Source organism: Balaenoptera acutorostrata, chromosome 6, assembly GCF_949987535.1.
Source record: "Balaenoptera acutorostrata chromosome 6, mBalAcu1.1, whole genome shotgun sequence".
Classification (NCBI taxonomy): domain Eukaryota; kingdom Metazoa; phylum Chordata; class Mammalia; order Artiodactyla; family Balaenopteridae; genus Balaenoptera; species Balaenoptera acutorostrata.
Window position 1 is genome coordinate 122,828,672 of NC_080069.1, and position 140,175 is coordinate 122,968,846.

The window sequence follows — 140,175 nt, forward strand, 5'->3', positions numbered from 1 at the left end:
ATCCAGGTAGAAGGTTTCTGCGGCTGGGCGGGGGCGGGGGGATGAAATGGCCAGTGCACTCTGACACTGAGTCCTCGAGGTCACCGGCAGTCGGGACGCCTCCCCTAGGGACAGGACAGATGGGAAGTCCACAGGCAGCTGGCTGGCCGTCCCCCTCGTGGACCCAGCCACACTGGCACGTACTAAGGCAGCAGCCTCTCCTTGTCCTGGCTGGGGAGGACTCGCCACTGCAGGGGAGCCCCCGCGTTTGGGGGCAGGTGGGACTGTGTGGGTAGCAGGGGCTGAGGACTGAAATCGTGACAAGGCCCCTCTCCCTAACCCTCCACATTCCGGTCACTTCCTGCCTGAGGTCTCAACTCCCCTGACCACCTCTGCAGGGTTCTCGTCACTCTGGGTACGGCAGCCCTCGGGCCCAGCAAGGACACCTACTCTTCTTCTGTCCTCTGCATCCCCTGCTGGCCATCAGGGCCTCACTGGGGGGCTCACCCCATCTTCCCAGGATGTCCCCCCATTTCCCACACATGCCCTTTCTCCAATCACACTGCCTGCTTGCTGATGGCAGGGCCAGCCCTTTCCTGTCACTGGGCTCCGGCACCCAGCCCAGAACCTGTTATCCAGGGGTGCTCAGCACGGTTCCGTCCCAAAACCCCCCACCCAAATCTCACCTCTCAGGTTACAACCCCCAAGCCCTGCTGACTCATCCTGTCACCACCTGATCCTGCTGGTGATAAACTTATCAAGCCCAGCATCTCTGGTCCAGGGGGACCACCCAGGACAGGAGTCACCATGGCAACTGGAGGCAGCAGAGAGGCCAGAAGCCAGGTTGCCAAGCAATGCCCGTAGGCAGCCTGGGTCTCCGCTTGATTGGAGGCTCGCCAGGGGCACAGCTCACCACAAGAAGTCGGGTGTCGGAGCCCTGCCCACCCGGACTCACCCACCTCTCGGCCCCCTCTGCCTACTGGCTCCTTTGCTGCTTCTCCTCAAGGGTAACGTCACCCCAGGTGTGCTCCCTGGAGCCTCTGTCCTGGACAACGTTTGGGGGATGCTGGGCTTGGATAGGTCATCTCGGTCACTGCCCTGCTCAGCCTGGGAAACTGCGAGGAACCCTCCTCTCCCTGGTCTTCCCGAGATCCCAGTGGCCCCTCCTCGCCCTACAGCCATCGGAGCCATCCCTCCTCAGGGCCCGCTTACACCTGTGCCCTCGCACCCTGCCCAAGACACCCCTGCAGGATCCATCCGTGGAGGCTGGGCCCAGAGCTGGGCCAGGGTAGCCAGCGGGCCTGGGCATGTGGAAGGCAGGGCAAGGGGCCCTCAGTGGGTGGCAACCCTCCAATTCTCCAGGCCCCCCAGGGCTGACCCACTTTTCAGACCAAGAGGAAGCCCCCACGGCTGGTATTATTTGAGCTTTTATGACAGGAAACCAGAGTGGGCCGGTCCCAGCAAGGCTCGGAGGCCATGGGAGGCTGTCTCCCTGTGCCCGCCCCTTCCAGGAGGTCCAGGCTGAGCTCTGGTGGGCAAGGCCACGCCCATGAAGCAGCAGCAGACCTGGCAGTGGGTCTCGGCGGCAAGGCCTCAGTGCCCTGTGCTTCCAGAGTCCCGCTGGCTCGGCCTGCAGCCCTGGTAGGGACAGGAGCCGCTGAGTTTCTGTGAGGTGGTGTGTGTGCACGTGTGTACGAGTGTTTGTACGTGTGTGAATGCACGTGTCCCCGTGTATACTGTATGTGCACGAGCACATCTAGGGGGGTTACCAGGGGAGCCCCTGCCTCTGGGGCCACAGGCCTCGTGGTGAGATTCACGCCCTCCTGCCTGGAGCCACCTTTGCCCTCGGTACCACGTGTCCGGCACCACCGGGCGGGACTCTGGCCCTCAAGGCTCCCAGCTCCAGGACGCCCCGGGGCTCCCTGGAGGGTGCCTGCCGGCTGGAGGTACACAAGAGGGTTCGGGGACCATCGCCAAACTGCAGCCGGGCCCAGCCCAGCCCCCAGACAGCATGGGGACGAGTGGGAGGACAAGGGGTGTCGCTACCTGCTCACGAATGGGGCAGTTCGATGACATCACTCATTCTGTGGCTGTGTGTGAACCTCCCGCCCGTTCAAGCCAGTGTGGACGCCGGGGCTGTGCTCAGCCCACACCTGGCCCCTCGGACGCTGAGGGCAGCCCTCTCGGGAAGCCTCTGGACGGGGCCCAGACACAGAGGCAGGCTCCCGGGAGCTCTGTGATCCGGAGGGGGGCCCAGGGCGCAATCTCACCACCCTGGACAGGCCACCACCGCCGTCCGGGGTGCAGTTGGGACGCCTGGTGTGGACCCGGCCCAGGTCAGGGCGAGGCCAGCAGGCCCTCCCGCTCCAGGGCGGCCGGAAGCCCCCGGCGTGGGTGACTTCCAGACCGACAGGAAAACCCCACCAGCACAAAGGCAAACTGAATGGGGATGTATTTTTAAACACTCATGTTTTGTTTGTTTCTCCTCTCACGTTTGGCTTTGAGTTTCTCTTTTCCACAATTCTAACACCATTGTTCGTGAATCCCCGGCACCTGCGGCCGCGAAGTTTTCGAGAACAATCACGTGGGGAAGTAATTTCACAGTCAGAGTCTCGGGAAGGCCAGCTGGCAACAGGGACAGAACAGAGCAAGGCTTAAAAATTACTCGAAAGGGGAAGAAAACCCTTGAAAGTTTCAGGCCCACCTTCCTGCCCCAGAAAGAAAACATCTACGTGCCGCGGTTTCGTCTGAAGCCCGTGCCCCGTCCCGAGAGCTCCCTCCTCCGCTCCGCCTTGCGTCCCAACGTTGACTCAGAAAGCTTTCACCTCAATCTCTAGAAGCAGAAACAAAACAAGTCCCCCCTCCCCGCCACATCCTCCAAGTATACATGAGGGATAAAATTACATTTGTACAAAAATAGATTTTTTTCTACCTTTCCCGATGCTTTAGACATCTCTTTTCTCTGTGTGTATGTGTCATCCTCTCTAAGTGTGAGCTACGCATCCCGGCTAAGGCATTCTAAGGACTGGGAACGGCTAAACCTGTTTGCACCAAAGCATCTTAAAATAGATGCATCTCCTTGCCACGAGATAATTCATTCGAACCCGGATTTCACCAAAGGAGGGGTCCTTACGTACTTGCTTACATGAAGCAAATCTGTAGGAAAACGGGGGGTTGGGGGGGGAGGAAAGTCTTGATTAAAAATAAACAGAAAACGCTGGGAACTGGTACACGTGTGTGGATGGCGAGCAGGTCTGTGCACACAGGGTCTCTGTACAGCATGTACATTGTATACCACACACCTGCGTGGGCAGGGACCGAATTCCGCGATGGGGACAACATCAGCTGATTACCCACTAGCTGCACGTTCCGGCCGGGCCCCCCCCAGGGGCCCCCACGGAGGAGGAAGCTCGGCATGGCCTCCAGCACTGGCCACCGGCCTGCCAGCCCGAATCCTTCCGGAACACCGAGAGTGTGGCGACATCTTCCCCCCCAGGGGACAAGAGGGCCAGGGGCTGACCCGGGAGCCATCTGGGCGGACCTTCCCGGGCAGGCCAGCTTCCGAGGAGACGCCTGACGGGGAACGAGTCGGAGTCTGGCTCTGCCAACACCTTCCAAACCCGGGGAGCGGTCATCTTCACTCCTCGGCCTCGGGAGCCCCATCTGATGTCCAAGCAGGGAGGGGACATGCCGGAAGCGCCCAGCAGGCGGGGACGGGCACTGGAATGGCTACTGAGCTGATGTTAGTGCTATCTTTAGAAAATTAAAGATTGTCCCACCAAAATAATAATAATAATAATAATAATTACAAAAAATCACCTTAGTTGAACCAGATTGGTAATACTACTGAAGGTCTGGTTAAATAAAAATCCTACCTCTCTACTGAGTAATGTGCCGTTTCCCCACCATCATCTTTCAAACAAACAGCACTGCATGACAACATCGATGACAGCGGACCGAGGAGAAGACGAAATGGCAGCCCCAAGAGCCCAAGATGCTGCCGTGCCGGCGGGGCCACGGAAGGCTGAGTGGCGAGGGGCCAGGGGATCTCTGGCTTTGGGAGGGGGTGGCCTGGGGACCTCAGTGCCTTACGGGCAGCCCGCCCACGAGGCCGACCCCCCAGCAAAGCGCCCATCCTGGCTTCTCCCCACTGGAGCCTCCACGTTCCCGAGGGGTCCAGGGGAGCGGGAGGGGGCTGGGTGCGGACAGGGTGCATCTGGCTGCGGAAGGCACCAGGGTGGTGGGCCGGGGGGCGGTCTACGTTCCCAGGGGGAGGGGGTCCCAGAGGGAGACCCCTGAGGGTGCCGGCGTCCCTCTGCCTGACACAAGCACGCCCCCAAAGGCTGCCAAGGCTTGCAGGGAGAGTCTGGGAAGAGGGACAACTAGGTAGGTGTGGGCTCGCCCCGTCTCTGCCTCAGATGGTGGACGGGGCTGGGGGTGCCTGTGTGGCAGGGGACGCCTCGCCTGGGCCACCAAGTTAAGGGCGGGGTGGGGTGCCAGAGAAAGGACGTGTTTGTGGAAGCTTCCACACCCTCTGCCCAGGTGCCTCACGCTGAGCTCGGGCCAGACTCTGGAGGGCAAAGAATGGACTCCCTCCTCCCTAGAGGCCTGGAGGCCGGCCTCTCCCCTTCCAGCCCCAGGGGCACCCTTGCAGCACCTGGGGGAACAGACTTGGGGGGAGGGCATCCACAGCCCCCACGCCCACCCCCGCTCTGGGGCCTCTCTGGTGGGGAGCGGCGGGAAGAAGACAGGCATCCCCCTGATGGGCTGAGAAGACAGGACTCCTCCCTAACCCCTACCCCCGGCCCCCCGGCCCGGCTCAGGCCCCCACGACTGACAAATGCTGGGTTCAGGGAGTACGAGGCGTGAAAATGGAAAGTACTCGGACCAAAGGGAGGGCATTACAGTGCAAAAGAGGCCAGTTCAACCTGAGAGACCCCACCCCCGCCCCTGCCCCAGGGGCAGAGGGCCTGCCTGCCTGGGCTGGGTGAAAGGTTCAGGGGCCGGTGCAGGGTTGGGTGGGGTGGGCTGGGTGGGGTGCCCTCAACCAGAGCAGGTGTTGATGGAGCTCCCACAAAGTGCTCCATCAGCCGGCCAAGACAACAGCCGGGCTGGCTGTCCCTGAGGGGCACCCAGCCCCGGCCCAAGGGTGCTGGCACTCAACGGTTCCTGACCCCAAGAGTCCTCTGGACAGAACAGCCAGCGAAGGGGCCTCTCTACCCAGAGCGCTCCAGAACGGACCATCTGCCCCCTCTCCCGAGCCATGTGCCCACAAGTCCCTCCTTCAACGTGCACAGCTGCCCGAGGACCCTCTGGGGAAAGTGACTCTCCTCTCCTCCCGTCCCTGTGGACCTCCTTGGTGGTGACCTCTGCCCTTGAGAGGTCAGCAGAGCCCAGGTCGGCATGGCCCCCCCAGTGCTTCCAGGAGGGCCAGAGACCAGGCTAGCCCTCCAGGACTGGGGAGTGGGGTCAGCCTTGGCCCTCTGCACAGACTGGAAGATTTGGGGGGGGGGGGGTGTTGGTTACCCAGGGCTGGACAGGACCATGTGGGAGAAGAAGCTGAAACCAGGACGATGCAAAGAGAGAAATGAGGAGGGGTGGGGTGGGGTGGGCAGCTGACTCCAGCCCCTGCAGCCTTGAGGTGGCCCCCAAACCCTGCACAGAGGTCAGCTTCTGTTCTGATTGGCTCGGGGACAAAGTTGAAAGTCATCTTTGGAAACGGGTTGCTCACCCTTCATTCTGAGGGGAGACAAGGCTGCTTGCCCCAGAGCCCCTCCCGTCCTCCCAGGGGGCACGTGGGGTCTTTTGCAATGAAATGCCAACCCCCCCCCCCCCCGCACCTGTCCCCTCCTCCCGATTGTGGGTGAGGCCGGGCTGGCAGGTTGCCAGCACACACAGGAAGCAGAGGGCTCCCTGCGAACAGAGGACCTCGCGCGGGATACTTCCAAACCCAGCGACAACAAAACAGTGACGCAACAAAGCCACCCTCTGACCACTGTAGCTCCGGGGACGGGGGCCTGAGACCCCGTGAGCCGCCCGGGCTCCCCCGGCGCTCACACCAGTTCCTGCCACTCCGGCTGCCACCCCAGCATGGCCACTGCCCGGTCCAGTCGAGTAGTACTGAAAATAACGAGGGTGGTAGCACATCTCAGGCTTAGCAGTGACAGGCCACGCCCCCAAGTCCAAACAGCCAGGCAGAGGAGGGGCGGGACAGGCTCGGCTGAGAAGAGCAGCTGGCAGCCGGGCGGGGCGGCCGGACCAGCGGGTGCGAAGGACGGGCCACGGGCCTAAGTCATTTGGTGCGGGGCTTCCAGCATCTCCATGAGGAAGGTGTCGATGGGCGTGTCCCCGATGAGTTTGAAGAAGAAGAGGTGTTCCAGGCACTTGAGGCCGATGGAGCGCAGGGCCGGCAGACGAAGCAGCAGCTTGGCAAACCTGCGGGACAGGAGCCGCGTGAGGGGCGGGCGGGCCCTCCCACCCTCCGTCCTGGCGCCCGGCGGCCCCCTGGGGAAGGGACCAGGCTCACCGCCCCATCCCCCTGAGGCCGCCATGGCAGGAGACCTGCCTGAGCTGGGCCTTGGACGGGGAGGGGGGTCTCTCAGGCCGAGCACACAGAGCAGGTCGGGGCCCGGAGGCAGAAGACCCCGAACGGAGACCCCTAGGGTGGAGATCCGGGATGAAGGTCCAGTGGCGAGACAGTGGCCGGGCTGGGGCAGGCTGAACAGGGCTTCGTGGGGAAGTTACAACACGTGGGCTTTCTCCAGTGCAAGAGGGAGCTACAGCAGGATTTTAAGCAGGAAGAAGGGCTACGAGAAGAGATCTGAGTACCAGCAATGCCTCTGGCTGCAGGGGCGCCAAAGGTAAAGCTGCTCCTGAGCTGGGAGCAGGTCTGAGCGCCAACAAGCCCTTCTCAGCAAGGACCAGCCTCCAGGGGGCCCCACGCCAGCGCCCACCTTCCCCAGGAAGAGCTCGGCCAGAGTCACCTGATGCCCAGACAGGGCGGGTGGGAGGGAAGGAGGCTCCTCGGGCCGTGCCCACCCCCTGGGGGGTTTCTGGGGAGGACGCTGGGTGGGGGAGGAACAGGGGAAGACTTTGGGAGCCTCTTGGAAAAGGGACGCCAGGCTTAGTGGCCCCGCTGCCAAGGACAGTTGCCGTGGGGGGGCGGGGGGGGGGGACGGGGCCACATGCCTCTCCAGGGACATCCACGTCTGCCCCCCACGCTGTCCCCATCCCACTGCTGCCTGGTCTCTCCACATGCCCCTCCAGGGGCCCCAGGGCCTCATTAATTATTAACAGTGTCTGTATTTCAGGGGGAAAAGCCCCGTGCTTGGCTGCAACACTACCCTCGTTTTAAAGGCAGAAACGCAGCTTAGAGGCTGGAACGGGGCCAGAGAACGAGCTGTTTTCTGCTGAGCTGGCGAGATGGGCTAGGGCGGGAAGCCAGGAAAAACAGGCGGGCCTGCCACCCCTCCTCTCATCCTCCTCCTCCTCCGGGAAGTTTCCCTCTAAACCAAACCAGATGAGGCTGAGCAAGACAGTTAACCCTGTGCGGCCCGTGTGTGCCAGCTGGCGGGGCGGCCAGCGGGAGAGGGAGGGGGCAGCATCAGGACAACAGATTTGGAATGCCGTGAAGCCACTGATGCTTCCCCCCCTTCTCCTGGACACCCACGGCGCGCCCGGCACTGTGGACCCAGAAAGGAGACAATTCCAGCCCTTCCGGGGCCCACAGTCGGCCAGGAGAGACGGGCAGGTCTGCAGACCACGGCCATCTACTCTGCGTATGCTTATAAACCACCTACTATGTGCTGGCGTCCTTCCCTGCTAGGGGTGAGCACGCCAGGCCCCTGCCTCTAGCGGTTCCCTTTGGCAGGCGGAGGAAAGCACTGACTTCGTTTACGTGCTTTACAGCGACAAGCACCTACTGTGTGCCGGCGCTGGGCCCATCTTTTTGGCGGGGCTACAAGAAAGCGTGAGAGCGTGCCCGCTGAGGCCGGGAGAGCACCTCAATCCCCCACTGCCCTGGATGAAGGCAGGGTGTCGCCTTCTAATTCACAAGAGTGTCTGAAGGGCTGGTGAGGGGGTCCTGCCCCGGGCAGGGGGTCTGCAAAGAGACCCCGAGGTCCGTCCAGGCAGAGGCTGGGCCGAGGCTCACCTTCCTGGCTGCTCGGGGTACTTGTGTTTGCAGTACGCCTCCAGGGACGCGTAGACCTTCTCGCGAAGCGCTTCCACCTCGGCCGGGTTTGAGAGCCCCTTGGAGTCTGTGAGGGAGCAGGGGCCGCAGGTAAGAGCCCTGCCCAGGGAAGCTGCCCCAGGGACCCAGAGCCCCCACTCAGACGAGGCTGCCCTGCGCTCGAGCCCTGGCCCTGCTGCTTGCTGGCCACTTGACCTTGGGCCAGTCCCCTGACCTCCTGCCATTCAGCGGCCCCATCTGTAAAGTGGGATGGGCCTGCCCCCGGGCGGCTCCTGGTTACCATGGCAACCGGGTTGACTCCAGAGGCCTCTGCTGCGTTGGGTCTCAGCCCCTTCAAGCCAGATGAAGGCTCCAAACCCTCTTCTACCTGAAACAGCCAGACCCACGCTATGGGGGGGCCCTGAAGCCATCCTGAGCCCTGGGACCCTGGCAGCAGGAGCCCAGTCTGGAAGGCTCTGCCTGTGGACGGAGATACCCGGGACCAGGGTCGCCAAAACCCCCAGGGCCCAGGGGTATGGTTGAGGAGCACAGGCCGCCCCGGCTCATCTTGGTGAGCTGTCACAGGCCTCTCTGAGGCACTGAGAGCCCCCCGGCCGGGCAAAGCTCTGCTAATAAGCCCCCTGTGCTTCTTCATCTCCTGAGGTTACCCAGCAAGCTGACACTGGACGAGCCTCCCTCTCTCTCCCCCCACTGCCCCCGGACAGCAGCCATCACTGGGCATCTGGACTTGGGCTCACACAGCCCTGAGGCCGGCCCCAGCCAGGCATGGTCCGTCCTAGTGGCTCAGGGGACAGAGGCTAGAGCCTCCCTGCTGCTGGTCTGAAGCTGACGCAGCCCCTGCGGGCTCAGCCGTGGCACAGGACTGCTGTCTGTCGGCCTCTGAGTCCCAGACCAGGGGGTCCCACACATCTAGGCCCTGCCCTAGATGTCTGATGTCCCAGTAGGAGCACTGTGGCCCAGCGTGAATGCCATGGTGGCCTGGGGTCCTGGGCACCTTGGGAACATGCCAGGCTCCTCTGCAACTGGGCTCCCCCAGGCCCTGGGGCTCTGCCAGCTCTAGACATCTCCCTTCTGTCCCCAGCAACCCCAAGCCTGGGCCCCAACAGGTGAACCAGCGCCAGGAGCCAAGCCATGCACGACTTCAACGGGGATCCCGCCAGGCAGGGCCGAGACACGTGGCTCAGCCTCCCATGCTGGCAGGGTCACGGGCTCGAGCACAAACCTGGGCAACACACGTCCCTGGCAACGGGCTGTCCCCATGAGCGGACTCCATCTCCACCCCAGCCTGGCCCTCAGCACTGGAGCTGATGGAGGGCCAGGAGTCAGGGCCCGTGACCCCTAGGGCCGTCCCATCCTCCCACCGCCTGGTCAGCTCCCTGCACCTCCCCCTAGAAGCCCTCAGCAGCCCCAAACCTGCCCCCGGTGTCCCCGTCCACCCCCAAAACATCCGGGCTCCAGAACTTCGGCAGCAGAAGCGCGCAAAGAGGCCGTCTCCTCTGGAGCCCAGGATGCCGGTGCGAGTGGGGCCTCCCTTTGGACACAGCGCCCAAAGGCCCGGCCAGAGGCCTCACCAAACCACAGAGGATGAGCTCGGCTGCACAGGCCTCGTCCGACCTTCACAAGGGCCTTGGGAAGAAGGTGGCATGGCTGTGCCCGCAGCGTAAGAGAGACACCGAGGCTCGGGGAAGGGGCAGGTCGCCGACGCCGCAGCGCCAGTGAGCGGTGGGGCGGGGGTGAGAGCCCGGGGCCTTTAGTCCCCCCGGTGGGCTGACGCCCGGGCCTGACAGCAGGAGAAGCGGTGGGAAGGCAGTACCGGGGTTGAAGAGGACGATGGCGCGCAGGCAGCCCAGCTCCGTCTTGTCCATCTGCATGTCCCGCATCTTGGACACCAGCTCCGTCAGCACCCTGCGGGGGAAGCAGGCAAATGCCGACGTCCAAGTCAGACCCTGCCCCTCACAGGGCCTGCCAGAAAAACCCAAAGGACTCGGGAAGCCCGGTGTGGGCCTGGAGGGCAGCTGAGAAGAGCCAGGAGACCGGAGGAGGGAGCTGTCCAGACAGGGCGGGACAGTCCCCACACCCAGCCTGTCCCATCCCGCCCCGGGGGCTCCACGCCTCTTGCTCAAGAAGGTCTGCGAATGGGATTTTATCCTGGGGGGCCAGAGACTAAAGAGGAACCTCGTGACAGCCGGGGCGAGCCAGGGCCCCGCACGTCCGGGGCAAAGCCCACTGCCACACGCCCCCACGGGGCTGCAGACCAGACACGGCCGCCTGAGGCCGAGGCCTGAGTGACGCATTCCTGCCGCGCTCTCGAGTCCGCCCGCGGGAAGGCATTTCCCCAGCTCCTGGCTTCCTGGCTCCTTCCTCGCAGCCGGAGCAGGCTCCGTTCCACTTCCCGTCACCAGCCACTTGTTACCTTCCCATCACCGTCACCCCTCTAGCAGCTGGGACCACAGAACTGTCAGCTGGGTGCGTGAGTGGGGCTGCACTTCTAAACGTCCCCCCAGAGGGACGTGCTCTCCAAAGAAGCCGTCTGCGGGCAATAAACCCCGCACTCCGCAGCCCCTTTTGGTGGCACTTCTGTACGTGAGCTTTTTGTTAAAGGCCCTGAAACGTCCTGTGGCAAAGACACATCCCTACAGTGTCTAAACCAGTGCTTGCCCACGGTACGTGGTGCCCCTCTTTTCTACCTGAGCTGTCCCACGGGGCAGCACGACTCCCACATTTATCCCTGGGGGCTACAGTAGGGGCTTCTGCCGCTCCCCTCTGACTTCAAGGCTCCTGCTCTCGGGGGCTCACCTGGGACCCCTCCCCCCACCATCCCCACCCCCAACCCCTGCCTCCGGCTCCTTCCCACTCACCCCACTCCTGTGCCGCGCCCCCCACCCGAGGGTCTGTGGGATGCCCCTCCCCAGCCCTTCCCACTCCGGCTGGCTGAGCTGACACCCAGGTCCCCAGGTCCTCTGGGCTCTTAGGCAAGGCCCAGAGACAGGACTGAGCAGCTCCCGTCCGCCCCGCCTGGTGCAGCACAGGTGGGCCATGATTCTGGAGGCACTTGAATGGAGCCCCCTGCCCACCGCCCAGCACTGGCCCCCCTGGCTGCGTGCCGAGAAGGGGCAGAGGGGCAGAGAGCGGTGTCTCCACCGGGGACACACCAGGAGCAGCGCTGAGATGCAGCCGGGCACCCAGGGACAGGGTGCGCGCGGGCTCACAGGGGCTGCGATGCTTTGGTCTCGGCTCGGAAGAGTCTCGGCCGCGTCCGACAGGACAGCACCACGGAACGGTATCTACGGCACAGTCTACCTTTGCATTAAAAATAGGGCAGCTTTCCTTCCCACGGGCAGGACTTTAAAACATATTTGGAGAAAAGCAAACCAAAAACGTCAGCTGCGGCTGTCGGGTATCCCCGGGGGGATTTTAATCTCAGTCCTTGCACTTCTCTGCATCTCCGCAAGTATAACCTTCGTGAACAGGACAAAGGCCAAGCAGGTCACGGCCGTGGGCTGGGCCCCCACCTGTCAAAGATGGCGCCCACCCCCGCGCTGTGGGCGCTATTGCGGTGGACGTGCAGCCCGGTGGCCAGGAGGATGCCGTCCTTCACGGCTATGGAGCGGTGGGAGAAGGAGGCGATGAGCAGCTCGTTCCAGCCTGCGGCGGGGAGAGCACACGGTCACTGCTGGCTCCAGACCCCCGGGCCGCCCTGCCCCCGACCCCCGCTGGGCCCCCCAGAGGCAGCGCTCACCCTCCCAAGCCACGGTTCCCAAAGTGGGCTCCATGAAACCCCGAGCCCATGACCATTCCACAGAAAGGAAGTTCCCAAGCACTGACGTTTGGGAAATGCCTCTACAGTGCGTGCAGTAAAGGCCCTGAGAAGTCCCGCACAGAGCACATCCTGTGGCGTAGTTTAACCCGGGCTCCCAAACTAGGGTGCCAGGGAAGTCTCTCTCTGCAAGTGCCAGACACTTGTGCCACGGAGCACAAGGGAGCTCCCAGGACCCTCTCCAGGCGGCCCCGGAGCAGCTGCCGCCAGTCTGGCCCCCACGGCCAACTCCCAGAGCCTGACATTTTGTGGATGCCGCAAAACAGTAAATTACTGAGCTGAAACAAGGTGTGTTTAGAGCCAAAGGCCGACTCGCCGCTCTCTCTACGTGAGGCCCTGGCGCACACAGAGTAGGTGCAAGGGCTACAAAAAGGGATGGAAACGATTCTGTGAGCAAGTGTTTCAATGACCCTATAAACTGAACAGCGTGAATCAGCCCACAAGACCATCACTAGTGACCGTCACAGCCTCCACTCCCGAGCGCCCTGAAGGTTCTGGGCTGGTAGCTGACAGCATCACAAGGATCATCTCATTTAATCCTGACTCAACCCTACAAAGCAAGTATTGGCCCCACTTTATACAGAGGAAAACTGAGGCCCAGGGAGAGGAAGGGGCTGCCTGGTCAGTGAGTCAGAATCCCCTCCAACCCCTGGTCCCAGACTTTCCCAACCCTGCGGGTCTGACGGCTCTGGGTGTTGGGTTTTGTGCCCCAGACGGAAAACTCCTCTAGGCACGGGCTCTCCCCGCCCCCAGGTTCAGCAGGGAGGGACACCCCGCTGGCCAAACACCAGGGCCGAGGACCAGAGCTCTGCGAGGGGCAGGACCAGCCCCCCAGCGCCTGCCCTACCCTGCCACTCTGCGACCACTCTGCGTCTCTCCCTCCCATCCCCCACTGAGGCCCGCCCAGCCCCTTCCTACCTCTGACCCGGCTGCCACCTGCCCTCCTGCCCCAAGAGTGGGCCCGGCAGGCGCTGGGCTGGCCCGATGCTCCTGCGGCTCCCGGCACAGGCCCAGAGCACGCAGGTCAGCAGGTGCACACCGCGGGGCCCAGCGCGCACGTATGGACCCGTGGGGCGGGGCTCCCGCCCAGCACCTCCCAGCTGGCCCGTCCCTACTGTCTCTCTGGCAGGAGCTTTGCGCCAAGGACCCCAGTGTCCCAGCAGAAACCGGCTTCCACGCGGCACGGCCGTCATGCCCACTTTCCAGATGAGAGAACGGCCTGGAAGGCGGGCAGCTGCCTCGTCGGGACTCCAAAGCTGCCGCTCTCATCCCCCCACCCCCGCCCCCGGGTCCCAGGATCTCCCTCACAACCTGTTCGGCCGTGGGGTGTGTGCTGAGCACCGAGCGAGCTTTTTTTTGCACCAGCTTCACGCATCGCAAGCCCAGCCTGGGAAAGGGGCTGCGGCCTCAGTGGGGGGAGAAGGCAGAACACACAGACCCCCAAGGGCAGCCCTTGCTGGACATGCTCAGCCCTCCCTCTCCACAGGTCCCCTAGATGGCCCTTCACCCCTCTGAGGGCCACTAGGAGAGACCCCACACTGAATCCCTCCTCATGAGGGAGGGGAGGAAAACCCAGGCTGGGGGGGGGCAGTGCTGGAGCAGGAGCCCCGGCCCGTGCCCCTTCCCTGCGGCCTCACACAGCAGGAGGAAGGCCGCGTCCCACCCGCGGGGCTCCAAAGCCCCCGCCCCTCTCCTGTCCGTGCCTGCCCAGCCCCCGCCAGGCCCGGCCACTCACCTGCCCGCAGCAGGATGACCTGGTCGTCCAGGGGCAGCTCAGAGAAGTGCGGGATCCGCTTGGCCCACTCCACCAGGGTGAAGAGCTGCTTGTCGGCCGCTTGGCAGATGTTGGTGACAGGGTCATTGGGCTGGAGGAAGGGGCACCACAGTGAGCACCGAGCAGAGAACGCGGCCCCAGACCAGGCCCCGCCGCACGCCTTACCCGGCAGTGGCGGCTGAACAACGCCCCCAGTGACACCCACGTCCTATACCCCAGAACCTGCTAACGTGTCACCTTACCCGACAAAGGGGACTCTGCAGACGTGGCCGAGTTAAGGGTTTTGAGATGGGAGGTTACCCCGGAAGAAGTGGGTGGGCCCAGTGCCATCACGAGGGTCCCTACTGGAGGGGGGAGGAGGTCAGAGCGGAGAGAAGGAGTGAGGATGGAGGCCGAGATGGAGGAGGGATGCCGGCCCCGAAGCCGGAGGAAGGGCCGGGAGCCGAGGAACGCGGGCACCTCCAGAGCAGGGACGGGCCAGGCAGCAGCTTCTCCCCGAGAAGGGCCAGCCCTGCCGATGCCCTGACTTGGCCCAGGGAGCCTGAGCTCAGACTTCTGACCTCAAGAAGCGTAAGATACTAACATCTGTGCTGTCTCAGGCACTTGGTTTGTGGTCCCTTGTCCTAGCAGCCACAGGAAGGTCACCATGCTACGACCTACTCAGTCCCCACCGCAGCCCTGGGGGCTGGGGCCGGGTGACCCCGTGTCACAGGCCAGACTCGGGGGTGGGTACCAGCCCCTCCGGTGTTGCTTCTTCCTACCAGACTCGGAGGTGGCACACAGAGAGACGGGGTGCATCAGAGGCCCTTCCAGAAAGTTCTAGCCAGAAGGGGACGCCCCGGTCATTCTCAGAGACGAGGAAACCTGGGCGGCCTCAGCGGCACCCTGCTGCTCCCGGCTCCAGCCTGTGGGGCTCGGGTGGAGAACCCTCTGGGCCCAGGGGGCGGGGACCGAGGCCCGTGCACGGGATGTGGAAACCCCTCATTCCAGAAACCATGACGGCCAGGCAGCCCCATGGGGGAGGCCCCCTCGGAAGAGCTTCCCCTGACGGAAACCATCCGCCCTCCAGTGACGCAGCCTCAACAACCCGGCCCCGTGAAGGGCCTGCTGAGGGCTCTCGTGGGAGGCCCGGTGACAAACTGGCACGGAGGCCATCAGGGTGGACAGAGCCAGGCATGCAGAAAGGGGACCTGGGACCTCGGGGAGAAGCGGCAGCTGGGGAGCGTGGCCAGTTGGTCTGCGGACCTCAGGGGGAAGGGGTAGACAGGCACCAGCCCCTGGACACCCCCGTTGCCACCCGCGGGGGGCCAGCCCCCAGCCTACGCGGCGTCCCCTCCTCCACCTGCTCCCCAACAAACCTCCCAGGAGCGTCAACCAGAAGCCCACACACTCGCTGGGCCCCGGACACCATGTGCCCAGGACACCCTGCGGGCAGCGCCCACCCCATCCCGTCTGATGGACAGCGGCAGCCACGGGCAGAGCCTGGCCCGCACGGGGTCCCGGCTCACACGAGCGAAACACCCAGCAGCTAGAGTGCCAGAGGTCAGGGCCAGGTTCTCGCCAGAGCCACCGCGGCCAGGCTCCACTCCCCGGGGACCGCGCTCCTTGCCCTTCCGTGCCGCAGGGCAGCCCCTCGAGGTGAGAGCACAAGCCCGATGGTGGGGGGCAGGGAGAAGCAGGGGGCGTGGGGAAGACCCGAGGAGAGCCCCAGGGGTCGGGCCTTCTCCCTGGCCACTGGCCAACGGCCCCCTCCGAGCCCTCAAGGGGCCCAAAGCAGGCCCGGGGCACAGGCTGTCACCCTGAGCCACTCCCCGGGCAGGCCGGGGCCTTGTAGGTGAGCACGAAGTCACGCCTAGAGCAGGGGGCAAAGTTTGCCAGCACAGTAGGTGCAGGACTAGGCCTGGGGGGCTCCGCTGGGGGAGGGGGCTCCAGCTCTGCCCTGCTCCGTCCCGCAGGGTGGTCTCCAGCCAATTACTTAACTTCTCCGAGCCTGGATTCCCACTCAGAGACAAAACAGGCCTCATTCAACGGCAGTGTCTGGGGTTCCAGCCCGTGCCTGAGAGGGAGAGACCTTCCCTGTCCTAGGAGGTGACGGCGGGATGCCCAGGCAGAGGCCCGAGGCTGCCCCAGGGCAGAGAGGTGTCGCTGGCGTCGAGGGAAGGGGCCTAACGAGCCGTCCCCAGAGCGGGACCCAGGCCAACCCAGCGCAAGCTGCAGCACGAGGGCAGACCCTCTGCCCGGCCGGCCCGCCCGCCTGTCCCCTAGACCCCCCTCCGCCTGCTCTGAATTCGTGGAGAGCGAAGATGGCAGATTTGTTTTCTTCCAAATAACATCCTTACTTGACAAAATTAAAAGCTGGCAGGTCTTGGTTGATCCCCTGACTTTTCTTTCAGGGTTTCGACTCAGTTGTGAAGCCCTCGCAGTCGCCCCACCCCGCACTGGGACTGGAGAGGGGGCGTAGGGTAGGGTCGGGCCGGACCACAGACCAGACGGACTGCTGAGGATCACAGCCGAGGGGAGTCATTCTACAATAAGAGGCGGCACGCCCAGGAGAGGGCCCGCCTTCCCTGGCACGCAGCCCAAGTGGGTGTCTCAGAGGGGCCGTGGTCCTGGGGCATCACAGAGGGCGGGGCATCAGGGCGGCCTGTGACCCCCCACAGATGAGACGGGACCCTCACACTCGGGAGATGGGGGTGGGGGCCACATGAGAGCACCTACGGGCAGGGCAGGGTCCTGTGGAACAGCCTGACGGCAAGGATGGAGAATTAACCCACCACACACGCTGCGGTGTGGCCCCCATGTGCTAGGGGCCGTGAAGAGTAACGTCAGGGGCTCTGAGCCCACAGAACAGGGGCACCAGGGGGGTCAAGAGGGAAAGGGGCTCCGCGAGGAAGTGACACCTCTCTGAGACTGAAGCCTGAGGAGGAACAGAGGGAGCGGCACATGCAAAGGCCCTGGGGTTGGGGTAGGGAGCTGGACAGGTGTGTCCAGTGCCATCTGGGCCACTGTGAGCCAGGGACAGAATGGAGGGAGCAAGGCCAGGGCGACCTCAGGGCAGGCCGCAGGGCTGTGGTCCCACCCTGACCGCACACGGGAGACACAGATGAAGTCTGGACCCAACGCTGCCCGCAAACCTGGGGCAGACACAGAACCCCTGAAACCCGGCTGGACGACGGGCCAGAGACAACACAAAGCTTGAAGGTTACCATGAAGGCCTGGGCTTTGAGCCAAACAACCACAAACTCACCCACCCGACTGGGGACATGACAGAGGGGGTCTCCCTCCCAGGAGCGCGCCCGGGGCCGCGGTCCCCAGAGCAGGGCGGGTGTGCACTCACCGAGCTGGGGTTCGGCCCCACATTTGCCTCCACGTACGTCTCGGTCTTGGGTTCGACGGCCAGCTCGGCCTCCAGGATCTTCTCCACTGGCATGTCCTCGTTGGCGCTGCTCGTGGACTCCACCTCGTTCTCAGCCCGGTCTTTGCCCCGCTGCCGCTCCTCCTGCACAGCTGAGGCACGGGGAGGCTGCTTGTCAGCCCGCAGCCCCCGCGGCAGCCCCTCCGCCGCCAGGGCCCGAGCGGCGCGCCCACAAGCTGGCCGGGGCCGGGGAGAAGGACGCTGCTCAGAGCCGGCCAGACTGCGGCCCCCTCCTCTGCCCCAAGCCTGGCCTCCCGGAGGCTGTGCGCTCTGAGAACAGAACACGCCGCCTCTCGTTCATTCGTTCGCCTATGGGTCACACCAGGACCCGCCCAGGGCCAGGGCAGATGGGGCCCAGCTCTCAGGAAGCTGACGGTTCAACAGGGATCCCAGCGTGGAGTGAGAAGGGCTTTGATGGGCTATGGACTGAGGCAAAGCCAGGAAGGCTTCCCGGATAAAGTGACAATGAAATTGAAGGAACAGGAAAAACAGGGAGAGTAATTCAGGCAGGAGGGGTAGCATGTGTCAAGGCCTAGAACCAGAGCAGAGATGTTGCTGATGAAAGGGCCTCTCGTGTCAGCTGGAGAGCAGAACAAGGGGTGCGACTGTGGGGGGGGCGTGGCCGAGAACAGGGTCCAATGTGCCCAGGAAAAGGATGGGGTGAGAGGCAGATCTCTGATGGTCCCTTTCTGCTGCGGGGAGGAGAGGGGCTGGGGGAGAGCACAAGCTGGGTCAAACCCAGGCTTGAGACGGGACAGCCCGGGCCGGCCGGGCGGGTGCGGGGCTCCAGCACGAGGGTAGAGACTGAGCAGATGCTGCAGTCGGGGGGCAGCCTAGTTTCTGGGAACCCAGGGAGAGAAGCTGATGGGAGGAGGCAGAGAGGGAACGGTTCATTCCAACACGTCCCCGCGGAGACCCACGTGGGAGGAAGGCCGAGGAGACCAGGCACCCCACGGCTGGGCGTTCACAGACCCTCGACTTCACAGCCCATGCAGCTCAAGCCGCCCTTTCCCAAGAGGGGCCGAGACCTCCCTGAGGTCACCCAGCAGGCCCAAGGCGACACTGAACCAGAGCCAGGCTATGGACCCCACCCAGAGCCCCGCAAAGACCCAAGAAGGCTCCCGGGGGCTTCTGCAGCGCCCTCTGCTGACCCTCACACCCCCCCTTCCTCTGCTGGGGACACCAAGGGCCCTGGACCCGGAAAAAGGAGGCCTGGGCGGGTTGGGAGAGGCTGCCCACACAGCACCAGCACGGGGGAGCCCCTGGGCGTATTGGGCCTGTGCCTCCCCAGGGACGCGCAAGATGCCACTAAGCGAGGGCTGCAGCACCAGGACGGGGCCCACCACCGCCGCCGGCCGCCCTCCCTTGGTCCTGCTCTGCTGAGCCAGAGCAGATGTCCAGACGTCCCCCGACACTCCCAGGGCGCCCACGGCCTCCTCAGGGCCAGCTCCTCAGCCCCCACCCCACACAAGGCTTCCTGGGGCCCCTGGAGACCCCAAAGCAAAGCATGAGCTTGTGCGAGGCGACTTCCCGAGGGCTGCAGTGAAACCTCTGTCACACACTCCCATCCCCATCGAGGGGAAGGGCCTGCACGCAGCCCCCAGCATGGAGCCCAGGGCCGGGTGGAGCTGGGCCCGCCTCTTGGGGCGCACCCCGGTCCACAAGGTTCCTAGTAAGAGATGGGAGATCATCCTGACCTGGGGGGGCCCTGAGGGCCAGGCCCGGGCCCCCCACAGTGCCCAGCGGCACGGGCAGCTCCTCCCCGGCCGGAATCCCAGGGCCCTGAGAACTGGACGGGCACCACACTGGTCCTCCGGGGGTGGAACAGGAGGTGGCCACGAGCCACCACGCAGCCTGGCTCCCAGACCGCTCCTGCCGGGATGGATCCCACGGCCCAGAGCCACACCTGCACAAGTGTGAAGGCCCTCACGGTCTCTGCCGACGCTGCCACTCACAGGCCAGGCCCTGCCGGAGGAAGGGGACAAGCCCCTGCGCACCCTGCTTGGGCCCGGGCCACGTGGCAGCCACTCTGCCTGCGTCCCCAGGGACCAGCGTGCTGCGTCCGCCACACTCTGGACCACAGCACCGAGAGGCTCTGGTCAACGGCCCACTCCCCCGACTCCTAGGGGACCTCAGGGTAGGACGTTCAGATAGAAGACGTGACACAGGCAGGAGGCCGAGCCGGCGGCCCTGGGTCAGCTCCAGCCTAGGAGCTGACTCAGGCCGGTTGACTCCTGGCCCACTGCCCAGCCTCCATCCTGCCCTGCAGATGGGGACTCGGCGAGGGGGCTTCAGGCCCTCCCAGGGATGCCCACCGGGATGGCCAGAGGCTGGTGCCCCTCATCCATCCAGCCCAATCCCACCTGGATTCCCCTCTCCCTATTTCTGACCCATCCCAGAGTTCCGTCCCCAAAGCCACCTGCAAGCCCCCCTCCCCAGTGAGCCTCAGCCCAGCCTGGCACCCACACCCTCACGCTCCTGGGGGACCCTTGCTCTCAGCGCTCCCTCCTCTTTCCTGGTCTGACTGCTGGGACAGGCCTTCCGGAGGCCGGGCGGGTGCGGCCCCTCGGGGGGCTTCCCACGTGCCATCACCCATCTGGGCCTGAGTCGAGGCTTACCGTCCCCTGCAGGAAGTCTGGACCTGGCAAAACACAGTGCCCTGTTCCCGCAGACGCCGCTGTCACAGGACTGCCCCCCGCCTACCTCCAGACCCACCCGCCCTGCCCAGCTCCGGGGCCCGAGCTCGGGGCTGCCTCACCTGGGCCCTCTCACCCTTGGTCTCGGGTGGGTCTTGCAAACGCAGGGGACCAGCAGGAGGGAGGAGGGGGTCCGTGGCTCTGGTGCCCGCCCTGCCCGGCCACGGTTCTCAGCGGCCACTTCCTCCTCAGGCCACAGCTCTAGGGGCTCTGCCAGCCCACCTCCGCTCCGTCCTCCAAGCCTGGGGGTGTGAGGGCTCCCCTCTGTTGCTCCCTGGGGGTCCCCCGGGCCCATGCGATTCCTGGGACACCGCCCACAGCTCTGCAACAGTCCACATGGACCCCTCTCCGACACGTCGGCCCCGCCAACGACCGTTCAGACCCTCTCCGGGCCACGGGGCTCCCTGAGGGCCGGCCCTGCATCCTTCCCACATCCACAAATGGCTATTTACGGATGGCCCCTGCCAGGGGCTGCGCTCTCCAAGACCCAAACGCTGACTCGAGTGAGAGACTTTCCATCCGTCTGGCGAGACTCGGGACAGGGGGCTGGCCCACGCTTCAGATCCACCAGCTGGGCCCCAGAGCCAGGCGGGAGGCCTGGAGTCAGAGTTTTTGCAAGCCTGGTGCTTCTGGAAAGTCTGACAGCTGGTGGGGCTGGGTGGGGAGCTCAAGCTGGCCGGCCTGGCTCTGGCCTCTTCCAACACAGCAGATGCTGGGGGGAGCAGGGCACCTCCTCATGTCACCGCCTGCTACAGGGGATGGGGTCACAGACCAGAAGAGTGGACCCGGTGGGCGGCAGCCCCACAGGCTGATCTGGACCAGCATCCGGAGTGTTGGGGACCCAGAACCCTGGCAGGCCAGTGTCCCTGAGACCCTGAGGGTGGGGGTCCCCAGGGTCTGTCCTCTGAACAGAACACTAAATCCTCAGAGCTGGGACACAGCTGAGAGGCACGTTTTAGCAGGTGGGGAAACTGAGGCCCGGAGCACCAAAGGGGTGCGTGCGGCTGAGCTCTCAGGAGAACAGGCAGCTTAAAGCTACAGGCTCTGCAATCAGACGCTGCTCGGCCCCAACTGCTGTGTGGCCCCGGGTGAGTCCCTGGCCTCTCAGTGCCCCAGCTCCCCCAGCCACACAGTGACAAGGACAGCACCGGCCTCCAGGCTGGATCCGCAGGAGGCGCCCGCGGGACGCTCGCGGCTTCGTCCCCGCGCACGGCCCCCATGACGCGGCCCCGTTAAGGGGCTCTCCTCCCCTTCCAGACGGGACGGGGTGGCAGGTGGGGGTCCCTCAGCACTTGCCTCCTGCGTGGGGGCATCCAGAATTAATTAGCGAGCGCTCTGTGAAGCACTCTGAAGCCGTGAAGGGCCCGGCCGCTCTGAGCAACATTGTTACAGATATTATTGTTTTATTTAAACACGGGGGCGGGAGGGAGGCTGGGGATTCATGCTCTGCCAGTTCAACCACCTCGTAGACGTAGCTGTGTTTGACTTACGTCCGCTGGCGCCGGGAAGCCTCGGGTGGGAGGCGTCGGCCAAGACAGGGCCTCGTTACCCTCCCAGCCCCAAGCCACGGGCAGAGGGGCCGGCACGGGGAGGGGACGCTGCCGGGAGGGCAGAGGAGGCTGGGCCCCCGCGCCGGGGATCCCCAGGAAAAGCCCCCGGGGCCGACCCTCCCCCAGCAGCCAAGCATGCGCCTGGGAGAGGCACTCAACGCCCAGCATAAGCGGGGTCCCAGGCGTCAGGAGACAGCTAGTGCCGGACGTCCAGGGGAACAGCAGCCCACAGCCAGGGTGGGACTCCCTCCCCACAACCTGCACAGCGCCCACCGCCGCCCTCCTGGCTCCTGGGGCCGGGCAGGAAGCCGCGAGGTGGGAGGGGTGTCTGGGTGGGGGTTGGGGGGGGACCACAGGCCTGCCACCTCCTTTGCTTTGGCACCGCCAGCGGCTGGGCCGTTCCTCCATCCCCTGTATGGCCCCCCGGGGCAGGCAGGACGGGATTTCTCCAAGGATTTCTGGCCCCGCTGCCTCTTTCTCAAGGCTGGAGGGGCATGTCCCTGCCAGAGGTCACAGGGCGAGTTATGTCCCTCGAGCTCGGAGGACACGTCCCTCCTTCCCTCAGGGGGCTCAACCCAGGACAAGCGGCCTGCACACAAGAATGATCACGTGCAACATACAGGTGCATGCACACGCACAAACGGGCACGCACTCGGGTTCATACACATGCACATGCTGCGGCCCCCACTCTCTGACCCCACCACCCGCCAGGCACGGGGCACCCGCCACGTTCCCCCCAACAGGCCCTTCGGGGAGCCTGCCGACACCCCCATGCACCGCGAGGAAACTGAGGCTCGGAGAGGCAAGGCCACGCGCCCCACGTAGACAGGGAGGTGCGGGCACCAGCGGGGCCCTCTCCGCAGCCGGATGCGGGGCCATGCCCGCCTGTGCACACGCATCAGGTGCTGCCGTTTCCACACCCCAGTCCCTCGGAGGCAGGGGACAGGGCGCAGGAAGGAAACGGGGAGAGGCCTTCCTCAGAGACGAAGAAGGAAGCAGAGGCGGGGCAGCGGGGTGACCCTCCAGCCTGCTGCTGTCAGGTCTCCCCCCTCAGACGGGAGCATGGGCAGGCCCCCGAGCCCTGCAGCTGCACGCTCAGCGGACAGGCCCGGGCTCAGCCCGGGGAGGGCTGGCCCGCGGGGCACCTCCCACCTGGGCCCCATCAACCCCGGAATGCTGCGGAACGAGCCCCCGGGGGCTGCGTGTGTGCGCACGCCCCTGCCGTTGCCCAACACGAGAAGCCGTGGGCCTGCCGCGTCCCTCGTTACCAGCACGGGGCGGGGTGCCCGTCGGCCCTCCCTGCGGTCGGCCGGTCCAGGGGCCAGCCTCAAGCCTGTGCCCCACCTGTACCAGGGGTGTGATCACAAGCCTCTCCCAGGGGTCGTGCGGCACCGAGGCCAGTCGGCATGGCCACCCGTGTGGGCCTGGCACCTAGGAGGGCTCAGGCCGGCCCTGGGGGCGGACAAGCCACATCCTGCATGCTCCCGGCCAAGGCTGGGGTGGCACTCCGGGGCCCCGTCCCCCTGGGCCCCACACTGCCCCAACTCATGCTGCCACCAGCCCTGCCACTGCCAGGGAGCCCTCCTGGCAGGGGTCGCCCCAGGACAGCAGAGAGTAAGGAGGCTGCCTCAGGACCGAGCCCCCTGCAGGGCCGGCACCGAGGCTGCGCCGGGGCCACCGGTCACTCCTCCCGAGAGCGAGGCAGTGGGCCGGGCCCCGCAGGCGATGGGAAGCACGACGGGCGCTGCCACCCACGCCAGGACAGAGCCTCCTCCCGTGGCCCTAGGGCTCGCGGGCCGCATGGCGGTGAGGAGAGTTTTACGTTGTGTTGGGAGCACGAGAGGGCGGTGTAGGAGGGTCTTGACTGCCTGCTTGTGACTTATAAATCCAGCAGGAGGCAAGGGGGAGGGGGGGGGGTCCTGATGGCATCAGGTATTTATCTAATGGCCCATAAATCAGGTCTCGAGGGCCGCACTGCCTCGGGATCGCGCCCAGCGCTCCAGATTTATGCACCAGACGGAGAGACGGGCGGCGCGGCTCCGGCCCAGGCAGACGGGAGCAGCTCAGCCCCGCCAGGGCGGCCCTGAGACCTCCGCGAGCGCCCCTCCCCCCTGCACCCCGTTTCTTTACCCGGGAGGTGTGGGAACAGCGTCACAGCACCACGGCTGAGAGTGTGTGCGACAAGGACAGGGTCCCCAAAGAGGCTCCGCACACAGCGGGCGCTCCTAACAGCCCCCAGCGAGCACAGGGGTCAGACCCGCTGCCTCCCCAGCCCCGAGCCTGCAGCTCCACTGGGACAGGAGAGGGGTGTCACCCACTCTCCCCCAGGTCTTGGGGGAACAGGCAGCTGGGGTCTGCCCAAGGCTCATAGGTGGACAGGCTGAGGGGGCCTTAGGAGGGGGTCAGCATTTACGGGAAAGTGTCCCGGGGACCCGTGGACGGTCACTCTCTGGGGCCCCACAGGGCGCCACATCCACTGAGTTTCTCGGCCTCGGCATGCGCTGACCCTGCCAGCTGGGCACGGGGTCTGCCAAACACCCTTCCACTCTTCTGGTGTCAGCTGGACATCTGCCCACCCAAGGCTTGCTTTATGTCCATGGCTGGGCCAGGGACCTACTCTGGGCTCCCACAGTCCCCTGGGCTTCCCCCAAGGCAGCACTGATCACACCTGGGGGGCCCTGCCTGGCTGTCTGACGGTCACTTTCAATGGATGGATGCCCAGGGCTCGCTGCTATGTGCCCAGCGCCTGGCGTGGTATCAGGCACCGGGGGTGGTAAGCTCAGCAAGCGAGTGATCTCACTCTACACTGTGGTGCCCACAAGGGAGCCCTGAGCCGTAAGCTGCATGTCAGGGCCCCACCTCCCCTCAGCACACTGGCACCTGGCCCTCTGGCCAGGCTCCACATCTGGATGCAGACTGATCTGCTGCCCACCACACGCTTGCCCCCTGCCCAAGTCTCCATCCTTCAGGGACCACGCTGCACTCACCACCTCCAGGAAGCCCACCCTGACTACAAAGGGTGGCCAGAGGAACCAGGGCTAGGCACAGGCCTCCCCCAGCCAGGCACATGCTTCCTCTGCCCTCTTGCTGGCCTAAAGGAATAAGATCTGCACTGGAAGCCAGAGGCCAGGTTACAGCCCGACGTGTGATCTTGGACAAGCCCTGGACCCTCTGGGCCTCAGCTTCTCCACCCGCACAAAGAAAGGTGGGCCAAGGTCTCTATGGAACACGTGCCCTGCTCAGGAAGGCCCGGAGCCCAGGCCGGCCCCTCGCTCACGCTGAAGCCCAGGAGGCACCCCGCGCCTCACCAGCGGCTACCACCGAGCCCCCATCACATCACTGCACTGCACAGGCGGCCTCACGGCCTCAAGGAGCAAATCCTGCAGGACCACACGGCCCAGCTGAGGTTTCGGTTTCTCAGCAAGAACAAGTGGGGCTGAAGAGATAAATAAATGAAATGAGATGAAAACTGCAGTCCCCACGAGAGGACAGTCCTCAGTGGTGAGACGCCAGCCCGAGACCCCGACAGGAGCCGGTGGGAAGGAGGTGGACAAACACAAGCCACGCGTGGACCATGGGAACAGCCGCAGCGGAGAAGGGACCCCACACAGCACCTCCTAAACCCACGAGGCCTCAGGCACGGGACACTCAAGCAGGGACGCAGACCAAAACTGAGAGAAGTCACCCAGAAGGCAGGAGCCAGCAAACCTGTGCTGGGGAAACCGAGGCCCACGGACAGCAAGGGGCTACGAGGAGCCGCCCTGGGCTCGGGCCCAGGTCCGGCTGGACAGCGTGACAATTTCAGCGACCTCAGGGGAGCGGCCTTCCGTGCTACACGCCCCCACCCCCCCCCTAATAAATGTTGTCACAACCCAAGGCTGAGAGACGCGCAGCCCGAGTCCCTCTACTGGGAGGACCTGGGGTCGCAAGGCACCCCGGCCAGGTCCGTAGGAGAAAGCACAGCCCAGGACGAGCCGGCGTCCAGCAGGCTTGGGAACGTCCTGATGGTCTCTAGAGCTCCCTGCCCCCAGCCCTGAATCAGGGCTGTCCCCCAACCCCGGGTCTCCTCGACCGTCCCCTACCGAGCAGGGGGAACAAGGCTCCAGGACCCGCACGCACGCTTTCCCGGGCTCGTTCATCCAGCGCCCGCATCTCCCACCTCCAGCCTTGGCTCTCGCCGTGCTTCTGCCTCTGCCTCTCCCGGAGCCCAGGCACTCGGCCGGGCCCACTACGACCTTGAAGAGGCTCTGATCAATGTCTGTCCCCAACGGGGCTGGGAGCCGCCAGCAGGAAGGACCGAGAGTGTCTCTTCCGTAATCCCAGAGCCTAGCACACAGCGGGTACTCAGGAAAGATCCGGTAAGTGAGCTCACGGCCCCCGGGGATGTGCTGCCAACGGAGCAGCAGCCGCCTCTGGAGGGAATGAGCACCCCGTCATCAGAGGTATGCAAAGGAGCTCCGCGAAACTGCCAAGTCCAGAGCCACACCCTGCGCTCCGAGAAGGGAGAGGGCCAGCACCACCTACCTTCGCGCTTCATGCCCATGGCCAGGCACTTCTGGTAGCGGCAGTACTGGCACCGGTTCCGCTGCCGCTTGTCAATCAGGCAGTCCTTGTTGTCCCGGCAGGTGTAGGTCAGGTCCTTGCGCACCGTCCGCTTGAAGAAGCCCTTGCAGCCCTCGCAGCTGTACACCCCGTAGTGCTTGCCTGCAGGCGGGGCGGCTGTGAGCATCCTGCGGCCAACTGGCAGGAGGGGCTCGTCCCGCTGGGGTACGGGAGCCAGCCTGGGAGCGCGGCAGGGCTGCGTCCCGGCCCCGCCGAAGACCTGGACCCCGGGGTCCTCGCCGTCTCCGCGTCTGAGCTGGCGGCCCGAGGAGGTCGGCCGTCCTGCCCCCGGGGCTGCCGGGCTCAGGAGTGGGATGCGAGGAGCCCTTCACCCAGCGCACAGCCCAGAGAGGGGCGCAGCCCTGCTGCCCCCATGCCATCGTCACCACTACAGCTGCCTCGTCCCTGGAAGCCTCAAGGCCACCCTGCCGCTTACCATCTCCCGGACATGGAAACGCTAGAAGGTCCCGGGTGAGCGGCTCGGAGCTCCGGGCAGCCCCTTGCTGGCCGGGAGCCCTGCCGTCCCACTGCGCCCTGCGTGGCTTACCTGAGGAGCGGTCCCCGCAGATAGCACAGATGTGCTTGGTGAAGGACGCCATGTTCCCTGAGGGGTGGGCCGGGACTTTGAGGACACCGTTGAGGCCCAGCGGGGGCTTGATGTCCTCGCTGCTGCTGACGGGGTTCATGGGCGAGTTGAGCTGGGGGAGGGGGGGAGCCGGGGTCAGCCCTGGCAGGCTGCTGCTAGGCACCTGCTGCTGGGCCAGGAAGGTGCTGCCACACACCCCCTTCACAGAGAGAGAAACTGAGGCTCAGAGAGGGGCCTTGCCCACCCCAAGCCACGTGGAGCGGCCGGGCCCAGCCCCGCTGAGCGCCGGCGGGATGCCTGGCACCACTTACTCAGCCAGGCCGGAGGAGGCCTTCCCGCCCTCAGGGCCCGACCCTCCCGCAGGACCCCAGGCTCGAAGGAGGACCCGCAAGGCCCCTGCTCACACCCTCTGCCCCTCGCCCACCTAAATAAGAACTGCCTGCCATTCCTGGGCGCTCGCCCGACAGGACAGCGAGAGCGCTGGGACCCTCTGGTGAGGCAGGCGCTTCGGGGACTCCCAACCCATAGACGGGCACTGAAGCCTGGTCCCAGCAAGGAGGGAGGAGAGCCAGGGGCCACCAGCAGGCCCCACTGCCCCGGCCTCGGCGGGCAGGGTAGGGGTCTTGGATCGTGTGACCCGAGGAGAGAGGGAGGAGACAGCATCCCTTACACACACACACACCCCCTCCATCCCTCCCGCCATCCTGACGCTGCTCCAGGAAGAAGCGTGGGAAACTCACCAGTCACCCTGGCAACAGCTGCCGCGGCTGCAGTGACACAGCAGTTTTGGTTCCGCTGCGCCCACCCCAGCTCTCCCATCAGCGCCAAGGGCCCCGAGGTGCTTCCCGCCGCATCCTGCGCGCCAGCCGGTCCCCATAGGCGCCAGGACGCCAGCTGGGCGGCCCCCCAGCACCCCGACTTCTGCAAACCCCTGACAAAGGCGGAAGTCGGGTCCTACGATGTCTCTGGAGGGACAGCAGCTGCCACGCTGCCCCCTGGTAGCCCCAGGCTGGGCCCCTCCTGCACAAGGGAACCTCACTCACCCCCTTCCTTCCCCGTGGCCCCCAGTCCCCTACTCCCAAGCCCCCTTTCTCATGGGACGGGAAGAGCTGGGTGCTCAAAGCACAAACCATCCCAAAGGCTGTTTCACACCAGCCCCAGCGCCTGCAGGGACTCTTCCAGCCCTGGACAGGTCTGGATTCTTCTGCTCAGGTGGGCTGTGCTTCTGTCAGGTCACTTAACCCCACGGGACTCGGGGGCGGGGGGGGGGCTGCAAGGAGGCCGGGAGGCCAGCCCCGGCCACCTGGGGCTGTCAAGATGCAGGAGGTGGGGCGAGAGGGCGTCCAGAGGACCCCACTGCACCCAAGAACGCGCACCCCACACCTCCGACCGCCCCCACAGGATCTGTAGGCTTCAGGAGCAGCTCCCAGATGAGCCTCAACTAAGCAGGGGCACCGACTGTTTGCTAAGGGCCACTGTGCACGGGATTTGCCACGTGGAAAGCCCCTAGCGAGCAGGGAGAGCTGCCCTCCCCTTTCCAGAGTGGACACGGAGGCTCAGGGAGGTCAGGGGACCAGCAGAGAGCCCACGGGTGCTAAGTGGCCGAGCAGGTGTGAGCTCAGGCCCCTGGGAGCCACAAGCGCTGAGGGGCTCCCTGCACACTGCAGAAGGGACAACCGGGGCCCCAGGGGACGGAACGGCCCAGAGCCGCTCGGCGATCCCATCCACCAGACCATCCACTGAGCATCCAGCCAGGCGCCCGAGGCCTCGAGGAACACGCCCCGCCCAGCCCGCAGAGCTCGCCCACGGTAGTAGGGGGAACGGCCACAGCTTATCGCGGGATTCTGCCTCCTCTATTCCCTGTGTGACTGTAGGGAAATTATCTAATCGCTCTGGGCCTGACGCTCCTCGCGTAAAAACTGGAGAAAACGTGAGTGCCTCCATCCCAGGGCTGCCATTAGGATAACGGAGCGATTCACGGGCAGCGCCAACAGCAGAGCTCATGAAGCCAGCCTGGGGTGCAGCAGCCTCTGCATTAGCACTCGGGCTTCCGGGGGCCGCCGCCAGGCCAGCTGGGACGCGGACAATGGAAGGCGGCGTCCTAGGCAGAGGGGGCAGAGGGCCCCCCCCAACCCCCGGAGCAGACGTCTGGAGGTGGGGAAACCAAAGGACTGTTGGGAAAAGGGCAGGAAATCCGTGCGGCCGTGAGTGGAGGGTCAGCAGCAGGGGCCGAGGGCAGGTCTCGAGGGGCCACTGAGCGCGTGGGGGCACCAGGCGCAGGCTGGAGGCGGGCACGAGGCCTCTTGGGCTGTGGGAGCCCGGCCGCGACTCCACGCAGCTCTGGATCCGCTAGGCGGCACCGAGGAGAGGAACTCGGGCGTTTCCTCTTTCTGTGGTTGCCCAAACCATGCCGGGTGGGTAGGGGCCACCTGTCCTCTGTCCCAGGCCCCCACGTGCAGGCCCTCGGGACTGGCGCCTGCCCTGAGGAAACAGGCAGCCCGCAGCACCAGGGAAGCAGCTGCAGGCAGGATGGATGGAGCCGTCAGTCACGGTCAGTGTCATGGCCAAGCTGGCTCCCAGGCCACACGCTGAGGGCATCCCTGCCCTCCCGGGCTCAGGCTTCCTTCCCGTGGGCACAGCAGTCAGCCCAGAGGCTCTGGGGAGCCCTAGGAGACCCTGCACGTGTGGGAAGATGTAGGCTGGTTGTAGCCCCATCCTCACCCCAGGCCTGGGGCCGCCACTTCCCTTCTCTGCCTCCACTGGTGGGTCCTGGCACGGCCGCCATGGCAAGGCTGAGGGGGCACAGGGGTCGCTCTTCTCCCTCCGTAGCCCCAAGCTGGCGGGCCGTGGACTGGTTTACAGCTCCCAGGACAGAGCGCGGGGAGCCTTGTTCTGCCAGGCACACACACCCACCCACCCACCGTGGGCTCAAAGGCCGCCCACCTATGGGGGATGGCTCCCCTCCTGCACTCCGTCCCGTGTCCTAGGAGACCCAGGGCACCAACAGCCCCTTCTGGAGGCCGAAGGCTCCGTGGCGTGCCCAGGATGGGGGCCCCGTCCCATTTCCCCTTTCATATCCTTGGCACGTATTTCAGTTCCCGCGGAGCCTACGGGACTTACTGAAATAACCGCCCGGGTCCATCAGGGCCCCCCAGGTCTCCTCCCCGCCCCTCGCTGCCCCTCTCTTCCACGCCCACCGTGCCCTTCCTTCCCAGCCCACGCTGGTAAGGCCCATCACCCACGGTCAGAACGGGGTGGCAGGCCCTTGGCCCCGTTTACCTCTGTCTGCCGATCAAGGCAGGGGGCAAACCCTATGCAGCACACGTGGCCTGCCGGACGCCCCATCACAGAGGCCACCCAGCCGTGGTGCCCACAGCGAGGACAGGCAGGGACCATGCAGGTCCTGCTCCAGGAAGGCTCGCCAGGCTGGTGAGGCCAGGAGACTGAGGTGCCCACACGTGCCAGGCCCTGCAGGCGGGCTCCGGGATGTGGTGGGGAATGCGCCCTGGGCCCTGGGCCGATGGAGCCCCCGAACCAGGGGAGAGAGGCGGGGCAGCTCGGCAACAGTAGCTGAGGTCCGGCCTGGTCCTGCCCAGACCCACCCCCCCCCCACCCCACCATTTCCATTTCCCTGCAGGGCGGGGTCGAGGAGGAGGCCCTCCCTGACAACAGCAGAAGTCAGAAAGCCTCACTGGTTCCGGCCCTATGACTTCGCGGTTGTGGTTTTGAGGCAGGGGGTAGGGACATGTCCCCCTCGAACTCCACCCACACTTCCATGAATCTGGGGAACCCCGTTTCCAAGGCAAACTGCTGAAGCCTAGAAGCTGAACTCAGAGCCCGGGGCAGGGGTGGAGGCAGGGGTCGGGGGGACTGAGGCCTCCCCAGGAACGGTGGCCAGAGGCCGAGCACGGGGCTCAGACCACGGCTAAACGAACTGCGGCCTGACCGACCTACGGAGGAACAGGCGGACAGCTGACCAGAAAGGGCAGCCGTGAATGTCTGGGACACACGGGGTTTGCTCCCCACCCTCACCCCCTCCTAAGCCCCACTCCTGCCCTCATCCCCTCACCAGCCTCAAGGGACCTGCGGCCCCTCGCTCACAAGCAACCTGCATTCAACAAGCACCCACCGTGTGCCAGGAACCTGGCTGTGTGCAGAGAACAACAGAGAACAGGATGGACGTGGCCCCAAACCGCCACTCCCCAGCACCGCCCACCCTTGCCCCCGGACAGGCTACCAGTGCCAAGGGGCACCAGGCCCCCCAAGGTGGGGGGTGCATCACCGCCACCCTCGGGCCCTGCCCCGGCACAGCCCTCGCTCCAGACTCCACACCCAGGCTCCTGCCGTACGCGTGCCCGCGGGGCGTGCAGGGCAGGCACCGGGCCCGGGGGCCAGCAAGGAGCCTCACGGGGCCCTGGGAGCCGGCAGGTGCCGCCTCTGTCCTGGTTCCCAGGGGACAGGGCGCAGGCCCAGCCCTCGTGTGCCCTCCCGCTGAGCAGCGTCGTCAGGGTGTGGCGGCTGCGTGCTCACAAGAGCGCGGCCAGGCCCAGGAAGGCAGCCAAGACCCCCGCGCCAACACCTCCGGCCTTCTGCCTGCTTCTGGAAGGCCAGGTGACATGAGGGGCCACCCGAGGCCCGAGCTCCTCTGCACCCGTCCTCCAGGCACAAAGGGGCTGATGAGGTGGCCCTGGAAGAGCCAGCAAGATGCTCCACCAAGACCAGCTCTGGAGAGGCCCAGCCAATGGAGCGGGGAAGGGCTGTCCTGCCGGCGGCGGGGCTCCACGGGCAGCAGGGAGCCCACAGGACACGCTGACACAACTAGCTGTGCGGCTCTGGGCCATGGAGCCTGCGCCCGAGTCCCTCTCTGGCCGCTGTCCTGCGACCCCGGGGAAACAGCTCCCAGAGCTTCCCCCACACGGCCCTGCTCTACGGGGGCCTCCCTCTACGGGGATGACAGCTGGACCCAGACTTGAACGACGCTCAGAGCAAAGGGGGCCCCACCAATGTCCGAAAGGACAGTTTGAGCCCCAGAAAGAGGGAGGACCCTGGGATTCAGCAGGTCTCCCAGGCATCCAGCGAGAAATCCACCAGGAAACCACCAGAGCAGGAGAGGAGATGCCCAGCAGGGGTCCTGGGCACTCAGGACAGCTCTGCAGGGGTTCAGACAAGAAGCGCCCAGGGGAGGGCGGGCCAGGCCTCGGGGGTCCCCACGGCAAGAACTGGCCGAGTCAGGCCCGCCAGGTGCCAGCAGCTTCCTGATCTGGACACAACCCCGAAAGCCAGGCTGTTCAGAGCAGCAACTGGGCAGACACGACCACAGAGACCACCAAGCCCGGCAGATGAGCTGAAGCCACGGTGGGACTCAGGCCTGGCACCCCCGAGGAGGCAGCGTCTGTCCGAGCCTGGGGTCTGGGCAGGGAGCACTGAGACACCCCGTGTGGGGAAGGGTCCGGGCCTGGGCACAAACGAGAAGGGCAGACCAGGGGACGAAGGGGCTCCAGGGAAACGGCTTCAGCCTGAGGACCTAGGAGTCCCCACCCTACAGAGCTCCAAGTCCTAGGGGCAGGTCCCCCCCGCACTGGAGGGGGCCTCGCTGGGACAGAGGGCCGGCGAGGAAGCTTGGTTGCTGACCCCCGAGGGCCACGGGCGCAGGAGTCAGCCAGACCTGAGCTCAAACCCAGGCGAAGGCCGCCTCTCTGACACTGTTTCCAGAGATGAAAGGTAGAAGTGACAAGCCCCTGCCTCCCAGGGTCCACAGGACTATGCAGGTAAAGCCAGGCCCCACCCCTCAGGTCCAGGCCCCGCCCCCGCACTTACCTGGGGGCTGCCGGTGCCGAAGCCCAAGGTGGGTGTGGTGGGCACGGACATGGAGTGGGGGCCCATGGGGAGCTGATGACCGAGAAGGGCGGGCCCATGCCGTTGATGGGGGAGCTCAGGGTGCTGATGGGCGAGTGCAGCTGTCCCGGGGAGCTGAGCGAGGAGCCGATGCCGGGCCCCAGGGAGGGGTGCAGCGAGGGGGCGGCCATGGGGCCGCGCCCCGTGGGGAGTTGAGGGAAGAGGCGTTCACCTGGGTGGAGAAGTCTGTAAGACAAGAAGCCACAGGAGGCCAGTCAGGAATCCACACCGACCGGCCTGCTACCCCTCGGGCCACAGTGGCCACACCAGACCAGGCCGCGGAACGGCAAGGGACCCCCCCACTGCAATCCTACGGCTCCCCAGCGACACGAGGCCAGGCCAGGCATGCCCAGAGCTCCCCTCCAAGGCACCAGCCCCACCTGGCCCAACTTTAAGGTCAGGCCGGGCCCAAGGCAGATGCAGGAAAAGCAGGCTGACAGCTGCTCTCAGCTGCCTATCTGGGCAGGGAGGCCAGATGGCTGCCCCTGGAACCCTCAGCACCCCAGGCCTGTCCACCTGGAATGCCTGGCGGCCAGGAGTTGCCAGCCCCTCTGCCCATCTACTCAGGGGGTCAAGGTGAAAGCCTGGGGATAATAAAAATAACGAAGGCTGGCATTTTCGGAACACCCACTATGTAGCAGAAACAGTGCACGTCCTCAGCGTAGGTGAACGCACGGAGTCAGGAGGTACACGGCGGTCCTATTAACCCATTTCACAGATGGGGAGTTGAGGCCCTGTGTTCTTACAGCTGCCCACGGCAGGGTGGGCCCAGCACACAGCCTGGGCCTGCTCAGGTACCCCAGCAGCGGTGGCCAAGACAACAGGCCCCCAGGCCCTTCTACCTCATGGGGCCCCAAAGAGTACAGCTTCCTGTGTGCCCAGGCCTGGTGGCGTGCAGCCCAGGGCAGGGGAGCTTCCAGGCAGGCCTGGTGGAGGGGGCCCAGGTGTGTACCAAGTCTGCAGACGGGCAACCCACAGAGGCTGCGGCGGTGAGAGGCCGGGACCTCCCACACACCAGCCTTTCATGCCAGGGATTTCAAAGCCCCCACCAGGCACTAATTGGGTCTCCCCTCCCTACCCTGAGGGCTCAACAAGAAGCTTCCCCAGGAAGGAGGCTCTCAGGGGGTGAATCCACTGCCCTAGGGCCTGAGCAGACCATGGGGAACTCAGCGAGGCCCAAACAAGGCAGCATGAGTCAGAGCTGCAGGCCACAGCTAGTCCAGTCCGGCCTCTGGCAGGGTGTCCTGAGCAAGCCATGCCCCACTCGGTGGGCCTCAGCCTTCCCATCTGCAAAATGGTCTCTCGGGCCCTTCCCACCAGGCCTGCAGTGATCACACATGCTTCTGAGGGGTCGAGCGGGCCACGGGTGTGATCGGGCGGCCCCCGTCCACGTACCCGCAGGTCGGGGGACATGCCCTGCTCGCACCACCCAATAGCCGCAGGAAGACTTCGCTTGCCTGAACCTCGGAGCGGCCGTGCCCTGAGCGTTCCTTGAGCGCCAGGCTTGGAGCAGGAAGAAGCCTTGTTTGTGCATCGCCCCCGAGTCCTCTCACCCACTTTGGTCACCGGTGCAAACTGAGTCTCGGGGACAGGCTGCAGGACACCATTACCAACAGTCAGGGCCGGGTAGACCCGACTCCAGCCAGAGCCGAGCTTCCTCCAGGGCCTTGTGAACTTGTCCATGGAGGTGCTGGGCGGTGGCCAGCCCGTGGGGTGGGGTGGTCCCCGCAGGAACATGGGAGGCTCTGCCAACCCTGGGGACCCCCTTCTCTGGGAGCACTTACCCATTTCCATCCTGTAGCCCCCTTGCTTGCCCTCTGAGGGAGGAGGGGCACGGGAAGGGGGTCTGGAATTCCCAGCCAGGGAGTGGGGGCCTGCCTGCCACTGCACCAGCAAAAGGGCCTCATCTGATCCGTCTGAAACCGTCGCCATTCACAGAACTGGGAATAAACCATTTCACTGAACTCGAAAGTAAGAGCTTAAAATTCCAGAACCAGATGGCGGCACCTATTGGCAGAGATGGGTACTGCAAACCAGCCCTATGAGTCATTAAGCTCCCTGCACCCCCAAGGTCTGGCTGCACATCCTTGACCTCACTGAATGCTTGCGACCCTGTCCACCCACCTGTGACAGACAAGGAAACGGGCACCAGGAAGGTGCAAAAGTTACCCAGGCACACGCCCCAAAACCGGCAGCTGCCCCTAGGCCGAGCAGCCACTGTTCTTTCTACCAGGCTCTTGGGACAGCTGGAATGCCCATTTCACCTGGCCCTCGACCACCCCTGCATGAGGAACCCTGAGTCAGCTGGTCCCTGTCCAAGCCCACTCTGCAGGATGCAGGCTAGCGCCGGCCCCTCCCCTTTCCGCAGTCCCGAGAAGCACGCCTCCGACTTCAGGCGGGGAGGGCAAGGAAAGCAAGATGGACATTACAACATCCGTTTTGCAGACACCTTCACCAGAGAGCACAGGGGGCAACTGCTGGGGCTCGCGATCGGACAGGGGTCCCAACCCCAGCAGTGCGTCCAGAAGCCTGAGGGCCTGGCCACCCTAGGGGAGCAGCCCACTTTTCTCCCCAGCCTCTGTGAACGAGATGGGGGTCTGGGGCCAAGAGGGAGATAGCACTCCGGGATTCTCACAGCTTCCTCACCTCCACCCGCTGCCTGGAAATCTTGGGGGGACTGGGGGGCTCTGAATTGGAGGAGAGGACGGGGTGGGGGACTTCTCGGGGGCTGCTCTCCTTAAGGGGCAGAGCGCAGCCGGGAGCGCCAGGGGGCCCAGAGCCCGTCGGGGCCTCTGCTGCGGGCCGGCCACACCTGTGGGGTGGGGGGAGCCGGGCTTTCCGTTCACACAGCTGCAGAAGAGGCTCCCCAGGTCCACGCTGGGCCTACGGGGCCTGAGCTGCTTGCTTATTTGTTTGTTTGCTGCTCCCTGGCAGGAAGGGGTGGGAGAGGCAAGAGAAAGCTTTGGCCGGAAGGAAGGAGGGAGGGAAGTGGCTCCTTAGACTGAGAGCTACCAGGCTGCACCCCAAAGCTTCTGCAGCCCCTCAAGTCTGGGAACCGTGAGGAGGGCAACAATGAGAGGCAGGGAAACTGGGCAAGACAGGAGGAGCCGGGTCCAAGGGGGTGGGGGGCCTCCGGGAAGAAGGGGGGAGGCCAGGGGAAGGGGTACCAGCCGCCAGCCTCTCTGCGTGTGGCCCGTCTCCCAAATGCAAAGGTCGCGGCCTGGTTGCATTGGGGCCTGGTTGCATTGCAAGGGGCCCAGCCCCCATCCTCTGCACCCCAGGGTCACGTGTACAGCAACTGCTCCAAACCGGGGACAATGAGCCCCTGGGAGGGGCCACCCGGCCAAGACCCACCTCAGCGACCCCCGCTGCCCCCAGGCCCCCACTCTGGGCCCTTCCTGTTGACACGGGACATCCACAGCAGACACTTTCCCGGAGCCTGGGTGACAATGGGCAGGGGGTATTTTCTGGAGTCTTCTGGAGTCTGGCCAGGAAGGGAACGTTAGGAGGAAAAGGGTGCCACGTGCACGCAGGCTCTGCCTTTTCCGGGCCACTATCTGTCCCCACCCACTGATAAAGAGTAGCTGTGATAAGGCGCTATTCTTGAAGTCATACTTTGGACTCGCAAGGGACTTGTCACCAGCGGTCACCACACGCATATCTGATGCTGGGCTGCAGGACACTAGGCTCAGGCCCAGACCCCACCCTGGGAGCTGCTGACACCCAGCTCTCCCCACCCAAGGAGGCTCCCCACCCAAGGGGCCTCGGAGGGAGGGGCAAAACCCAACTGCCGACTCTCTCCCCCGCCAAGAACCCGGGCCTCGCCAGGCCTGAACCCAGCACCTCACACTGCTTACACCCTCCATGCCCCTGGGAACCAGCAGCAATCCGTGAGACTCAGGACTCCAGGGAAGGAGGCCAGGGCCCGGGAGCTCCAAAAAGAGACAGGCCCCCGTCCAGGCAGGGGGACATCCCGGCAGCCCCAACACAGGCAAAGGGACTTCAAAGAGCTGCCAGATTCAGTTCAGGAAGGCTTGCGTGGAAGAAGTGATGGACAGATCTCTCCCTTGGCACAAAAAGCGTTTCAGGCCATAAAACTGACTCTAAAATGCAAATACCTGGAGGCCAGACAGGGAAGCCACGGAGCAGAGATGGAATGCCCTGGAATGCTCAGCGCCCAGAGCAGGAGAGCAGTAATCCCCTGGGCCCCCAGAGTATATGGGCGTGAAAAGTTACATTTAGTAAAGTTAAAATAAAGAATGGGGCTTCCCTGGTGGCGCAGTGGTTGAGAATCTGCCTGCCAATGCAGGGGACACGGGTTCGAGCCCTGGTCTGGGAGGATCCCACATGCCACGGAGTGACTGGGCCCGTGAGCCACAATTGCTGAGCCTGCGCATCTGGAGCCTGTGCTCCGCAACAAGAGAGCCCGCGATAGTGAGAGGCCCGCGCACTGCGATGAAGAGTGGCCCCCACTCGCCGCAACTAGAGAAAGCCCTCGCACAGAAACGAAGACCCAACACAGCCATAAATAATAAATAAATAAATAAATAAAATTTAAAAATAAAGAATGTTCTCATGGTAACTGACAAGGGCACAGGCTGCTCCTGAGGTAGTGAGCTCCCCGTCGTAGCTGTATGCAAGCAGAAACTACAGCCACCACTCAGGAGTGGCCAACCAGGTGGACCCTGAGGTCCCTCTGAGAGAGGGAAGGGACATTCCCCGCCCCCCCCCCCGCCAACAGTCCTGAACTGCACGGGATCCCTCCAGAATGCCCACCAGGACGCTCCTGCCGCCCCCCCAGCCCCGGAACCCCCAGCAGGAAGCTGGGGAACCCCCACCAACTCCTTTCTGGTCTCTGCCAGGCAGGCTGGGAAGGCGTGGGAGGTGGCAGGAAATACCAGCCCCACTGAGGCTGCCCGGCCGGCGCGGGGGTGAGCCCCTGGACCTCCAGCCCCTCTTCGGGAGCCAGGGAACCCCCGACTCCCAGAAAGGGGAGCTCAGGGCTCCTCCGCGGCCCTTCTGAACCTACAGGGCCGATCAGGGCAGGGTCCGGGCGAGCCACAGACTGGGGTCGAGGGCCCAGCCAAGCAGGAAGCCCAGCGGAGGGAGGGGAGGGACAGCCAGTCCAACCGAAGGAGCACGGGGAGGAGTCCCGCGGGGCTGGAGTGAGCGGGGACTTCAGAGGGGGCCATGCAGGACAGCACGGAGGTGGGAGAGGGGGCCAGGAGGGGCGAGGGGCACAAAGGGGCGAGGGGAGCCCCGAGGGCGCCAGCACCCGACCCTGAGAACAAGCACAAGCATCTCCCCCCCACCCCCCGAACCGAAACCCCACCACGGGGGGGCTGGCGGGCCCTCAGGAGCTTCCTGGGACGCCCACCTCCAGACCCCACCTTCCGGAAGGACTGCTTCCCCTGCCGCCCAGGGGAGGGAGAAGTGGCAGCCCGGTGGGGGCTGTGGTGGGACCGTGGCGCCTCGGGGTTTGGGGGAAGCTCGGGGTGGCTGGTGCAGGGGAGGGGTGGGGCAGGACGCGTCCACCGGCTCCACGGGGTGAGGGGCCTTCGGGAACTGGGGCGGCAGGGGGTGGGGGACAGACGTGCCCCCGACATGCGTGTGCCGGCCCTGGTGGGGAAACGCCCACCACTCAGGTTCCCCTTCTGTCAAATGGGTACGCCGACAGCAGAGGCTGCTGTGACAACCCACAGGAGTGGACCCCACGAGCCCTCGCAGGGTAGGGTCCCAGCGCAGGCCGTGTGCCTGCGGAGGGTGGACCTATATCACCTCCAACCCCAGGGGGCGTGGCCAGCTCACTGCCTCTGGCCCAGTGTCAGTTTACAGCTCAGGTGGCCTGGCCTGAAATTTCAGCTCCTCTGGGGTCACCCTGCCCTTTCCCCAACGAATGCCGCCAGCCCCAAATCTCAGCCCCTGTGGAGGAGGACACAGGTCAGCTCAGCCCTTACACGTGATCAGGAGAAACTCCCGCCTGCCTCCGGCCCTCCCCCAAGAGCCTCGGCCTCAGAACAGGGTCGCATAGGGACCCCCCGGGCAGGCAGCCTCAGGGGCCCCTACGGAGAGGCCCCCAACTGGCCAGAAGGGACCCAGGCCCAGCAATCCGCCGGCCTGCAGGGACCAGAACTCAGGTCCCAGCTCCACACCAGAGCCCAGGGTGGCCCAGACCTGCCCAGACCCCAGAGGAGAGAGGAGGAGGGGGCAGAGTGAACCAAGACATGCATCTCCTTCACCCCACCCCCCACTGCTCACAGACGCCCACTGGTCACCCGACAGGGGCTCCACCCCCCCCGGCCGCATGGAGAGCACCAGCTGGCCTCTCCCAAGTACTGCTTCCTGGCACAGCCCTCCCTGACACAGGCGGGGATGCCCGAGGGGAAGGGGTGAGGAGGGGGCAGGCAGAGTGGACGCCGAGGAACAGGCAGGACACTGCTGGGTGAGGGACAGTCACCACGACTCCACCAACCCCAAGGCTGCTCGGGAGCCCAGAGTGACCGGGGGCTGCAGGCCCGGGGGACAGAGGCTCCACCACCATCGTCACCGTCACCATCATCATCACCATCACCATCACCACCTGAGGGATCCCTTGCCCTGCTCCCTGCACAGACAAAAGGCTGAAGCCCTAAGAGGTGGATGGTGACACTGAATGGCTTTTGCCACAAGTGACAAAGGGACGATGTTTCGGGGTTCTGATGGCTGTCCTGAGCCGGCCAGGGCTGGTGAGGTGCAGGAGGAGGAATGGGCAGTGGCGGCAGCTGCCCTCACCCAGCACACTCGTACAGCCTGGGGGCACCGTGACTGGAGCCCAGCTGCTGTCAGGGAAGTGGGGAGCACAGCCGGGAGGAAAGGGGGGGCCAGGAGGGGCTCCCTGTGACCAGCCAGCCAGTGCCTGGGCCTGAAAGGTCCAGGAGAGAGCGGAGGAGTAATGGCGCCAATGCACTGGGGCGCTAGGGCCAGGGTCTTGGCAGGAGGCTGCCCCCCACGCCCACCCTCCAGAAGCTCACGGTCCAAGAGGGCTACAGCCACAGCCCTCACACCAGGCCCAGCTCGACAGTCAACCAACGTGTCTCCACCACTTTCCCTCGATCCCTGCGGTGGGCGCTGCCACCACCCACGGGGCCAGTGGCACTCGGACAGATGTCCGAGGGGGGCACTACCTGGTGGTACCCTAGGCGCTGAGCTGCACGCGTAACCCGGGGGGAGCAGAGGGATCTGAGTCCCAGAGCCGCGTCCACTACCTAACTCTCCACAGCTTACAGAAAAACACGCTCGGGGAGAGGGGCTCGGGGGGCGCAGGGAACACCCTGGCCGGACCCCCGGGAGGTTGGGGCCGGACTCCTCCGGAGCCCTGCTCCTCTGGCCCAGCTCCCTGGCCGCGTCGCCAGGCCTGGCCCTCTTCGCCAGGCCACGCCGCGTGCGCCTGGTGCGACAGGAAGAAGCCACTCACAGCTTCAGGGTAACGGGGACCAGGGCCTGCTGCTGGGACACCTCCCTCCTGGCTCCATCCTGCACCCCACACAGATGCCCTGCAGGCTGGCTCAGGAAGTGTCAACTCCCCCCCTTCCCCGCCCCCTTCCCCGTGACTGTAGGGCCTCCTGGACCTCGGGGCACGGCCGGTTTTTCAGGAGAAGCCAGGTGGCCACAGGCAGAGCCCGTCCCTGGCCGTCCTGTCCCCAGAGGCCTTGGGAAGGTTGGGGGTTGGGGGGGTGTTCAGGGTCAGGACTGGCGATGACTGAGCAGTGCCAACGTGACTCGGAGACCCAACCCAGCGCCGGGCTCCCACTCGGGTGCTGTTTCTCCATCCACCCAGCAGGGTGACCACCCCAGGGTGCAGGGCACAGGGCCACCACCTGGGGCCCCCAAACATGAGGCCGGTCCTGTTAGGAGAACTCCAAGGCATCTGACTTTACGGAGAGGTTCCCCCACTCTCCCCACCCCAGAGACAACAAGGATTCACGTAGCCTCACCGACTGGACCGCCCACCCATCCCAGGGTCCCAGAGGTGAGAAAGGCCGGCCCAGCCGGCACCAAGGAAGGAGTCAGGAGAACACGGTTGACAGGCAGTGCCCAGCTCAGCCCCATCCAGCGACACTCCCTCCAGCTGGTTCCAGAAAGGAGCGCCTCATAGGAGGGCTGCCGGGTGGAGGCAGCACAGGGCCACCCGCCCAGAAAGATGCCAAGGGACAGAGAGAGAGTCCCCAGAGCTGGTTTCCGACCCCGTGGCCGGAGGCCCTCGGCAGGCCAGCCTGCACCCCTGCGGGGCCGTCCCCTCCCCTGGGCATGGCAGGCAGACGACCCCGATCTACCGCCGGACCACCGGGCCATGCCTCCTGCTCAGTGGCCTCACACGGGCTGCCCGGGGGAGAGGCTGGGGAGGGGCAGCAGCCGAACCCCCAGGCCTGCTGGAATCCCCAGGGGGGAGGCACAGGCACAGAAACGGGGGGCGGGACAAGAGGGACGGGGCCACAGGGCAGCTGGGGAGCCAGCTGCAGTGAACCTGCGTGTGATGCCGTTAGCACCGTGGCCTCTGAAAAATGGAGATCCCCAAACCCACGGCCTGCTGGCGGCCCCGTGGCTTGGGACCACCCCCCCCCACCCCCCGCCCTGACCCCGCAGTGAAATCAGAGCCTCCAGAACACAGAGCTAGGGTCTAACACGCAGCCCCCGTGTGGCTGCCCCGAGCCAACGTTGATCACAGGGGCTCCGAAAAGCCTGGGGACGTGGGGATGGCTCCGTCCCACCTGCACAGGAGGAAGGGCTCAGGGAGGGAGGGGCGCGCCCCAAGCCAGAGCCGGAGCCGGAGCCGGCGGGCGGGGACCAGGAGCCGGCTCTCCACCCTGACGCGCCCGACACACTTCACGCTCACACAGAGCCCCGCAGCCAGCCTGGGTGGCCGGCAGAGCTCCAGGCCGGACCCGGTGCCAGCAGGCACGCCCACCGTGGGGTCGATGGGCACGGGGAGCCGGGAGCACGCTCACCTCTCCGGGGCCAGGCAGGGGCTCCCGGGCGCCGCAGCCTCCCGTCCAGCAGCACCCCTGAACCGTCCCCAGCACCTCCAGGGCGCCGGCCCAGATGGCGGGGGGGTGGGGGGCGGAGAGGGGGGGAATTCCTGATGAAACCCCGCCTGCTCCACGGCAGCCTGGGTGGCGAGGGGGCCCCCGAGCCCGTGGGCTGGCTGAGGCAGTTTCTCTTCAACAGGAAAAGAATGGTGCTTGTTTCATTTTGAGCCGCGTTGCTCCGGCTGGCTCAGGGGCCCGCGGCCCGGCTCTGTCGTGGAACGCCTGTGCTTTCCACCCCCGCTACAGCTGTTTTTCTAACTTTCTCGCAGCCCCTGCCGGCGTCGGGAACATGTTTGCAGACACTCAGGCCCAAGTTCGCCGGCACCCCGGCCACCGGTGCTGGAGTCGGGGGGCCCCGTGCCCGGCGGCCCACCTGTCCCAGTACTGTGGAGCGGCCAGGGAGAGATCGGGGCCCGCCTCCTCTGGGCCCGGCGCGGGCTGGCCTCCCCCGGGGCGTCCCCAATCCTCCCACTGCCCTCCGGGCATCGCCACTTCTCGGATGTGGGCACGGATGCTTGGCACCTCCAGCGTGTGGTCGCCCAGGGCCGCGCGATGGGCGGGGCCGGGCCAAGCCGGAGACCCCGGAGGGCAGAGCGCCAGCCCAGCTCCCGAGCGGCTCACGGCAGGCTCTCGGAGACCCCCGCTGCCGCGCGCCGAGAGCCCGGCCCCTCAGCGTCCTGCCCCGATCAGAGGCTAACCCACACCGCGCCGACTCTGCCGGGTCGCCAGGCTGGTGCCGTCGTGTGCGGAGGCACAGATGGCAGGGGCTCTGCAGACAGCAGACAGGACCTCACCCGTGAGACAGACCGAGAACGGGACATCCGCCTGCTGGAGCGGGGCTTCCCCATCTCGGCCGCAGCAGGGGCACCTCCCACTTGGACCAGCACAGCAGCCCTGATCCCACCTGCTCCTGCTAAACGCCCCGCCGGCTCTTCCCTGCTCTGGAGAGGCCCCCTCCCTCAAAGGGCAGCCTCCGGGGGCGGGGCGGGGGGATCAGCCTCTGAACCCCCTCGGGCCGTGTCCCCACCGTGCGGGTTCAGCTGGGCGCCCACGGGGCTGGCAGGATTGGTTCCCAAGCTGAGATCCGACTCTGCCACCCCTTGGGGACCTGCTGTGTGACAGGGTCTACCCTTCACCCCCCCACCCAGGCCCCCAGCAAGTGCAGGGACAGGAGAGTGGCTTCCACTCTGCACCAGGAAACGGAGGCCCAGGAGGCCCTAGAACCTCCACCCCCGCCCTCACAAAGCACTGAACCACGTCCCCAGATCTCCGACCTAAGGCCTCATTCCTGACACACCTTGCGGGGGGAGCGGCCAGGAGGCTGAGAACCTTCTCATCCCACAAGAGGCGCTTTTCAGGGGCTGCTGCGGCAGCAGAGGGGACAAGCCAGCTGACCCCGCAGACGCGAGGGCGGACGTGTAACAGGCAGTATCCGTGCCCCGTGACCCCCTGCCCTGAGAACCCAGATGGGGCCTCAGCAAGCACCCGTGGCAGCACCCAGCCCAGCCACCCAGTCCACAGGGCCTCCAAGCAGGAGAGGGATGGACAGACTGACAGTTGAAAAGTCTCCCCCTGGGCCCGGATGACCATGACCTCCGTCCGCACAGCACCGCCCCCCCGGGAGTGACCCACCAGCCCCTTCGTACAGACGAGAGCCTCAAGTGGCCAAGCTCAGATCTGGCTGTGGCCAGGACACAGCCACTGGCTCAGCGTGCCCTTCCCATGGCCGTCCCCTGCACTGGTCACTTGGCAGTATGGCCACTGTCCACTCAGTCACCACCAGAACCTTCCATGGCTCCCCATCACAGCCCCCAAACTCCAAAGCCCGCCCCCCACCTTGTTCCGGCCACCTGGGGCCGGGGCCTCTGCCCTTGCACCGCCGCCTCAGTGCCCCTTCCGGGCCCTCTCGGCCTCACCAACAACCACAAGCAACCCCCGGGGGTGGCCCAGGTCAGGGTCAACACGGGGAGGGAATCTTGGGAAAGTATGTTTCCGCTGCCGGCTCCTGCCCTTGGGAATATATCTGCCGACAGCTTCCAGCAACTATGAACCACGTGCGGTTTTGAACACAGGATAGGGGCTGGGGCTGGGGGCCGCCCATCGCGCGACCAGCCAGGTGACCGACACGCGCTCCCAGCGGCAGGGCCATGTTGAGGGGCCCCCATGACCAGACCCGTGCCCAGGGGTGCTGGAGCTCGGTGAGGCCCAGCTTGGAGGGATGGGGCAACACCAAGGCCTAGGGGGACACACCAGGGAGGCAGCAGCCTCCAGCTCTCATGGCTGCCGGAGGGAGGGGTATGCCCCTCAGCACCTGACAAGGAGGAGCGGGGACCCAGAGCCATGCCTTCCAAAGCTCCAAACCCACCCCAATTCCCCAAATCTGCACGCAGTCCACAGAGCTGCCTGGGAAGCAGGGCTTAGTCCCTCCTGGGAACATACCGCCCGCTGGACATCTGGGGAGCCCTTAGCACCTGGCCCCGCGAGTGATCAGCTGTCGCCTGCATCGTCAGAGAGAGGACAGTAGAGTACCACCTCACTCTGTCAGAGGCCTTGAGTGCAACACCCACGCCTACCCAGACCCAGGAGGGCTGCAGATCCAGGCACGGGAAGACCCCAGACACTAAGAAAGCCAAATGCACTCGAAACAGCAACTCCAGAAACCAAAACACTTCATGCGTTTGGCTCAAGGAGACGTCCTTGCTCAGAGCCTACTGACTCAATGTTACCCACTACGCTAACATGCCTTTTTGGATGATTTCCCAGAGAAGGAACAATTGGAAAAAGCGAAGAGTGGTAGCAAGAGATGCTAGGTGGGAGACAATGGGAAAAAAAAAGAACAAAAAAAAAAATCAACCAACTATCCAGCAGCCAGGTAGGTGCACGTTCCACGCAGAGAAACCCAAAAATACCCTGCTCTCATCTCCTGTGTGTGGCCAGAATAATGGTCCCAATCCCCTGCAGGGAGACGGGCAACATGCCCGGCAGGACACTCAGAACGCCCAGCCCAGCCACCAAATGCCCATGATGACCCCTCGTCATACTCCCACGGGTTGCAACAACCAAAATGCACCCCTTGTACACACACGCAGCTTCCAGCTGAGAACGCTGGAAAAAAGTCAACACGTTCCCCACTCTCTGTAAGAGCACAGAGCCTGGCCTAACAGCCCGGGATGTTTTCTGTATGAACGTAATTTTAGATGATTTTAAATGTTCTGTCACGTCAAGAGACGAACTGACCTGGAAAATTCTTTTTCCTGCGCTCAGTTTACAGACAAGGAAACCAAAACCAAGAGCTGAAGAGGCTTGTCCAGGGCCCTGTGTGTGGGGCTGCCCAGTCCTTGCCCTCGAGGAAGAGCTGCCGGAGGGGAGTGAACGCAGACCCCCACTGACGCCTCCAGAACAGGAAGGCAGAGCCCCCGGTCCAAAACACGTGCCACAGAGCTCTTTGCTGCAGGAGGACGGGGCCTGTGAGGAACCTCGGGCTCAGAGACTCAGACCTGGAGTGAGCCTTCGCGGTCACTCAGGGAGGATGGGGGACGCCGAGCCCAGAGACGCCCAGGGCCGGCCCCAGGACACAAGCACACCCTGAGTGCCCGTCCCTGAAATCCTGACCGAGCAGCACGTGGGCAAGGCTTGTAAAGGGCAGGGTAGGGCAGGCAGCCTCCCAGTCAAGACAGCCCAGCGCCCGCGGCTGCAGTGTTCTCTCGTTTTGGGTCCCAACTCCAACACCAAGTGGTTCCCGGAGACCTCCCAGTGTAGCCTCGCCGGGCGTCCACACCTTCCACATGGCGTGAGGGAGGCCAGGTCACGGCCCCCTCCAGGGAGATGCAGGCGAGGCACCCGAGACGTGGGGGGCTGTACATTCACAAATCACAAAAGGCCTTTAAAAGGCCTGGAAGAGCGAGGTGGTCCCGGCTCCCGCCCCGGCTGCCGCGTCTTGTTGGAGGCCCTCCCCTGAACCTCCGTGTGGCCCTGGGAAAGTAACTTGACGTCTCTGGCCTCAGCTTCCCCCAGAACCTGGGCACAGAGGAGCACGTCCTCCTAGGGACGTCAGTGAAGGTCAGTGAGTGACCCACACGAGCCCCGGCACGGGGCAATCATGAAGAAATGGAGCTCCTTGTAACCAAACGAAGGGAAGTGGCCCATGAGCCGGGCCAGGAGGGGAATCAGGCGTCGGCCCCCCATCAGCACAACAGGGAGAGACTGGGACCCGCTGGGATTCCAGCCTCTTGCCTCCCTGCAGGCCTCCTCCCTGACAAACCCCTCGCCACAGGAGCCGGAGCCAAGACCCAGGGGCGAGCCGGGTCCAGGGCCATCTGTCCATCCCGGGCCGGCTCCGGGCGGCCCAAGCCCCGTGCGTCCTCATCGCAGGGTGCCTGTGGCTCCCAGAGCGGACGTTTCCCACACCAGTCCCAGGAGGATGGGCCAGGTCCACCACATCCTCCAACCAGACAAGTCCCCGCCATCCCCAGCCTCAGTTTCCTCATCTGAAAAGGGGGTGAGCCAGACCCCAAGAGGCCCTCCAGGGAGCCTCAAGGCAAGGAGAGGAAAAGAGCCAGCCCCTTTCCCTTCCCCACCCAAAAACCCGTTGGCCCAGACACCCAGGGCAGGCCAGAGCCCAGCAGCCCTGGCCTCAGGCCGGGGGCAAGAATCAGGCCACCAACCAGATACGCCGAGCACAGCCGGGCACCTCACGTGCGCCGGGCAGCCGTGACTGGCCCTAGACAGGCGCACACTGTGGAGACACCCAGCACCGGCCCGGCTCTCCCCACCTGTCCCCCGCATCCCCCCGCCCCGGCACGGTCACCACGAGCACCACACCCTACAGGCAAGACACTGGCACCTCCCAGGCCGTACCGCCCCCAGCACCCCCCAAGCCCAGCCCTCACCTGCCGGCCACCTGAGGTCTCCCGCCTGCCAGGCCAGGCCACCTCCCGAAAGAGAGGCCAGAAGGTGCAGCCTCACGGCCAGGGCGGGCGAGAGGTCCCACCACGGGGGTGGCCCCATCAGCCCCCGGCCCGCCGGCTCAGGGTCCCGTGGCCTGTGGCGATGTCGCACGGTGGACGAGGAAGCAGCAGAAGCCGGCGAGGAAGGAGGTCCGGGAGGGCCGGTGTCTCCGCCAGGCAGCTGGGAATCCGCCGGAACAGCTGAGTTCCCCTTTCCCAGGGCCGCCCGGCCCACCACCCTCACCCAGACACCTGTGACCACAGGCGGCTCCCGCTGGCCGAAGCCAAGTGCTTCTTAGAAGAGAACAGGGACCCCAGCCTCGTTTCCTCCACCTGAGAGCAGTCTCAGCCTTCAGATGGTGTGGCGCATGGGACCCTCGCCCAGCCAGGGGACCAGAAGAGGGGGAGGGCAAGGCCCAGACCGGAGTTCAAATCCACTCCTCCGCTGCCAGCTGCCTGGCTGTGGGCAAGTCAGGAGACCTGGCCGAGCCCACTTCCCCAGCTGCAGGCTGGCGTGAAGGCGCGGGGATGGGGCACGACCGCTCCCCGACCTGCTGCCAGCCGGCACGCTCGTTCACCCAGGTGTGCGGGCCCGGCGGGGGTGAGGGGGTAGGCTGGAAGAAGCCCAAGCAGCACTCGTGGGGGCCACAGACCCCCGCCCGCCCTCAGGTCCCCACCGCGCCTTCCCCCCTGCTCCCCGACAGGTGCGTCCTGTGCCCTGACGCGCCAGCAGCGAGGGTCCTGCGGGAGGAGCGGCGGCGAAGGCGCGGGCCGAGTCCAAGACGGGGGCACCAGGCCGCGCAGGGGAGAGGCGGCGGTGCAGCAGGGCCTTGACAGCCGCTCGGAGCCCCCCAGCCCGGGAAGCAGGGCCTGGGCAGGACTAGACGAGCCCCGGGTGGGCGCTCGGCCGCAGAGCGGGTGTGCAGGAAGTACGGAAGGAAGGAAGCCTTCGTGGCCCCCGGCCACCCTCCAGCCACACAACGGGGTCATTCTCCCGGGGCACAGAATGCCTTTTGTAGCCCGTCAGCCAGCAGTCCAGCCCAGGGCCGGCGGTGGAAGTGAGGCCGCGGGGGGCTGTATCACACGGCCTTCAGCCCTGCTGCTCTCTGGCAGGCAAGTGGGGGGTCCTCAGTCCCTGCCCCCCCGAGGCCTAAGGTCCAACCAACACTGTCCGCATCAGGCTGCAGGGGCCGAGGCTGCCCGGGCAGCTCTGAGCCGCACGTGCTGCCCGCACACTGCCTGCTCCGTGGCAGCTGGCGGCCAGGCCGGCCCTGGACAGGAGGCAGGCGGGGCCCTCACTTGGGCACATGGAAACCCTGCTGCCCATTCCAGGCCTGGCACTGGCTGTGGGGCAGGGTCGGGGCCCAGGCGGCCTGGCTCCTCCGGCAGGACTCCTACAGAAGGGCCAGGGACTCCCACCCATGCCGACCAGGCTGACGGCCCAGCAGCAGCCCCCTCCCCTGCCCCCCAGGCGTCTCCAGCGCACCCCACCATCATGCACCCATCCGCTCGCTCCGCGCTCTCCACCTGAGACCCAGCTTGCTGTGGGACCCGGGCAGGTCCCTTCCCTCCAGGGGGTCCACCACCCACCCCGCCCTGACCATAAAGGTCCACTCTCGCTAGAACCCACTAAAGTTTGGGGTTCAAGGATGAAGAAGGAAATCCCCAGGGGTCACACTGCAAAGTGGCGGGTGCAGGACTCCCAACTCCAGGGAGGGAGACGGGACATCCTTTCCCACGTTATTTGGCTCAGGTTTCTGCCGTGTGCATGTGCGGTTTTCACGGTAATGACACAGCCTCTGCAGAAGCCTGATTTTAGCAAGACCTTGGCCAGACAGTCCCGAGGCTGCTGCCGCCCTCCTCTGTATTGGCCAGGATTCCTCATTCACTCCTCTTCACAGCTCCGGGCTCCCTGCTTGCGTGGTTCAGGGCCCGGGACCACACCTGGCTAAGTTCACCCGATGGACGGGGGCGTGGTGAGGGCCGGCCTGCAGCGAGGATCACAGCCCAGCCCCAGTCACAGAGGCAAGCCACGCCCACTCAGCTGCGGCTGGTGGTCTGCCGTGACCCCCAGCCTCCCTCTCGGCTGCCTGAGGGCCTGGCCAGGCAGCCGAGGGCCTGTGCTCCCAGATCAGGGTGGGGAGGTGCCTGTGAGGTCCCCTGGGCCCTAGCCCCACTGACTCAGTTCACTTGCGCCCAACAAGCCTCATGACTTGAGCACTACCGCACCAGGGCAGGAAAGGTGCTCAGCCCCACAGGTGGCAGGCGGGCCCACCTCTCCAGTCAACAGAGACTTAATCCTGCCTCAGCAGCGCCAGTGCTGGGCCCAGGGCACATCCTGGCCAGCAGCTGGCTCCCAGCCCACCACGCCCCCTCAGCCTCAGGACCCCCAACACCACCCCATGCCCGGACGGTGCCACCTCCTGTGCTGCCACGACGTGGCTCATCGCTGGTAGGAAGACCCAACCTCGGCGCCCTCAGAGAGAGTCCAGCTGACCAGGCACTGGGCCTGTCCCACCAGCTGGGTGGCCTCAGGGGTGACAACACAACCTGGGCATGTGACCTACCTGTGTGGTGACAACTGGGGGTCCCCTCGCAGGACCGGGTGTTCAGATGCCCCAACCCCTGCCACCCCGGCCTCCATGTGCGTACACGAGCCACGTCCACGTGGGCCCCGAGGCCCGCAAGTCTGCACTGGGCACTGCCAGGTGCCTCCTGCCCCCCAGGGGTCTCACCAGCCAGGCCCTGCCCGGGGCAGGCCCAGCCAAAGGCGCTCAGACATTTAGCGAGCACCCAGAACGTGCTAGGCGCTAAGCAGAATCCCAAGCAGCAGCACGTGCTGCCTCTGGGTGGGCAGAAAAGGGGGGATCCCGGGGGGGCTGACCCGCAGGGGCTGAACCAGCTCATACACACACCTCTTCCCGATCAGCGTTCAGCGACATCACGTCGGTGGCTTCAAGCTGGCCACGGCGGGAGTGTCTACCCAACAGAAAGTAGAAAAAAACCACAGATCACACCCCCCGCCCCCGAGCCACAGGGCTGCCCCTCTCCCAGCCTCAGCTTCCCCCCAGATGTAACAAGGGGGTTGGCATGTGGCCTGAAAGGTCCCTCCCCTCGCCCCCAGCACCTCTCCATCCCAGAGACCTACTGTTCCTTCCAAGCACAGGGGCCCTGGTCCAGACCCTGCTTCTGGGCCTCCTGGCCAGTCCGGCAACACCCAAGATGTTGGCCCAGGGGTCACCCCTGGCAGACGGGCTCTGGGGCAGCCTCCTCTCCCTCCAGCTGTCCTAGACCTGCCTCAGTGACTACCTCCTGGCCCCCAGGAGCCCCCCCGGTCCCGCTGCGGCCCCCCTGCCTTCCCCAGGCCTCACCCTCGCAGTCAAGGCACTGGAGGCCGGAGCCCGGGCCCTAGCCAGCAGCCCCGGAGCCCAGGCGAAAACAAACACACACACACACCACCCAACCCTCAGCTTCCTTCCTCCTCAAGGCCGGCACGAGAGAACAGCAAGCAGGGGCCGGGGGTGGGCGGAGGCACCAGCCCACGCGGCTACGCTGAGCCCCCGGCGCTGCCCCCTGGCTCAGCCAGCGGCCCCTTCCCTCTCGCTCACATCCTGGTGGGGTGGGGAGCGGGGGGGGGGGTGCTGGAGGGGCCGCACAGAGACCAAGGGCCACCGCTGAGGCCGGCAGGGGCGACGAGGGCCCCCTGGCGGGCGCACCAGGACTGCTTTTGGCTCCACCTGCAGCCCCCTGCCCCCCACCAGGAGCACTTGATTCTTCCTGTTTCCCTATACCCAGGAGGCGCCCGAAGGGACGCCCAGGAAGTCAGGGGCTAGTCCCCCGTGAAGCCACCCCCCTCAATGCCTTGAGCAGGGCCCCCACCCCTGCTGCTGACCGTTACCTTGGAAAAACCCTGAATTCACCCAGGGGTCTCTATCGATCACTCCCACCAAGGCCAGCCCCACACCTCCCTCTCTCAGAGGGGCCCTGGGGCCACCACGGCCAATCTGCCCCACAAGGGTCTCGGCGCCCAGCCCAGCGTCCCCGGGCGCCTCCAGTTGGTGTGGCCATCAGCCCCTCTCAGCCCCAGCCCTGGCCCTCAGAGCAGCACGGTCATCCCCTCTGGGTCTTCCTGTCAGGGACATCTCCTCCAGGGAGCCCTCCTCACACCTGCTAGACAGAGCAGGAAGGTCTGGACAGAGCCCCAGCCCTGTAGATGCTAGCTCAGGTCCGAGCCCACCGCCCCAGACAGCAGGTCTGCAGACAGGCCGGGTCATGCTGGTCACCCGCCCCCGCCCCCGCCAGGCATGCTGCCTCTTCAAAGCCTCTGCAACCTCTGCCCTGCTCCAGCCGCCCCACCTCCCCCAGGACCTCAGTGCCCCAGCCCAGCCTGCAGGCCGCTCCTTCCCTGCAGTGGTGCCCACACCGCCCCTCAAGGGCAGGAGCCCTCCCACTTTGCAGAAGCAGCATCTGAGGCTCAGAAGGCACACAGTGCCCGGGTCACAGATCCGACAAGAGGCTCCGCGGGGCTCCGACCCGGCTCTGCCTGACTGCCCTGCGCGATGGGCACCACGCCCCACAGCAGGGCCTCCACACTCCCACTGCCCCTGGGGCTCTGCTGTCTCTGCCACAAGGGGAGAGCAGGGTGCTGACCCTCAGGAGGAGGTGGGGCTGCTGGCGACCCTGGAACCCCTGCAGCTCTAAGCCCCCCGAACCCCAGGACTGGCGGCCCGGAAGCACCACAGAGGCCTGTACTCTGGCCTCCAACCCCCAAGACCCGGGGGGAGGTGTCTGCAGGTGTTCAGCGGGCCTCGGTGGCCAGCGTTATCCCCAGGCAGACAGGAGCGGGACGGCCCAGGCACAGGAGGGCTGGGGTCTGGCCTGGAGGTGCCCTGGGACAGCGGCATCTGCCCCTTCAAACTGAGCCCACTGCCATGCTTGCCCCCTGGACATCTAGGGACATTGACCCACCCAACCCAGGGGCCTGGACTCCGTGCCCAGCTGCCTCCCCACCTCCTCGTCCTCCTCCTCCCCCCCGCCCCAGCAGGTTCTCTCCCTCCTGGAAGGCAGGCACCTGGGCAGCGTCTGCTTCTTGCGAGGCTCTGACCTGGGCTGCAGGCAGGAGCCCCACCCACTGCTGCACAGCCCCGGGTCTCAGAGACCCCAACCCCAGATCTGGGCCTTGTCCCAGCTCCTCCAGGAGGCGCAGGCAGCCCCCAGCCCCCAGTGCCCCGGGCCAGGCCGGCAGCGTGCCCTGTCACGCCCGCCCACGGCCGGGCCCGCGCCTCCCCGGCTCCCAGGCTCCGTGTGACTCACAGGGCCGGCACGCCACCTCCGGCCCCTCCACAGGCGGCTGCCCTGAACACACACGCCACACTTGTCCAGACTTGATGCCGGCGGCCGGCAGGATGGGCCTGGGAACCGGGGAGGAGGCCGGCCAGGCACTGGGCCACAAAGGGGCCCCCAGGAGGGGCCCAGGAAGGTCACACTCAGGGGGGTGACCCAGGAACTGTAGCCCCTGCAGGGCTGGAGCCCGATCCCAAAGACCCCACAGGCCCCGGGGAGCGGTGCAGGGAAGGGCCTGGGAGCTGGGGCCCACACCCTCCTCGAGTCACCAGCCCAGAGATCAGCATGCCCACCGACCAGGGAGGGTGCTAAGCACCCCCAAACCCAGGCCCGGACCTCTGCCCTCGCCCTGTGAGGCTGAGCTTCACCCTAGGGGCCGGGTAGGCCAATGGGCCCTGGCACCCTACGGGCCATGGGCCTCTGGGTCTCGGGCTCTGGCCGGGGCCACACAGGGAAGCCCACCCCAAGGAGGGTCTTGGCCAGAGCTCTGCTGCTGTTCAGGCCGGGCCCGAGGTCTCAGTCGTCAATCAGGAGTGTCGTGTCACCTCCCGGGAACAAGTGGAACCGAGAAGGGGTGACGGCCAGGAGGCTGAGGGCCTGCCAGCCGTCAGGGGAGCGTGGCAAACGCCTCTAAGAGGGCGGCCACACCGCAGCTACAAGGGCTGGAGCGGGCCTCCAACACAGAAGGGCCACTGTCCACCCACCATCCGGGGTGGGGCCCTCGTCAGGCTCCCCCGTCGTGCCGCCGCGACCAGAGAGAAAGGGAGATCCTGGCCCAGGAGCCCCCAGGAGCGCCCCGTGCCGGGCACCCACCTTGAGGCAGTCTGTGCCCCCTTCGGTCCCCAGGCATGGACATCGCTCCCTCAGCAGCAGGAAGCAGGAGGCCCACAGGAAGTGGGGACAGACCCCTGGGGGCAGGGTGAACGGCGGCGGGGTCCGAAGGGGAGATAAAGGTAAGGGCCCAGGAAGAGCACCGCAGGGACAAGCAGGGAGGACAGGGAACAGCAAACAAGTCCGCACCTGCTGCGCAAGGGGGTGGGCAGGAGGGCCAGTGAGGCGGGAGAAGGCCGGACCGCGGCCCTGGAGCTGTGTCAGCGGGCCAGTGACCGCCAGCGGCTGCGTCTGCTGACTGACTGCTGGACGGATGTCAGCAGGGCCCCCCCCGCCGGAGGGAAGGCGAGGGGCGAGGGGCGAGGGGCGAGGGGCCCCACCGAGGCAGGAGCCGGCCTCTCTTCCGGGCACAGGCTGGAAGCAAGACAATCTGACTCGAGGAAACAAAACAAAGTCACAGCCAAGGATGGCCTAGCTCTGCCCCTGCACTCGGCTCAAGGGGATTCACAAGGCAGCCGGGCGGGGCCGGGAGGGCCACCTGCGGGCAGGACGTCCGTGGGATCCTGGAGGCAGATGGACACACGGTCAGGCTGCGGCACCTCTGGGGTCCAGAGCCCTCAGTGTGCGGGGAACCAGCCTCCCTTCCACAAACCCGGCTCCAGGCTGTCCTCCGGAGCGGAGCGGGGCAAGCACGCGGGGGTCGGAGCTCCCCACCTCTGGCTGCAACCGAGCTCTCGACCGACGCTGGTGAACCACGTCTCAGCCAGCCGGGGAGGCAGGGAGAGCTACACCTCACACCTGCCCCCGGGCACTGCCACGGTCTGGACGGGTATCAACTGCCCCCCGGGGGACAGCTCCACGGGGACGGGGACCAGGGAAGCATGCTCGTTTCCCTGCAGGCCACCAGGAACGGGCCACCTCTTCTCCCTGATCCACCCTCCAGAGACAGGAGTGTGTGGCCCCGCGGGAGGCAAGAGTGAAACTGCTCGGGGGCTAGGACCCGCCCCCCGCCCCCCCCCCCCCCCCCCCCCCCGCACAGGGACCTGCACACAACCATCACACAGCTACGCCCGGGGCGGCCTGGCTCTCCTGCGCGGCCCCAGCTGATGGAGAGCACGCCTCTCTCCCCATGACGACGGCACCCGTCCCAGAATGCGCCCCTGAAGCAGGCCGGGGTGGCCTGGCACCCACGGTCCCCCTCTCCCCCGCCTCTTCCCGGGGCCCGCACCCTCGGCCCCTCCCTGCCTTGCCCAGAAGGCGTGGCGGCTGCCAGCTTCCTGCTGAGCCGCTCCTAATCCCCAAACGCAGTCAGTGTAAAACCTGCTCGGCACCCAGGGCAGCACCGTCCGCCGTGCAGCCCCCACCTGGGAGGGCAGGGTGTGCGGAAGACCATGGGCTTCGACCCCCAGGGTGGCCGGGCGCCCACGGCCCCGCCCAGCCCCCGGCCAGCCCTGCCACACACGCACCTTCTTAGCACCTGCCACCTCCCCAACACCCCCTCCCCCACCCAAGGGGACGGGACAGGTTCCCGGGACACAGGTTGGTCCGGGCAGCAGGGATCTGTGACCTACGAAAACACACACACACAGAGAACTAGAAAAAGGGAGAACTCAGACTCGCGGGTGAACATGATACATCTCTGGAGGACGGGGGCTCCCCACTCCCCCAAATCCAGTACAGGTTGGCGATGGGGCATGGGGACAGGGGCCGACACCCCACACCCCCCGCGAGGCACATAACCCCAGGGCCTTCATCCGCCGCCGGGCTCCGCATGGTTTAACGATAGGATGCGAAGCACCCAACCTGTGCTGAAGGTAACCCAGACACCCCTGGGAACACCGCTGCCCCTGAACATGCTCCCCAGCCGTGGCAGCCCCGGGCCCGGGCTACAGAGGCCAGCAACACATGTGGACGGGTTAACCGGCCACACACACGGTGAACTTGACAAAGGCAGAGTCCTGCCTCCTGGGATGAAACAAAGAAACGGACGCACCCCCGGGCCAGGGCTGCGTGAAGAGCAGATCCTGACAGCCCGTGCCCGCGAAGTCTGAGAGGAGCAAAGTGACAGAGGTGAGCCAGGGCTGACGGGGGCCAGCGCTCGCTCCGGGTGCCCCTGAGCGCAGGCGATGCGTGCGTTTCACCGCGAGCACACTGTACCCCAGAGCTCAGGGCAAGCTCCAAACGGGGCCTGCCCCACGGGGAGCTCGACGTGGGGACCCTGCCCCGCTCTGGGCCTCAACCCGACGGCCCTGGAGGGAGGGGCCCCGGGCTACCCCCATTCTCACCTGCTCACTGGTCAGGGGGTGACCAGGACAGGCCGTGACCCCTGCACTGGGGAACGGCCCACAGTGACACTGGGAAGGTAGCCAGCTAGCCTATCAACAAACAACCCGACAGATGACCACCAGTGCCAGCGGAGAGCTCTGAGCGGCCACACTGCCTGGGGGCCCAAGGGAACAGGGGCGGGGCTCCCTGGTCCCACAGCTGGGAAGCAGCAAGCCTGGGGTTCTGTCCCCAACCAGGTCTCAGAGGCTACTCAAAACTGGCCGGGTCCCTGCCCCTCACTAGGCCTACCCCTAGGCCAGGGTCCTCCGGGCCGCCACGAGGACCCCACGGTTCAGGTCAGGAACAGCAGCAGGGGGCCTCCCTAGGACGGACAGAGGGAGTGAGGCCAGGACACACAGACCACGCTCAGCTCAGAGATCAGGCCAGCCTGCCCGCCCAGCCAGCCAGCCTCGGGGAGGTGCATGCCTCCTGCACCCACCCGCTTCAGCCCTCCGAGGGCCCAGAAACCCCAGTGCCTTGCCCCCCTCGAATCCCGTAGCCCACCAGGGCCCCACTGGGTCCTCAGTGCCTAGACCCCTAATGAGTCTCAGGTACAAAGAGCCAGGCGGGTCCCTCCCCCAAGCGGTCTGGCGCCCCAAGGCCCACTGCTAAACGCCAGCCAGGCAGGGACACTGCCAGCGTTCCCTGAATGCCCAGTGCCCAGGAGCCCACACTGAGCACTTCAGAATGTGTAGCTCGTCCAGCTCTTTCAGAAATTCTACAAGCATCACTGTCTTTTTACAGAAGCAGAAGTGAAGCTCGGAGACACAAAGTTCAATCTGCCCAAGGCCACCCAGCTGGGTCAGTGCAGGGGAGACAGGGGTCCAAGGCTGCCTGGGCACAGGTGCGGGGCTGAGGGAGGTGGGCAGAGCGGGCCAGCAGGGGGACAGACAGCGGGCGATGGCGGGATCCTCCACCCCACAGGGGATGGAGACACCGAGACGGGTAGCGCAGACGGGCGTGAGCACTCACGCGGGTCAAGGTGTGTGCACACACACATGCCCTGCCGGGGGCCCAGAAGCCCCTGAATCCTCCACCTGGCAATGCCCTCAGGGGAGTCGGCAGTGCTCGAGGGTTGGGGGGCTGTGGCTGGCACAGGACCCTGGGTGCTGGGTCCAGAGTGTCCAAGAAGCGGTTCTCTCCTCCACCGGCCATGGGAGGGCCTAACCCCCCACCAAAGGCCTCCTTTTCCTCCACCAAAAGAAAGGGGGAGTCTCGCTTGCCACCAGAGACCTCAGCTTTATAGACACTGAAAATCTGTATTCCATTTTTATTTAAAGCATAATAAACACCAAGATGGGCCGTTACCTGTCTACACGCGGAGAGAAAAGGCAGCCAGCAGGCTAACCTTGGGTGGGTGGGACTCAATGGCTGGTTTTGACTTTCTTTGGTTTTGGTAACAGCGTTGCAGGGTGCTTGGGTTTTGTTTTCTCTTTTGGTGGGCGGTGTGGGGGAGATAAAGCTTGCTTTACAGAATCTCAGCATTTCCCCCGTCAGCCACGTGCACAAACTCTCCCACCAAAAGCGCTCTCCAGGCCAAACGCGGATTTGATTTCCTCCAGAACCCCACCCGCCCCAGAACCCTTCAAAGGTTCCCCCAACGTGGGCTGAAAGGCGCCCCAGGAGGGCTGGGGGTCCCCTGCCCAGCCCCACACCTACTGGTCGCCCCACCTGTGTTCTCGGCTATAAGATGAGACGGCTGACCAGCATCACTCGGGCCCGAGCTCTAATGCCAACCCATCCGAGTGGTTCCCGGGCTAACCCTGAGATGAACTGGGGTTGACTCTGGGCCAGGGCCTGCCTGAAGCCTCTGCCAGCAGCCGAGGACCAACCTGCCTCAGCATCCCAACCCCAGAGCTCTAGAAAGGGCCGAGGCCCACCAGGAGACCCCTCAGCCTCCCTCCAAGAAGCTCACCCATCTCCCAGACCAGGACTGGGCCAGGTGAGTGGCCAGATGCCACTGTCATTCTGGAGGCAGGAAGGTCTCCTGGGCGCCCAGGCCAACGAAGGCCATGAGAGCCACCGCCCGCCCTCCTCCTCGCCAGACCTCGGAGCCCCTGGCCCTCCCCAATCTGAGCTGCCCACTCTCCACCCCCAGGCTTGGGAACCGAGTCATTTCCAGACACACCAGCTCTCACCTCTAGGCTTGGACATGCTGTTCCCTGGGCCTGAAACTCCCCCTACACCTCTCTTGGCTCACTCCAACCCCGTTTAAACAACACCTCCTCCAGGAAGCCCTCCTGATTCTCCCAGCCAGAGTAGGGGTGTCTTCTACTGCATACGCTCAACAGGGCACTCACCACACCATAGGGTGTCCCCAGCCCACTTGTCTGAGGCGGCCAAGGTCTGGGGGCTCCGAGGGTGGGAGCCACAAATGGTTCACCAGGCATCCCTGGGGCCTGGCCTAGGGCCTGGCACACAGCAGGCACTGAATAAAGACCAAATGGACAAATGGACTGGGGATGAGAGGTGGGAAAGGGCCAGTACAGGCTGCAGGATTCACCACAGTCCTTAAGAACCAGCTGAGCGAGCACCAAGTTCCAAAGAGGCCCTAAGGTGCGAGGAGGAGGGCGGGAGGTGGCGCTCGTGGCCATCGTTGGCCTGGGCGCCCAGGAGACCTTCCTGCCTCCAGAATGACAGTGGCAAGCACCAAGTTCCAAAGAGGCCCTAAGGTGCTGACAAGCTGTGCAACCCCAAGCAGGCTGAACAACGCCTCTGAGCCTTTATTTCCTCTTCTACAAAGAGATGTCACATAAGAAGAAAGCGGCCAGGAGACAGTGGACGTGAACGAGTGACCACGAGGCTGGCCTGTCATCCATCCCCACAGGTGGTGAACACAGGTGTCCCACAGCCCTCAGATCTGGGTTCGAGTCCTGGCTACACAACTCCCAGCTGGGGGGTGGGGGGAGGCCCGCGGGCATCTGACCCAACCCCGCTGGGTCTAAGCGTCCTCGTCCTCTGAAAGGGGACAGTGCCCTCGGCTTCGGCTCCCTTCACATATCACGGAGCACTCCCTAGTGGGACGCCTACTCCCCCACTGCCCCCCACTGTGCTGGGGACAGGCAGGTAGTCAAGGCCGGGCCCTGCCAGGGACAACCAGTCCAGAGCCAGAGGCCTTTTCCAGGAACCCAAAGGGCCCAGTCAGTCAGTGATGCAGCAGAAGGAAGGGTACTCTACCTTCCTGTCGGAGACTCCACTTGCCTCCCTCTAACTATAACCTACAGTAGACTCCTACATCCCTGCAAACCAAGCCCTGGGCTCTCTGTGCAGAGCTGGGGGATGGGACAGACCTGCATGCATGCCCACCATGAGGACAGTCACCCCAGCCAGAGGCCCAGGGAGGGCAGCAGACTCACGCAGGGGACCCCTGGCACCAGAGGCACTGAGACCAGGGGCCAAGTCCAGCCCCACCTCCTCCTGACCAAGGACCACAGTAAGCAATGTTACCTCTCTGGGAGCCAACATTCTCATCTGGAAAATGGGCTAATAAAGCCTCCGGACAGGGTTGTTTCGGGACATAAATGGTGTAAGCTGAGCACAGTGCCTGGTGCACAGCAGGCAGGCATCAACCACAGTTCCTGGGACACAGTAGGTACTCAGTAACCGAGAGCCACCTTGGGGGGTCACCGCTCTTCCCATTACTGTCACTCCCAGCCCCAGTGAAGGCGCTAAGTGTCACTGGCTGGAACCTGCGTGGTCCTCCCCACCAGACCACTGAAACTTCCACCTTACCAGCGCCTGGGTCTCCGGACGCACCCTCTGTCCACAGGCCCCTGGCTCAGCGGCTGCCTCGCTGTGTGGCCCAAGCCCAGCCCCTCACCCTCTCTGAGCGTCCACTTCCTCATCCATGAGAGGCTAGTCTCCAGGGCCCCTCCCCTGCTGACGGGCGCCGGGCAGACACCACAGTCAGGGTGAGGCCTGCCACAGGTTCCTAGAACCCCAGGCCCCACCCCGCAGGGGACCTGGCTGGGGTCTGCAGGAGCGCTGTGCTGGGAAGACGGTCCTGAGCCCCTCTTCTCCTCCTCTTAACCCAGAGAGCCAGATTCCAACCCTCAACCCGCTCCACACCCAAGCTGGCAGAGGTCCCTCAGGGATCACAGAGGTTGCACAGCTCAGAATGGCAGAGCCAGGACCTGCCACTGGGGGTGGACTTTTCCATTACACCACCTCCTCCCAACCTGACCCAGCAGAATCCTAGAGAGCGTGGCCTTCACTGGCCGGCAGCCTAGACACCAGTTCCCTGCCAACTGCTGTGTGCCCCCAGCAGGTCACTTGGCCTCTCTGAGCCCCAGTTTCCTCTCTAAACACTGAGCATAAGAACACCCACCCCAGGAGGTTACAGGCAGGGCTCCATGAGCCCCGGAAGTCGAGGGCCTGGAGCACAGTGGATGATCAATGAATCTGCAGCCACCACGGTCACTGGCTGCCCACGCACAGGGCAGCCCCAGGCCCACTTCCCACCGTCTCCCCAAGGTGCGTCGTTCAGTAAAGGGCCCACACCCCCAGTCCAGGGCTGTGCATCAGAGGTACGGGAGCCAGGACCCTTGGCCACCGCCCTCTGCCACCAGGCTAGTGTGTGTCCCCCCTGGGCCAGCAGGACATCCTGGCCCGCTTCCTCCTCTCTCCGCCCCTCCCCTCCCTCCTGCCCAGAAGGCAGCATCGGCACAGAATCCGAGGCCTGGGTTCAAATCCTGCCCTCCACGCCAAAGCCACCTGACTTCCGTAAAATGGGCAGGTCACAAGGATTACGTGGGCCCAGGGTAATGCCACCCTGCCCTGATGTCACGACCTCTGCCCCGCCCAGGTGGCGGTAGGGGAGGGGCGGTCTCTCCTCGTTTCCCCGGGGAGAAAACGGGGAACTGGGCACCCCAAGAGGGAGGCCCCGGCCAGGCCTGGCACCCAGGCTCCTGACACGCAGTCCTGTGACAGCTGGCAGGATGTTGGGAAACCCACAGGCACTTATTTCAACACCACGGCCGCGTCAGCGACCAGTTTCGACACAGCGGCGCCCGGGGAGGGCCGCGGCCCTCTCGTCCGCCTGCCTGGCCCGACCCAGATGCGGCCCTCGTCCTCAGGGGCGCACAGACAGGCTGGGTCGTTTCGAAGGTGCAGAGGCCGGTCCCGCGGCCCCGGGCCACCACAGGCCACTGCAGGCCTGCTCTGCCCCAAGCCTCCCGTGGCCCTGAGTTGGCCCAGCGCTCAGCGGACCCACCAGGGGCCAAGCTCGGGGAGATCACGTTCTAGAAAGAGAGAGCACCCCGGGGCCACCCCTCACCAGCCCCGGGAGGCACAGCCGAGTCAGGGAAGGTTCAGCCCGGCCCGCCCAGGCCTCACGGTCAGCACACGGGTCCAGCCGAGCCCAGGGCCTGCACGCGGCCTGCAGCCCTTGGCTGAATTTTAAGCAAAAACAAGAGGGGCCTGGGATGGCAGCTGCCACTCAAGGGCACCCCTTCTCCCCCAAAATGGTCCCGCTGAGCCCCACCCACAGAAAGAAACTGAGGCCCAGTCAGGGCGAGGGACTCACCCAAGGCCACACCTGGAGGAGCGGGGGCAGCGGGGACCCCGCTCTGGCGCCACACCTGGCGCCCGCACTGGGCCAGGAGGAGGGGAGGGTTTTAGCTGGGGTGGCGGTCTGAGTCTGAGTTGGGACGGGGTCAACCGTGGCGGTAAATCCCTCTCCGCGTGCCCTCTGCCGTGCGTCCCTGGCAGGGAGCAGGCGTGCCCAGGGTCCCTCCAGCCGCCGACCCCCGGAGCCGGCCCAGGGCCCCCAGCGCCAGCCGCCCTCCCCCACCCCATCTTCAGCCCGGGGGGCTGAGGTTCCCGGCACAGCCGCCTGCCGTTCAGGCCTGACACGGCCTGGCCCCCGGCCCCCGGGAGACATCCAGGACCAGTCAGTGGAGGGGACGCTGCAGTGACCGCCACCTCCCACAGTGACTGCACCCCTCACCCAGCCACCCAGCCTGGCAGCCCCCCACCCCCGGCAGCATCCTCTCTTAGGACGAGGGGCCCTGCCGTGGTCAGAGCTCCACTGAGCACACCGCCCACCAGGTCCTGCCGGGGCCAGCCCTTCCCGACCTGCAGACTTGCCACACCTGGGCCTCCACGCGCCCAACACTCCTACCCGGGTGCCCCCTGCCAGTGGCCAGCACAATGCCCAGCTGGCTCTCAGAGACAGCTCAGGGGTTACCAGGAGGGATGACGGGGCCACCACACCACGGTCTCTCTGAAATCCCGACAGGCTTGACACGGCCGGCGGCACCCAGAGAGACACACAATTTCAAATGACTGTACACCCTTCACCAGGTGGGGACCAGGTGCCTTCTGCACACCAGGTGCTGTTCTAGACCTGGGTACGCAGCAGAGAACCCGCAGGGGGATGGAGTGCGAACCGGCACAGAAATAAGGAAGGTAATTAGGAGGCACCAGGTGGGGTCCCCTGGACACAGTGGCAGGGCAAGGCCGGGGGGAGCAGGCCACGAGGGAGGGGGCCCGGCGCTCCCGGCAGCGGGAACCGCCAGCCAGAGGGGTCTCCGGCCGGGGAGAGAGCAGTCTGCCAGGGTTCAAACTCAGGCCCGAGGTCATCAAAACTCAGGCTCCCCCAGGGCCCACCGTGGATAGACGTCACCCCACATGCCCTCTGAAGCCTCCGGAGACGCCCCCAATGGGGACAAACAAGTGGCTGCCCTCCCTGTCCCCACACCAGGAGACCAGGGGCCACACCTAGCTGCATCCCAGCATGTCAGGCAGCAGGATCCCCTCCCCAGGTGCCCAGGAGCCCCAGCCCAGCACCCTGCTAGGTCTTCAGACCCAGCAGGGTCTGGAAGCCAGAGAGGGAAGAGAAGCGTGTTATCCACGGTGGGACGCAGCGCCTTGAACACCGTGCTCGCCGCACGCGGAGACACGTGTCTATGCACATACGTGAGTACGTGCGTGACTGTGCGTAAACAAGAGGTGTAAGGTCTCAGGTTAAATGGGCCTCGTGCTGGGAGGAGGGGGCCTCGCCCCCGGCCTGCACCTCCTTTTCCACCTCTGAACTGCAAGGCTGCAGGAGACGGCAGGGCAGCTGTGCGATGGTGCCCGCCTGGCCGGAGAGGGAAAAGGACTTCCCGAGGTCACTTGGCCGAGAGGGACCCAGCCGCCCCCGGCTAGACCTCAGAGCCAGGCCCGTAACTCCCAAACCCGGTCAGCACCCGAGGGGCGAGGAGACCCTGGGCTGGGCTGGGGGTGTGGGGACCTCACAGGGACAGGGCGACAGGACCCCAGAGGCCCTGGTCCCTCACACCCACACACACGCGTGTGTACCGCCCACGGAACGGAGCCCGATTTCACTCAGAAAGACAGCCAGCGCTCCGAACCTTCCGCTGCCCGGCCCCTCACCCTGCAGGGTGCACGTCTTCGCCATCCAAGTACCGGGAGGTCCCCGAGGCAGGGGCCGTCTGGCCCCGGGAGGGAAGCCCTAGGCCCTCGGGGCCGAACTCACCAGAGCCCTGGGATGGCCGGAGTGAGAGCTGCTCCCATCTTCCTGGAAGGGGCCTCGCCTCCTCCTGGGAGCCTGGTCACGCCTCTGTCCAGCCCCCGACCGACCGCCTGCTGAGCCGGTGGGGGCACCGGGCACTGGGAGCCCGGACTGGACAGGCCCACATACCGGCGTGTCCTCCTTCACCGGGAGGAGGCCTCTGCAGGGACAGGGGCGCCTGGGGACAGGGCCCAGCGAGAGGTCTCAGCTTAAGGCCTCTCCTCCACCTCCACCCCCCACCCCCATATCTTATGCAAGTGACAAGGGGGGAAAGCAGCCTCCGTAACTGAAGGAGTGGGAACCAGGTGAGAAACGGGCTGGCGCTCCCCAGGCTGAGGGCCTGGGCCTCCTCCAACCCCGGATCCCGGGACTCAAGCCGAGGAAACTCCTGCCGCTGCCCCTCAGACGGTGGAAAGAGTCCCAGGAGACGGAGAAGACCCAGGCCTACGCCCGCTGCAGCTGAGCTCGGGCAGCCCGGGCCTGGAGCCCAGCGCTCACACTGGCACCTCCACAGGGTGAACGAGCAGGGCTGTTTAATAACAAATTACAACAAGCCGGCAGGGAGTGTCTTATCAGCGAGGATCTCCGGCAGGGCCGATCCCGTGGACTGATGTCAGGGAGCTCTGGGAACGATTTAGCTTAATTAGCAGTTCCTGCACGATCAGCAAAAAGCGCTGGCTGAGCCAGGGCCCGGGAACCAGCGTGGCTGCCAGAGCCAGGTTCCTGGGTGACGCCAGAACCAGAGGTGCAAACAGGTTGCCGCGAGGCAGCACTGCGGGCGCTAAGGCCGTCTCTGCCCCTCAGTGGGCGCATGGGCTCCCACGGGCCCACTGCACAGCTGGGCAAGTCGAGGCCCGGGAGACTGCACTCCAGGCAAACACAAAGTCCAGGGCACACCTCAAAGGCCAGCCGAGAGAAGCCCACCACACCCTCCCTGGCAGCCCGACAGCTTGGCAAAAGTTCACGTCCCATCTATGAGCAGCTAGCTCCTTTACTGCTCTGTGCCCCCCGCCACAGAGGCCCGAGACCACCACCCTCCAAGGGCATGGAGGCAGGGGGCAGGCCTTGGTCCCAGGGCGCTGCATGGCCTCGGGCAAGGGATCCTCCGCTCCGGGCCTCAGTTCCCCATGTGTCCGTGGACGGCGCCTCCCGGCCCTTCAGACCCCAACACTGTTACCTCCAGGTGCAGCTTCTGGAAGCAAGAAGACCAGGCCAGGCTGGCCCGGCTTGGGACGAGGCCCAAGCCCACTGGTGGGGGACGCTTGGTCCCCACCCTCCCACACCAAGCCCTGCTGCGCTGGCCCCAGGCCGGCCTCACGCTGCCCGAGGGTGCTCAGGGCCGGGGCAGCTGGTGCAGGGGAGGGGGCCGCTCCCTCGGCCCTAGGAGCCCGCCGCCGCCGGGCGCTCTGTCACTGACACCAGAGGTAGCGAGTTCCAGAGGGGCCGGGAGAGCACAGAAGCAGCCCTGCCCTGCGCCCTGCTGAGGAAGCTGGAGCCGGCCGGAGATCATGTGGATTCCTGAGCCCGTGCCAAGGCCCTGGGACCCGGAGGGGTGGCGAGCCATGCAGAGGAGAGGAAGGCCCTCGCCCCCTCCCCATGCGTGCGGGGCACGCGCAGAGGACCACCCAGGCAGCGCCAACGCGGGAGAATCGCCCCCAGGACCGCAGTCCCTCCCTGGCCGCCTCCCCGCCGGGGCCTGGCGTCTCCCAGCCTCAGTCTCCCTGTGCGACCGGGCACGGCACGGCCCCCGAGGCCTGGCCTGAGAGATGCTGACCAAGTGTCAACCCCACCCCCCAGAAAGGAAGGGGTGCAAGGAGCAGGCGCCAGACAAAATCCTACAGTCTTAAGGCTCAGGCCAAGAGAGAGCCATGCTCCCAGAGGTAACTCGCCTGACCCCTGACCCCAACCCATCACCTCTGGGCTACCCACGGGCTCACACGGAGGGCCCAGCTTCATCAATGCTGAGCGTCTGTGTGTGCCTCCCCCCACCAGCCAAGCCCCCCAGCGTGGGACCCGTGCCCCAAGTCGGGCCTGACCCAGGCAAGATGAATGAACGGCGGGGTGGGGGGACTTGTGAATGGAGGGGTGAGCTCTGCCCAGAGCACCTTCCCTTCCATCCATGGAGCGTGCCAACCGCCCCTCCCCAAGTCCGCCCGGCTCCTCGGAGCCACCCCACCAGGGCAGCCACCAAGGTCAGATGTAAAACCGGTCCATCCCAGGCCCACCGAGGGACAGCTGGGCCCCGGTCCCCACACACAGCACAAGCCACTGGGCCCCCAGCACCCCCGGCAAGGAAGAGCAGGGGGCCTGGCCACACACAGCACCAGGGCCTGCCATCCGCACCAAGGCCAGCGTGAGACCCACAGAGAGGCCAAAAACGCCCAGTCTCACACCGGAACCGGGTGCAGCTGCGTTTCTCAGGGGCAGACACACCTGCCAAACCCCACTCGCAGGGGCAGGGGCGGCCCACACTCCAAGCGCACCCAGGGCCAGGACCCAGATGCCTCCTTGGTCACCCGCCCAGGCATCGCTGCCCCCCAGGGAGACAGCTGGTGGGGCAGAGGGGTTTCGGCCGGGCACCAGCAGGCCAGTGGCTGTGACCCTGAGTCTCCATCTCTTTGTCTTTAAAGCAGGGGTCCCCGAGAGGACCCTGAGAGATGGCACACGGGGTGGGGGGCTTTCCCGAGGCCCATGTGCAGCCAGCCACGATCATCAGCAGCCCCTGGCCGCGCCCCTGCCCCACCACCGCCAGGAGCTGTCAGCTCGCCCACCTCCTCCCTTCCAGCACCCGGACCCTGGCTACGCCGCCCGTCCAAAATCTCACAGCCTTTACTACGAGACACGCCCCCCCGATGCTGCGGGACTGCCCGCCCCCCACGGGGTGACCCTGGAGGGGGACAACCCTCTCCAGCCTCAGTTTCCTCATCTGAGAGGGGAGGGGGCGGAAGGGAGAAAGGACCTGGAGACCCTCATGTAATGTTCAAAAGCCAAGGCCGCAAACCAGGGCCCAGAGCCCACATCCCAGCTCGTGGACCTCCTGCCCTGCCAGGAGACACGGGTTCCCACCTCACGGCTTCTGCACCCTGGTCTGGAAGGTCTGGGCAAGACACCGGGGACCTCGGAAACTCAGCTCAGCTCAAGATTTAGAGAGAAAGATCCATGACATCCCGTCGGTGGAAGAACCTAGAAAAGCAGGCTGGAGGAGGAGGGGGGCGGGGAGAAGACCCGTCCGGGAGGGGTGCACCCCAGCAACCACGCCCATAGCACAGACTGCCGTCTTTCGGGGGGGTTGCCATTCTTTTCTCTGGCTGTGAAGTTCTTAGAAAAGGCTCTTCCCCACCAAACTGCTAAAGCAAGTGGAGGTGACAAAACGTTACCGCCCGAGGTTTCCGCAAAGGGCGCGACTGTGTTTACCCAAAACTCACGCCACCTGCGTCTGCCCAAAAGCCGGCGCCCTGCCCCTCCCACGCACCTGCTGGAAGGTGGGCGCTTCCCCCGGCGCGGGGAGGCCCAGCGGCCCCCAGAACCCGGTGCTTCCACCGTCAGGAAGGGGCAGCGTGGGGCCGTCCTCCGAGGGCCGTGCTCAGGCGGACGCCGGCTGCTGCCGTACCAGCCGAGCGTGACCGTGCACTCAGTACCTGGCACGGCCCAGGACCCGGGCTCCTGGAGGTGTGCTCGCCGCGGCCCCTCCACACGACCCTCTCTGCCCACGTGCGCCGTCGGCGCCTGCCTAGAAACGCTGCCAGCAAGTCACAGAAACGGCAGAGACAGGCGCCCCTGCAGGGTGAGGGGCTGAGGAGCCCGCCAACAGGGCCCCACCCCTGGCCCATTCGGGCTGGGCGCTTAGATGGGAAACCAGCGAGCCGTGACATCAGCTGATCCTCTAAACGGACCCCTTCCACCTCCCCCCTCCGGCACGGAAGCGGGTGGGCAGACAAGGCCGGTGCCTCCTGGGCCCAGGGGAGGGGACGCCGTCTCTGAGGCCGGCCCTGCTGCCACCAGGCTGTGCGGGGACAGGGAGCAGGGAGGTCCTGTTGCCCACTCATCACTCACAGTACACCCATCACAGGACATCAAGACCCCCGGAAGGCTCCCCACCGCAGACAGAGCCCTGCAGGAAATGAGTGCCCAGCAGCCCCGGGAGGGTGACCATACCGTCCCGGACCTGTCAAAGGAAGGGGGTGGGAGGAGGGGCGCCGGCTCTACGGTCATCCCCATCCTCCTCTGACTAAGGACAGCAACCGTTCGCCCAGACCGGGGCTGGGAGCTGGGGAGGGATGGGATGGCTGGGACGGTGGGCGCCTCGGGCCCGAGAAGCGTGGTGTGGGAGCCAGGCTCAGGCGGGGCCGGGGGGCGGGGAGGCAGGGCTTCTGGCGGAGGAGAAGACCCCTCCGCAACTCCCGCTTGGAGCCCTGCCAGCCAGGCTTGGCCACCATCAAGGGCGTCCACCCCAGCCAGGAGCTGCCACGAGAGACAAGTGGCTCAACACAGACCCTGAGGCTCACCCCTGGGGACCTCCGGTCTCTCCTGCTCGGGGAAACGACTCACGTGGCCCCAGGGCCCCCCGCCCCAGGGAGAGAAGGTGGCCCATCTCTGGGAGGCGGCTCTGCGACCTCGAATGCCACCATTTATTCGCTCAGCGCACCCGTGGCCGCAAGCGCTGTGCCGGGTGCTGGGTGCACAGTGGGGACACGGCCAGCTCCACTCCCGCCCTCTGGAAGCTCAGCCGGGCAGGGCTGGCGGAGACCCTGGACCAGCCACCAAAACACGCTGCCTGTGGCAGGAGGGAGAGACGTGGCGCTGTGGGAGCGTCCACGGGGACCACAGCGGGCGCGAGGGGTCCGGGAGATGCCCCGGCCCCGCACAGACCCCTGGTCCCCATACACGAGACGATCCGGAGCCACGGGGGGCAGGTCAGGCAAGGAACACGCAGGGCCGGGGCGGGCGATGGCCCAGGGGCGATGGGGACGCTGAGGCACGAGCGGGGACTGCCACAAGCAGCAGGGACAAGCACAGCCACTTTCCAGAGCCACGTCCCCCCTGACCCCCTCGGGCAGTGGGACAACGTCCGGGAGAGGCAGTGCCGGCCAGGGGCGAGCTCAGGGCTGGGAGGGGCCAGAGCTGGGGCACGTCGCCTGCACCTCTGTCACCTCCACCTTCTGGCCACAGCTGTCCCAGCCCCGCCTGGATGGACTCGGGCTGGAAAGAGCGAGAGGGACGGGGTCGGGGAGGGGTGTAGCAGGGGGTGATGCGAGGAGGGACAACGGGGCCCGACGCGCCGTGACAGGTGGGCAGGTCCTGAAACGGGCCGCTGCGTACAGTGGGTCGCAGGCCCAGACGGCGTCAGGGCCAGCGTGGGGACAGCCGCCCTGCCGCGAGGGAGGCCTCGGTTTCCCCGCCTGTGACGTGAGCTCTCCAAGTTTCCTTCTGGCTCTGAGACCAGGTGCCGGGCCCAGAGAAAGCTCCGGAGTTAATTAGTTGATGAACAAATTAGCAGAATGGTCACCGCATTACTCTGATGAGTCAGATGCCAGGACGTATGGCAAAGTCAAGTCTGACCCCAAAAGGCTGCTCGCTCCCATCAGATAAAATCCGAGCTGAGCCCGGAGAGGAGGCGCTGCCCGCACCAGCCTCAAAGGGACCAGGGGGCTGAGCCAGGCACCACGGGGGCTGCCCTGGCGGGAGGCACCTCACAAACCCTGCCAGGCCTCCTGGCTTCCCAGACCCCCCCGGAGGTGGCTCCCAGACCCCAGACCAGAGCAAAGATGGGGCTCAGCTGGGGCTCTCACAGCCCCGGGGGATGGGCCCCGGTCCCAGCCCAGGACCCCTTTGCCCAGCCTGCCCGACAGCCCCGTTCAGCACCCGCCCGGCCTGCCCCCGCCTCGGCCCCCCGCGTCCATCATCCCCCAGGCGAAGTCCCAGGTCTCGGCCCGGCCCGGGGGGCAGCCCCACTCCCAGGGACCCCAGGCCTTGGATGGGGCTACTCCCTCCAGGAGGTCCTGGCCAGAACTCCTCCCTGGGTGGTTCTGGATCCTGGGTTGCCCCCAGACAAGTCAGGCCCTGGGACCGAAGCGGGGGGCCCTCTGCTGCCAAAGACCTTTCAACAGGCTTGAAAGCAGCGTCTGGACGAGGGGTGCTGGGCAGGGCGCGGCACCCACGTCGTCCCCACCGCCTGTCCTCCAGACGAGGAAGCGGGCTCAGGGATGCGAGCTCGAACCCGGCACTTCTGCAAGGCCACAGGGCACACCCGGCCTCACTGTCACAGCGCGATCCCGTGACCAGCGGGGGTGGGAGCGGGGAAGGAACAGCTGCTTCCTGCCAGCTCGGCCCTAGCCCCGACCACACGGGAATCTGCAGCCTGTCACCGGCTCAGGCAGCGGCCAGACGCCGACCCCTCACCCCGCAGCCTGGGCAAGGCCCCCGAGAGCAGCGCGCGGCTCCCAGCCCGGGCCCGGGGACCCTGGGACCACCCCCCTACCCACCCCCCCAGCCAGACAGTGAGAGCAGGGGCTTTAGGTAAGAGCCTGGGGGCTCCTGCCACCTCTGCCTCCTGGGGGGTTAAGTGGCCGTGACAAAACCAGCCCGGATCACAGCTGAAGGACCGGACGCGGCACTCAGCACCGCCAGTCCCACCCCAGCTCAACCACCTTGCCTGGCTCCTCGCCCCCTCTCCAGCCCGGGACCCCGGGAGGCCCCAGACCCTTCTGCCTGCCCTTGGTGGGGCGACAAGGAGCCTCAGTGCGTGAGCCCCTTCCCTTCACAGGCCAGGCCCACCAGAGCCCCCCGGGCTGCCCTGCCCAGATAGACAGATGGCCTGAAGCAGCCCACGAGAGAAGTGGCCAGGAGGTGGGCCGGGGCACCAAGGGCTGTCACAGGACCTCCCAAACCACGGCTGTGTGTTTGGGGAGGGCGGGGGGTGGACACAGGAGGGGCCGCCTGCCACCTGCCCCCGCCAGGGCTCCACCGCGGCTGGTTCCGACCCCAGAGCCACATGTACCTGCCCTCTCCTGGGATTCAGGCCACAAACGATTACTGGGTTTTTTATTACTTATTCAGCAGAGTGAGTGATGGGTCCTTCTTAACCAATCTTCGGGAAAAATCAAGCCCAGGCCCACGGAGAGAGGGTGGGGGGCCAGCCTCCTCCCCTGGGGTCCCACCCTCCCCAGCCCGGCACCCTCCAGACAAAGGCATACACAGTGTCCCCTGAGAGGGCGCAGAGCCCAGAGGAGAACGAGGACGACGATTTATGGAATTCATTTTCCACGGAGCTGGGGGGCTGGGGGCTGGGGGCTGGGGGCTGGGCGGATGGGGGGCTGGGAGCTGGCAACGCGCCGCCGGGCAGGAGCGCCAGAGAGCGAAGAGGGATGAGGAGGAAAGGGAGCGAAGCCAGAAGAAAAAAGTGCCCGGGGAGGGGCAGCTTGGGGCAGCAGGCACCCCCTGCATGACTAATTAGCTGGTTACTGGCAAATAACGAGCAGAGGTGCCCTCCAAAACACGAGAGGCCCCAGGGCAGCCCCGACAAGGGAGGCCCATCAAAGCCGCCTGGGCCCTGCAGCCTTCCCAGGCTCTGCGTGGCCTCGGGCAACCACCGCCGGGCCTCAGTTTCCCCAGATGTCCACTGAGACTGGTGGCTTTCAAATCCGGTTCTTAGGCACCTTCATTTAGACGGGGCGGGGGACCCCCAGCCCTGGCCCAAAAGGAACACCTCACCCTCCTCGCCTGTCCCTACGGATGGCCTGGGAGACCCGCCCCCACCAAGGCCCCCCACTCTCTGCTGCAGACCCTGTTTCCTCCTGGGCCTCACCCCAAACTTCTCCTGCACCAGGAGGTGCTCAAACGCTCCCTGAACTGAACGGGCCCCTCTGCCTTGGAAAGGGGGAGGTGACACAAGGCTTAATGAAAATCCCCCCCACGTGGGGTGTGAGCCTCTCGGCGATTCCAGCTTGGCCCACAAGGTTCCCCTGCACCCCTTCTTTCCTTCCGCTTTTCTAAGCTCTAGGGGATGCTGGGACACACACACCCCGCTTCCCTCCCTGAGCCCGCAGCAGTGAATTGTGAACTGCGGGGCTCCTGGCCTTCTGCCCTCATGCACAGCACGCTTTCACACACAGGCCAGGCTCAGACCTGCCGGCATTCCCAAGGCTGCCACCACCGCCTCGCGGAGACCCCAGCCCTGGCCCAGGCCTGCCCCAGAGCAGCTTGTGTCGGGCAGGGCTGAGCGGTCCTGCCCCATCCTGCTGACAACAAGGGCAGGGAGAGGCAGGGGAGGGAGAGCCGGGGGGCAGTGCTGCTCTACTGAAACAGCACCAAACAGAAGCCTGGAAACCCAGATTCCTGGAGAATTCTCTGGAACTGGACCTTGTTAGCTCCCGCATACAACACGTCCAGGGCTCCCACAGGCTCAAGTCCAGACCCGGCACAGGCCCTCTGGGACCAGCCCAGGCAAGAACCCAGAACTCCCGTTTCACCTCTGGGCCTTTGCAAATGCTGTTCCCCCATCCGTTCCCTTATCTAGACCTGCAGGTTGTTGCCTCTTCCAGGAAGCCTTCCCCCAAGCTCCACCCCAGCCCAGGTTGACGGAAGCCCTTTCACCCTGGACTTGAGCTGCCCATATCCTGCCCGTCGCCCCAACTAGACCCTGAGCCCTCGCCTACCTCCTGCCTGGAAGTGGCCTCCTGCCCAGCTCACAGCTCATCAGGCCAGGACACTTATCAGGTGAGGACACCCAGCCTGGGCTGGGCAGCACTTGGCGGTCTGGGCTCTGACCTGGGAAAGCAGTTACTGTTGGCTCCTTCCTTGCACGGGGGCAGGGTGGCCAGCAGCAGCCCTCTTAGAGGTGACACACGGCCTCCCACGGGGACCCCTCTGAAGGACACAACCCTCGGGTGGACAGGCGACCAGGCTCTGTCCGCGAAAACACACGCAGGGGTCACACCTCACTCCCGCCATGCGTCCCGAAGGATCCCCAGGCCACACACGGCCCGTCCTCCCGCCTGCCTTCCCGTGTTCCCGGGGCACCGTGGATAACTGCAGCCGCCCCCGGCCTCCTCCTCGGCCGTCACTTCTCCCCGCTGCCCTCGGGGCTGCCACAAGCTGCCGCCACGGTCTCATCCTCTGGTAAGCCAGGTCACAGGCTGCCAGGGCCAAACTGGTCAACCTACGGAGAAACCACGATTTACACCCCCTTTTCTAGGAACGTGGGCTCCGCCCTGAGGGTGGCCCTCCTTATTTCTGAAACAGGTCCGTGTCCTGGGAGGTTCTGACTAACAGAAACCCAACTTCTGCTTGGGTAGAGCATTCCCTCGCTAAACGCCGCTCAGGACCGTGTCCACTACTGCATCCCTGGGCCTCAGGGGGCCTGGCGGGCGTGGGGTCACCAGGGCCTCAGCAGCTCCCACCCTCCCCTTGACCCAGCCGTCCCGGGCCTGGCACAACTCCTGTGGACAGACACCCTCCTCCAACCCCACCCCCGGGGCCCAGGAGGAAACCGAGGCCGGGAAGGGCCTGACGTCACGCAGCTGCAGGACAGGGGCTGAGGCGAGACCCAGCTCCGTGCAGGCCTCTCCCCGGCCCCGCAGAGCCCGCTTTTCCCCAGGACGGGGCCGGGGGAGCAGGGAGGAGGGTGCAGGCGCGCCCCGCGGCAGCCGACCCTGGCTGGTTTCTCCTCCCGGGGAGCAGGCCCTCCACCGGGGGCCAGATCCAAACCCGTCCAACTGCCCCGGACGACCCAGCGCCGGGCGACTATCTGCTCCATCGCATTACGCAACCCGGCCCCCAGCGAGTGATTGCAACAGGCCGCAGGGCCGCAGATAAGCAGGCGGAGTTGCAGGTTGGGGGGACTGGGGGCGGATTTTTGCTTTGCTTTGTGTCTCGTTTCTGCTCCCCAGCCCGGCTCGGGCCCTGAGGCTGCTGGGTGGGGAAGGAGGCAGGTGAGGGGGCCCCGGGAGACACCCTCTATCAGGGTTGGGGCTGAGCAGGCCCCGGGCAAGGGGAGGCCTTTCCCGGCCGTGTGGGCACACGTGCCGCCGGCCAAGCTGTGACCCTCGCCTCAGCAGGACCCTGATGAGAAAGCCCACCTTCCCCGTCTGAAGCCCAGCGGTGTCTGGTCCAAGAGCCACGAACAGGATCACCCCTTGCGCCCGGCACACAGGGCCATCACTTGGGGGCGGGGAGGGCCCCAGTCCCCCCAGCCTCCTCTGTGCACAGGGTCCCCTCCCTCATCAGCAGGGCTGGGGGGCGGGCTTGAAGAGGAGCCCGCCGTGGGGACCCTCGCGCCCCGTGGCCCGCCCACCCGCCAGGGATCTTTTCTCACGCCCAGATGGTGAGCCCAGCCCGAGGCCAGGCCCGGGGACCCCACACCCCGCCGCCACATGCTCCCTCTTCCCAGCGTGAGCCAGACCGTTCCCACCCACCCTACAGAGACCCAGCGAGGTAGCACTTTATTCTCCCCATTTCAGTGATGAAGAAACCAAGGCTCAGAGTGCTTGAGTAATTTGCCCACGGGCCCCCTGCTCCCCAGTGGGGGCCCCCCAAAAGCCTGACGCTGCGCCGCCCACTCGGGACCAGCCTACCCAGCCCCACAGGGTTGGGGCAGGGAAGCTGGGCGAAGGTGGGTGGGCCTCCCGAGAAGGCCCCCAGCCCGTCCCAGCCCGCCTGGGGTGGCAGGGAAGGAGCAAAGGCCAGCAGGGTTCATGCATCCCCGGTCACCAGGAAAAGGAGGCCTGGCCTGGGAGGGCTCTGGTGGGCCCCGCTCTGGCTCCCGTGGGGACACACAACCCTGCCTCTCTTCGGAGGCGTCCAGGTCCAGCAGCCATCCCAGACCTCATCCCCCCAAACCCGGCTGTGGTCAAAACCCCCCCCAAGGGCTTATCTGACACCCTTAGGCTGACACCCTTATCTGATACCCTCCGGCTGACACCCTCACAGGCTCTGCTCCCCTGGGACCAGGGAGCCACAAAGCTTTCCAAAAAATGCAGACTCCAGGGCAGGGCAGAGCCAGGGCCCTGGGAGGAATTCCCCGCACAGCTGCAGGTTGCACAACGGGCCAGGTCTCTACCTGCCTCTGCAGTGTTGCAAGGACCCACCGCCCTTCAGGCTGGAGAAGAGAGCGAGGGCAGAGGCCGGTACTTCCCCCACCCTCAGGGGGGGCAGGGTCTGGGCCTCCCAGACCTTGCAGCACTCAGCCCTGGGCACAGAGGACGCTTTGCAAACCTCTCTGCAGGTAGCCGCCATCCCATCCCTCCTCTCGGGCTCTGCTGGCCCCCGAACTCTGGGCCTGAGCCTCTCCCTTCCCACCCCACCCAAGAGGTGAAGCCCAAACAAGCAAAGATTAACCAAAACTGACAAGCAGTGATTCCCAAGGCTGGCTGAGCCATGAGCACCGTTCACCTTCCCAGCCTCCCGAGGGCAGATCAGGAAACTGAGACTGGGGCGGGGTGGGGGGAGGTGCCCGACATCTTCCTGACCCCGGATGAGGGTCCGGCTGGTCTTCATCATCTGTCTTTCAGTTGCTAGGGCTCCCTGCCCCCTACAAGTCAGACTGGCCGCCTGGCCCAGCTGGGGAGCTCAGATGCCCAGCCCACCAGGCACTGCTCAGGGGACCCACAGCACAGAGCCTGGGACCTGGGCCTACACTTCCCCAGGTAAGGATGGACTCCGGGGCAGAAAGAGGCAGAGGGGAGCCAGGCACAGGGGAGGGCTCCGGCCTGCAGGGAGGGGGTGGCCCAGCCCCAGCCCCACCCTGAACCCCAAAGGCCAACCTGGGCAGGAGAAAGGATGCACGCCCCTCCCGCAATCACGGGTCCCGGGCACTCCTGGAACAGAGACCCTGCTCACGCAGCTTCCTGAGAGCAGGGAAGCCAGTCTCTGGGGGGTCCCTCTGGCCCGAACACCCCATGACACTGAGGCAGGCTTCCCAACTACCAGTGGAGACTTCCTAGTGGCCTCAGTCCCTACGTGCCCGTGCCCATCGCCAGCCCTTGAAGGCCCACGGGCACTGGCAGGGAAGTCAGCGTGCAAAGGTCTGCGGACGGGAGCCACAGATCAGGGACTCAGATAAGCGTCACCTGAGGAGCGTGGAGGGCCCGGGGCCCGGGGCCCGGGGCCAGGTCTGACCCAGACCTCAGACCTCCAGCAACAACAGAGCTCCTGAAGATTTAAATCTCCTGGGAAGACACACACACACACACACACACACACACACACACACACACACACGAGACACGCACACACACAGACACACACACACACACACAGAAGTGGAGTTACAGGAAGGACACTGGGGAGCACCTGGCCCGGATGATGACCGCACGTCAGTGTCACCCGGGGGCTGCTGAAAAGCCCCAGTGCCCGGGCCCGGCCCCCAAGGCTGCTGATCTAATTGGTCCAGGCCGTGGCCTGGACACCGGCAGTTCTGAAGGCTCCCGTGCTTTCAAAGGAGGGCAAGGCAGAGAGGGTGAGGGTTAGGGTTAGGCTTAGGGCAGCCAGGGTGAGAAGCTCCGACTGGCTCAATTTCACAAATCCCTCAGGCCTTCTCACGCCAGCCTGTTCAAGGAGGGAGGATGCAGAGTAACCCGCGGTGGCGGCGGCGGCGGAAAATTCTGGAGGAGTTACGATGACCACGGACACGGCCTCGTCATTCAGCTCCTGGTGACAGAGCCCAATCCCATTAGCTGCGGGCGCCGGCAGACCCAGGATGGCAACGGCGCGGCACGCACCTCTCCTGCCCCTGGTCTCCCTGCTCGCCATCACTGCACCCCCCTCCGAGGCCCCAGAACTTCTCCCGCTGAGCCCCTGGCGGCCACGATCAGTCAGTCAGAGAGGCCTGCGGGCTGGGGCCTGCGGGCTGGGGCCTGTGGGCTGGGGCAGACCTGAGTCCCTGCTCCAGGGGCCTGGTGACCTCTGCTCCCCGAGACGGCACCTCTTGCTCACCCAACCCCGTTCCCTGCAGCACCTGTGGAACACCGCCCCGAACTGCAGACACAGCTTTCTAAGGGCACCCTCAGCGTGGCTTGGAGATGTGTTTGGAACTGTCCGTGAGTCTTTCCAACATCATCAGGGAGACGTCAGGCATCCCAGGTCACAGATGGCTTGGCTCGCCAAACGGGTACACCTAGCCCTTGAAACAAACCACCTTCTAAAGGGACCGGAAGGCTTCAGGGAGAAATGGCCCCTTCCCTTCCCGAGGCCTGGTATCACTGCCCAGAGGGCACCTCAGCCCTCCTGCCCTGGGAAGGGGTTGGCGGGAGGGCAGACGACCTGCTGGCCTGGAGTAGGAGGGCTGTATCCAGGCCACCACCTTCAGGAGGACCGCAAGGCCCAGCTGGACACACAGGGGACACACAGGTTCGAAGAAGCTGACAGGGCATCACTTAGTAGAGTCTGAATTCTTTTGAACACAAGGGAAGGTTTGCTGCAAGAGGGGAATGTCCAGGGCGGCCACGTGAAGGGAGACCAGCCTAACGCCCCTGCATGTACACACACGGCAGCACGAACACACGCGCACACACGTGCACACTTGCACACAGGCACACACATGCAGCCCAGGCCGCCAGATCCCCCTCCACTTCTGTCCACCAGGCCCAGGCCTCCCACACCCAGGGCTGTCAGAAATTCCACCTTCTGGGGACCTTCGTGAGCACAATTCCAGCAGCCTTTAAATCCGGCTGAGAAAATAAACATGCCCTCTCCCCAGCAGAGCCGGCTCAGGCCAGTGTCTGCCCTCGTCTCCTCGGGCCCCAGAGTCCTGGCTGTGGGCCCACCCCTCCCAGCCACCCCGGTAGCCCCAGCCCCTCCTGCCAGCGCCAAAGGGGGATCCGTACCCCAACTCGGCAGACACTGGAGGGCCCTGGCCAGTCCACTCACCCTCCCAGCCCGCGCGCCCGGGGCCCAGCCCGACAGCAGGGGGAGAACCCAGGGCGCAAACTGCCCTCTGCCTCCCCGGGCGCAACCAGTGCCCACGCTAGGAAGTGGCGGCCCCGTCCCCCAGGAGACAAGGAAGACGGGGGAGACCATGCTGAGACCTGCTGCCCTGGGCCAGGGAAGATGAGCAGACGGGGCAGACGTGCCCAAGGCGCTCCCGCCCATGCAGCTGCCCCCCACCCCCGGGACGCGCAAACGGAGCGGGCACCTCGCTCTCCCACAGGACTGCGCCCGACGGCGAGCAGGCCCCTCTCTGCGCCCCATACGACGTGCAGGGGAGGCCAGGGGCCGACGGAGCCACTCCCCGTGCTGGCCCCGCGCTCGGCCCCCCGTCAACCCCATGACACCCGCACCCTGACTGTTTCGCAGGGGAAACTGCCGCCGAGTCAGGCGGGAGCTGCAGGACGTGGCCGGGGCACGCGGCCCCCAGCGCCCGCCGGCAGCCGGGGATCAGCGCCGGCCCCGCCAAACGAAAACAAGGGAGGCCCAGCAGAGGGTGGCTGGAGGCTGGGTGGTCCAGACACTTAGCCTCGCACGGTCTGCTCTGGGCGCGCGGCCACCTCTGCCCGCTGCTAGGCAGAGGCGAGGTGGGGAGGGGCAGGGCAGTGCTGCCAAGCCCTGGGCCGCCCGTCTGTGGGCCCGGAGTGGGACCCCTGCGCCCTCCCTGGTGCCCGAGACGTACCCACGGGCCCTGATGCATCCCTGAGGGCCCTGGCGAGCGGCCACCAGGCCTGGCTGGATCCCCCAGCCCAGCCCCGCCGGGGCGTTCAACCCACCCGTCAGGAGTGGCAGGGTCGATCCACGTCCAGGCTGCCCCATGGCCCGGGAGGCCTGGGGGCGGCTCACCTGCCCCCTGCCTCGCCACGTACCCATCACACAGCTGGGCAGGCCCGAAGCCCACCGCAGCCCTGGGACCAGGCCCTCGATCCCTCGGCCCTCAAGCCCAGAACACTGTCCCCTGGCTGCACCCAAGCCCCTCACACAAGCCCCTCACACATCACACCCTCCTGCGGGGCCATCGGGGCTCCAACTCCCCACAAATCAGGCCTCCTGACCAACAGGAAGCCAGACCGCAGCCCCCCAGGCTCTCCCCGTCCTGACACACGTGCACATGTGCACATGGGCACACAGAGACCAGAGTCTGCCACCCCCACCCCGCCACATACAGACCAGAACGACCCCACCAACACCCCAGCCACACACCCCGCCCCCAAGAGGCCGGGACCACAGCCTCCGCACGGCCTCCACAGACCTCCCCGAGGCCCCTGCGCACCCTCTCTCACAAACCCCACTGGGCGCTGTTCGCCTCTCATTCTGATGCTTAAAAATTCATTCACGGCTCCAGATTGGCGATTACACCTCGGCTTTAATGAAAGAGGCCCACAGAACGGCATTTTAAACAGCAGTGTCGTTTTCTCGTCGACGAGGCTCCATCGTCAAAAAAAAATACTCAGACGGGCCTGAAACGGAGCCGGCGCCCCTCCTCCACCCTCTCGGAGCAGCGGACGAAGGTTCAGCTTCAATGTTTAATCCGCTGATGAAATATTCACAGGCCAGGGAGGGGATCACGTTTCCCAAGGTGTAGGATCCCTGCCCTCTCCGGGGGCTCCCCGAGCTGGGAGGACGCCAAGTTTGGGGTGATGAGGTCAAGGCGGGGGCTGGACACCTGCCCGCCCCGCGGCCAGCACCCTCTCATCGCCTGGGCCACAGGCTCGTCCCTCCCCTGCGCCCTGCCCTGGGTGCATCACAAACTCCACTGCTGGCAGGCGGTGGGGGGGGGGGGGCTTCCCGGGGGGGTGACTCCTTGGAGGGGGACACAGGGGCCCAAGGTCACCAGCAATGTCCCCCCGGGCCTCCTGGTCCCAGCCCTGCCATGTCAGGATCTCCAGTGCCAGGCCAACCTGCTGCAGGAGAACCAGCTCCGTCCCCAGCACTGCCCGTTTCCTAAGCGAAACATCAGAGGCCCAGCGCCTAACGCCAGCATTTCCTCATGATCAGGCATTTACACCTCAAGGCTGCAAACACTGCTCGTGATGGTTAAGTTGGCTGCCCCCCCACCCCCGTTTTACAGGCGGGGATACTAAAGCGGAGCGGAGAGGCCCTGGCCGCCCTCCCAGGGCGTCTGCCCACCCTCACCGAGGAGCACGGGAACGGCCAGGTGAGAAAGGCATGTGAAACTCAGCCTCTGGCGGTGGCAGCGCAGCCCCTGCCACCTCACAGAGCCACCGCGCACAGTACAGATGAGGACACGGAGCCGGCGAGAGGGGTCCCAGGACCCTCAGCTCCCTGGAACGCGTCCCCACGTGCAGCGGGGTGGGCGAGGACCCCGGCCCACCTCCTTCCCGCCTGCCTCCGAACAGAAGATGAAAACATTCCAGATGAGCAGCCCCCTGGGTGGGAGGGGTGGTGAACGAGGCCGCCATGCCCGGCCGGGCACCTCAAGAGCAAGGCCCTTCAATGTCCTGCGCAGGCCACGCGGTGAGCACGGCCAGAGGACACATCCGTGGGCCTGGCATCATCCATCCTGGGCAGTTGGTCGGGTGCCCACTGTGCCCTCCGCAGGGGAAGACCCTGGACGGAAACTACGGGCCTCTGAGGAGCACGGCCCCTCCACAGGCAGCCCCGGGGAACCCGCAGCCACCGACCCACCACCCGTGGGCCTCTGCACCACCAGCTGCGAGACCAGGATGGGCAGCCTCCTCTACAGATGCGGGAACTGAGGCTCAGAGGAGCCGGGGGTCTCTAATGCCAGTGGTGTATTTGGCCCTCCACCCTGCAGTGCCAGCCCCCCGCCAGGGCTCTAGAAGGCCCCTCCCCTCCCTCCTCCCCCTCCCTCCCCCACCCCCGCAGCACTGGGCAGCGTCCACGCATCCTGCCGTGCGAGCCTGACACTGACCAGCTGCCCAGCCGGCCTGGACAGGTCGTTTAATCAAAGCCTGCGATCAGCACAGCCTCTCCTGAGATCACTGGGCAGATGCACCCGCCCAGCCATCTGGTGCAGCCACTCTTCCTGACCCTGGACCCGCGCGTACCCTGGACAGAGGCGTGAGTCCAGGGCCCGGGGAAGGGGGCCCAGCAGTGCAGGAGGGGGACAGTGTTACGGGCAGAACGCTGGTGTGTGCTGTCAGCCAGCCGCCAGCTGTGTCCCTGCCCGACCCCCTGAGCCAGCTGCACTGCCCGCCTCTGAGCAGCCGTCCTGGGTGGGCACGGCCCAGGAGCTCGGCCCTGGGGGACCACATGCAGAGCTGTGATCGTCGGGTTTACACCCGAGATACACACTCAAAGCGAATATGGCCAAATTCTCAGACACGGAGATACAGGCAGCCTTAGGGGGGACCGAAGACCCCAAACAGCCCAGCATGGGGCCTCCGATGTCGCCCGCCCAGCCTGCCCGCGCTCACCTAGACTCTGGTCCCCGTCCCCTAATGCTCCCTGCACATAACGAGCCCCAGGGACCGAGAGGCCACGGGCCCCAGCCCACCCCCTGTGGCCACCACCCCCAGCTGCAGCAGCCCGACACCGAGAGATACACCCTACTCGGTCCCACAGACCCTGAGACATCAAACCTCATGTGGGCATTGGTGCCACCCGCGGCCCCCGGGTCAGGTCCCAGCCCACCGGCACACAGCCCACCAGAGGGGGCTGCTTTTCCCTCACCCCCTCCCTGGCCAGGCTCCTCAACCCCGAGACACCAGCCCCCAACTTCAGAGCCCCCCGGGCAGACAGGCCAGTCCCTGTCTGCTCTCTCCTGCCCCATCAGGGATGCCCCCCACTCCCCACTCACCAAGCCCACCAAGCCCTCCACCCAGGCCGGGTCACTCCCTGCCCAGAGCTGCCCAAGCAGGCGTCCGGGCATGGCATCACGGGTGGGGGCAGGCGGCAGCCCCAGGCTCGGCCAGCCCCCTCTCCCGGGAGAGCCTCCATGTGGGCCCTCCTGGGCCGGGGCAGCGCTCAGGGGACCCCCATCCCCACCACGAGTCCAGGGGCAGTGCAGGTCCCTGCCCGGCGGCAGCGCGACACCAAACACCCACCGCCTCAGCACAGGCACTCCCTTCACCGCCTGCGACAGAACCGGGTCTCCGACATGCCTGCCCCCTCCCTCTGCCCGCTGGCGCTCCACCACAGCTCCCACTGATGCTGGGCGGAGCTGGTGTCCGGGGAGCAGCCCTACGGAGGTCCAGGAGCGCTGGGGGGCCAGCGTTCCGGCACCACACTCAGAATTCTACTCTCACTCGGGGGCTGTGAGCCCCCCACCCAGGTCCCAGTTGCCCCCCGCCCCAGCATCCAGCATCCCTGGGAGGCGTCCTGGTGGGACTGGACACCTGACAGCGGATGGACCCCAGGACAGGGCGAGGGGCTGGATGTGCAGGCGCGGCCCATCTCAGGAAGACAGGTGAGCACCAGGGGCAGGGGGGTGTCCCACAAACAAGACGGGGTCAACAGTCCCCGATATCAGCGCGGGGCTCCCCAGCCATGACCGACCCTGACCTGCAGCGGGGCCCTCCCACGACTGCCCTGAGCTCAGAGAGCGCCCTCACTCCCACGGGGAGCTCACTGCCGAGCCCCCACCCCTCCACGGATGCTGCGCTCCCCGCACCAGCAAAGGCGGCTCTGACTGCTCTGCCACCTGTTCCCACCCTCGAGCCCCCGCTCATGCTGACCAAATGCTGCACGGAGAACATTCCATGCTCTGACCACAGGCCCCAGATTCCCAAGTCTCTCCTCCCAAGACCGGGCGTCAGCGTCCCCGGCTCTTCCAATCTCCACGCGGCCCCGGGTGGCCTCACTGACCACCCAGGACTCCGGCCTCCTCCCCCGCCAAGCCCCCCACAAACAGCACCACCTCTCACCAAACCTCGCGGGCACCCCAGTTCCCAAAGCTCCCAGCCCTGGCCTGCTGGATGTGGCTTCAACTGCAGCCCAGACCCACCCACTCCCCCATCCCCAGAGCCGCCACCTCCTCAGGGACTCAGGACCCCACCCCTACCCCTGGGTCCAGTCTCACCAGCGGCCAGGGCTTCCCTCTGCCGTGGGACAGGCCCAGAGCCCCGCTGGAGCCCACGTGGCTCTGCCTCTCCCGGCACTACCCCTGTCCCACCTCACCGCCATCCAACACCAGCCTCTGCGCTGACCTGCCCAGGCCAGGCTCACTCCCACCTCAGGGCCTTTGCACATGCTGCCCCCGCAGCTGGGAAAGCTCTTCCTTCTCGTCTCTGCTTGGCTGCCCCTTCTCATCCTACAGCCTCACCTCAAGCGTCACCCCATGTACCCAGGACTCGGCCATCGTCACCGCAGGCCCCGTGCTCCTCTGGACGTGGGGGTGAGGGGGTCAGAGGGGAGCCCGGCTCTGAGCAACCTGGCCACGGAAGGCTCCCCCAGGGCCCTCCTGCTCAGCGGATGGCCTGACACTGCGACAGCCACCCCCCGCCCCCCAGCTCCCCTCCATCCGGGCGGAGGGCGCGCTGTCTGCCCCTGGGACGATGGATGCACCAGGCTCTGCTTGGGGACAAAGGCAGGCTGACCACCCCGAGCCCACGGTTAATCTCGGCCAACACCATGGCGGGGGGCGGGGCGTCCTCCACCCAGTGATTTACATTTTTATTAAATCACATGGAAAAATTAGACACGTTATTACTTCCCTCAGCCTTTAACTCTTTCTCTGCCCTGCACTGCATGCAACCACCCCACACGGTCTGTCCCAGGGTGACACCCAGGCTCCCACCCCACCTCCACCTGCCTATCGTCTCCCCAGTGCCGGCCCCTGACCCTCCCCACAGCCAGCCGGGGCTCCTCTTCACAGCACAGGGCCCTCCCCCCCAGCATAGGGCCCTCCCCCCCAGCACAGGGCCCTCCCCCCCAGTACAGGGCCCTCCCCCCCGGCACAGGACCCTCCCCCCCGGCACAGGACCCTCCCCCCAACACAGGACCCTCCCCCCCAGTACAGTGCCCTCTCCCCCAGTACAGGGCCCTCTCCCCAGCACAGGACCGTCCCCCCCAGCACAGGGCCCTCCCCCATAGTCAAGGTCCTCTCCCGGGGCCCAGCTCTGGCCAGTGCAGCCAAGGGGCAGCACATTCCCTGCCTCCCCCAGTGGCCTTGAGTAACGCAAAGCACCTCCCCTTGGGCCTGTCTTCCCCCCTATGACACGGGGTCTCGCAGGCCCAGCTATCACCCCACCCTGACACCATCCCAATGCGGGAGGCCCCGAGACCTCCCACCACCCCAGGCTCCGCAAGCCTGCGGGGAGGCGGCAGGGGGCGGGGCAGCAACAGTGGGGGCTCGTCCCTGGGCAGCCCAGCCCTGCCCCCAGCCACGTTCTTCCTTCACCCCCTGCGCTGAAGACCTGGGGAGGGGGCACCAGGAGTTGGGCAGGTCCCACAGCCCCTGGGAACCCCGAAGCCCCAGCGCACGTGCCCCCGTCAGGGGACAGATGGGAGCCCCGCCAGCTAATCGCTCGCAGGATGCACAGGGCCTCAGGAGGGAAGAACAGGCTCGGGTGGCCAAGGGTGACAGTGGGGGGAGCCAAGGCCACAGCAGCCCGGGGGTCCGTGGGGGTGACAACCACGCGAGACCGGAAGGAGCAGCAGTGGCTGCAGGGCGACCTGGGGAAGGGCGTTCCAAGGCAGGAACAGCATGTGCAAAGGCTGTGAGCAGGGAAAGGGCTGGGAACATTCTCGCAACAGGAAGCAGATCGGTACAGCTGGTCCCCCGGGAGCAGGGATGAGAGCCAGGTCCGGGGCTGGGACTTCACCCTGAGGACCACGGCAGCGTGGGAGGGGCTTAAAGACCACAGCGTGATCAGGGTCAAGCGCTTCAGAACGAGTGAGGAAGCACCTCAAGGAGACCCCGTGTGGCCCGACGCCATCGCATCACTCTGGGTGTCACCCCCACGTGCCCCACCCCGACAAGCCGCCGCCCCCTACTCGCAACATGGTCCTTACAGGGCAGGTGGGGAAAAGACACCATCAGACGCACAAGGCACGGGGCCGTGGGTGTGGGGGAGGCCCTCCTAAGGGGGGCATCAAGGAGGGCTTCCCATAGGAAGGGGCGTCTGAGCACAGCCCGCCAAGCAGGTGCAGCAGCACTGCCCCCATCCCACCACGCGGCGAGCTCATCTGTGCCAGGAGTTGACCCAGATTTAGTCATGAATGAACCTGGCCGAGAGTCGAGTCTCTAATTACTTTTCACTTCCCCTCGTCATGCATTATGCATTGACAGCGAGCGGGCAGAGTTGAGGGGACAGGAGGAAAAGCACACAGCACAATTAATTTCAGCTTCAATTGTTCTCTCCCGCCTCGCCCTCCCTGCTGGCGGGGGAGAGCCTTTCCTAGCTGATGTTTCACAAACACCTTAAGGGGTCAAGCAGGCGACTGCCGGTGGTGGCAGATGCTGGGGGCACCGTAGGGTGGGGGGACCCCAGAGCTGCTCTCAGACGCTGAATGAAGACCCTGCAGGAAGGGCCAGGTGAGGAACACAACATCAGAGCAACAGAGGTGCATCCCCACCAGACCCAAGCCCGTGGCCCTGGCCCCTGCTTGCTGGAGGCCACTGAGGCAGGGACAATGGCTTCTCAACCCCAGGAGCCAAACCCCCTGGCTGGCCATCTCCATTCTGGCCCCGGGGCACGGCTGGAAGGGCCCTGAGCCTACCAGGTGCCCCCACCGCTGATGGCCCGGGGGACATGAAAATCCCATCTCCAGATTTGGCCCAAACTTTCAACATCCTTCCCAGCAGCCCCATTCCTTGGGCAGAACCTCAGGTTGTGCAAACATCAGCTCTGGGACCCCAGCGGGAGTCGTTACCCCCACCTGACAGGTAAGGAGACCGAGGCCCCTGCCCAAGGCCCTGCCAAGACTGGGCGCTCACCCCCTGGGTCACATCCACTTCCATCCTCCAGGCGAAGAGGAGCCACCGGATGCTCTACCGGGGCGGAGAGCCCTCCTGCTCAAGCAGCCTCAGCGACAGGCCCCGTGCGTGCGAGACCCCAACTCTCCACACGGCCCAGACCCTCCATGGCTGTCATCGCTCCCCTGCTCGCCCCAACTCCACATCCACGGTCTGACTATGGGGCCAGCGCTGACACCGACGAGGCCTTGAAGCCCAGATCCGTCACTCCCTCCAGGGCGACGGGACAGCAGGCACTGTGGCTGTGGGGCGGAGAGGACCTAACCCTGGGGGGCGTCCCGGAGGAGGCCTAGTATATGCAGACACCTGACAGAGCAGGAAGCTGGAGGGTGAAGGGGCAGCGTGGGCAGGACCCGGAGGAGGGAGCAGGCGTGGCTCCTGAGGACCAAGGGACGCAGGGAGGGCAGAGGAGAGCAGGGCCAGGCGGCAGTGAGAACTCCATCCCGCGGGCACTCGGGAGCCACAGAGGTGGTGCCCAGGGGAAGGGGCAGGTCCAGCAGGGCAGGGAGGCAGGCCAGGAGCCACGGCAGCAGGGGGCCCCGGAGCCCAGAGCTGGCTCCAGCCCCAACCCGGTCTCCTGCCGGGAAGCCAGGCAGGAACCCAGGGCTCAACTTCCCACCTTCACAAAAGAAATCTGGGCCATGGGTGCCCCGGGTCGGGGTTTCTGTCGAGAAATCCGGTCTCCCCCACCCTGCAGCTGCTGAGTCAGGGGCCCGGGGCGGGGACGGGGGCGGGGTTGACCCAAATCACAACCCCTCCCAGCAGCGCAGGCAGGCAGCTGAGCACGCGGGCGCCCAGCTCCCCCTACCCCCGGGCCAGACGGGAGCTGAGAGAGCCGGCCCCCGCGCCCTCCCGGCCCCAGCACCCCGGCCCCAGCACCCCGGCCCCGGGACGTAAGCCACAGCACCCTCGCGTGTCAGCACTGGAAGGGACCCTCTTGGGGCCGGGGACACGGAGGCCTGGGGCAGGACAGGGTGTACTAGTCCACACTTGGCCAGATCCCCTCCTGGGGCCCGGAGCAGGGACCCTCAGAAGGCAGGGACGTCGGGCTCAGGCCTGGGGACTGTTTCAAGGTGGGGTGGCACTGGAGTCAGGCTGCAGGGACAAAGCATCGGAGCAGGGGCAGGGCGGGCCCGCCAGGCAGAGGGAACAGCGTGCGTGAAGGCTCAGAGGTGGGAACGCAGACGGCGCGGCCCAGCAGGGACCTCTCGGGGCTCTGCTCCGCCCGTGGGGCCCCAGAGGGAGACTGCCAGGTCTGGGGGGAGAGCTGACAGGCCTGAGCACCCCACTCTGGTGGGCCCACGAGGGCCGGCAATGGGCCCGTGAGTGTCGCAGGCAGGAGGGCAGAAGGGAAAGAGGGCGCCGGGGACGTCACATCTGCTGACCGAGCCCCCGCCCGCACCCGGCTTTGGGGAGGAAATGCTCTTTCCCACAGTTTCGAAAGATCCTCTTTGCTTGAAGGAAGAAGCAAACCCGGAATCACACCATTCCACGGCTTGGGGCCGTGCTCGCTGGGGCTGGGGGGCTGGTCCCCCGAGCCCGCCCACCAGAAAGCCACCCACCTGAACGCACTCCCCTGCCCAGGACACTAGGCAGGGAAAGCCGGTGGGGACTGGACAAGGGACTTAAGCCCCCAAGTCCGCATCAAGGCTGCACCTGGCAATGGCTCTCGCTTCCTGGCCCTGGGAGATTCCTGGGCCCCAGAAGGTTCTGGAACCAGCGGTCCCTGAAACCGCCCCTCCCAGGGAAACACTTCCTCCCAGGGGAGAACGCCCGCACCTCCCCCCATGGCCTAGCCCATCACTGGCTGCCGCAGAGCACTGAGGGGCAGCCTCAGGCCCCCCCAGCACCAGAGCAAGAAACTCCTCTCCCCAGCCCACAGATGAGGACACTGAGGGTCAGGGGGGCCCCCAGCCTCTGCTCTTCCCTGCTCCCAGGCGAGAACTAAAGTTCCGGCCCTCCTTAAGTTCACCCTCACGACCACCCTAGAAGTAAGTGTCATCACCCCATTCCACAGATGACAAAGTCCAGGCTCAGAGAATGAGATGCTGCCCCAGGTCACACGGCTGCAAAGGGCTGAGTGGGGACCCGAACCAGGCACATGAGTCCTCCCCCTGCAGCACGCCAGGGCCACCCAGCCCACACGTGGCTTCCCAGGCTCATAGAAGGAACCCCTCACCAGAGCAGTGACAAGGCAGCCCCACCAGCCAGATGGCCCTCTGCCCACGCCACCTCCCCAGGGCGGGGCGGGTAGAAATCCCATAATCTCCAGGGCCTCTCCAGGGAGGAAGTGCCCCCCCACCCCGGCCTGGGCCACGGGATTCGGTTTTCTGTTCTCTAATCAAGAGATTCCCCACAATCCTGGCAGCCACACGTGCACGCACCGCCAGACACCTCCAGGATCACCCCAGCCACAGCACTCACGCCAGGAGGAGAGGCCACCTCGGCACAGGACAACCGCCACAGCCGAGTCCAGCTGGGCCAGCCAGGGCAGGAAGGGCCAGAAGAGAGGCCGGGCTGGTTCCTCCCTCAGCGCCCTCCACTGGCCCCTCAAGTCAGAATCCCAGACCTACCAGGTATGTCTGGGCACTGCTGGGGCGGCCCATGCCAGCCTGGGAAGTCCACCCAGCACCTACAGGGTGGCAGAGGGTCCCAGGTACCAGTGGGGCTCAGCAGGACAGAGTCCAGGATCAACCAGCTGCTTGGCACCTGCCTTACTGCCAACAGGTGGAGTGACGGGCACAGAGCAGGCACCTCTGGGTGCAGAGGAGGACGGGTCCGGGCCCCGGCCTTCCCACCCCAGCTTGTGTTCTTTGTCCATCCCCACTCACCTTGGCAGCCCTTCCTGACCCGCAGAGCCCTGTGTCCTCAGGTGCCAGCGGCACGCTGGGGTCTCACCCAGACTCACTGGTCCACGCTCTGACATGGACACTATGAGTGCTGGTGAGATGGACCTGTCTGAGTGGAAAACATCTGTGTCCCGCGTCCCCATCCCAGCGAGCAGCTCCCCAATGTCAGGACCACGTGGGCCTTCTATTCTGACCTCACAGCCCCTCGCCAAGTGCTCAGGCCCGCAGCAGGTCCGGGATAAACCCTGCCCCTTGGCCACGATGGCTTGGCCCGTCCTGCCCAGCCCCTCCCCACTGAAGGCCTGGGGCAGACAGCAAGATGCAGTGCTCCCAGCTCGGGCTCTGGGGCCCCGGCACCTGCGGGGCCTCGGCACTGGCACCCTGGTTCTCTGCACCTCAAAATACACGGGACAGGCGGCCCCACGCCCACAATCTATGTGGCCTCGAGGATGGGCTGGGCACAGGCTGGGCCTCTGAACCCAGGCCTCACCTGCAAAGGGAGAGTGCAGTGGGCTGGGCACAGGCTGGCATCAGGCCACCTGGTGGACCGCAGCCCACCGGCCCTCCACCTGAACCCCAGCCCCACCCAGGCCTGGGAGCCACGGCGGGCCTGATCCCCAAGGTCAGGGCCCCCAACCGCCAAATGCCAACACAGGGCCCAGCCGTGCCCACGCAGGCAGGCGAGGGTCCCTTCGCCCCAGGCCGGGTCGTAAGCCCTTGGGGAGACGCCCCCAACCTGGGGTTTCCACGTCTCCCGCAGCCAGCAGCACCCATCACAGGAAGACCTTGCGGGCCAGCCCCTCCAACACCCCCCCACCCTGTCCCGGAGGCGGGCTTGGCCAACCCCTTGGCACAGCTGGTCCCTCAGAGGGTCGGGCCTGGGCCCGCAGTAGATACAGTCTGAATGAGGCCAAGCCCAGCCCTGCCCTCGGGGCACCCTGCCCAGCCAGTCAGAGGGAGAAACACTGAGTATTTATTTACCCTCATGTCCCTGGCCCACCCCACCCAGCAGATACACCCACACTGGTCACCCTTTCTCCTCTGTCATGAGGTTTCACCCCCAACCTCAACTTCCAGGGGAGAACCAGGGGAGAATGGGAGGAAACTGAGTCATGAGCTAGGGCACCGCCACTGCCACCACCCACTCCCCACGGCTGGTCCCAGGGGATGGAAAGGGGCCACCCTGCAGAACTCTATACCCGGGGAGAGAGTGAGCTCCCCGCCACCGAGGGTGTGCAAGCCACGCTGCTGAACCGGGTCTCGCACACACACTTGGCTTCCCCAAGGCCCCAGGCCCGAGCCAGGAAGCCGGGTGTAGACTGGAGGGCGTGGGCCCATCTAACCCAGAGTTGCTAAAAAGAGCCAACGGGGAAGTAAAAATAGGAAATAAAAATAAAATTGCTCCAGCCAGCCCCGGTTGTTTGTGTAGGAAACACGGCATCTCCCGGCCCAGCAGGGCGGGCTCAGCTCTGGGCCCCTCCCGGACGAGGAATGTCTCTCCCCACATCCCCCCTCCTCCCAGGACTTCAGCTGTGCACCCTGGGCAGGAAGTGCCTCAGAGAGGGATCCCGAGAGCCGCGTTCAAATCTCAGCTCTGCCACTCATCAGCTGTGGGACCCTGGGCAGGGAGCTGGGCCCCCTCCCAGGGCTGCAGACCCCCACCCTGCCCTGCCCGAGGCTCCGGCAACACCGGCCCACCACCTCTCTCTGCCAGGGTCCCCTCCGGGACCCTCCCCATCTGCACGCCGCTCTGCCCCGAGGTGGGCAGTCAGGAGATAAGAGCACCAGACTACCGTGAGGACCAGGCCTGGCCCTCACTGGCCTGGCTCAGAGCTCAATTTCCTTATCACACAATTAGAGGAAGTCTTCCTTCTCATCCTTTCCTGCCAGTCCTTTCCAGGGCTGGCGTTAGGCTCATTCTCACTAAAGTGTGCACGACTGACCCTGGCTTCAAGACCGGCTCGTTCTCCCAGGGTGCAGAACCCCACAGAAGAGAAGGCACCCCAGCCAGAGGGCCAGGCCGCGGCTCACACATCCCACCACCCGCCCCGCCCCGCCCCTGGCAGGCAAGGACCCTCCACCACCCGCTTCATTCAGGGAGGCACCTGCTGGATCAACGCTCATCGACTGGCCAAGTCTGCCGAGGGTGCCCGTCGAAAGGGCACGGGAGAGCTGCAGGCCATTAGTGATGCAGCCCGAGCCCAGGCCCGGGGCAGTGGGACACGAGCCGCGGACGAGCGCCTCCACCCACTGTGTCCCTCTTCAGAGGACCCTTGTCACTCCCGTGGCCCCTTCGGCCCCCACCACTGGGTCTGATGTTCGTCTAACCCCTCACCCAGGCCTGGGAACTGGGGTGAGCCCTGGGGGACCGGCTGGGGAGGTATGGGGGTGACATGGCTGGTCTGATCCAGCACCGCTCGGCCCCAAACCCCCTCCCACGACAGCCCCAGGTCTTTCTGGAACATCTGCTCTCGGCCCTCCCAATCCTCCGGCCCTCAGGAAAAAAACCCAATTCCCGAGGGGTTCACTTGCCCCTCGGCCCCGCTGCTTCTCTGAGCGTCACCTGCCTCGGACCCGCCCACGTCTCCCTGCACACACCCGGGGTGCTGCCCACGCCGGCCGGGCAGCGGGGCTCCCAGCCCTCGGGGCCCAAACTAACAGCAAGCCGGCCCGAGAGGGCCGTGGGCCCATCCCTGGCCTGGACTTGCCTGCGTGGACACACGGAACACACACGCTCACACCCCCTCGCTCACACACACAGGCTCGCACACGTGCACCCGGCTCCAGAACCCGGCCACAGGAGTGACCCTGCCCGAGCTCTGCGCCCCACGTGGTTCTGGTTCCAAGTCCCCAGGGAGAGTCTGGGGAGGATGGGGTCCCTGAGGGCGGGGGGCAGCACACGCCACTCCCAGTCCTGGCCTTGCTGCCCAGCCCCCTCTGGCCCACAGACCCTCTGAGCTGGCCAGAGAGCCCGAGCTGGGGGTCCCATGGGTGAGAGCACAGGACAAAAGAGCAGACCCTGGGCCCTCTGGCCTCCAGGTCCTGGGGGCCAAGCCCGAGGTCAGGGACGCCAGCAGCCCACCCAACACAGGCACATGGGCCAGTGGCCAAGCACCGAGCGAGGAGCCCAGACAGCCAGGGATACGACGGGAGTGATGACAGTCATTTCAGAAACCAGGGAGGGGGTGCGTGTGTGCGTGCAGGGCCAGCCACCAAGAGGGGCTGAGGGTCAGCAGGGGAGGGAGGTCCGGGGCAGGCCATCTCCAGAGCCCTGGAGGGATTCCCTGAGACCCCCAGGTCCCTACGAGGCCCGTTCACTCCCCCAAGGCCATGATCTGCCTGCCCCCTCCCCTCGCCCGGGGGCCCGGGCAGAGCACAAGGCCTGGCCTCGATGCAGGACGGACGTGACGGCCGAGGGGGTGGGGGGCCCTAGCTGCCCCTCCAATAACGAGCTCCACAGCTTATCAGCCACGTGCAGGACCAGCGCGGGCTCGGGAGCCATCCCCTCCCCCCTCCGGTAGCCGGCCATGAGAGCGTCCCCGCTGCCCAACGAGGAGACACAATAACTGTCCACAAGCAGATAAGTCTCAGCAAAGAGGTGCGGGCAGGGCGGCTGCTGCAGCCGGAAGACACACGTGGGGAGCACGCCTCTCCCGAGACCTGCAGCCAGCAAGGGCACCGGGAGACGCGAGGGCACCGGGAGCCGCGATCTTGCCCCGTGGCCCTGGGACTTGGGGTGGGGAGGGTGCCAGCCGGGGTCGGAGGGGCAGCACCTGGATTGGGGGGTGGTCAGCCTAGAACCAGAGCTGCCCGCGGTCCTGCAGCCAGATCGCACCCCGGCAGAGGAGGCCCTCTGAGCACCACGGCGTTTCCTTTTTATAAATCCCATCCCACGCCAGCCACGGGAGCCAGGAATAAGTCGGCAGGGATCCAACGCCCAGTGGCAGCCTGTCCCAGGCCGGCGGCTGTGCCCGCACGCCTGCCCACCCTTCCAGCCTGGGAGGGAGGCCCAGAGAGGCCTTGGACATCTCGGGCTGTGCTGTGCACTCTGCCCGCAGCATCTCCCATACTCTCAGGCACCCAGGCTACCGTAAGCCCCATCTACACCTGCGGAACTAAGCTGGGACCGCCAGCCAGGCCATGGGGACCTAAGGCGCGTGCTCCAGACTGCCCAGCTGCCTGGGCCCAGGTGTCAGGCTGCATCCTACACCACAGTCCTGACTGCCCCCCAGACCTTCCTCTAGAGTCTTCCTCATTTGGTAAAAGGTACATCACCCTTCCTGTGCTCAGGCCAAAGGCCCCAGACCACTTCTGCCTCATTACCGCTCCCCTGCCCTGCCCTCTGCCCCCCCCTTCTCACACAGCAGCACAGCCTCCTACCAAGCACAGGCCAGACGCCACCCTCCCTGGCCCGGGACCCTCCAGTGGCTCCACCTCCCCGGGGCAGAGGTTCCATAGGCTTCTCCGCACTCTCTGATTCCACCTCTACCCTTTCCTCTCACTGGCTCGGCTCCAGCCACACAGGCAGATTCAAGGAACGCTGAGTGGGAGGTCTCAGACGGACAACACTAACATGCGGATCTGTGGACGCAGAAACTGACTTCTCCCAGGCAAACTCCTATGCATCCCTCACAACCCAATTCAGACAGCCCAACCCACTGAACACCAGGGCAAGCTGATAACCCTTCTCCTGTGCCCGCCCTGCTTCCAGTAGTCCTCCCACCGCCACACTCACACTGTCCCCTCCCCCACAGTGAAAGCAGGCATGACCACACTTGTCAACCACGAGTGATCTACCCTGACACACATTATCAGCCCCACTTTACAGATAAGAAGACTGAGGCCCAGAGAGGTTTAAAAACTCTGGCCCAAGGTGACACAAGTGGTAGTGTGGCGGCAGTCCACCCCAGTCCCTATGACCCCAAGCACCACTCACCATCTTGGGGGCTTAGCCTCACTCAACGCTGCCTCCCCAGGGACCAGCAGGTCCAGGCGTCCGCAGACAAGACAGCCAGTCAGACGGACAGAGGGATGAACAGACGGCTGGCAGGCGGGAGCTTTGCTCTGAACCTCTCGGCCAGGCTTTGATTTCTACCCTCTCGCCCCACCAGCCAAGTGTCAACAAGACGTACTCAGCAGCAGAGGAAGGAACCACGTCTCGACACAGGCAGTCATCTGGGTCTGAGGACCCCCCCCATGCTGCATCCGGGCACTGAGTCCAAGGGACACCCAGGTCCCGTCCAGCAGCAGGTGGCAGCTGCATCTAAAGCACACAGAGCAGAGAGGGTGGGAGGCTCAGCCCTGGACAGGGACACCCAGGGTTGGAACCCTGGCCTCAGGCTCCCCGAGGGCTTCCAGCTGCCAGCTGAGCCCAGGGATCCTCCAGGGCAGGGTCTCTGTCGATGGTGCCAGGCTCTCCCTGCTCCACGCCCAGGAATCAGCACCAGGGTAGACACACAGCAGGACTTCCCTCCCTTGAAAGTTGGGACAGACCCCCAGAAGAAGGGTGATTCAAACAATGATGCCTTTCAAAGTCACTCTGCAAGGGGTGGGCTCCCCCCGCGACGTTTCTGAAGTGGAGGGGGTGCGGGAGACATTTGCAGAAAGCACCAATTCAGTCAACAAACGCTTTCTGAGGCTGGTGCAGCGCCTGGTGCTGTGCGCTCGGCAGCCAACTAGACCTGTGAGCCAAGCCCATTGATGGGCAGGGGCGCTCCGCGGTCTCAGGCCCCGCGGGGAAAGAGCCGCGCCCGACTGGCGGTGTCTGCCAAGGGTCCCGGCCGTGGAGCAGCGGCATGCCAGCCCTGTACTTCCCACCTCCGACTCGGCCCAACATCCTTCCTTCCATTTCACAAATGAGGAAACCAAGATAAACAGGGAGGAAGTAACGTGCTCCAAGTCACAAAGTTCATGTGGCAGAGCCGGAAGGTTCAGGCCAGGGGCTCTGAGCGGGCCACCCATCCCCCGTCAGCAGTCTGCAGGGATCAGCCTCTTGGGGGCAGAGGCTGGCGCCCCGACCTTTGCCCAGGGAGACAGAACAGGGAAGGGGGAAGGCCCTGGCTCTCGTCCCTGCTGTCCGCACCCCTCCAGCTGGACCCAGGAAGGTGGCCACCAGCGCTGCCCCGCCCTGCCCCAGGCTGTGGCCCGCCTCGCCACCGTCTGAGCTCAGAGTAGCCTGGCACTCACTGCCCAAGGCCCCCACCTCCTAGCCCTCCTCCTGACCTTGATCCTGGGCAGAAAGTCCAGGCGCAGGGGCGGGGCGGGGGCAGCTCCGCCACCTCCTGTGGACTCTGGCCCCAGTAAGAGCCATTTTTCTCAATCCAGGCAAGGAGGGGGTGAATTGAGGAACCATCAGACAGCCCAGCACTCCTGCAGGAGGCTCCACGAGGTGGGGGCAGGGGCACTTCGGGGATGGACCAAGGGATGTGGGGACAGACAGGCGGGTGGGGGAAGGACCCCCAGCTGCTCCACCCAGAGAGGGGCCCAACTCTGGCCACTCCCCCCAGGAGCCGGAGCTCCGAGCTGGGGTAAGAACACAAGGTGGGCCAGCGTGGGCCATGCTCCAGACCAGGACATCCCAGGGCCCGGGAAGCAGAGGGGACATCGGGTCCGCAGAAAACGGCTCAGAGGGGCTGCCTGCCGCCAGGCTGGGGGTGGCCAGGTCGCAGCCAGGCCCACTCCCAGCCTTACCTCCCCCCAAGGTTAATCACTCCCAGAGCAGCGGACCACACCCCTCACGCTCACATGGGTCCTCGCCAGCACAGACCGGTAACCAGCCATCAAGGGGCCAGCCAGAGGAGCCTGGCAGCGCAGTCGGATCCTTCTGAAATCCTCCAGGGAGGGCCCCGACCCACTGCCCACCCAACAAACTCTTATTTACCCCGTAAAACCTAACTACGACATCACCTCCTCTTTGAAGCCTCCCTGACTTTCCCAGGCAGTTTACAGGTGGGGCAACTGAGACCCAGAAAGGTAAATTTGCCAGCCCAGGGCCACACAGCCCCCAGCTCAGCGCTGGCACTCATTCATCACACCAGCACGCTTTGAACACGAGAAAGCCAGAGAGCAGGGTGAGCGGTGCTTGATGCGGAGGGAGAGGCTTGAGGGTCATGTGACACTGAGCAGAGACCCAAGCTCCACACCGGGGCAATGGGGGCCCGCGGAGAATTCCAGGTTGGGGATGTCAGGGCCCAAGGAGAGAAGGGGCCGGCCCAGCCTTGGGTGGTGGCTGGCATGACAGCACCTGCAGCTGCCCTGCCCCCGCTCCGCCCAGCCCCCATCAGTAAGGTTACTCCCCCCCGACACGCTGCTTACCCCCAAACCGTCTCACCATAACACTCCCAGGTGAAAGCCAGAGCTGGACTCGGCGGGACTGACCATACTCCCCACCGCAGCCGACTTCCTAGCTCCCACAGCTCAGCTGCTGTCCCCTCAACAGGGGGAGGGCACAGAGCCACTTCCTGAGGAGGGGGTCCCCAGCTCTGCCACCCCAACTGCAAGGCCACCAGCTCAGGGGAACAGGGCCGAGGAAGGGAGGAGCAGAGGCCTCTGGCAGCCACAAGGCCCCAGGGAAACCGAGGCCCGCGGGGAGAAGGGACCTGCCCGAGCATGCAGCGAGCTGCTCAGAGAGCCAACTGGACCGTCCACCCCACCCCGGGCTGCAGCCCTGCAGGGGAGGGGCCTTCCTGCCCCCCGGAGGCGGGGGAGGGGTGACCACCAGCCTGCCCAGGTGGGGCAAGACAAGGGGGTTCAGGGGACACCCCAAGAGCTCAACCATACAGGCCTCTCCTGGGAGCAGCAGTGACAGCCTCTGCTGAGGGCACCCCAAAGCCGCTCCAGATGAAGCCAGGTCACGGGGGTACACAGCCAGGGCACCTTGGGCACATCCTTGAAGCTCCCCGAGACTGAAGCCCTCATCCCCAAAATGTGGACACAACAGCCCCACCCCAGGGCCTGTCCACGTGGAGGGCACTCAGCCCAGGCCACCGCCCTGCCACCGCGGCCCAATGCCGCCCAACGCCTGGCCCGGCCTCTGAGGGCCAAACAGCCAGCAAGGTGGGTTCCCTGGACAGGAGGCCTGCATCTCCTGGAGAGCGGGGGCCGGGCTGGCTCACCAGCCCCTCGCCAGGGTCCCAGGCGAATCCTCCACGGCGCGGGGGGGTGAGCTGCCACTGACGGCGGTCGTGGGTCACCTCCACCTGACTCCTCAACCACGGGTGCTTTCCCGGACGGCTCGGAGCCCACCGTGAGCACTCTCTTGGCTGACCCTCCCGTGTCCCTACAAGGCTGCGTCGTCACCCCGCGTCCGAATGAGAAGCGGCGGAGCTGAACCCAGGTAGCCCGGCACCCAGTCCAGAACTGAGCCCACCGCCCCGCACTCCACTCGGCCGGCTCACAGGCGACAGACCGCGCACAGCCTGGCTGGCTCTGGCCGGGAAAAGCACTCAGGCTTCCGGAGGACACGGCCTCGCAGACCGGAGGGAGGGGACCGGGACAGGGACCTCCAGGTAGGGGCTCGGGGCCAGCCGCCCAACGGCGCCTGCTCCAGAAGGCCGGGCAGAGAGCCTGTGAGCGCAGCGACTCCGGCCACCTGGGCTGTCACCACCTGACCTCTGCCCGGGGCCAGTGCGGACACTTAAGCTAAATTGGTCAATTACGGGATACTTAGATTCCCTCCCCGGGGCTCCCCAACCTCCCTCGGTTCTGGGCGGCAGCACCAGGAAGCCAGTTGAATCAGTAACCTCATTACAGCCCAGCGGCCGCACCGGGGCCGGCTTTGAACTCCGCGGGGTTTATCCATGACCACTGCAGGATTTACACACGGCTGGCCCGGGCCCAACTCGCTCTCCCCTCCCTCTCCTCCCCTCCCCTCCACGCAGGAGGCTCCAGACTCAGGACGGCCGCGGCCTCTGCTGAGACCCATCACCACCGGCCCCGAACCCTGGGCACAGCCAGGGAAACCGAGGCACGGCGAGACACCACTGTTGCCCAGATGAGCCCGTGGAGGCGCAGGGGGGCCGGGGCCAGGCTCTGGGTCACCGGGAAGCAGACCAAGGGCTCCTCTTTGTGTCCCCAGCCCCAACTGACGGCGCTCCCCACACCTGTCTCAGGAACTTAGAGCCAAGGGCCAGCCGTGAACATCTCACGAGGAGGGACCCCAGGGCAACAACTCACACCGAGGCCCTCAGTGGCTCCAGCCCCACGAGGGGCCCCCCAACATCCCACTTCCCAGCCCCAAGGTCAGTCCCCACCTTGGTCCTCGAGTCCTTGCTCTGACCCCAGGAGGCCTGGTCGCCCTGCCCCGGCACAGACAGCCCGTCCCCCAACGTCGGTGCTCCGGGCCCGACACGTCCTTCCAGGACTGGGCTCAGCCCTCTTGACTTCCAGACTGTTCCATCACCTTTCCCAGAGATCCCAGGCCCCCTAGCTGAAGCCACTAGCTAGGCCCTGGAACGTCTCGGTTGATGTGATGGGGGGCCCATGGGGTGGAGAGCACGTCCCCAAGGACAGGCCAAGGGCCCACGGGCCAGGAAGGGAGAAGGGGAGAGGAGAAGAGCCAGGGCCGGGCAGGAGTTGGGGGGTGGGGGGCGTCCTCTCCCAGCCCCGTGCTCAGGGAGGTGAAGATCTCCAACCCAGTGGCCCAGCCTGACCGCCCCCCAGGAAGCCACTTGGGGTCCCCGCCCCCAGTGCAGGCCGCTGTGCTGAGAGACCCAGCCAGAGCCCACTCACAGGGGCACCTACCCTGTCGGGCTCCAAGCCCACCTCGGACCCTTCTCCTCCAGCCCACCCTCTGCACACAGCTGGAGGCCTAATTCCGACCCCAGGGCCCCGGGGCCCCTCCTGGTCACCGTGTCAACCAGCCAGCTCTCACACAACACCGTCTCTCCTAGCTCCGGCTACACTGGCCGCTGGGCCCTGTCTCAGCTGACCCTGCCCCCCGGAGCACCCCTCCCCCGGACCCGCCGCAACCCTGCCTCTGCTTCAGAGTCCTCGCCAGAACCGGCTCCAACAGGAAGCCCGGCCGCCCTCCTGCTCACAGCCAGCTCCGCGGGGCAGCAGGACCCGGCCGGCGCCCGGCAGGTGCTCCCCAGGCGCCGTGGGGACTGAAGCCAGCCAGCAGGCCCGAGTCCTTCTAAGGAAAAGCTCATTGAGACTTTATTAGAATCAGCTGGGAAGGCCAGGCGCGTGTGCGCGTCCGTGCACGCGTGTCTGTGCGCGCGCGCGCTCGTGGGATTGGGTGCGTGAGGGCCCGTGCGCGCGTGTGCACGTGCGTTCGTACGTGCGTGTGTGTTCACAGCTGTGCACCTGTGTGCACGTTGCGCGTGTACGCGTGGAGGTCTGCGGTCACGTGCACGTACATGTGTGTGCGCTGCCGGCGGGGAACGCAGAGCTAAGCGAGGCCCTGCCCCGCCCCGGGGACCAGCTGTGGCTGTCCTCGCCCAGCACCTCCACCAGGTCCCTCAGGAATTTGCTGCCAGACAGCTCTGCCCTGGCGGGGCGAAGACGGGGACCCCAGGCCACGGGGGTCTTGAGGCTGCGCCTCTAGCTGTCACCCAGCCCGTGGTTTTCCAGTCTATCGACCCTGCCCCACCCCCAGCCGGGGACAGCCCCGGAGGAGGTTCGGGGTCTCTACTCCCCAGAGGGCCTTCGAGGGGTGAACGGGGACAGAACGGGGACAGACGGGGACAGTGAAGCGTCAACCTCCACCACGTCTCCCAGAACAAAACATTCACTCACCTGAGGGCCCGACATGCGTAACAGGGCTCCCGGGGAGCCAGGACGGGGCACAGACCCAGGCCCCGCCAGGAGAGTGGCTTCTGAAGATGCCACCTGAGGATCAGGAGGTCGGGGGACAGCAGCGCCCCAGGGACTGGTCCTGGCCCAGCTGGTGCTCAGGCCCCGCGACTGGGAAACCAAAGTGCTGAGAAAAAGCAGGCGAACCGTCCAGAGGCGCAGCACGGCACAAAGACTGCGACGGACCTCACATTTCCGTGGGCCCCGCGAGGTTGTCACGAGGTCCTAGAAACCGAGGCCCAGGGACACAGCAGGCGCCCAGTGAACGGAGCCATCATGTCCTCGGATGGACGGCACAGTGCCCCGGACACGTCGGAAGAGATTTAGAGACATGGGACAGACGTGGGCCAAGGAGGCCCATCTGGCTTCTAGAGACCAAGGAAATGGGTCCCTGAGTGACCGCCTCGTTCACTTGCTTCACTCACGCGGGTCCCAGGGACGAGAGGACACACAGACCTAGGGACACAGGACAGACAGCACCAGGCACAGCGCAGGCAGGGCCCGGCTGCAGGGCCTAGAGCGAGCACACGGCTCCAGCCGCGTGAGTGTGTGCACACCGGGGCCGCCACGCGCGTGTGTGTCCCCACTCTCCCCTGCGTCGGCCCGGGCCAATTTTATTTAGCTGTTTTCTGCTCCATCAGGCTCATTCGGCTGCTGAGCTAGACGACTGCTTTGTAACTCTAGGGTGCAATTTCTCTTTCTGTGAAGCACTGGGGCACGACTGCTCGGAACATCCCGCACCAGGCTCGGTGGGCGTGCAAGCGAGGCCCTCGCCCCACCACCTCCTGCGGGCCTCGGGGAGGGTGCACAGCGCAGGGACCCAGCAGGGCTGAGGGCGCCCAGACCAGGGGCCACGTCGGTGCTCGCTCAGCGTGGGAGACGAGGCCGGGGGCAGCCCTCCTCTCCAGCGTGGGTCCCGCAGCCTTGACAGCAGCAGCCATGCCTCTGCTCTGTGGTCCTGTTTCAGTCTAACACTCGAGAACCGGGCCCCACGCTGATGCAGGCAGGGGACACTGGGAGGCTCTGGCCACAGGCCTTGCCTTTGAAGAAGGGCCGTCAGGTAGACACGCCCCTGCAGTAAGATGGGCTGCCTTTCCGCCAGCACCGTAGAAGGGCCGACACACGTGTCCATTTTACAGATGGACAGTTAAGGCTCCGAGAGGCCGGCAGGCAGGCCACACACACAGGCAGCAGGGACAGAGGACCCGATCCCCAGTGGCCTGACCACCAGCCCACAAGAGGACACAGTCCCCCAGGAAGTGCAGCTCCCAGGGACCCCGCCGCCCCCTCCCCGGGAATGGCCGGGTCATTCGAGAGAGAGCAGGTAGGGGGGACAAGTGACAAAGGGGCCTGAGGAGGAGAGGAAGGGAGAGTGAAGATGGAACGGCTCCTTGGAAAACGTAAGCAGTGCAGGCAGGGGAGGGGAGGGGACCGGCCCTCTCCCCGCACCTTCCACAGCATCCAGGAAACAGACCTGCACAGTGCACGTCAGGGCAAAGGTACTGAAGGTGATCCCCAAGTGGACACCAACCTCACCAGCCACCCAGGCTCTCAAGGGCCGGCACCCCTGCCCATCCCTAACCCTGCCTGCAGTCAGTTCCCATAGGAACAGACCGGTCGATGGGACACCTCAAGGCCCTGGCCACCAGAGCCAGCTACCAAAGACAAATTCTGGCAAACGAGGAGTGGGTGGAAAAGGGAAGGAGGATCAGGTCTTGTCCTGAGCCAGCTCAGTGGCCTCTGCTCTTGTCCTACAGACAGCAGCTGAGTCGGGCCCAGGGGCCCTCTTCTCCTAGAGGACAGGCCTTACTCTAGACCACCGCCTACCGTGGAAATACACCAACTGTAGAGAGAGCCCGGGCAAGCCAAGAAAATGAAAGTCCAGAGGCAGCTTCCACTGGCTCTGGGCAGGCGTTTGGGGCCTTCCCCCCGACCCCACACCACCTCCTGTGCAGCCCAAGTCTGTCCCCCCGTGACTCACGGAGCGGCCCCTCTCCTGATGCCAGAGCCCGTGGTACCCACACCCAGCCCCATTCTGTACCACACAGTAATCCCACCACCAGCCCCCAGGACGGGAGACAAGGACCACCAACCGAAACCCGCCCACAGAGGCACAGAGGGGGTGGGGCAGGGGCCGGGGGAAGGCAGGCAGAGGGCCTCCTGGAGGAGGCCCAGCTCCCCGCAGGCCCGGAAGGACAGGCGCAGCTGGAAGAGCCGGTGGAGCTGGGATCAGGCCCCCAGCAGCTGCCCCGGGGCGAGCAGGGCTGCCCGCTCAACTCCGCCAAACCCCAGCTCAGCGCTGCCCGCCCGCCCTCCGTGGCTCCCCCTGGGGGTCCCCAGCTCGCCCCACCCACGTGCGGGCAGAGTGGGTCAGGGCGACACACTGGGCCCAGGCACGTCAGACAGGCAACCGACCCCAGGCAAGGATGCAGGCCAGCAAGGCCACAGCCACGGCCACACCCATCTGAGGGCTGTTTTTCTCACCCTGACACTTCCCCCGTCAACAAACAGAGCCCCCTCCAGAGTTTACCAAAACAAACGCCCCGACAGTCAGCAGTGCCCGGGCCAAGACAGGACTGCCTCCCAGGCCGGACTCCAAGCCCAGCCTCCAAGCCCAGCCTCCAGAGAGTCACATGACCCTGTTATTTCGGGAGGCCCCGGAATGTGCTCTATTTTGGGTCCCGAGGGCTCTGATGTTACCAGATGCCCCTTACCAGGGCTCCAAGCTCTCCCAGGTCTCCAAGAGCTGCCCAGAGGGTGACCAGTGGACCTCCTGCTCTGCTACTGCCCCCCACCCTTCCCCGGGCAAATGGGCTACTAGCAGCCAGGGGTCTGGGGTCTGAGACCCTGGGACACTGCGGACTCAGCATTCCAGTCCCACTGTCCGGCCTGATGCCAGCGCAGGTCTCCCCCCGATGGGCATGGGCACTGGTCCGCCCTGGGCAGCAGCAGCAGGGGCAGGAAGCAGGGGCTGCCTTGGGCAAGTTCCTTGGCCTCCAGATCTGTACCTTGGGTTCATCCCCGCCTCGCCACCACTGGGAGGCTCAGCCGCTGGGAGACTCCCGGGCGGGTGACAGCAAGTACCCAAGCCCACCGAGCCCCAGGCGATGGGTGCTGGAAGGAGCAGGCCCTCTGCCCAAGGCCCTGAAAGTGACCGGACGACCATAAGGGGCAACGCCACCCGCCCAGCAGCTCCAGGTCCGCCCTGGGTCGCCAGCCGCGCCTGGACAAGCCGGGCCTCCTGACACTCACCCCCAACGAGGGATTAGGCCATGTTGACAAAAGGGCTTAGGCAAGTAGCCGCTTAAATGGACCTTCAACTCCACTGGACTTCAGAGCTGGTCACAAGCTTAGAAAAAAATAAAGTGTAATCAGAGCCCAGGGCTCTCCACTCAGGCCTGGGGCATGGGCTGCCTGGGAGGCCACAGGCTGAGTCAAGGAGAGGAGCTCCCCCAGCCAGCCTACTTGCAGCAGGGGGGGCAGCGGGGGGGGCGGGGGAAGGGGGGGAAGGGGGGGGAGGAACACGACACCTACCCAGGTTCCTGGGGCGTGACCTTTCCTCTTGACGGGGACTGCAGCACAGCAACCCTACAGCCTGGGCCCTATGTGTGCTGACTCCCAGGACCCTCCCAGGATGTCAGGGACCGGGACCTGTCCCGCTCCAAGTACCCAGCCATGGCCCTGCCTCATCGCGGGGGCCAGGAGGGGAGCAAAGGCAGAGCTGAGCATTCTTGTTCCAGAGGGATGCTGTGTGTGTGTATGTGCACACACGTGTGCAAAGCTTTAACGGGGGACAGGAGAGGCTATCGGCCTACACGGGGCCCCGCCAGGCCCACGCCAGGCCTGGCAGTGGCAAGTCAAACAACTCAGCTTTCAATCCTGCTCCACACACACGGTCACCACAGGCTGGGGATTCAAATCCAAAATCCATCACTTTGTAGCCTGTGGCTTCAGTCTCTCTCAACCAGGTTTCTCATCTGCAAAATGGGCATGAGCACCCACCCTGGGGGCTCTGGGGAGGAAGGAGGGTGCTCAACCTGGTGCCTGCGGAGGTCTTCGCTGTACAGAGTCAGGGAAGGAGTCTCCTTAGGTTTGACAAACTCAGAACCCTGCCCCAGTCACCCTGCCATATGCCCCTCTGTGAGCCGGCGCCGAGGGCTCAGACCCTCGCCCACACATCCCGGGGAGGGGGGCCAGCTCCACGCGGCTCCCCTCCACCTCCCCATCTCACCAAACGTCTCTGCAGCTGTGCTGAGTTCTGGCCGCCAACCCGGTGGCCAAACTGCACCCCGGGCTGCAGGAGGGTGGGCAGGCAGGAGGGGCAATAGACCGCGGGTTTCATTCATAATCAGCTGCTTTAATTTCCATTCAGCACAAATCCTTCACCCAGCCTGACAGCCTAGCTGCCGGCCCCACCACCAAATTAATATCCTTCCCGGGCTCATTTATAAAGTCTCCCCACCCCCTCCCCCCTTCCCGGCCTCTCACTGGCTCCCAAACCCTAGGGAGGACGATGGCTCGGGGCACCTGGCCATGCTCCCTCCTCCTCCTCCTCCGTGGGTCCAGGCCTTGAGCTGGAGAGCAGTCCGGGGCAGGGAAGCCACTGGGTGGGATGGCAGTGGGAGGACAGGAAAACCGGCCCTCCGTGCCTCTAGGGTGTCCACCCCAAGTGCAGGGCCAGCTCCAGAGAACGCCCGGAGAACACTCTGGTGCGCCAGAGTGAGGGGCCCCATTTCTGGAATGGGGCCTCCCCAGGTTTGATGTTCCCGGTCTTACGGCCCCTTGGCGACCCTGCCCACCCGCGCCCGGGCTGCTCTGGGGGAGGAGGAGTCCGGAGTGTTCCAGGGCCGGCGGCCTGCTGGACTCGGCAGCCCAGGCGGCGGCGCAGAGGCCGTCCCGATGCCAGGGCGGCCGAAGGCTAGGAGCGCACAAGTTGCGCCGCCCCGCTGGAGATGGGCGCCCGGGCGGGGGTCGCGGGCCGCTGCCAGGAGGGGCCAGGAGCCACCCCCTTCCAGCCGACCGGCCGCCCCTCCGGCCCCGCCGCCCGCCCGCTGCCCACCCCCGCTCCGCCACCAAGTCGGCGGCCCGGCGCGGGCCGGGGGCCGCCAGCCGCCCTCGCCCCCTCCCCGCCCGGCCGGCCGGCCCGGGTAAAAGTTGCCCGGCCCACCCGCTCCCGCCCGGCGCCCCAACTCCGCGCGGGCCGGCGGGGGGCGCGGGGCCGGGCGGGGCTGGCCGGGGCCCCCGCGCGCGCCGGGAACGCGCCCCGCCGCCGCCGCCCCCGCCGCCGCCCGCGATCACTCACCGAGCGGCAGGAAATGTTTGGTGTCCATGTCTGCGGCGACCTCGCGGCGGGAGGCGGGCGAGCGCGGCGGCCCCCGGCGCGGCCGGCCGGGCCCGGGCGGCGGGAGCCGGCGGCGGCGGCGGCGGCGGCGGCGCGCGGAGGCCGCGGCGCGGCGAGTTGTTGCAAAAGTCGCCCAACAATGTAAACTACTTGTGCTGCGCGCCGCCGCCGCGCGCCCGCGCCCGCGCCCCCGCCGCGCGCGCCCGCGCCCCGCTCCGACCGCTGCGGCGCCGGCGGGGGGGCGACGGGGGGCCCGCGACGGGCGCGGACTCGGCGCAGCGCCGCCGCCCGCCCGGCCTGCGCGCCCGCCCAGCCCCGCCCGCCCGGAGCGCACCCCCCGCCGGTCCCCCCGCCCGCCCGGTGCGCACCGCCCCCTCCGCTCCCCCCCCCCCCCCCCGCTCCGCAGCCCGGAGCGCGCCCCCCGCCCCGCCGCGCGCCGCCCGCCCAGCCGCGGAGTTGCGAGCTAGCGGGCGAGCGCGGTGCAAACTTGCAAGTTTCCCTCCACCAGGGGTTCCCCGGAGCCGCGCGGGGGCGACGGGGGAGGGGGCGGGGGCGCAGGGGCGGGGGGGGCGGGGCGGGAGCAGTATTCCCTCCCCGGCCTGCCCCAAAAAAAACCACCCGGCGGAGCAGGCGGAGAGCCTGGCTGGAGCGCCCGGCACGGCCGGGCCATTGTCTGGGCGGCCACACAAAGCGGCTGGCGGCGCTGTGCGCCGACCCTGGCCGGCACGTGGGGAAACTGAGGCTCCGAGTGGCCGTGAGCCCCGACGCGGGAGCACAGGCTCGGCTCCGTCATCTGGGGAGTGTTTTATTTTCTGGAGCCCCCAGTCTGCCCCCGACTTTCACACTCAGGGCAATCGGAGAGATCGAAGGGCACCCCGGCCCCGCCCCCACGGACCGGCCGCTGGCCCACCGGGAAGGAGGGGCTCCCGCTTCTGCTGCACTGTGGCCCTGGCTTCTGGGAGCCCTCTTTAAAGGCACCAGGCTGGGGACCAGCTGACCAGAGTTGGGTGCTGATTTAGTGGCCGGTGGCTATTTTTACGCCTTGGACAGTTCTCTGCCCTGGCTTTTAAATTCATGACTTGTTTGTTTAAAAGCGAAAGGAAGAAAAAAAAAAAAAAAAAGCGAAAGGAAGGACGCCTGTCCCGACCGCTTGGGCTGCTGGAGTTGGGGCTTCGGTATGAGTTACCTGCGCGGAGCCGAGCCTCCTGAGCAGGCGCAGGCCAGGCGCTGCCGTGCCGTCCCTGTGTCCGGCTGCCCAGCGCTGCGCCGCCCTCCTCACAGCCCCCTGCTAGACCCATATTCCCAATGGTGACCCAGGCTCGTTGGGGTGGGGGGTGGAGGCAGAGGGGCTTACCAAGGTCACACAGGCTGCACGTGGTGGCCCCCGGGCCAGGGGGCACTGATAGGGAGGTGATGACTGTGGATGGCCGTCACCGCTGCCCAGGGACAACCACAGCCCTTCACAAGAGAGGGGGTCCTACTGCCTGGTGCACCACTGTCACCTGTGTGACCTCAAGCCAGCCTCACCACCCTTCTGGGCTTTAGTTTCCCCTCTGTGGAATGGGGGAGCAACGAGACCACCTCCCACTGGACAGCCAGGAGCTGGATCCCACCAAGGCCACTGAGACCCTTCCAGGAGGGAGGCCCTCGGGTCACTTGGAGCATCCTGAGGCGGGGCGCTGTGGGACAAGTGCTGGTTGGGGAGCCCTTCCTCCCCCAGCACAGGCCACGGCCCAGGCTTGTCCTGTCCCCCGGCCTCTGCTTGATCCGTGCCCCATCCCCTCACGGAGAAAGCCCCGTCTTTGCTGGCTCCTGGGCCGCCGACCCATCTGGCCCTCCCTCCAGCATCAGCCTGTGTAAGTGTGGTCCTCATCTACTGTCATCACAACAAACGCACTCCCCCCTTCCCCCAGCACAGCCATCCGCTTCTACAACTGATTTCCTCCTGCCAGGGCTGGGGGCGGGCAAGCACCCAGGGAAAGGATGAGAAGGAGCAAACACGGGTGCTGACACGTCTGGGGTGCGTGCCGTGTGCCAGCCCCAGTTCTCAGGCCTGTCTCCGTCACCTCTGGCATGGCCCTAGCCACGTACAGCGTCAGTGGCCCATCTGAGCCCCATCCTCCCGGCCTGTCCTCCTGACCCGCGTCAGACCTCGCCACTCCTGCAGGAGAAGAAGAGGCCAGATGCCCTCGCCACTCGGGGGCCCCACTGGGCACGAGGAGGAAAGCTCCAACAGCCCATGGGCAGGGGGCACTGCTAGCCCACCCGACTGATGAGGACAGCGAGGCCGGGAGAGGTGACACGACGGAACAGGTCACACTGCAGTGAGGACGAAGGCAGCGTTTGAACCCAAGGCCTGTCCTTGGAACCTCTGGGCCACTGAGGGTGTGAGCCTGCACGGGCCCCCCGGCCCCCCCAGTGACCTGCAGTGCAGCACTGCCTTCGTGTCACATCCCGTGTGGACAGCCCATCCGTGCTCTGCTGGATGAGGACGGGTGGGGGGTGCTTCCACTGCCGTGGATCAGTCGTTCATTCAACAAACATCTCTTGAGCCCTTACCAAGGGGCCAGACCCTATGCCCAGGGTACTCATGTGGAGGTGTGGTCCCAGATGAACAGGCAAGGGCCGATCCCAGCTCTGCCTCTTACCATCCGTGTGGCCTGGCCAGGTCACTCCCTTCCCTGTGCCTCAGTCTCCTTATCTGTAAAGTGGGCATGGCCACCCCCTCCCGCTGAGTCATGGAGATGACTAAACAAGGTAACGCAGGGAGAGTCTGGGCCCGAAGAGTTTCGTGATAGTTAGTGCCACTACTGTTATCGCTATTATTATAAGACAGTGAATTAGGCCCTTTGGCAGCCCCGGCCCAGGGGGGAAATAAGACACATCCACCATCCCCCAGCCCCTTCCCCCTTGCCCTGGAAAACTCGAGACTCCCTTTGGAACTGTTGGCACTTGGAGCCAGGGAGACACACACAGGCAAGTTTCCATATGGGTTCCTCACGCCGGGCAAGGCACAAGCACCCAGATTGCCGAGGATGCAAGAGGGGCGTCTGTTCCTAAGAGAGACCTACGAAGGTGTCACCCAGCCCCAGCCTCGCCCAGGGCTCCAGGAGACCGCGTGGACAGTGAAGGGAGCCTGGGGTCCAGAGCCACGCAGACCTGGCTCCAATCCATCCTCAGTGCCTACAGATGCCGAGCTGCTCTCAGCCTCCCCTTCCCATCTGCAGGGGTTCGGGAGTGGCAGGGGGCAGGGGTGTTCCAGGAGTCGGCTGGCTCGGAATGGGGAGGGGAGCCGGCTGCGGAGGGGGGCAAACACCCGGGCTCCTTGATGGAAAATGTGTGTGCTGCTTGTTATTTCTATTTCTCACTCCCCCCTCGAGCTGGGGCGCCTTGGTGCAAATGACCCCACAGGACACCGCCCGGGACAGTGACTGCCCCATTTGGAGTCGCCAGGTCCGAGCTAACCATGGAAAAAACCACCCCCAGCCTTCCTGCCATGTGCTCCTGCAGCCAAAAATATTTTTATAGTAATATCCATCTATTTACAACCTGGGATCTGAGAGGGTTTTGTTTTTTGTTTGGGGCTTTTTAATCCCCTCCCGAAGGATGCTTTTTAAGGTACTTTGGTTTAGTCCATGCGCCTGTCTCAGCTCAGTCTTGTAAACGGTCTCTGGAATCACTTGGTGAATAATATTTTTAAAGGCCGGTGTCTGCCAGGCTGGGGCCCCCAAGGCTGGCGTCTGGGTGGACGGCTCCCAGCAGTTCCTGGGGCACCAAGGGGCACCTCGGCTGCTTCCGGTTCCTTCACCCAAGGGAGGGTCCGTGTGATCCCAAGCTGGCAACCAGCAGGATCTCGCAGGGGGTTGGGGCCTTTGGCCCCCATCGGGCAGGGCAGGGGCTTAGGCACTCCAGCCTGTCCCAAAGTCCCCCAGCCCAGAGGGCACTTTCTCACCGTCTCTGTGGCTCCTTTGGGGGCGACAGTCTCTGTCCCTGGTGACAGATGACTCAAGCTAGGAGGTGGGGATGAAGCCCACAGAGGCAAGGGCTCACCTGAGCTCACATGGCGAGACAGACGGAGCTGCCCTGAGTCCTGCCCTGTCTCTCCATCGTGTGGGGGAGTGCGGGAAAGCTATGTGTCCATCCTCAGCCTCTAGTCTGTCCTGCTTAGTATGGAGAAGAGAAGGGATTGGCGGGGGAGGGGGGGGGGGCGGAAACGCAGTGGAGGAGAGGACGCCTTCTGTGAAATGTCTGCTCCCATCGACAGGCAGCTGCCAGCCCTGAAGGACAGCCGGCCCCATATACCCAGACCAGAGCAGGCCAGAGAAAGGTTAGGCTCTGTTTCAATGAGATGCACTGAAGGCAGGCAGCTTACCTCCATCGTGTGGGAGCCTCTTTCCAAACCTCTGGGAGCTGAAAGGCAGTTTGGGCAAACCAGTTCATGTGAGACAGGCCTAAGGGGAGAGGGGCTGCTGTGTGGGGAAAGACCGGGATTTCGGGGCAGCTCCAGGCAAGAGCTGGTGGGATCCTTCCAGAGGCCTCCAACAAGATGCTCCCTCCAAACCCCAAGGCCACTTGGAAGGAGTCACTGATGACGGGGGAGGGGGGAAAGGAGGAGTGGGAGGCAGCTTCGGGGGTTAGAGTGTGCCAGGTGGTCCAGAGGGTTCCGAGCCAGCAGAGGAAGAAGACACTGGTGTTTCCTGGGACCTCTTGGTGCCAGGTCTGCCACACACTGCCAGGCACCCTCTCCGCCAACTCCACCCCAGCCCTGCAGACAGATTCCTGCTTCCCCATTTCACAGATGGTGATACTGAGGCAGAGGGGAGCAGTGACTGGCTCCAGGTCATGCAGCGGCTCCAGCACCGAAGTCAACAGATTCACCATAGAGGTTGACGGTCAGACCCCCTTAGGACAACCACCCACCTCAGCCTCTTGCCTTCACAGTGAACTGCCCCACCTCCCTGCTTCTCACTGGTGTGTGGATGGTAAGACCCGAGTCCAGAGAGAAGGGCCAGGCAGCCGACTTGGAAAACTGGGTGCTAGGGTGGGTACCGGGAGGAGGAAGCCTCACCCGGCTCAGCCACCAGTTCTCACACGGCCCTCTCTGAACCGCAGTCTCTTCTTCTATAAAATGGAAGGAAATAGCCAGCTAATCGTGGAGCCTTTTTTATATGAAATGAGAACATATCAACAGGGACATCAATGTTGACATATCCCAGGAGCTCAGGAGAAGGGCTCAGGCCAAGAGTCCCAGCCTGGGGTGCCGATCCCATCCTGGGCCTGGCTCTGAAGATGGCATACCCCTCTCCAGACACCGCAAGAAGATAATGTGTTTTACCGGGAGCATTTATTATCGACAATTGCTACATAAATCTCTCTCTGTACACATACACGTACATAAGAGGTGGATAAATATGCAGGGCAGAGCCGCTGTGTGCAATCTCACTGATGTAGTCAACTTGCCCCCAGAAAGATAACGGGAAATGATTCATAATATTTATTTGGCAGACATGATATGAACCGTAATAGCCTGTTGGGATTAAAAATATCCGTACGTCTCTGTCATCCACCAATGTGGTTTAAATATTGTGTATGCGGCCACTGCGGCAATAGGGAGATGGGAGCGGATATTGATAGCAGCCGTGAAGAGGAGTTGTGCGTTGAGGAATGGGAAAGTAGCGGAGGAGTTTGCCCCGCGCTCCTTGGGCTTGCGTCGAGAGAAACCTTCCCTGAAAACACGGGTCCGCCACCCCCAGACCGCCCGCCAGCGGGGCAAAGGCTGCCCGGCACACGCTGTTCTGCAGCCCTCGGCCAGCAGCGTCCCAAGAGGGCCTGGCCTGACTCCAGGCTGCAGCTCGGGGTCCGATGAAGCTGCCACCCCCACAGAGGAGGCCCCAGAAGGCCCAGGCCCCACCCTCGCTGGCCGGAGACCCCTGCCTGATGGGCCCGTCCTCAGCCTCCGTCCACCCAGTGTAGAGCAGAGCCCTGGCGCCGCCCCCATCCCCCCCCATCAGGTCACTCCCAGCTTAGAAACCCTTTCCTGCTCCCCATCCCCCTCGGGATAAAGTCCAAGCTCCTAAGAAAACCAGCCAGGCCCGCCCTCCCTCCCCTCCCCCCTGCCCCCCACCGAGTCATCTCCCTCCTGCCAGCGCCCAGCCTGCCCACAGGCCGCCCCCATCCCAGGCCAACTGCAGCTCTGACCGTCGTCCACACCGGCCACTCTGCATTCCACTGGAAGGTCCAGCCCCAAAGCGGCCCCTGTGGGCAGGCGGCCGACCGCCCCCGACACACGCCCCCAAGCCTGGCTGGGCCTTCTCTGTGCCCCACGACAGCCCGCACCCTCTCTGTCCCTCCGTGAGGTCCGTTTCCTTGACATTCCCACCGGCCTGCAAGCTGCAAGCTCGCTGAGGCTGGGGACCTGGGGATGGGACCACTGGCTCTCTGTTTCCCTACCCAGCACGTCATCGTGGGAGCTCAAACTATTCACGGAGGGAGGGAGGGGAGGACGGAGGGTGCTGTTTTCAGGGGCCAGGCTCCTACCATCACGGCACTGGCTCCTCTGCAAGCCTGGGGGTGGGCTCTCAGGATCCCTGTTTACATCTCGGTCCTTCTGCACTTAGAAAAACCACCTTTCCCTCCCAGGGCCTCGGTTTACCCATCAGTACAATGAGTCTCCAGCCCCTGGGTCGGGCATGTACCCTGAGCAAGACTTTGAGGGTTTGCTTTGGGAAGAACCCAAAGACTTAGCGCTGAGAAATCTCCAGGGGGGTGTTTAACCCTCTCCACCATTACCCACACCACGCCCCACCCCACCTGGTCCCGCCCGCCCGCCCCCAGGCCCCAGAGCTCCCTTTGGGGGATCCCCATCCCCAAGCCGACACTGACTATTTGCCTTTGTTTCTCCCGCTAACCAGGGTCCCTGCTCCCCAGAGGAGCCGCTTCTGAGCTGTCCTGGAAAAGAGGGTTGCCCAGGACGAGAGCCCAGACCCACCTGCCTGCAGCCGGCCCGGGAAGGGGGACGTCACCCTCACGGGCAGGATGAATGGGCAGGAAAGGTGAGCCCCAGGCCGGAGCGTCACTGGTGAGCGCATTTCCCCGGCCGCAGGCACGGCCCTTCATCACCCCCTCGGGGAAGCCCGCTCCTCCTGGGCCCCTGCCGTCCACGTTCCCCGCCTCCTGCTTCCAGGCGGTACTGGCCACGTGTGGGCACCCGCCAGGCGCCTCCGCCAATACGTTCCCAGGACAGGGGTTTCTGCTTCGTCGTGGCAACCCGGGGGGCCTCCCGGCCTCACCCTAGAGCCCCGGACCCTGTGTGCAGTGGGCTGCCCTCCCCTTGCCCCCTCTCTGGTCACTCTGTCCTCATCTCCTCCCGGGATGTGAGCATCAGGGCTCCCACCTTCCCCGGGGTGATGGCAACGCAGGACAGGGGGCGAAAACCAGGCGGTCAGGGGTCCCACGCATGGCCTGGACAGCTGCCCGGATCCAGTGGCTTCAAGTGGGCACAGCAGCAAGGCCCTTTCCTCCCAGGCCCCAGGGAGGGAGGCAGGGGTGAGACAGGGCGGGGCCACGCCCTGGTCGAGGCCAGCTGGGGCTCCGGAGCCTGCCCACTAGTCCCCCAGCCCTGAGGGGCCAGCCCAACCCCCGAATCAGGAGGGAAGCCCCACTAAGGGGGGATGACAGGGCTGATCCTGTGGCGCCCAGGGCGGACCGAATGAGATCAAGTCACGAAGCCCCTCCTGGGCCTGGCCTGAGCGAGCCGGGAGGAAACCGCTTGGGTGACTGGGTCATCAAGCCCGGCCGGGCCCAGCCTCCGTGGTCACTGTCAGGGTGCATCTCACACCCATCACCCCCCAAGGCACTCCACCCAGAGTCCAGTTGAGCTCACCCAGGCCAGGTCCCAGCGTCACCCGGTTTAAGCCTCGTGGCCAGAAATTTCCAGGTCTTCCTAGCATTTAGATGCGGGTCCCTGATATTGCAGGGCACCGTGCCTCTCTGTGCGGACAGGCCCCTTTCAGCTCAGTCTGCCCACACCACGCCCACGGCTGGGGAGATGGCTGTGGCTCGGGGCCTTGGAGCTGAGCTGGTTAAGGGCTCCTCCCCTCGAGCAGTGCTCTGCTGCTTTGGCCCCTGGGTCTCAGGTCTTAAGAAGCATACGCTTGGGAAGGCCCAAGGGAACTCCCAGCAGGGCTGGCTGGGAGGGCACAGGGACACCAGCAGAGGTGAGCTCTCGCCTTGCCAGCTGCACGCCTGTCACCCCTGGGCAGGGAGGGTGAGGCCGAGCACCTGGGGAAGCTGCCGTCCCCACACAGCACCACCCTCGCCTGCGTCAGGCCGTCCCGAGGAGCTGGCCGGCCAGGCTGGCCCCGTGAACTCCTGGCACACGGCAGTCCAGCCGCTGGCCCTCTGGGCTCACCAGGTTCAGAGAAACATTAGCTGACCAGGACACTGTCACCCTGATAGCCTGACCGGTGTCACTTCCTAGGGTTCAGACTCAGGGAGGTGCCCTGGTCGGTTCAGCCTGTCTGCTGGCTGTCCTCTCCCCAACCTCAGTTTCGTCCTCTGCAACATAAGCCCGCTGCCCCTCACCCCACTGGTGTGTGATGCCAGAGCTCTGTCCTGGGGATGACCCGGTCGTCAGCCTCACCGGGAGCAGAGCAAGAGCCACGCCCGAATCTAAGCCGGGGCTGCTCTCCATCCTAAGGAAACAGACACTCAGTGGGAGATTCAGTAAGGAAGATGAGGCCCGGCGGGGAAGGTGGGAAGCAGCCTCGACGGACACCGACGATCGTCTGTCTGTTCAATAATAAGGGATCAGGGACTTCCCTGGCGGTCCAGTGGTTAAGACTCCGCGCTTCCAATGCAGGGGGTGCGGGTTCAATCGGGGAACTAAGATCCCACATGCCGCGCAGCTCAGCCAACAACAACAAAAAAAAAAACAGTAATAAAGGATCAGCTCCAATAGAATACATGCGTGTGCGAAAAACAATATACTGCCAAGTGGGAAAAAATTCCAATTATAAACGCATCCACAAAACTCAGGAAAGGAGCCCCTCCTCCCGTTTGTTACTGGTGGGGAGTTCTAGCAACGGAGCCAGGAGCTTTGCACACCCTCCTTTATAATTTTCTTCGTTTCTCTGTAATGAGCCTTTATCACATTTAGAATCGGGGGAAGAAAATAGGGTTAACAAAAGCCTGTCTGAATGCATCTGAAACTTGACTCTTGGTGCTGTAGCCAACCCCGGCTCAGCTCAAAGACCCAGCCCACTCCCACCTCCCTGTGGACCCCTGTGACAACCTCATGGGCCCTGGAAGCCAGTGGTCTTGTCTCCTCTCCATGCATGACTGGCCCCCCAGCCTCCTCGTTGTGGGGAACTCCCAGCCCCCACCGTCCTGCCACCCCCATCTCCAGGCAGCCTCTCCTCCATCGGCGTGGAGCCGGAAACACCCGCGTCTACTTTGTACCGATAAGGATACGCTCTCACTCGCTCGCTCAGCTACGAGGCTATTTATCTGATCTGCCCACCTTGTCACCGGGCCAGGTGAGATTAATAATACACTTAATTTCACAAGCACAGAAGGTTTTGTCTAAGTGGGCAAAATATTTGGACCACAGCATGACAAGTGAGATCATTTCAGTGATTTTAAAGGCTGACGCAGAAGCCACTTGGCTTTTGTTCCTGGCTGTCTGTTGCCAATACAGCTGAATGGCTGGCTTCATCCAAGACGTTCTGAGCTGCAGGACGGTGCCCTGGACCCTGGCACCCTGCAAATGCCACCGTCCCTCTGCGGTGCCTCCCGGGAGTCAGAGGTCGAGGGTCAAAGGGGAGGGGGCGATGAGGAAGGGAACACCACATGGTCCAGGCCCCCCTCCCTCCATCTCCAGGTGACTCTGTGGTGTGACACACACCAAGGTGGACCAGACACTCACAGACCAGAGAGGGGACAGGACATAAGGCCAAGGAGAAAAAGGAGATGAGGGATCAGAGACAGCCAGAAGGGGCTCTGGGGCCCTCTGACCAGGTGTCAGGGCGTGGCGCTCTGAGGCGCCTGGACATGGGGCCGGGGTCTGGCCAGGGGACATGAGAAGGCAAAGCCTCCTGCTGGGGAGGTCAGCCGGGTGGGTGGGGTGAGGGCAACTATGGGGGGGCAGGGGTGGGGGTCAGGATGCTCAGTGGGGAGCAGCAGCCCTGCCCCTGCAGGTCGGAGTGGCCCAGGTTTGGAAGGGCCTCCATCACCCAGCTAAAGTGCTGTGGAAAGGGGGGAGTGGGACCCCCGGGAGGGTCCGAGCCCAGGGGACCCACCCTCAGGTGACAGTAAGCTAGGTGCTGCGTTCATTGAGGGCTTGCCCTGATGCTTTCATTCGTACGCAGAGACAAAACGCCATGATGGGTTCCGTTTTGCAGAGGGAACCCAGCTCGAGATGCTGTGACTTGCTTTATATCGTGGCTGGCCTGGGGCACCGCCCAGCACGCGGTCCAGGATGGTCTGCAGCTGGAGCCTGGTTCCGAGAGGGCAAAGCTGGTCAGACCTGGCCAGAGGAGGAGGTTGGGGGCACTCCTGCACGAACCCACCCCCAGCTCAGCCCAGGTCAGCTCAGCTGCGGGGCCCCCGCTGCCCTGGGCCCCAAGAAGAGCCTGCGGCCTCGCCCTACCCTGACCACCTTCCAGAGGACTAGCGAGAGAAGCTGTGCCAGGCAGGACTCGGGAAGCCCCCAGACCACTCTGATCCCCGGGAGGCCTTCTTTCCCTCCCCCCAATTTTACACATGGGACTCTGTGGCCCAGAAGAAGGGAGGGGCTCGCCCAAGGCCAGCTCCCAGACCTTCCAACCCTCAGGCGCTTGCAGCAAGCTCTGGAGCTGAGAGGGGCTTGGCCCTCCCTCCGGCTCCCCCCTCCAGCGAGCAGCAGGGATTAGCGCCTCTCCGAGGTCCCTGCCGCCTGCCCTGAGCTCTTCATCATGCCCGCTGCCCCCGGGAGCGGCTTTGTCTGGACGCCACTTGACAGACGGAACTGAGCAAAGGACTAACAGGATTTCTCAGCCCTGTCACTCCTGCCATCGCCCCCTTCAGCCATCTGAAGACGAATTACTGTTGCCTCTCCTCCCTCCGTCAGACCACCAGCCCTGAGCTGCTTCCCATGTGGCTGCGTTCTACAGTCAAGCTCAGAGCTAAGCCAGATTTCAGGCCTCTCTGACCGGGATCCGCAGCCCAAGGAGCCTGGACAGACAGACAGCTCTCTTGTGAGCTAGGCAGCCCTCTGCCCCATTGTTGGGGGCCCATGGGGTGGAGGTGCAGAGAGAGCTGGGCCTTCCAAGCAGCCTGCGTTTGGATCCCTGCTCTGCTAACTCACGAGTCCGTGGAGCCCAAGTGAGCACCTTGGCTGCCCTGCCCCTGTTTCCCCCCGACTAAAGCAAGGGCCCCAGGACCTTCCAGGAAGGCCCTTGGAAGTGTCAGAGATGCAGCTTGCAGTGGGTCAGGCCCATAGTAGGTGCACGATACCTACTAAGTGTCACTGCTGTGATTGGACCAATGACGCCTACAAAGAGTGCTAATTAACTGAGCCTCGCGTCTCATTCTAGTGGACCCTCTAACGGACAATGGGTTTGCTGGGTCCCATGAGGAAAGGTGCCCACAACACCGTAACTGCCCCCAGGGGGGTCCAGGGTCTCTGTCTGGAGATGCCAAGGAGTCCTGGGCAGGCGTCTGTGTCGGTACCTCCAACAAGGCTGCACAGGCCTCGACTGGCCCAGGGTGACGCCCTGCAGGGCCCTGATGGCTTCACCCCTCCCACATGGAACCCACAAGGAGAGACCTCTGGGTCTCAGTCACCCGAATTCTCCGGGGCACTCCAGGGCAGGATGGGAGGACTTGTGGCATGTCCTGTGGGGCCTGGCAGACCTGGGGTCTGGCTGTGTGTCTTGGGCAAGTCACTTCTCTGAGCCTCAGTTTACTCACCTGTAAAATGGGAACCAGCACCAACCCCACCCCCTTAAGGTGGTTGCAGGGCCAAAGAGCGTGGCACAGTGCACGTACAGAGCAAACATTCAGTACATTTGCTTTAAGAAAATAAAATCAAACTTGACTGTGGGAGGAAGAAAAGGAAACTCCCAGAGACTCCCCAAATTATGCTCATGGCTGAGGAAGGAAGCCGGTGCTTTTCCCGTAAGCAGTGCACCCACACTTCCGAGCAACCCCCACCCCCACCCCACAACTGACTGGCCTGCCGTCTTTGCTAGGGTCTTTTCAGGAAGAGGTGGCCCTGCTGAAGCAGAGGGTCCAGCCCCACCCCTGGCCAGCACTTCCAGCTGGAACAAGAGGACACGGCGCCACTTCCGCACCAAGAGCACACCCAGCCCATCAGGGAAGGTCGCAGCTCTGGGCAGCAGAGACACCTGTGTTGGATTTCCTGCTCCTCCAGAGATTAGCCCTGTGACTGGGAGCCTGGATAAGACCCCAGCATGTCTGAGCCTCCTTTCCATCTGTAAATGGGGCACAGTCTCTGCCGGGGTGGCAGTGAGGAGATGGAAGCATGGTAAGCTGTGCTGTTGTCACGATTATCAGGCTTCAGGCAATGACCCACAGCCTAGACGAGGAGGCAAGACAGATTTCTAAGTTCATAGAAAGACGGATAATGGCAACCATGAGGACCAAGACATTGCCTTTATGCATGAAGAAACCGAGGTCCAGAGAGATGAATGGACGCTGGCACAAGACGGTTTGACCTCGGCCTGGGGCAATGACACAAGAGGAGTGCAAGATGGATAAATGGCCTCAGGCAGAAGCCTGGCAGCATGGCTTTGGAGAGGAGATGGGTGATGAGGTCTGAGCTGGGTGGGGTGAATAGAGCCCTCGTGAGAATCCAGGTGATCCCCCACCCTTTCCACAGCAGGCCAAGGAATTCACTGCTTCAGAGGCCAGTTTCTGTCCTCATGCCCAGAAATGGAATCATAGGTGTGACTCCTGGATCCAGCCTGTTCTCTCCAAATATTGGGAATAAAGTTGCAATCTAAAAATGACCCCACATATCGAAATTTATGGGATGCAGCTAAAGTGGTTCTTAGAGGGAAACTTATAGCTTTAAATAATTATATCAGAAAAGAAGATCTAAGACCAATGACCTAAGTTTTCACCTTAGGATAATCTAAAAAATAAAAAGAAGAGCAAACTAAATCCAAAGTAAGTAGAAGGAAGGATATAATAAAGGTAATAACAGAAATTCACAAAATAGAAACAAACCACAGAGAAAATTGACAAAGCCAAAACTGGGTCTTTGAAAATATCAACAAAATTGACAAACCTCTACTTAGAATGATCAAGAAAAAAGAGAGAGCACAAAAATCACCAGTATCAGAATGGAAAGGGAGTTATCACTACAGATCCTATAAATATTAATAAGATAATAAGAGAATTCTATATACAATTTTATACCAAAAAATATGACAATGTAGATGAAATGGACATATTTCTTGGAAAAGACAACTTACCAAAATTGACAGAAGGAATAGAAAATCTGATCAACCCTATAGCTATTAAAGAAATTTAATTTATGAGAAATAATCTCAAAACTCTAGGCCCAGATGGTTTCACTGATGAATTCTAGCAATCATTCAAACCTTATATCAAATATTTAATAAAAATATTTTTCAAAGATTTAATAAAATACCAAAATATTAACAAATTAAATCCAATCCAACAGTATTAAAAAAGGGATAATACCTTGTAAGATAATATCTCATTGAGATAATATTTCAATCCCTGAGACTTATCTCAGAAATGCAATGTTGGTTTAACATTTGAAAAACAATAGGATTCACCATATTAACAGGCTAAAGGAGAAAAATCATATTATTTCAAAAGAAAATATGATTATCTCAAAAGATTCAGAAAAAGCATTTGACAAAATTCACTACCCATTCATTACAGAAACTCTCAGTAAACTAGGTATAGTAGGAAACTTCCTCAAACTGATCCAGGGAATCTACCAAAGACCAGCTTATAGTCAACATCATTCTTAACAGTGAAAAACTGATGTGTTTCCCTGACACTGGGAACAAAGATGTTCTCTTGCTACTCTTGTTCAACATTGTACTGGCCATCCTAGACATTGCTATAAGCCAAGATAAAAGAAATAAAAGACACAAATATCAGAAAAGAAGTAAAACTGTCCCTATTTGCAGATGCTATGATTATTTATGTAGAAAATTCCAAGGAATGTACAAAACAACCATGAGAACCAATAAAGGAATTTAGCAAAGTCATAGGATACAAAGTTAACATAAAAAACCTATTGTACTCTTACATGTTAGCAGCAAACAACTGGAAAATAAAGTCTTAAAAATTCCACTTACAATTACACACAAAAAATAAAGTGCTTAAGAATAAATCTAACAACATTTGTCCAAGATCTCTATATTGAAAAGCACAAAATAGTGCTGAGGGAATAAGAAATAAAGATCTAAATAAATAGAAGAATGTACCATGTTCATGGATTGTAAGGCTGAATATTGGGTAAGATGATAATTTCCCTACAATGATTTGACACAATCCCAATTAAAATTTCATCAAGCTTTCTGATAGAAGTTGACAACTAACCGGAGTCAGTGCACAGGGGCACTGGCACCTTCTCCCCTCCAGCCTGGGGACAGGAGGCAGCCCACCTGCCAGCAGCTCCGACTCCTGCTCCCTCCTCCCTCTCTATTCCCCTTTCCCTCAGGGCAGCCTCAGTCAACCAGCCAGTGAATCCCCCAGACACAGGGCCTGGCAGGAGAAAATGCCAGGCTATGATCAGCATGGGGACCACTGGGAGCTGCCTGGGTGGCATCCTCCAGCCAATCTTGTCCACCAGGGCTACCCTGCCCTTGAGCAAACATGCTTGTGGCCGCTGGTGGTGCCCCACCAGGGAGCTCTTGGCTCACACTGTGCTGGGCTCTTTCCAGACACACAGGGCCTTCCTTCAGTGACTTTTTACAGCTCTGTGAACACCAGCTTCAAAACACACCTGCCTTCCCCCTTGCTGAGAAGCTGGAGCAAAGTTGACTTGCTCTTTGTCTGAAGTGGACCCCATAGCAGGGCAAGGCCCAGGCAGGGGGCTCAGGTCTGTGATGCCAAACCAAGCAGCCACCTGTAGGTGCATGTTCATCCAGGAAGTGGCTGAGAAGCAGAGCCATCCAGCTCCGGTTGGCTATTGCTGCATTACACGTTGCCCCCAAATTTAGTAGCTCACAGCATCTCTTTTATTATATCTCAAGATTGTGTGGGCCAGGAATCCCATTGGGGTCCAACTGGGCAACCCTCCAGCTCCACGTGGCACTGGGTGGGTTCACTTGGTGTTATTCAGCTGACAGCCAGGCTGGTCTGGACGGCTTTACTCTCAAGTCTTGTTTCCTCACTGCGTGACTAGAAGGCTGGGCTCAGCTGGGACTGTCACCCAGATCACCTCCACATGGCCTCTCCAGCAGGGTGTTCTCAAGGTAGCTGGACTTATGCGTAGCTGAGGGCTCCCAGAATGTCCTAAGAGGTCTGGGGGTCAGGGAGGTTGCAAGACTTCATCTGACCTAGCCTTGGAAGTCACATGGCATTATTTCCATGGAGTTCTATTGGTTAAGCAAGCCATAGAGCCAGCCCAGATTCAAGGGAAAAGGGTTTGACTCCACCTCTCTGTGGGGGAGGGATCACTTTTGTAAGGACTCTCTGGTAAGGATGTTTCCTTGGTGGGCTGTACAGTCAGCGCATGAGAAAGGTGTCTTATCATCTCCATCCCAGCATCATCGTCACCACCAGCATCATCTTCACCATCCTCATGACCACCACCATCATCATCTTTTTTACCATCATCACCATCACCACCATCACCACCATCACCACCCTCACCATCATCATCACCACCATCACCATCACCATCATCATCACCATGATCATCACCATCACCATCATCACCATCACCATCACCATCATCACCATCACCACCATCATCACCACCACCATCACCATCACCACCATCACCACCATCACCACCCTCACCATCACCATCACCATCATCATCACCATCATCATCACCACCATCATCACTATCATCATCCTCTTTACTGCACCATCACCATCACCACCATCACCACCATCACCACCACCACCGTCATCACCATCACCACCATCATCTTCCTCCTTACCATCAGCATACCATCATCACCATCAACCTGTACTTGCGCCTCTCTGAAGCTAAGGCCGTTAGAATCCCTATGAAACAGATGAAGAAAGCCAGGCACAGAGCACCTTGCCCATGCTGACCCTGATAACCAGAAGTTCCCATGAAGTGTACACTTTTCAAGCACCTAAAGTCATGGAAGAAAAAAAACGGCAGGTCACCAAGATGCAAGTTGGTCTCCACCACACCCTCTCACATGAGCTGCCTTTAAGCACTGGTTCCCCTAGTCTTCCCAGAGCTCTCACTGAGGTTAGCCCACACGTCCTCACCACAGCCCTGTGTGGGGGGGCTTTATCATCACCAAACTAGAGTCAGGGAGATCAGGGCGCAGAGAGGCCCAGTCTCTTGTTTCCAACATTCTCTCTCTTCTTCTGCAGCTGCCTAAGCTGAGGAATAGGGCGGAAGCGGGCATGCCGGGCAGACATTGGCGGTTCTGTCTACACTAATCAAGTTAATTGGATAATTGCCACTTCATGGTGTTTGGTGTTGACACAACCTTGAACTTGGCTTTTTTACAGAAGGTTTCCTCTGAACCTCTCCAGGAGGCCCCTCTGGCTGTTGAATAGAGCCTCCTACTCTCCAGGCCAGGGATGCTGGGCGTCTCCTTTTCTAGCCGGTGGGGGCGGGAGAGGGACTGGCAGACAAGAAAGGCTAAATGACTGTCCAAGGTCACGAAGTGACCTGTGGATGAGGTGACAAGAGAAGCCCATGCCTGCCCACCGCCTCCGGCTCTGACAACTAAATCACCCCAAAGAGACGTGTGTGATTTCATTTCTATTCCATCTGCAGGAGGGGGAAAAAAATCAATGTTTGCTAAATGAAAAGGAAAAAGATCGGCAGGAGGAAAATGTATTTTCAACTTTTAATAGTGTGTTACTGACAACGGCAAGTCCATGGAATACAGCAGGCCCACCTGCTGTGGGGCTTGGCTGTGATGCGGGGACGTGATCTCAGTGGCCAGGTGTCGGGGATGGTGGAGGACAGTGGGAAGGGGCACAGACGTCCCCGTCTGCCAAGCCTGGGGTGGCTGGCAGCCTCTGAGTGAGCCCTAGGTGGATGCCCCCCAATGGGCAGAGACGGGGGTCAGCTGGGCAAGTAGGACAAGGACCCCTCTGTAAGGGGGGGGGGGCAATCTGAGAAAGATGTGGTCCTCCTGCAGAGCCCAAGCCCTGCTCGGGCCACGAGACTCAACAAAGAAGGGCCAGGAGGACCGGGATGAGAATTCCTCCAGCAGGAAGGACGCCGCCCACTCAGGTCCCCCACGGGCTCCGGAGACCTACACCAGGCACCTAGCAGGGCAACATGGATTGGCGGAGGTCTGCTTTCATTCATTCCTTGATTCTGGTATCTATTTAGAAAGAAGTTGTTGAGTATCTCCTGAGTGGTAGGCACACTGCCCAGTGCTGGGGACACAACAGTGACCAGGGCAGAGACTGGCCCCGTCAACGGGGTTTCTGGTTTGGTAATTACAGTGATAGAGGATGGGCATTAGGCAAGGGCGGGGGAATGATGGCCAAGTGTGGGGGGCACCAGGGCTGGGGGCGTAATCCAGCCAGGGGCCTGTGCGAAGGCTCCCAAGGAAGGGATGCAGCATGTCTCAGAGGAAGCGTGTTTCCAGCTGAAGGAGAGGGGCCAGTGAGGCCACAGAATGCACCAGGCTGCCCGGGTCCCGCTACAGGGAGAGGGGGCGGGGGAGAGAGGTGAGCCATGGGCTGGAGAGGTGGTGCCCGGGGTCCGCCTCTGCCCTCTCTAAGCCAGGAATCTTCCGCAGGGGCTCAGACAGACAGCCGTGTCAGGGTGGATCCAGACTCTGCAGTGGGGGAAGCATGCACAGCTTGCAGGCCTCTTGAAGAAAACAAAGACAAAATTGCAAGTACAAAATTAGGTCCAGGGCCTCAGAAGCAGGCCCTGCAGGTGAGGGATGTAACGGTCAAGCTTCATCAGCCTCCTGGGAACTCCCTTATCCATCTATAGATCTTCATCTCCTCCACGATTTCTCTTAAAAACCTGTTTCCTCTACGTTCCATTTTGTAACCCTGGCGACCATAATCACAGGGCTTTATCTAACCCCAGCTAGCCTCAGGGTGCTCCATCCATCCAGTTGCCTGTCCGTCTCTTGGTTCCTTCATCTTGATTCGGCTCTTGGTGACCTGCGTTTTGTTGTTGTTGTTGTTGTTGTGTGTGTGTGTGTGTGTGTGTGTGTGTGTGTGTGTGTGTGTGTGTGTTGGCCACACTGTGCAGCTTGCGGGATCCTAGTTCCCTGACCAGGGATTGAACCTGTGCCCTCGGCAGTGAAAGCGCAGTCCTAACCACTGAACTGCCAGGGAATTCCCTCTTCCATGGCTCTAGGTGCACAATGAGTGTACATTTCCCGGGAACTGGCAGCTCTGCCACTGTTCCCACCGGCTCCCCAGCCGAATGCCAGCTCAGCTCAGGAAGACTCAGGACCCTGTGATGTGACTTCCTTGCCTTGACCAGATCTTGGTGTCGCCTTGCAGAGCGACAGCATTTACAAGAAGAGCATCTGGAAGGAGTCAGGCCTGGGGAAGGCATTCCGACCCAGTCTGAGGGGACAGATAACCGACAGTGAGACAGGCCAGAGCCGGCTGTGACCGCAGCCCCTGAAGCCTCTGCTGGGGTCTTTCCCCACCCATGATGCAGAGAAAAGACATCTGGAAACTGTAGAGTGCAGCGCACATGTGCATATGTGTGAGATGTTGTCACATAATGCAATCTGCCCCAGATGTGACTTCTGTCTGTACTGGTCCTTTGTGGTGTGAATTTTTAAGTTGTTTCCTTTTTAAACAAACAAACAAAAAAGTAATTCATTTGAGAAAGTCTGGAGAATGTAGAAAGCTAAAGGGTAACAGACAAAATAAAAATACCAATAATCCCAGCATGAAGAAGTAATCATTATTAATACTTTGGTTTTTTCCACCAGTCTTGTTTTCTGTGAATATACACATATACATATTTTTTTAACCTAGAGAGCATACTATATTTACCATTTTGTGCCCTCTTTTTTCTATTCAAATTATATAATGCACATTTTCCTGTCTCATTAAATACTCAAATTATCATTTATAATGGTTACACTGGGGTCCAGCAGACAGATTTAGATTAATTTACTCAACTCTTCCTAGAAGTAAGGACCTCTGATGAATGTCCTTCTCCGTACATCTCTGTGCATCTCGGGTTATTTCCGACTCCCTGCCCGTGGGGCAAGGAGTCAGAGGAGTGCTCACTGCCAGGCGTGGCACCTGCTGCCAGATGGCCTTTGGCCCAGCCGTGGCCCTTTGGTCCAGCCATGCCCACACAGCCTGGTGATCCCTGGAAGGGACCGGCACCCACTTTTACTCAATTCTTGACAACTTTTTTTGGCGTCCTCTTGGGGTTTGAGTTTACATTTCCTTTATGACCAGGGTATGTGAACACTGCCTCACGTTCTCATTGTCCACAGTACTGATAGGAACTCTGCTTCCCCTCTTAGAGACAGAATTTCCAAGAAGAGCGGAGGCAGTTTGTCAGCTGTCCTTTGCCCGTTTTCCTCTCCAGATGCACATCAGTGGGGGGCCCCTCACTGGTGCGCTCGAGCAAAGTAATTTGAGGAGTGCTTATAAAGGGGAGGATTTGCAAAGATGTGGGAAACTGCAAGAGGCAGGGCCCTACCCGGGCTGGAAACAAGGACTGTCACCGCCCTAGGCTTGAAGGGACAAGGGGGAGGGGGTGGTGACCTGAACCCGGAGGCAGAGAGGGCTTGGGGTGGGGGGCACCTGGCAGGCACTGGTCTCCCGGAGAGAAATCAACACCCTTACCATACTTGCTACCCCGCCTCTGAAACTGGAGGGCAGCAAGCTCTGGATTCCATCCATAAGGGTCAGCCTCTGAGAACACAGAGCCACGGGGAGGTAAGAGAGGGTCCCCCAGGGGCAGAATTTCTCTTTTTTAAAAAATTTAATTTGGGACTTCCCTGGTGGCACAGTGGTTAAGAATCTGCCTGCCAATGCAGGGGACGCAGGTTTGAGCCCTGGCCCGGGAAGATCCCACATGCCACGGAGCAACTAAGTCCGTGCGCCACAACTACTGAGCCTGCACTCTAGAGCCCGCGAGCCACAACTACTGAGCCCGCGTGCCACAACTACTGAAGGCTGCACACCTAGAGCCCATGCTCCGCAACAAGAGAAGCCACCGCAAGGAGAAGCCCACACACCGCAATGAAGATTAGCCCACGCTCGCCACAACTAGAGAAAGCCCGTGCACAGCAACAAAGATCCAATGCAGACAAAAATTAATTAATTAATTAATTAATACATTTTAATTTTATTTATTTATTTTTTGGCCACACCATGCAGCTTGTGGGATCTTAGTTCCCTGACCAGGTGTCGAACCCAGGACCCCCATAGTGGAAGTGCAGAGTCCTAACCACTGGACCGCCAGGGAATTCCCAGCATTTCTCATTGATTTGTGGACCCTCTCTGTTATCGTGGCATTGGCCCTCCCTCCAACACCCAGCTTCAATGGCATAATCCGCTTTCGTTTTCACTGTCCGGCATTGGCCGCTGTGCACAGGACAGGATGCATGTGGGGATGTTTTCACCATCAGTGCTCAGGTTTGCCAGCCTTCCTGCCTGCTAAAGAGACCGTTTTTAAAGAGGCAGCTTTAAAAATATCACCTCAGCCGAGAGATGGTCCCAAGGCTTAGTGCAGCAGGAGTAATCACAGTGAATTATCGTCAATTTATCTGGAAGGAGTAAAAACAGCATACCAAAGGGTTGAAGAAGCTGCACACACCAACTCCAGAAAGATTTTGATTTTAAATGTAAACTTCATGAGTTCATGCGTGGTAGGCAGCCTCCAAATCGGCCCTAATGACCCCACCTCCTGGTGTCCACACCCTCGTGTGGTCCCCTCCCACGACCAATAGAGGTGGCCTGTGTAACCAGTAGGACACTGTGGACATGATGGTGTGTGGCTTCTGAGGCCAGGTCCTAAGACATTTGGCTTCCACCTGGCTCTTCTCTCAGACCACTGGCTCTGGGGGAAGCCAGCCACCCTGTCCTGAGGATGCTCAAGCAGCCCTGTGGAGAGATCCATCTGGGAGGAACCGAGGCCTCCTGCCAACAGCCAGCACCAACTTGCCAGTGATATGTGCGAGCCCCTTGGAAGTGGACCTTTCAGTCCCAGTTAAGTCATGTCAGCCCAGCTGACATCTCGACTGCAACCTCTTGAGAGACTCCAAGCCAGACTTGTCTAGCAAAGCTGCTCCCATATTCCAGATGCACAGAAACTGTGGGAGATCATAAATGGTTATTACTGTTTTAAACTGCTACATGTAGCATTTTTTCTTATACAGCAATAGATACAAGCACAGTATTTCACTGCAAACCTACAGAACAGTTTGGAATCAAGGGTTGGAGTCCAAATTCTGGGTCTCCATGTGAACCCGTTGGAAGCACCTAGCAACACAGGGGCTGCTGGAGCAGACCTTAGGGAAGAGAGCTCAAGGCTGAGGGTTTGGAGTTCAGAGCTCCCCATGGAGTCCCTCTCTGAGCCTCAGTCTCCCCGTGTGTAAAATGAAGGAGCTGGGCTAAGAAGCCCACACCTTCTGAGATTCCGAGGTCAGCATGGACAGAGCCCATCCCACTCCTGACACCTGCCTCACTTCCTTGAGCAGAGCCTGGGCTGTACCTGTGCCCCGATTCCAGAAGCACCAGAAACAGGACCCGCTCTGCTACTTGTTTGGCCAGAGAGGAGGGCATTGCCCCTGGCCAACCAGAGCTCCCCCGAATGGCTTTGTGTGTGTGTGTGTGTGTGTGTGTGGTGTGTATTTTTAAAATTGAGATATAATTCACAAACTATAAAAGTCACCCTTTTAAAGTGTACAACTCGGTGATTTTTAGTATTTTCACAGAATTGTACAATCATCATCACTAATTCCATAATATTTTCATCACTCTAAAAAGAAACACTGTACCATCTAGCAGTCACTCCCATTACCCCCCAGCCCACCCCACCCCCAGCCCCTGGCAACCACTTATTTACTGTCTCTGTGGATTTGCCTATTCTGGACATTTCATATAAGTAGGATCATAAAACATGTGACCATTTGCATCTGGCCTCTTTCATTTAGCATAAGGTTTCTGAAGTTCATTCACATTGTAGCATGTGTCAGAACTCCCTTTTTATGGCTGAGTAATATTCCATTGTACAGATGAACACGTGGGATGAACACGTGGTTAGCCGATGGACACGTTAGCTGTTTCCATCTCTTGGCTGTTGTGAATAGAGCTACCCCCACCCCCCCAGGAAGCAGAAACCAGCCAAGGAAGCTGACAAACAATTCTCTTGTTACGGGAAATGTCAATCCCTTCATTTACATTTTAAGGTCAATTTGTGAATCGATCTCTGGGAGGGAAACTGTGGTTTTGGATTTCCAAAAGCACTTTCTGTACCTGAGCAAAGTGGGGGCTGGCCCGAGACCTGAGCCCCCAGTTCCAAGCTCCATTCCCCTGATGCTCTAAGGCTCAGCCTGGGCCTCGGTCTCCCCATGAGGTCAGGGGTCAGGGAGGACCCTCGCCAGGACAAAGCTACTCCTGACTTTGCCACTCAACCCTGACCACTGTGCCCAGAGGCCCAGAGGCCCAGTCTCCTCCTCTGTGAAGTGGGGACACTGCCACCCACCTGCTAGGACTGTGGGAGAGGTCAGAGGCCGTGCTGGAGAACACGTGACCGTGAGTGAGGGGGTTTACAGAGAGGAAGTGGGAACGTGGGCCGATGAGGACAAGCAGGGAGGGAGGAACAAATCACGGAGTGAATAAGCCATCGAACGGATGACAGAAAGAACAGAGGCTCCTTTGGGGGTGTTGGATGGGGGTCCTTCCAGCCGGGCCAGTTGCTCTCCCACACCAGGGCTGGACACAGGGCTGCATCCCCTGGGCCCACACATGGCCTGGCTGACTGCTGGGCGAGGAGGGAGCAGGGAGCAGATTAGGGCGAGGCTGAGGGCCCAGCCCCTGAGAGGCCCAGACTGGGTCCCCCAGGAGACCCCAGGAGCAGAGGGGCTCCAGGGCGGGGATGGGCACCCTGCCTTCAGCCCTCAAGTGTGACACCTCCTCTTGGTGCCCAGTCCTGGCTCCGGGCAGGAGTGCCAGGGCCACAGGGCTGGCCGGTAGGCAGGCCCCCACTCCCAGGGCTCGGGGCCATCCATCTTGGTCTGACCCTATTAAAATACATGATAAAGGGAAGAAAAGGGTGGGCCAGAGGGTGAAGGGGAGGAAAATGATGCTGCGTCAGGCCTTTGTTTGTTCCTCCCCCAGGACCCGGAGCAGAGAAGATAAAAGGGGGCCTGGGGCTTTGTTCTCAGGGGCTGGGGGCAGCCGAGCTCAGTGGGGTGGCTCGGTGGGAAGAAGAGAGGCCAGTGGGACGCACCGCATCTGTCTCGGGCCTGCCCCTCCCGCGCTGGCTTTCGCACCCTCGGACACCACAGCTGCCTCGCACCCAGATGCCTGCCAGCGCCCCGCCCCCCTCCAGACCCGGCTGCTCCAGCTCGGGTCCTGCGGACCTGGGGCAGAGAGGCGGGCTCCAGCTGCACCTGGGGTGCAGGAAAATCCTCCTGGGTCTTGCAAAGATGGAGCTTTGGAACTTTCCAGCTCCTGAAGCTGGTTCCCAGCTCCTGCTGGGGGCCCTGAAGAGCCCACAGGGGAAAAGTAAGAAGCCACCCACGGGTGGGCCCTGCCTCTGAGATGGGACCCTGGGCAGCTGACCCAAGAGTGTGGGCCATGTAGGCGGCCCAGGCCTTCATCCTGGTGCTGGGAAAGGGACAGAGCCACCCAGAAGCAGATGCTTCCCTGATGCCCGTGGGCACTCCCTCCGCCAGGCCCCGCTGAGAAGCCAAACCCCACAGCTTCCGTTCCAATCCCCCCTGGGGGCACCTACTGAGAGCCAGGACGGGCGAGGCCTCTTCCCAGGGTGATAGCTTTGATCCTTGACATCACCGGTTATGGGTTCAATTCTATCCTTCCCCCAAAAAGCTATGCTGAAGTCCTAACCCCCAGGATCTCAGAATGTGGCCTGATGTGAAATAGGGTCACTGCAGATGTCATTAGAGTGAGGGCATGCGGGAGCAGGGTGGGCCCCCGTCCGCGATGAACGGTGCCCTTAAGAGGAGGGCACGGTGTGGAGACAGAGACTCGCATGGGAAGGCAGAGGCGGAGATTGGAGGGGTGCGGCTGCGAGCCCAAGGCCACCAGAAGTGGGGACGGCCACTCCTGGCAGAGGACATGGGATCCCTTCCTGTTCCAATGCCCTAAGAAGGTGTTTGCACAGCAGGGCGGGGTCCCGGCTCTTGGGTTTGGCAAAATGATGCCCTGATCCAGTTAAAGAACCCAGGGTGGCTTTGCTGGCCATGAACGTGGCCGGAACACTGTATCAGGGTCAGAAAGCCCGGAGGCTGGAGGCAAGCGGGCCCCGTGATTACGTCTTCTTGTCCCTTCTTGGTGCGCTGGGGACTCACCGTCTCCAGGTCTGAGGCTGAGGGTCTTGAGCACGTCGTGTCCACGTGCCGGGCCTCCCAGACCACACACTGGGAGCGGCACAGCTCGACAGAGGCGAGGGCCGAAGCACACTATTCACGGCCAATAACTCGGCCTGGTCAGCCAGCTGTGCCCAGCCCTCCCGCCCGGGGTACACACGTGGGCCCACAGATCTGCTGCCGCGGTGCCAACCTGCACTGACTCACCATGTGAGCTTCTCCAAGCAGAGGCCGGGGCCCCAGCCGGTGACTCCTCCCATATTTATGACGTGCCTCCCCTGGGATGAACAGTCCACAGTGCAGACCTGGCCCTCACAACCTTCACACTCTGGGAGGAGGGATGTGGGGTCACACCTGCTGTGTTCGGGGCTGCAAGAGTTCAGAGCAGGGACCCTAACCGGCCCGAGGAACCAAGGCAGGCTTCTTAGAGGAGGTGTTGGTCAGGCCAGCAGGGGAGGGTGTCCCAGGCACAGGGCACAGCATGTGCAAAGGGCTGGAGAGGACACAGCCCATCATGAGCATGTCTAGCCAGGGGGTAGAGATGGAGGTAGGTACAGGAGGGGCACGGCCGGCTCCCACAGGGCCTGGCCAGCCACATGGCAAGATCAGGACACTGGGAAGCCACAGAAGGCTTTGGAGGAGAGGAGGAGGGTCGTTGGTGTGAACTTCCGGAAAATGCTCTGGATGCCAGGTGGAGACGTGGGGGCAGGTGTGCAGGCAGGGAGCCCTCAGGGATGCACATGACACCACGGGGGACACCCAGGACCAGGCCGGGGGGTGGGCGTGGTGTGAGGTGGGCTAAAACAGTAAAAACACTTTGCACCTCTGGCTGTGTCTGCTCCACTTGTTTTCTGGAAGGACTCTGCCCCCTCCCCTGCCCCCTCCCCATGCCTGGCAGCAGGCTGGTTCCCGGCTGGCACCTTGCGAGGGGCTGGGATTTCCATCTACACGTTCCCTGCTGGTCTGTGCCACGAGTTCATCTCCTCACAGGCACCGGGGCCAGGGACCCACTGGGTGTCCACAAAAGCAGGGTGGGTGGAGCCCCCCAAAGGTTCCTCATCAGAGAGTCATATGTGTGGTTGTACGGGGCAGGCAGGGGCACATTTGGTGCATGTTGGGGGGTCAGCACTGGGGAGAAAGGGTGCAGAAAGGGAGAGGGTTTTGTTTCACTGAAGAGAGAAACGCAGGCAGATGCATTAAGATGAATGTGATGGCCAATTTTCTGTGTCCGCTTGCCTGGGCCATAGGGGTTCCAGGAATTTGGTCAAACATTATTCTGGCTGTTTCTGTGAAGGCATTTCTGGATGAGGTTAACATCTGAATTCTTGCACTTAGCAAAGCCGATTGCCCTCCTGCAAAGTGGGTGGGCCTCATCTAATCAGTGGAAGGCCTGCCTAGAACAAAAAGACAGGCCTTCCCTGAATAAGAGTGGATTCTCCAGTGACTGCCTTCAGACGGTCTGCACCGTTGGCTCTCCCCCTGCCAGCCCACACTGCCGATCTGGACTTGCCATCACTGCAGGAACCAATTCCTTATAATAAACGTTTCTCTCTATCTATACACACCCTCCCGGTTCTGTCTCTCCAGAGGACGCTGATGGATAACACGAGGCTCCCACCCAGGCTGGCTGGGACAGAAGCAGCTCTGCAGACCTGAGGGGTGGCCGACACCCTCTTCCCATGGCCTTCAGATACTGGCCTCCAGAAGCAAGGGAAGCGGCGCGGTGGGAGGGGATCTCAGCTGGCGGGGGCAGGGCTTAGGCACTGTTGTCAAGACTCCAGCTCCTTCCTGGGAGAACAAACAGGGGTTTTTGTTCGTTGTTGTTGTTTGTGACCCCAGAACCTCTGGGATCACACTGGTAACCAGCTGAATTTCCGCCATTATCACAAAGACCCGCGAGGTGGCCTGTGCCCTAAACTGGGGAGAGGGGGTGGGACCTGCGCTTTGATCGTGTCTGGAAGAGGCAGCGTGTAGAACACAGACCCAGTAGGAGGGTGTTCCGGGCACCATATTGGAAAGGGCGCCAGGCTGGGTCCCCGCTGGCAGTCCCAGGGGAGAGGGATTTGTCCGGTGTCTGATCCCCAGGTCAAGCTGGTCTTTTATTCCTCCTCATCGTGAGGGCCCAGGCGGGAGGTGCTTCCCCAGCCCACTTCCCTCCCAGCTGACACTCACCCTTACATCAGGGATACCTTTCCCGGAAAGAATCACCTCTAAGGTGGGTCAGTTCAGACAGTGAGTGGGAACATCATGCCAGCACCCGACCGGGCACACAGCAGGCTCGGGACCCACGGCCACTTTGTCTCTCACACACAGGTCCAACCCGCCTGGTCCACGAGGCCTGGGGTTCCAAGGAGAGGTCCCGGGGACAGTTGAGGCTGGCCACCGGACGAGTCCCCACATCCCCACTGGGGCCAGCAGGGCGGCCACTGTCTTTGTTCTATAAATTGAGCTTCTGTGCAAGATTCATTTGAAGATTCACAGCTGCAGCTTAAACCACTGACTTGGGTACACAGAGGCTCAGGGCGTGGACACGTCCCCTTCCCGGTGATGGTCACTGAGTGAGGGATGGAGCAGGGTCTCCATCTTGCAGGGTTAGGTCCTCAGGGATCAGGTGTCTGTGAAAACTATCACCAGAGAATCATCCGGAAGCTCCACTTCCAGCCAGGGCTAGGGTTCCAGAGGTTGCCCCGAGCTCGTCAGGAACAGGACAGATCGAATAAACGTCTTTCGGAAGCCTCACCGCCTCTGGGAGGCTGGGCGTGTTTGTCAGGCGTCTCTTGTTCGCTCAGCTCGTTTTCACAGTAGTCCCATCTTCCCAGGGCTGGGGAGACAAAGGTGATGAGACAGCGAGTACCGTCGGGGGGTGGGGACGTGGGGAGGAGAGACGGCCCTAGGCTGCCCTTCCCGTCTGGGATGATTTCATTGCTCCCGTGACTGACCCGGGCCTGGAAGGAAGAGACAGCCAGAGGGTGTGCAGGGAAGCAAACCGCAGCCCTCCTGCCCCGGCCTCCCTGGTCTGGGGGTGGGGGGTCGGGGACGGGACACGTGTAACTCCAGCCAGGAGGTGAGACCCCAGGTGGGGGCAGCGTCCACCTGGGCCACGGGTAGTGTCACTGCCTGCGTGAGCCCGACTCTCCCACCAGCTTTCCAGGACAGAGGGTTCGTGGGAAGGGGCTCAGCCCGTCTCTTCCACTAGCCCCAGTGGACTCGCTGCATGGAGCAAAGCTGACGTGGAAATCGGGGTGACTCACCAGACCCCACGCCCAAGACGGCCTCCGTCATCCCACGTGAGTGGCAACCGCGGGCGGTTCCAGGCTGCCCCAAATCGCCACACGCCAGCCAAGGAAAGGCCCAACCGAGACCTGCTGGCAAGTCGGCGGCCCCTCCTCCAAGATGGTCTGGAGTGCAGACTGCTCAGCTGGCGGAAATGGACATTCGTTATCTCCCGACACTTACTGTCATTTGTATGTTTCTCCCCAGAAACGGGGATTTGGACATGAAGGTGGTTCGTGGCACCCGAGTTTCCGTGTGTGTGTGAACAAACACATCCGTTTCCCCTTTGGACTGGGAGAAGGCCGGGGGGTGGGGGGCGAGGGTGCCACCTGAGCCAGCAGATCTGACGGAAGCAGCCCCTGATGCGGGGCTGAGGCCGGGCTCCTCCCACTAGCGGCCAGCGGCAGTGCCAGATCTGGAGTCTGGTGGCCTCTGCTCCTTCCCATGGCATGGGAGGCCCCCGAGACCTGGCCCCACCCCTCACCACGCCTGCAGGGCCCCCCGTCCCTGCCTTTGCCCACCGTGCCCCCTCCCCTGGGAATGCCCCTTGCTCTGGGTCTCCCCACCATCCTTCCAGACTTAGCCCGAGTATCACCCCCTCCCCAAGCGGTCCCTCCTCCGCCTCCCACCTGGGTCTCCTGTATGGACCCTGACACACATATTCGTAATGATCTCTTCCCACCTGGTTGTGGACAAATGCTGGAAGAATCTCAATGTTATCACAAAATTCTCACCCCAATATGAACTAACGGGCTCGACTTCAGTTCAGACGTAAGGAAAAGTACACGTCCACGCACACACAAGCCACCAGCAACCCAGCACCTACTAAGTGCTGCGGGCACCCGGGGCCCGGCACAGAGCAGGGACCACAGCTATGGATGAGAACAGACCTGGGAGTCCTACGGCCACCGGTCACCTCCCTGGTCTGGCTGTGTGACCTCCCCAGGCCTGGCTCACAGCACGCCCCTCTTGAGTGAGAGTGGACGCGTGACAGAGGTGACAAGGAGCCCTGCCCTCCCTAAAGGGACAAGACTCTCTTGTTGAGATGTGACAGAATGGGGGTCAGATGATGGTCTAGAGCCTGGAGACAACCTGGACCAGCCCCAGGAGCCCCGGGAGATGGGGGCCAGCAGGGCCAGCGGGGCAGTGTGGGTGGGCTTCCCAGAGGAGCCTAGGGGTCGATGCTGACGCCTGGGATGGGGGCTGCGGCCTGATGAAGACGGGGATCTGGCTCAGGAGAGAACACGGGGAGAAACAAGCCCGGATCTCAGACACGCTTGTCCACTCACTCATCCCCTCACTCCCTCAGCCTGCACTGGGGCCTGCAGTGGCTGGGCCCAGAGCGGTGCACTGGGGACCCCAGGCAACAGCACGGACGACACCTACATTAAGTGGGAAAGAGGGAGACAGGGATCCAGGTGGTGACAGGTGCAGATGCTGAAATGCAGGCTGGGGTGGGGTGGTCCAGGAGGGCGCAGGGGGGCCAAGGCTGGACTTCTCAGGGGCCTCAGCAGGAAGACCCAGGCCCAGTCTGCTGGCCTCAGGCTTGGGCAGCTGGACCCAGCCCTCGCTCACCTTTGCCCCCCCATCTCTCCTCACGTTCAAGTTTGAGGATGTGGATGATTTCAATCACGGGACAGAGCTGCATATCCAAGAGCTCAGGCTGAGCAGGGAAAGGACGCCCCAGACCTCCTCCAACCTCTGGGGGCCCCTAGACCCCAACAGGCCCGTCCTGGGTTCTACAAGGAAGGGCTGCCAGGGGTGGGGGGCATGCAGCAAAGCCCTTATCCAAAGTGTGAGCGTTCTGCCCTTGGCCCTGGGCCCGCTCTGCCTGGAGCCCGGCGTCACAGAGGAGGGAAGGAGGTGGCCCACGCTGGCCGTGGCTTCCTAATGGCGTCGCCATTAATCCTCACGGCAAGTGTGTCACATCAGCTCTGCCACCGTCACCGTCTTCAGACGAGAGGACTGAGGTGCGGACATGGCTGGTGGTGAGTGACAGGCAGGTCTGGGGTCCCCTGTCCAGCTCAGAGTTGTGCCTCAAACTCCCTCAAGCACCCGTGTGGACAGCACCCGCAGATACCGGCTGAAAAGGCAGTTAGTAGAGGCTCCTGGGTACCCCAGGCTCGGTCGGGGGACACAGGCCCACGTGCACCCACAGGCCCGTGTACGCCCCCCAGCATGCTCACACCCACAGGATGCACCCACAGACTCCCACGAGTCCGGCGTGCACACCCACATTAGCGCAATCACGTCCACCCCCTCCCTCCCCTCCCCGCCGCCCAGCAGTGTCCAGCCCCTACCGGGAACTGCGCAGAAGACAGAGGCCCGCCCCGCCCCCTCCCTGTCCCCAAAGCAGTGACAAGACGTGCCCGGCTCCTGCCCGTGCGATGACTCAGCGGCCATCAGCCAGTCAGTGAAACGGCATTCATTCTGCCGGGATCACCCCTGGCACTTCCATCAGGAGGCAAACTTGTGCAGCTCGCTCAGCAGCCTTTGGGCGAAGGTGAAGGAGGGGGTCCAACCCAGACCCATCGCTCGGAGCTGGGAGAGACAGTGCCAGGACAGCCCCTCGGGCCTCCAGCCCAGGACCCTAGACAGCCCGCCTCTCCGCGTGGTGCTGGTCCCCCAAGGCCCAGCTTACGTAATGAGGGCAAAGGAGCTCCCAGAGCAGCCCCACCCCGAGGGGCCCACAGAGGGTCAGGAGAGCCCCCGGGGTCTGAGTCATGCTGCAACCATTAGGGACTGGCGTGGGAACCTGGGCCTTCTCCAACCCAAATACCCCCTTCAATTTGCCCTGTGTCTTGCCAAGTGTAGAGAATACCTATTGTCTGTTGAATGAACCATCATCGTATAAATGATAACAGTATTAACAGCATCTGCCTGGACAGGAGAGCTGCCCTCTAGAGCAGACATCGGAGCCTGACTCCCTGACTCGAATCCTGCCTCTGCCACTTAGCAGCTGTGTGGCCTTGTGATGTCACATCTCTGTGCCCCCATTTCCACATTTGTACCCTGGGGCCAGTCAACGGACTGTGGAAGGGTCCGCTGGAGGACTGTCAGCCAGTCAGGGTGAGAGCTCCACGTGGCTCATCCCAGCCCCAGGGCGCCCGGGCCTCACCCCACACTCCAGATGAGGAGCCCAAGACCCAGGAAGGCCATTCACCAGGGACCCAGGCGAGGCCCTTGTGGGCAACACTCACATCCCAGGATCTGAATTCTCCCTGGGCTAGGAAAAGTAGCCCCAGGGCTTCAGTGGAAACTCCGGAATACCGGGATCGTGTTAGTTCCTGGGACAAAATGTCTCAAATCAAAGCCATTCCAGAAAAATCCACAGGATATGTCTGCCCTCAAAAAGGTGATTAATGGTAGGATTTTGCTCTCTGAACGGAACTTGTCCCATGTCGGCTGCTCACAGGAGGCCCAGCTGCCCGCCCTCCAGAGCCGGCTCACCTCGCTGTCCGGTGCCCCCGCATTCCGGGGTGCGGAGAAGCCACCTGAGCGCCCCTCCCTGCCCGAAGACCGGCGCCCTCTGGCTTCTGGAATATGACACCCTGCATCCCAGGGCCAGGCTGTGGTCAGTGGCGGCCGAGTTACGGCAATTCAGTTGCCCACTTCGGGGGTCAGGCCCTGGCATGGCCTCTCTGCCGCAGAGCCTGGCTGAGGCCAGTTTGCCCTCCCGGGTTTGCCTGGGCAAGACCGGGCAGACCCCTGACCACCCTGACCCACCCTGCCCCCCTCCCACCCCACGCCAAGACCCTGGTGACTCTGATTCTCAGGCACGAGAAACCCCCTTTGTCTGGCCTGCCTGGCAGAGGGGGAGGGGACAGCTGTGGCTTCCTCTGGGGTGGGGGGAGGGCTTGACTACATTAATCCCGGGGGCTGGGCACGCCCCCCCCCCAGGCCTGCCTCGAGCCCAGGTGCATGACTGTCACCAAGATAAAAGCAACATAATTAAGTTCCAATCAGCGGAGTGATTTGTTATCATAATGTAATATTTGCCTCCAGCCCCTGGGCCCACAGATCTGTCTCCGTCAGGCCTACCCTGGTGGGGGTCCCCGTGTGCGTGGGCTCCAGGCCTTCCCGCCACCCAGGGCCCAGCTGCTGCAGGAGTGACAGCATCAATGTCCACACCGCCTGCCCCCGCTCGGCCACACACAGCCCTCCCCCAGCTCCAAGCTGCTGAAGGTGATAATGAAGTCATTTTTCTAAGGAATGTTCACCTGGAAGACAGCCCCGTCCGTCTGCGGACCAGCTAATGGAGCTGGAAGGCAGGCCCAGGGGAGAGGGCAGGCGGGCAAGGTGGCGGCGGGGCGAGCGGGCGAGGACGGTGAGTGTGCTGTGAGCTGCCGCCCCGGGGGGCGATTGATGTGGGAGCTCCTCGGAGCCAAGGCACTGCCGCTGCCTCTGCCCCAGCTGGATGCAGCCACTGTGTCGGAAAGAAGAAATCCGGGGGACAGGCAGGGTCCCCCAGCAGCCAGGCCCACCTGGCCTCCGGCAGGGAGGTCGGTGGTGAGAGCGCCAGCTGTAGCCTCCCGGGCCCAGGAGATGCCCAGCCGCCTCCAGAAAGGACCCCGGTGTCACCGTGCCACCCGACCCTGAGATGCTCCAGCCTGCCACACCCGACAGGGTCTTGCCACCAGCACCGCAAACCTCTGGGAAGATCTGGACGTTTCCCTCACTCTCCTCTTTGTATACACTCGTCGTTCAGTCCCATGGTGGCCAGGAGCCTGGCTGGGGGCCTCGGCTCAGCAGGTACACTCAGGGCCGTTGTGCCTCCTGACGCCTCAGTTTCCCCATCTGAGAACTGAGCGTCATGAGGGGACCTGGGCTGTAGGCGTGATGAGCGCAGAGGCCCTGGACATAGCACCCGGTGCAAAGGAGAGGCTTGGGGCTCTTATTATGATGTGAGTGGAAGAGACCCAGGCAGGAATAATCCAGAAGGTAGCCGGCCCGCTGGAGGCCGGGGTGGGGAGGGGCCTCCGGGGAGTTTGTTTACGCCTTTCTGTTTTTCTGTGGCTTCCACGTTTGCTAAAACGGGTCTGTTGACTTTCATGGGGGAAGCACGGGCTGTGTGTGGCCGGGAGCCCGGCTGCGGGCAGCCGCAGCGGCTGGCGGGTGGGCCCGACCTGGGAGGTGGCGGGGCGACGGCTCCAGGCACAGAAGGCGTCTGTCTGTGCGGACGTCGTTGGCGTGTGTCCTGGCCCTGCAGCCCGCTGGCCGCTGTCCTCCCGTCGTGGACAGCGGGGGCTGTCTGCCGGGGCGACGGTACCACCCTTAATAGCAGCTCCCCTGTGCCAGGCGCGGGGACCAGCACTGCACACGCTGTCTCGTTACATCTCACACCCTTGCTCCTCAGAGAGCGCTGTGCCCACGTCACAGGGCAAAGGATCCCCATAAACGGCCTGTTTTCTGTTCTTCCCCTGTGATTCTCCCCACGCCCCAGGGGCAGGTGCATAACCGCATTTCACAGGGAAAGAAAATGAGGCCCAGAGAGGCTGAGTAACTTCCAAAGTCACACAGCTCCAAGGGACAGAGCCGGGATTCAGACCCAAGTGGGAGGCTTAGAGCCATTCGCTCAAACTCCAAGGGCGCACAGAGGGGTCCCTGAACCTGGGTTCACAAGGAGTCTGAGCCCTTCGCTGGCAGAGCCGTTTGGGAACAGGTGACAGATGCTGGGGCCCAAGTAGAGCTGACGAAACCCAATGAGTGAGGGCTCAGGGAGACCACCCAGACCAAGGGGGGCTGCAGCCTGGTCAGGCAGGCCGGGAGCTGGGCATGGCAGCGGGAGGGAGGGCCTGACGAGGACTGGCCAGGCCCCGCTGAACCGCAGCAGAGGGAGAGAAGTGTGAGATGCCCTCCCCAGGGGACACCCCTTGAGAAGTGCAGGAGGGCAGGACCCTACAGCTGTGACTGTTAGGGTAGGGGTGCCCGACCCCAGGCTGCAGGTGTCTGGAGGCCCGAGGGCAGGCTGCACCTCTCTTAGGGAAGAGCTGCCCCATGGGGGGAGGAGTGCCCAGCCAGCCATAGGGAAGGGACTGTCCAGGCTGTGCTTTGATGGGATGGGGTCCCAGAGCCCTGCACCTGCTGGTGAAAAGTGCAGGCTTCCAACCCGTCCCCAACCAAGACCCACTGGCAACAAACCACTGGACATGGGTCCCTGGAACATGGGACCGCTGAGGCCCACGGGTCTGATCACCTCTACCTAGTGCCCGGAGAGCAGTCACTGGGTAGGGCTGGGCCTCCACTCAGCGCCTGGAGCCTTTGGGGCGGAGCACAGAGCTCCTTGGGGCCAGCCGGCTCCGAGTGCCCTGTGAGTGATGCCGGCCAGGTGGTGGGGAAGGGCCAGCAGAGAATGGGTCTAAGCTGCTCTCCTCCAGGTGCTCTGTTGGTACCCACAGGCTGGGATGCTGGCAGATTTGGGCTTCAGTCACTGTTTTAATAATAACTTACAGCTGGGATGGCCAGGCCGGTCTCCTGTGCCAACTGCAATCAGCTGATCTTGGCTGCACAGGGATGGCTGGGAGCCAGGCTCAGTGGGAGAAGGAGCCCTGCTCGATTAGTCATGTCTGCCACGGGTACAGGATAAGGGCCTGGCAACTAGGAGCCTGGGTTTGCTACGTCCTTCCCAGAGATGAGATTCTATCACAGAGCGGCCCTCTATCCTGCTGATATGCAGCCCGGGCATGGGACGCAGGTCTCTCCCTCCCTCGGACGCTGCCTTGCATACGTTCTTAGTGCTGTCCAAGGCTTCTGTGACACGTCCTACAGCACATCTGCCAGCCACCTATCCATCTGTCCATCCGTCCACCTGTCCTTCTAGCTCCAGCTGAGGCCTGCGGAGGCAAAGGCACTGGAGGGGGAGGGATGGCCTTCCAGACGTGGCCTGCCTCTGGGTAGCACACACGCACCAGGGGGTCAGGTCCCTGCCCTTGAGGACCACCCTGGAGCTGGCAAGTACCCCAGGAGGCCCAGCCGGAGCTCTGCTCCGCAAGGGCCTGTGGACCCCGTGAAGGAGTCTGTGAGGCGGGCCTGGGGGAGGCACGGGCTGGGGTGGCCACTGCACTTCCTGGGGGGCAGTACAGCAGGTGGGAACGGGGAGGTGCGGACAGACAAGGGAAATGGAGTGGACAACCGGGGGGGACACGAGGACACCGTATGTGCAGAAGGGGTCCTGGTATGGAGCGCTGGCCTCCAGTCAGACCAGCTTGGGTCAAATTCGACTCCGTCCTACCACCTCCACGTGGTTGTTGAAACTCTCAGCCTCAGTTTCTGCATCTTTGAAATGGGGATGCTGGTCCTTGCCTCGGTGAGGTCACGAGCATTTAAAGTGCCAAGCACGCACGCTGCACACGCCGGTGGCAGCCCTCGCTCCCAGGATGGGCTCATCCATGGCAAGAGGCCGCAGCTCGGCAGCTTGGGCGCCTGCCAGCTTCTCCCGGGGGGCGTCCCGCCAGCTCCTGGCGCGTAAGAGAACGTGTCAGGGAGAGGAAAATAATGTGATCAGGAGGGGAAGGAAGCAGCTGGTACCAAGACGGTCTTAGCAACGCTATTCTCACAGCAGGCGGAGAGCTGGCGCCTCCAGGTGCCAACAAGGGGAGCGGGGAGGCCGGCGGCCGGGATGCAGCTGCGCAGCCCTGTGGCCCACAGCGCGCAGAGCGGGCAGCGGAGGCTGGGACCGGGCACGACAGCGTGCATGGGCACGCCGGCCACCACGTCACGCTGCCCGAGCCTGGTGGGCCGAGGGAGCCCACAGCGGGGAGAGTGGCTGGGGGTCTCCCGCGCCCCGGGGCCCCGGCTCCGCTGCTGCCCCCATCAGAGCAGGGAAGGGGCTTTGGAGTCACACGTGGGGATTAAAGGCAGCCGGTTTACCCGTGGGGTCGCACCTCCGCCTACCTCATCTCTCGATGGGGTAGCACCGGTTCTGTTGAACCCGAGGATGGGGCCTGGCCCTCGCCTGGCTGCCGGGCATTCAGGAAGGCGGAGGGGGCTCCTTGTGGACCCCGGAAATGCGGACTGCCAGGCACCCTCCGGTGACAGGTGCCCTGCTTTCCTGGAAATGGGGCCCCCATACCTTTCCCCCAGCCTCGCCCGCTAAGTCCCGCAGACCTGTGGCACACTGGCGCCTGAGGAGCAGAGGGGGCTGGCAGGCGGGTGGGAGCGGGGACCCCAGGACTCCGCACTCCCAGCCCAGGCCCCAGCCACGGCTGTGGGGGACCCCTGCAGGAGGGGCGCCGGCCAGTGGGGAGACTCAGGAGGCTGGTGGGTGGAGGGGAGGCACGCTGCAGGCCTGGGCGGGAGCCCCAGGCCTCCCTCACTGGCTAGGGGAGGCTCCGCCTCAGGGTGTGGGCCCTTGTGGGGAGCAGAGGGCTTGGCGGGGCAGGGAGGGCTTTGCGCACCGCAGCCTTGAGCAATCCAGAGGTGCTCGGAGCGTCGGCCGAGTGCCAGGCCGCGTCCCCTGGGCCACAGAGCCCGGGCCGCTGGAAGGATGTTCACGCTTGGAGAGATGCTCGACCAGGACTCGGCCCTCGGGTGGGACAGACAGCTGCCCCGGAATCCTTCAAGAAGTATCGTGGTCATGTTCCTCTAGGATCGGACGCTTTATAAAGCCCTTTTTCGGTCATCATTTTATTTGGTACACAGTCATCACATTTTTACAAATTTCACAAGTAGGGAAGCCCAGGCTGGGTGAGTTCTGGCAAAGTCAGCATTTAAACGCAGGTCTCCACGCCCGCAGCTCCTGGATGGCGAAGTCCACACGGGGAGGGACATTCAGCCTGCTCCCCCTTGCATGTGCCCATGACCAGCGCTCTGCCTGGCCCGCTCTCAGCGCCCCCCCCCC

General features: G+C 63.8%; 1 protein-coding gene across 1 annotated transcript; it reads right to left on the reverse strand.

Annotated features, from left to right (window-relative positions):
- Nucleotides 1-2,431: 2,431 nt before the first annotated feature.
- On the reverse strand, nucleotides 2,432-103,426 carry RXRA (retinoid X receptor alpha). The gene is given in 11 exon segments (XM_057548185.1): nucleotides 2,432-6,414; nucleotides 8,132-8,237; nucleotides 9,984-10,075; nucleotides 11,683-11,815; nucleotides 13,723-13,852; nucleotides 17,099-17,268; nucleotides 25,947-26,126; nucleotides 26,572-26,722; nucleotides 32,428-32,498; nucleotides 32,501-32,691; nucleotides 103,300-103,426. Coding segments are annotated over 10 exon segments (1,317 nt in total). The 5' UTR covers nucleotides 32,637-32,691; nucleotides 103,300-103,426; the 3' UTR covers nucleotides 2,432-6,266.
- Between the last annotated feature and the right edge of the window lie 36,749 nt (nucleotides 103,427-140,175).